The sequence below is a fragment of the Grampus griseus genome, assembly GCF_964374135.1.
Source record: "Grampus griseus genome assembly, chromosome: 8".
In the NCBI taxonomy this organism is placed as follows: Eukaryota; Metazoa; Chordata; class Mammalia; order Artiodactyla; family Delphinidae; genus Grampus; species Grampus griseus.
The window spans coordinates 21,450,704-21,594,882 of NC_139002.1; the positions used below are offsets into that span (position 1 = coordinate 21,450,704).

Sequence of the window (144,179 nt, forward strand, 5' to 3'; positions counted from 1 at the left end):
AAAAATCTGTGTGAGCAAAACAATACACATTGTGTAAGAACAGATACAAATGTCTACAGATAAAAGGATTGACATCAACCAGATGAAAATAGTTGCTTTGATTGGAATGGTGGGTATCTGGTGGAGGTGAAGGGAGTCAGAAAAAAGAATAAGCATGGTAGATAGGGAGGACAGTGAATTAATGAATAAATTAATGAACAAATGAATGAATGAACAAACAAATAAATAAATAAATAAATGAGTCCATCATGGACCAATGATGCTAAAGTGCCATGGATGAAGAGGATGATTAAAGCCCAAATTAAAAGGGAAAAATAACCTAATATAGACAAGGGCACATAATGAGCACTTAGTAAATATTTGTTGAATGAAGAAATGCAGTCTGTGGTGAATCATTTTTGCAAAGCTAAGAGTTCTTTACTGAATTATTTTAGGAGCTTTCATTTTGGCATATCAATTTTTAAAAATATGTGAACACACTGGTATTTCAAGACATCTGGTTGGCATTAACAGAATTTTTTTCTTCAACTTCTTGAGGTATTGCACAAACATGGACACCTTGTCCTCTTTCAAACTATGCCGTGTAGTTTGACTTTTGATTCTGACTTATGGAAAATGTCTTCCCAGCAAATATTTGCCTTTTTGATCAAATCTTGGTTCCCAAATACCTGCCTATATGTGGTCATTGATATCTACTTCGATATCCACTTTCTTTGCTGGAGGCACTGAGTTGGAGTCTGCTTCCTGAGCTTTGAGGTTGTCAGCAGTGGCAGGGTTTAAAGCTGGCCATGACGGTGGATGTGCTGACGTTTTTTTCTCTGCCACTGTACAAGATTTGATTTCTTACAGCTCCTCCGGGTTTGTCCTCGTCCTCCCCTCGTTCCAGAGGATTTATCCCTGGGGATATAAACTTCTAATGATCTGCTTCAGGTTTTAATATTAGCGATCCTATATTTCTGCTAATAAACATAGTTCACATTTGGCTTTCACTGATTTCAACTTAACGAATATATATTTGTGTTAATTATTTAAAATTTCAGCTCTAGTCAGATGAACTTGTGTCTTACACAAAGCTTATCACCTAGTAGCCCTGTGATACTGGGCAAATTAAATTTCCTAAGCATCTGTTTGTTCTTCTGAACAATATGGGTAGAAGTTTTCTCATAGAGTTGTGGTGACGAGATAATGTAGTTAAGGCTCCACATGGAGCTTGGTACATAATAAGTTGTTATTATTACTTCATGGAAATCATTATGCTAGGCCTGTGAGGAGACACAAAGATGAATAAGAAAAAAGTTCTTAATTTCATGGAACTTGGAGAGAATAAGACAGATGCCCAGACTACAGAGCAATGTGAGAGAGGACCATTGAGGTCACATATCCTCCTAAGAAGCCTGTGAGACATTCAGAGAACTGCTTCTTCACTTTATAAACAAGGAAAGTGAGACTCAGAAGAGATTTGTGACTTGGTTAAGGGGACATAGCTAGTGAGTGCCAGAGCCTTGTTGGGAACCCATGTCTCCTCCGATGGAGCCAGGCCTGATGGATGTGTCCCTGTTTCTGTGGATACACTTCAGTGTGGCCCAAGGCCTTGTAGCACTGCTACCTGCCAGGCCACTGACTGGAGCCTCCATGTCCTAAAGCCCAGAGGCTTTGTGCTGAGGGCTCATAACTCAGCCAGGAGATAGACTTTGTTTTTTGAGTGAGTTTGGTTGGTTTATGTGGCTGGTTTATGTGGACAACATTTCTTCTCAAGACCTCCTTTCAAACAAACAACCCATTAGAGACAGTAATTCATTAAATTCATCACTTCATTTGAATGAACTTTTATTGAGAGACAGATATGCTCCAGGTCCTTTGTTGGCACTGGGGAGACAAAGATGAAACCTCCTTGCAGAGCCTACAGCGGCATGCAACAATTTACTGCCACATAACAAACAGACAAAGTGCTCCAGGACCTGAGGAAAGAGGGACGGATATTTTCTGGATGAGGAGGTTTGGTGGGTCAGAACATTTTCCACTGGAAGGATCCTGAAAAATGAGGAGATGATGATTTTCGGGTGAGGAACTGGAGAACAGGAACCGAGACAGAGAGGACAGCAGTGTCAAAGGCAGGAGCTGCACGGGTGCAGAGTGGTGCTTAGAAGGCACTGGGGACCAGTGGCAGGGGTGGGCGCAAGTGGGCCACGAGCCTGGGAAGGTAGACAAGGATTAGATTGCCAGCGGTCTTCTGTGCCTCCAGCTCTGTGGCTGAAGGGACCAGGTGAAGGCTTTTTAAGCTGGAGAATGGCATGATTCAATCTAGGTTGTGTGAGACAGCTCTGAGGCAGTGTGGAGGGCAGAGCAGCAAGGCCCCAGACCGGCCAGAGGGGGCCCAAGTCAGGTGGTCTTGACCCCAGACTGATGGGGTCATTAGGGCCTGAGCATGTGGACTTCAGGTACCCAGTGACAGAAGGCAACCAAACTGGGAAGAAATCCATGGCCTAACACCCCAAACACTATCAGAGGGTGAACCCCATTTCTTTTCCGCCGAGTCACTTCATGTGGACAGGTGCTGCCGGCTAGGAGGGAGGCTCCTTCACATAACGTCTGCAAGTTCTCTTTGAGTACCCAGCTCCAGTTAAAGAGCCTGGGAGTCTTCTTTCTGCGCTGAGGGAGCTGGCCTCTTTCTCCGTGGGCATGTGGACCATCAGAACCGGTGTTCCCCCTATTTAAGCATGATTAGGCCTGGCCATTTTGGTCGTAGCTGGGGGGCAAGGGGAAGCGCTAACCTGGTTCAAAATGGAATGCACAGAAAAGCAATATTAAAAGAACAAGGAGGTTGTTTAGTGAGGCTTGAAGAGTCTACAGGTGTTTCCTCCTGTGTTGAGAACCAGTGTCCCCTGGGAATCGCATTTCCCGTCGAGCAGGGCCCAGGGCGGACTGAGCGCTGCCGACACCCCGGTGGTGGAGAGTCCTGAATGGGTGCCACAGAAAACCCAGAGTTTTCCAGGGGGTCTTAGGGCCCATCGCAGCGCGGAGGGGGGCACGACTGGACACACACGCTCACGGAGTTCACACTCACGCACACTTGCCCACGCCCCGCGCACCCTGGCACCTCGTGGGGTTGCGTCCCGCGGCTCACGGCCTCCTGGGCCGGCTGGTTGTGCAGATCCAGCCGGCTGGCCGCGAGCATGGCGCATGGAGGGGTGGGCCGCCGGTGGACCCGTGAGCGCGCGCAGGGGGGTGACGGGCGCCCCGCTGGAGAAGAGGGGCGGCGGCGGCGCCCGGGGTGGGAGGATGTGATGACGCTGTGCCCCCGCCGCGGGAACTCAGGCCTTTAAAAGCCGAGGAAACAGCCTTGAGCAGGCGGTGGCTCCACTGGAGGCAAGCACACCCGGGTCTCACATTAAAGAAGCCAAACTGTCTACTTCAAAGAGAAAAGGCAACATCCTGTCGCAGGCCATGCTCTGGCAAAAACGTAAGTGGTTTGGCTGTGGCTGTCGGAGCCGAGTCAGCGAGGGAGGGCCTGGGCTTCGCCAGGCATCCGGGAGCCGGGGAGGTGCGGGGTGCGGGCAGGGGGGGGGAACGGCAGTGGGGTCCCGGTCCCCAGCCAGGGGAGCAGCAGGGGCGAGGTAGGCAAGATGGAGCGGGGTGGAGAAACCAACCTGTCAGAGGTGATGCTGATTTTCCAGGCTGGAGGGGAACGAACTAGTGTTCCAAGGTGAGACAGCTCATCCTGTCTCCGCTGCCTGCATGAATCACTGTGGTGAAGAAAGGGCAGCTGATGATTCACAAAACACAATTTAGGGGGGAAAGCGTGGAGCTCTTTACCAGAGTGTCTTTACTTTTATAAACAGCTACTCTACCCTGTGGTTCAGTTCCGTGGGCCTGTTTCTCTCTGAGTTACTGAGCTTTCTGACAAAGGCACGATGTGTCTCTGTGACTGCATCGGGACGATGTGGAAACTTGGCTTGTCAAGCCTGTCCTCACCTGCTTTGCTGTCTTTCTCCTGTCATTCTTCTTCCCCTCTTGTGGCAAGGCTTGTGTGTCCCCGCGCAATGGGGCGCGGGTTTACCTCTAACCTTAATGTTTATCCCTGGAGTTGGATGGAACATCTGTGAACTTTATTTTCCATATGTGGGACTGAACAGAGACTCGTGTTATTAATAATTGAAATCACACAGAGATTATCAACAACATTCCTTTCTCAGAAAAACAAAGTCAACTCAATGGCCTCATGAGAGTTGAACCTTCTTGGGGCTCAGTTCTGTACTTACTCAAGAAAGAAGTAGTACCAAAAAATTTCTCTGTCTTTTTAAAGGTGCTTAGGTCTTTAAAATGCCCTTTAATGAATTCAGGTACACCCTACCTCAAGCAAACTTAATATAAGAGAAACTAGATTTACAGAGAAAGATACATTAGGGAGTGTTTATTTATTTTACAAAAGATATTCTAATGGAGACCTTACAGTTCTGAAAATATACCATCATTGATTAAGTCATAACTTAGTCACTTATCAGCAGTTCATTGTTTCCTTTATTTCTTGTGTAAATTCTTTGCAACTGAGCTTGTTAATGTGTAATGTGAAGGAATGATTTCAAAATTTCTCAGATTGTGAAGTCTCATCATTGTTCGATGTTGGCAAGATGCAGTTTTTTTCTTCAATGAAAGAAGTGAATTCTAATTTGCATTTGAGAGTTATGGAATCCTTCCAAGGTAACTAGGGATATTCTAGTATGGGTGGTGGCCACCGCTCCCAGGAGCAGGATAGAGCAAGACCCTCCCCTGTGGGGGCAAAGGCAGCCGGCCCTGTGGGAGTGCATTAATGGTGGTAGGTGGGCATTAATGTCCCTACTGGGAGCTGCTGAGTGTCCATATGCCCGGACCCCGACACTTAGAGCCCGATCTGTGGATTTTATGTAAGCCCCTGGAGGGACTTCTGCCTTTATTCCTACCTACGCAGAGAAAGTCACTTTCTTCTTTTTTTAATCCTCAGGTTTCTTATATGTAGAATGGGGTAAAAATGATACCCATTCCACAGAGATACCCTTAGTAAGATGAGATGCCACCGAGATGATGTTGATTGCTCTGGTTCTGCTTCAGTGCCTGAGATATGGGTTGCTTCCTTGCACTTATGAGCTGCCATATTTCCCCCTCTTTGTTACACACTGCATTTTTTCTTCTTTAGCTCCACCTAAGAGATTAACAATTTTTTTTTAAAGGGGATGCTAGAGGCACGTTTCCTGCTCACTCCCTGGAGGTCAGTCAGGTGCAGCAAAACTCCATCCTCAGGGAGACCACGTTGTAAATTCATCAGTGGAAAAACTGGGGTGAACGATTCTACCTGTTCAGATGCACATAATCAAAATTCTTTTTAATTGCTCTTTGGCATCTTAAAGGAAATTAGGAAAGGCCCTGGGTACTGGGCCCATCCCCTTACCCTAAGTGAGGCCCTGTCTAAGGCACTGAGGGCACGTGGGTGACTAAACCCTGTGGGAAAACCAGTAAAAACAGGGCAGCATTGTCAGCCCACTTAGAATCACCTGATGGAAGGTCAGAATTTGAAATCAGGCACCAAGAGCGCTGAAAAGGCACTTTCTTTTTTCAGAAAACACCCTTGAGGCCTGAGCTGAAATGACTGTACTATGGGGTTCTGGAAAGGGTTAAGAAAACATTCACTTTGTAGATGTTGCCTCCTCCCTACCTGGCTCGTGACCCCTGTTTGTGGACTAAATGTGAGCATGGGCTTTGGTTCAGATCAGCTCAGAACTGGGAGCACACAGAGGTAGAAATCTTCAAGTCACAACCATGAATTGGAGATTTGCTTGACCGGCCAGTTGGACAAAGAAGTCATGCTCCCTGCAGATCCACCCACTGCCACCACCCCTCCCCGCCCCGCTGCGGTTCTGCACTTGGTCCAGCAGGTGCCGCGTAGATGTGAAGAACTGACATCCACCCCAGCAAGAAGCCTTTGTTAAGGCCAACTAGTAACGGTGCCGTAGAAATAGCAGGCACGATGGAGTGAGACAGGCCTGGGTTTGAAAGTTGGCTCTGCAGCTTAATTATGTAACCTTTTCGCATTCTTACAAATCTGGAAAATGGGGGTTCTAATGCCTGCCTTACAAGGTTTTTGTCAGAACTAAAGTAGAGAATGGGGAAAGTGTCATCATGTCTCCTGAGAATTAATGACAGTGGTAAGAGAGCACCTTCCCTCCTGGGACACCTTTTGTGGGCCCATCTCGAGTGATTAGGGCTATGCCAAATCCTTTCTAATCATTTCCCACACTTTGATTAGCATAGTTAAAAAGGCACATCAAAATATTTTTGAACGATAGGACCTTACATACAGTTTTCCAAGGGTCTAAATCAGAGGTCTGCCAACTATGGCCTGAGTGCCAAATCAGTCCCACCGCCTGTTTTCATAAATAAAAATTGATTGGGACATGGCCGTGTCTATTCATTTACATATTGTCTAGGGCTGCTTCTGCTACAATGGAAGAGTTGAGTAGGTGCCACAGAGACCATATGGCCTGCAAACAATATTACTATCTGGCCCTTTACAGACAAGGTTTGCCAACCTCTGGTTTAAGATGATTTGGGTAGTACTTAGGATGTTTATTTCCCTAAGTCATTGGGTATCATGGACTTGCACAATGCCAGTACCAATGGGAGACAAAGCTTGCAGTCAACTGATTACATGATTTGCACGATGCCGAAATTTGACTTGGTTGACTTCTTCCTTAAAAGCAGTGGAACTGTGTATAATAAACTCAACACCACTTGTTAGAAAATGAATGAATTGAACAACTGCTTTTTATTGTTATTTATGTTAGAGAAAGATCTACATGAGAACAGAAGGCCTGCTTGACTGATTTTCTTTGAATTGACTTGTTTGTCTTGATGCCCCATAGACTTGGTCTTGGTGTTTCTTTGCTGTAGTGCTCAAGGAGGCATCTTAAGAACAGGAAATACTTATCAAATTATTATGGCATGAATGTTTACTCTCAGACAACTTGAACGGAGCAGAGATTCACCAAATAGATAAATTAAGGTCTCAAAATTCTCATTGACATAGAACTCTATACTTTCTCCAAGCTTCCACTAAATAGCCAACTTTTTGAGGACAGTTAAAAGTTCAGTTAAAGATAAGAAAAACTTGTAATATACATATAATTTTTGGAACTCTATCTCCTGCATAAATTCAGATGAACTTACAATAAGAAATAATTTCGGTCTGTGGACTGCTTCTAATATTTCTAGTCTGTGTTATAACCTTTGTTTACTTAATAAGCCTAATAAACACCTTTACTTCTTACTAAGTTTATCTATTGATGCAGTGGTTCTTGTTGATTAGGACAATTAGGATGCAAAAGATATTCACGAATTTACGTGCACAGGGGGAGGTGAAATAAGTGACACACATCTACTAAGCGCACAGATTAATCGGTAAAAGAGCTGATGAGTTTCAAGGTGGACACTTTACTTCTTCTCCCTATATTAACTAAATGAAAAACCAACCATGTCCCCCTCTACAGCCCAAAAGTTTATGAGTCAGAGGTTTTGAAAGCTCTCTTCTGATTCAAAGCTGCAAATCTGTTCTGTTGTGAGGAACAAAAAAGGACCAGGGCTGTCCACACTTATTAGCTAAATATCTGGACATTTAATTCACTTAGAAGTGCTGTAAATTTTTGCTTTTAAACTTTCTCATTACAAAGGAAAGATATTAGGTTTCTGTCCTTCTAACTTCTTTCTAAAGTGGCTCGTTTCCCACTAAATGAAGATGTCCACCAATTTCTCACTTTGAGCCAAAGAAACCAAGGTTGGCTAATTGGTTATGATGATCATTAACATATTTTTCAGCTTTATGAAATACTCAGTAACATTGTGGCTTTCTCATTTTTGTAGAGAAACTGCTTGATAGAGTGGGGCTGCCTGGGATGGAGAGGCTTCTTCTGAAACCCTCTTGTCCTGCTTGTGTGATGCTAAGACAAAGCATTACTCTTGCAGGGAGGAAACATGGATTCTACTTTCCAGACTCTGGGTAATTAGATGTGGGGCCTCAGGCAAGCCACCTAACCACTGTGGGTCTCAAGTGCTCCAGCTGTAAAATGGGACTGTTTTCCTGGCTGAGGACAAGGAGCCTGGACTTGACTGAAATCCTTTTCCACCTCGAGTTGCTGAGTCTTCACGAGTGCTTATAAAAAATAAATACATATTTTCAAATGCATCCCAGGTGATTCTAATGGGCAGTAGAGCTGAGAACTGTTGACCTGGAGGCTGAAATTGATGGCTTATAATATACCTTTGGACATTGCACCACTATGAGCAGAACATGTTCAATCCTTTTCATAGGGATAAATTTCAGTTGAGTGCTTCCCTGGTGCCATGCAGTATACCAGATGTTCTGCTGGATCAGTGTGGATTGCATTTGGTGGTTATTGAAGAGACAAGAAAATACATGGATTTAAATAAATAAGACAGTGGTATAGTTTCTCTCACACAAAAAAGTCCATAGTAGTCTGCAGGGGCTGTATGGAGGCTCTAAGTGCCAACAGTGTCTCAGGCTACTTCTGTCTTTCTGGTCTGAGGTCCTTAGCATGTGGCCTTTGTCCTCAAGTTTGCTTCATAGTTGCACTGTAGCTCCAACCGTCACATCTGTGTTTTAGACAATGAAGAAGAAGAAAAGGGAAAGGCAAAAAAATCATGCTTCTCTATCATGGCATCTCCCCACCAACACACAACTTCTGCTGACATCGAATGGCCACTCCCATCTGCAAGGGAGAATAGTGTAATTGTTTAGCTGGGCACATTACCAACCTTCCAAAATGTCGGGGTTGACAGTAAGGGAGGAGAGGGCAGATGCTGGGTGTGGCAACCGCCAGTCTTTGCCACACTTTGAATGTATTATCTCATTTAATCCTCATAAAAATTCCATGAGGTAGATTCTGTTTTAAGCTCTATTTCATAGATGAGAAAACTGAAGCTTAAAGATGAGTTTAGTAACTCACCCTGAGTGCTGTCTTGCTAAGCTGTCCTGTCTCTCTACCATGGTGCCCGTCTCACTCACAGGGCTTAGGAGGATGCTCTTGGTAGAAGCACAGGCCTTCCATGTTAGATAAAGGACCAGTGACAAAATGAAGTGCACCAGCTGGCAGATGTCTGTTCATACTTTGGAAACATTTTTGATGCATGTGTTTCAGCTTACTTATTGAAGGAAATGAAGTTTTTGCTTTCCTGCTATACCTCCTTCACTGGGCTCTTTGCAGATACTTTAGCTGAAATGGAGGGTTCAAAGGGGAGGGAAGGACCTAGAATTGCCCCAAAATAACATAGCCTGCCTGTTTTCTTGGGAGCCCTGTGTGGCAGCCTGTGCTGGAAGCCAAGGCTTCTCGGCACTTCCTTCATTCTGAACTGTCTAGAGTTTGGAAGACTCAGGCTCTCCCTTCACGTGTGTGTGTGTGTGTGTGTGTGTGTGTGTGTGTAAGTGAGGTGTGGAAAGCAAGGTAGAGGGGATTATTTTGAATTAGAGAGTGACAGCTCTGTTCTTTCTCTCCCTTCAGCGGTTTAAAGCTCAGCCTCTGGGGCAGGCAGATCTGAGTTTGAATCCTAGATTTATGCCTCAGTTGTTGTATGAAGCAGGCTTTGCCTCACTTTGCTGCCATTTCCTTGTATGTACAAGGGGGAATGCAGTTCTTCATAAGGTTGTGGTAAGTGTTTACTACTGTGCTTGGCATTAAGTCAACACTCAATAGCTATTAGTTACTATTATTATGTTCCTATTCTCACTCACTCTACCTCTGAGGACAAAGTTTATGCAGCTAAGCCTAGATTACAATTTGTATGGCCTCTGAGTTCTGCCTTTCTTGTGAAATAGCAGGATGCATATTTCCAGTCTTGTAACTCATGGTGGGATTAGTGATCAGGGCTTACATGGATGGTTAAGCTGGCCATACTGTGACCAAACTTGGAACTTGAACCACAATTTCCTACCAGCCTCATAAGGTGGGATGGTGGATGGCTTGTATTGACTGGCAAACTTGTGTTTGTTTTTTAAATTCACAAGATAGGACTTGAGGTGTTGTAATCTAGCTTGAAGTATGCAAGAAATAGAACAAATGATACTGAAAACTGAAACAACAATGTGCTGCCTCCTTTTCTCAGTAATGGTTTCATTAGTATCACTTTCTGGGAAGAGCAGGTAGCCAAAGAATTACAAACCAGAGTCATACTCAGACCAGGTGTTGGGACCAAAAAGGATTTGACCACACTTAAGAAAGATGAATTACTTTTTAATTCTCTAGAAAGAATCATAAATTTAATTGGAAGAGGAGTACAAAGATTGCTATAACCTTCCAGGACTGAGAAATGCTGGGAAGACAGAAAAGAAAGGAAAAAGGGAGGCCAGAGAGTTGAAGATAGAAACAAGTTTTAATGCTGGATGAAAGCAGCACCGATTTAGGAAAGAAAAGGTATAGAAGGAAAATCAACCATCCATTTATCATCCCATGCAAGCATGCATCCATCCAATAATGGAATTATTTCCAGCTAGGGAAATCAACGAATGAAATAAATCCCTTCAGCAGGAGGGAGAGGAAAATGGAATCAGAGAAGGTGTCATGGAGCATATATATGGCTTCAGATGTGGATCCTCAAGAATAAATGGTAATCAGCCTTCTTGCTTAGATTCTGGGGAAGGAAGAGCATCTTAGGATGTAAAATATTATCATTGGGAAGAAAATCCAACTCTATCTATCTCGGCTGGTGTCTAAAACATTTTTGTCACCACCCCCTTTATTCAAACCAAATCTACTGCAGACCTCTGATACAAAAGTAAAAATGGAGCACTTTTGGGAGGCTCTTGGAGCTCTGATTGCTCATTCACCCCCAGACTCCCCCGTTTCCTTCCCTTTCTTGGCAAAAAATTCCCTTTATAGGCACCTTTACTCTATTCCAGAGTTTTTGATTACAGCCTGACAATCCTGGCCTGGACCAGTCCTCTGCTCCTTAGCAAGAACTCTGATACCTGGTCACAGATCCTTGGTTTAAATACTTCCAGGGTAAGGACCTCACTCCTAGAGAAAAGTGAGTCACTGTGAAGCATGTTGTATTCGTTTCCATGAAGCTTTGAGACTGTGAAAGTCGTGTTTTCAGTCTACATAGGTATCTTGTGAATACGGAAGGAGGTACATTCCTCAAAGATTGACCTAGTGACGTCTTTCCCAGGCTTGCTGTTCTAACTTCTTCAGTGTCCTTCACAAGGGATTTCCCCCACATCATAAGGCCATTGTTTAGTAAACCCGAGACTTAACAAAAAAGCTCCTTTTGACTGGCAGTTACATCTCACATCATGAATCAATTATAGGGCTGCCTTCACTTATGTAGGCTGTACCCAGGCCACCATGAGCCTTGAGTCTTGGGCAGTTGGGTCTGACCCCAACTATATAGCTGATGCTGGGTCTGAAGAGTCCTTCCTCCAAGGAAGTGTTCCCTACCTGAGGGTCTCAGGAAAATTTTATTTATTTTATAAGAGTCTTTGGTCTTGGAAATCCTAAACTAGATATTGCTTAAATCAAGGAACAAACAACTGAATGTCCTCAGTTCCTAACCACAGGTTTTTCCTGTTCTAGATCATACTGGCAATTAGATTTAGGCTTTGTATCTCAGTCTAAAGAGGGTAGATGTATCTGCCTCCTCTGCTCCATCTCCTCATTCTGGTGCTGCCTTTCCATAGAATTTGGGTGGGAGCCCTGGGTTGGTTCACTCCCTGATGTGGTCTTGTGCTCTCAGTGTAGGTCCCTTCTTCCCCCATTTTGATCCCTGTTGCTCTAGGTAAAGCTGAGGCAATACCCAATATGTCAGCCAGAAGCCTGTCTTGCTCTATAGCTGGTAAAACTTCCCTCTCTGACCACTGAAGAGCCCTCCCTCATCCACTGCCATGTTTGCATCCCGTATGTGATATGTGCTTCTAGGTTTCTAGTCCCTTGAAGATGTATCCATGACTATGGCCTCAGTCATGGCTGCGTCCCTGTCCTTTTGGAGATACATACAGGTTCCTTGAGGGGCTACATCTTACTCTGTCTGCCACTCAAAAATCTCCAAGGTACTCCTTCCTAGAGTTGTTCTTTAAAAAGTCAGATCTGCCACAAACCTAATCCTCTGGTGGCTTTGGAAGAAAACAGTCCTTCTGCTCAGCTCATGGTATCTTTACGACAGGTCAGTGCCAGGATTTTGATGTCTCCTCTCCAGGCTTGCTCTGTTTGCATGTGAGGTCTTTGACCAGTGTCTCTGCAGCATCATTGGCCTCCCTGTCTCCTAAACAGGGCCATCCTGCTGCTGGGGACATAGGCCCAAGCACCTGAGGGATGACTTCCAGGAATACAAGGAAGGCAGACAGGCTTTGCTGGAGGAAGAAGGCCCTGGGTATATTGAGGATAGAGACATTCAGTATCAGGATGCAGCAGGATGAGGGCAAGTTAGGGTCACTGTACCAAGGCTACTTCTCTGATGAGTGATAGACCACAGATTTTTGGCTGAGAACAAGGAGAAAAAGCCATCTCTTGAAAACCTATTACATGCTAGGTGTTTGGTTAATTTCATACAATCCTCATGATAACCCCATGAGATGGAGATCATTATTCTCATTTAACAAATGGAGAAACTGAGGCACACACAAGTTAAATTATTTGCCAAGGGTCACATAGTGATAAGCTCTGTAGTAGGCTTTCCAAACTAGATCTGCTTCGGTTCCAAACAATGCCACACCACTTTTCAATGCCAAGGATTTTAGGGTTGCATTAGATGCTTCTTCCCTTCCTAATTAAAATAAATGCACCATTAGAAGGAGGTGGTCTCTGACTTCACTGAGAGTAATTGTAGCCTGACTCAAAAGCCCCTGCAATTATGAATCTCAGAAAGTTAGATCTGAGACAGCCTAGAACTTCTGAAGCCACCTGCTTTCCATCTTGGAATCTGAATTCCTAGGACTCGTCTTCCCCTAGTGAGCTAATCAGCCAAGATAGGATAAGTGAAACGTCTTTGGGGTTTATCCAGGGTCCCTAGGCTGAGGAAGGGTCCTGAACATCTGGGGCTCCTTTGTTACATCTTGGGCAAGGCTTCCATTCATGGTGTGGGCTGAGCCTGACCCCAGAGCCATCTCCTTGCACTGGAGACAGAACAGTCGAGCCTCATGCACTCTTCTCTTTATACAGCCCCAGGAGGCTGGGGCCCCTGGCTGGCTGCTCATTCAAGCCCAACTGAATCAAGTGAGGCTTGGACTTGACATGCTACAGAAAGTCTTTCCCACCCAATTTACACTAGATTGTAGTTTACTTTTTTTAATGTAGGCCAACAAAGAAATCCCATATACATGTAAATTTAGGTTTTTATTAAAAACCTAATTAGGTTATTATTATTCAATCAAATAATAATTATTATTATAACAATGCAATTACGAGGCAGATGCAGCTCTGTCACCGTTTGTAATTCTAGGTTTGCTTGTGCAATTATTTGATTAAATCTATATTCCCTACTAGACTAGATAGTAAGCTCCATGATGGCAGGGGCATGGTTTCCTCCGCTCTGTTCACAGAATGCACTGCCAGGGGTCTCCTACTGTTGACCCCACCCTGGGACATGGTATCTGAGATGGGAGCTCTTTCTGCTCTGGTGACCCCAGTTTCTGTAAAAGGCGGGCAGATGCAGCTGGTTTCTCAGGTGGACCTATCCGCTGTCATTTCAGTCGAAAAATACCAAAAATAAAACTTTGCGGGGAATTGTGTGGGTCTCTCAGTTCTCGCCACTCCTCATGTGAGCAGACTGCTGGTAAGCTTCTCATGGACTTCTCTCTCCCTCCTCGGCTGGGAGACGCCCTCTCTTGCGGGAATTGGCAGTCAAGGGAGATTGGATCAGGGTGGTGCGAGCCCAGACCCCCAGCGTGGAGGGAAGAGGGTTAGAACTGAGCAGGGGACCATTCAGTGGCCCACCTCCAGTGTCCCCCAGAGAAATAAATGGGATTTGCCGGGGCAGAGAGGAGGCAGGATGTGAGGCAGAAGCGGACTGCACTTGGAATCAGAGGTCCTGGGTTTAGTTGATGACCCTGCTGTTTACAAGTACAGTCCTCGGGCAAATCACTTAAAATCTCTGAGCATCACTTTCCTCATCAGTGAAAAGGAGGGTAAGAAGAAGACCTCCCCTGCCTATTTCAGAAGTTGTGGTGAGTCTTCATGTGAAATCATTTGTGTCAAATTCTCTGTGAGCCACAGAACATCTTGCAAAGGTGAGTGTGGTGATTTCTGAGTTCCTGGGAGTTAAGATCATGACCAGGAATCACACAGACCTTTGGCAGCCATGCATTCAAAATACCTGCGTCTCCACAGAAAAGAGGTCTCACACTGACACTGTCTCTGGGAGTAGGGAGCAGTATCCAGAGCCTTCCGTGCTCCTCTTGTTCTGTGGGAGGGTTGGAGGGAGGATGGATGTGTGGTTTGAGGGGTGCTGAGGGCTCTGGGGGAGGGACGCCTTAGCAGCAGTGCCTGTGAGGGAAAAATCTGAAGGCTCTGCCACTAGAGGCCTTGTGGCTGAGTCTACCCAAGGTCATGGGGTGGGACATCCAAAACTTTTGGCCTGGCCAGGTCTGGGGAAGTCCTAAGTGACTGTGGCCCTCGTTGAGCTTTCCCAGCGACCTGCCTATGGTTGATCAGTGAACTCTGTTTGGGCTGATGGGGATATGCCTCTTAGAATGGGGACACAGGGAGGGGAATGCCTACTGTTCCCTTCCTTTCTGTGACCAGACCAGAGAACGTGGGCTCAGCCGCCATCTTTGAGATCTCCTGATGGAGACATCCTACTCTACACATGAAGTTGTCAAGACTTACTCTTGATTGGCTGACCAGTAGCCTTCAAGCAACATCAAATCCTAATTCAGTTGAGGTTCCACTTTCCCATATCTTCTGTATACCTTTAAAGTCTATCTTTTTCTCCTCTTCCCTGTTATGCAGATTGCTAGAATACGTGAGTGACACTTCAATATTTCCTGGCTGCAGGGTCCTCCTCTGTTCAAACACTAGTGAATAGAAAACCTAAATTTACATGTAGATGGGATTTCTTTGTTGGTCTACATTAAAAAAAGGTAAACTACAATCTAGTGTAAATTGGGTGGGAAAGCCTTTCTGTAGCATGTCAAGTCCAATCTTTGGCCAAAGCCCAAGTTCTTTCTTCCTGTTTGGAAAAAAATCAGCCATTGTCCATGAATGCAAAGAACAAATTTTAAGACTTTGACTCAGACCTTCACCAAGAACACTTGCAGTAGTGTTTCAATTAAGGATATGAATAATCCTTCAGCTGAAAGGAGCTAAACTTTCCTGGGAGCCCTCTTCTGTCTTAGGTCAAGAACACAAGCAAGCTTGTTTACATTAAAGTGAAAAGTGTCAGCAACTTTTGTGACTTTGTTTTCAGTTAGAAGCTAGGACAAGTTTGTTAGCCCTAGGCTTGAATTCCTATTGTTCAATTATTTGTTTTTTGTTTTGCTGTAAGTAACTAGAATATTATTGTATTTCTCCTTAGTGGGTCTTTTTTATTTTTTAAAATACTACTGAAGGTTCAGCAGCAAAAGTGAATCATATGTACTGTGGTTATTTGGACTGATCCATAATGTGTTATGTGTCCTTCTGGGCTAGGAAAGCTTTGTCTTTCAAAATGGCCTCGTGTGGCTGCATCCTCAAGTTTCAACTAGACAGTTGTAAATGGGAAGCGCTTTCAACGAGCTAGACTGTCAGGATGGGTGGGCTGGGTTCCTCTTCCTGGTTCCCTGGTGATGGAAATGTAGGCTTAGCATGGATCCCACCTTAGATTCTAAACTTTAGAGCAGCAATCCTGCCTGGTGTCCAACTCACTGCCTGGGCCTGTTGGCTCATGGGAAATCTGTAACAGGACAATGGCTGGGAGAAGAGTATTCTTTCAAGAATATATTGGAGGCTGTTCTAGGTACCGCCTGCCTGAAGAGGGCTCTCTTAAAGCTGCCCTGAGGAGATGCCTGGGTGTTGGCTCCACTAGGACCTACCTGCTTAGCCTAGCTTTCTCACTGTGGTGTGAACATGGTTTGCATGGGGTCATTAAGTAAACAAGTGCTGGCAGTTTTGCATATTTCCTTGGTGATGTTAATTATACCTTATCAAAGGACCGAGGGCCAAGTTTATTTAAATCTGTAGAATCCTATGTTCCCGAAGCTTGGTGCAAAGCAAGCGCGGGACCCACATGCAGCCAGAGTGCTGTCTCAGGTGACCCTTGGGCTTGAATCTGTCATGGTCTGTGCTTTCCAGTGGAACAGCAGCTGCAGGACTCTTATTTTTGTGATGTGAAGCATGTCCGGGTATGCGGCAGGGGGAACTGAAATAGCCTCTGCTGACTTTTTATACCTTCAGATTTTTTCGTTGCTCATTTTGGAAAAGGGAAGCCCTCACTGGGGCCAAATTCATAGGTTTTTCTGTAAATGAGTGTTGTTTTTTTCCCCAAACAACATTGGTGACAGACTTGCCGTGGTGGAAAGGTAATATGGCTGAACTTCTCAGACTGAAAAAGGAGATTCCCAATGAGGGTCAAGAGGCTTGTGTTTAGGTGGAAAGATTTTTCTCAGTGCTGGACACTTGGATGCCCACAGGGGACTTAAAGGGCCTTCGAACCACAGGGTAAATTGTGAGAAAGCTTCAGGTTTTGAAAGCGTGCTACATGGAGCTGCAATTCGACCGGTGCTATGAAAATCTCTGGTCAACTGTACTTTGGGAAATTGGACTTTCATCTTTCTCTGCTTGTGTATTACTATTTTGATCTCCTGTTTTATTTTCCTTGGCTCTTCTTTTATTTAGTATTATTATTTGAAGAAATTATTTTAATAATCTTAAATTTTTCTTTTACATATTTTAGTTTAGTTTTTTTTATTCAGGGATCCAGAAGACCCAAGGCAAAGCAATCATGACTGCGGACAAGCTTCTTTTCCTTTTCCAAATTTGAATTTGTGGGCTCATTTCTCATGCTAGCAGCAGTAGGGAGTCCAGCGTTTACTGTGGAATTAGAAATGTTTATCGCTGCTTCACAAAGGTTGGTGTGAAAGGCACCAACTGCGTTTTCACCTTGCAAGTACACTTGGCCGTTGGGGTCCTGTGGAAATTGTCTTGAGGCTTCAGATTTTGATATTTCATGGGCACTTTGCAAAGACACTATCAGAAGTGCCCTCACTCTTGCCTACTCACCTGGCAGCAGTCACAGGATTCCTTGGCAGCTGGCTGGGGACTCCTGGGTGGGCAGTCGGGAGGTCCTTGGGAGCTGTAGGAGTTTCATGACTGCAGTAGGAAGAGGTGGGGACTTTGAAACTGTTCTCCATATGGTGGTTGTGCCAGGGCACACCTGTTGACACTGTGGGTTCCAAGGGAGTCCAGACATCAGAGGGTGATGACCTCTGCTCACAGCACCTCCCCAAGCCCTCTTTGTTCATTGATTCAAAAACAACAGGAGGCAGGAAGCTCTCACTTGCCAAGAAGCTGGAAGTGCCCAGCTGTCCCCTTTGCAGCCAAGTGGTCCATGTGTCCACTTCCCAGGGGGCAGTGGGATTGGAAGTCCTCTGGGCCCTTCCCCAGAAGTGTACATGCAACTCAGAGGGGCATGAGCCATATACCTGTCTTTGATCTGGTCTGAGATGTGTGCATGTGTGATGGGGCCTTTCTTGTCCCCCAACTGAGTTAAGAGTGTGATCACCATGCTCAGACCCCCAAATAACCCTGTCCCTTGAGTTTCTCCCAAATGCACAAGGCCTCAGGCTGCACTTTATGCCTAAGAATAGCTGGAAACCCAACCGGAGACAAGTGTAGGTTGAGTGATACGGGTGTGAACAAAAGCTGGTGTAGTTGTGGGTGACCCTGAGAATGAGTGAACAGAGTGCAGGAGGGCAGGGGCCCTTGTTCTCTGCCATGTCAGGCCATACCTGGGGTCTCTGGTCACCCCTGGGCATCACCCATCATAAGGGGAAGTGGCAAATGAACTTGTGGAGGAGTGAAGCAGCCAGAAGGAAGGTTAGAGGGATTCAAAACATGTCGTTAAGAAATAGCTGAAGGAATGGAATGTTCGCTCAGACTCTACAGGGGACGTGGGGGTCTGTCTTCAGAGGCTGGGAAGGGATACTACTACTAATACTAATGATGATATTAGCTCACATCTTTTCAGTGCTTCCTCAGTGTAAGCTCTATTCTAAGCATTTACATGTAATTCTCAAATTATCCTACCGGGTATATACCACTATGATCCTCACTCTGTAGATGAGAAAGCTGTAAATGGATTATGAATTGTGAGTTTCATTAGAAGGTAATGCCAGGAAAAATGGTGCTTGTCACCATGAGGCAGGTCCAGTAGGAGGAAGAGCTTTCTGACATTTGCACTCTCCAGAGGAAGGTAAACATGGGTGGAGGAAGGGGAAGGAAAATAACGTGTGTTGAACATCGACCGCCTGCCGGACATGGCTTTGGGAGCTTCCCGTGTGTTATTTCAGTTAATCCTCACAAGAACCGTGTGAGACAGGAACTATTATCCCTATTTTACAGATGAGAAAACTGAGGCTTAGAGATGTAAAATAAATCAACTGAGACCTTTCCACCAGAAACTGACACCCCAGGTATCTTGAGCTCTTAAGTCCATTGTCACTGCTGTTTAAACAAAGATGATGGTGCACAGGTGGCCCCAGGGTGCAGGTACCTGTCTGGCTCTCTCTGCTGTACACTCCTGCTTCAGCCTGAATTTCACAAGTTGTAACTGTTTTATTGCTTGCCTGTCCCACTAGACTGCAAGATGCGTGTGGGCAGTGGCCACATCTATCTTGCTTAGTGCTGTATACCTAGTGCCCATCGATATTTGAAAGAATGAATGAATACCAGTAGAGATCCCTTGTTATGACAGGGCAAGTTAGAAAGAGGATGTTTAATCTCCTCTTGGGATGTTAGAGGGAGATCAGGGATGCATTAGCAGTGGTCCTAATCCCAGCAGAGCTTCAGAATCACCTGAGGGATTTTTATAAATATAGATTCGTAAGTCCACATCAGACCCCTGGAATCAGACACTCCAGGAGCAGGGCCTGGGTATCTGTATTTTGCATCACTCCCTGGTTGCTCCTGCTACTTGGCCAGGTTAGGAAGCCCCCATAAATGCATCTGAGTCTGGGGTTCTCTGACTCTCACGTGTTTCTGGGGCTCTTGGACGACGCTTCTCTCTTACCCCTGCTTCTCTGCCTGGGCTTCCAGGCCAGGCCATGTGTGTGCCTGGAGCATGGTTGGAGGTCTGGTGCTGGTCAGGCTTGGGGTCTTATCAGGTGGGTATTTACTGAGCAAAGTTTAGTTAGGGCAGCACTGCGGATCCAGCTTTAATAGATACCCAGGCTTCCGGGCTTTTGATTCAGAGCCCAGGTCCCTGGGCCCTTATCAGTGGATGATAATGGACTCCCATGTGAGTCATAAGGCCCAGTGCTACTTGCCTTTCTTGGCTGACCCAGGCCTGCCCTCCAAGGGCCCAAGGCCTCCGGCTGTGGGCCGTCTGGGAGGCTAGATTGTCACTGCCCAGCCATGGCTGCTTTGGACTTCTTCTCCTGCCAGGGAGAGCCCTGTGTTCCAGCTCATGGTGCTTTGGTTTCCTGGCATTGATGGCAAAGGCAGAGGGAACCCTCTCTCAGAGGCAAGGCTGGATACTCTCTGGCCCCAGGGCACATGGATCACCATTGGGTATTTGTCCTGGGAGACACAGAGAACCTGGGAAGCATTCACTGCAGCCCATTCTAAAGTTCCAGGAGAGGTGAAGGGAAGGTGAGCGGCAGCACATTTTGAATAATCATCCAACCAATTAATCAACAAATAACTTACTGAGCTTATTATGGACATGCTACTTGGGATGATATAGAGAAATAAGGTATAGTATTTCACCTTGAGAAGTTTATAACCTAGCTAGGGGCATAAGAAATTTACCCCAAAAAGGATGACTAATTATTACATAGCAGACTACAAATTTATTGAATGCTTACTCTGTACCTGATTTTATACTTAGCATGTATTATGCTTCCCATTTGCTATGTCAGTGACTCCTTACGACACTCCTTTGATAAGAAACTGCAGGTTAAGAGGCACAGAGAGGTTTAGTAGCTTACCCAGGATCACACAGCTAGAAAGTGGCAGGGGCAGGTTTTGAGGCATCTGACTCAGAGTCCCTGCTCTTATGCCATCCTCTGCTGCCCCCTGTGATGAATACTAACCTGTCTGGAAGTGTTGAAGAGGTTGTAGGATGAAGCAAATTCTGTGGGCTCTGTGGTCAGCTAGGAGGCTTGCAGTAGTAGTCTTGGGTCAGGAAGAATCCAGAGGTCGAGAAAAGTGAGAGGGAATCCTCACCACGGGAAATTGCAAGTAGAGAAGAGGAGGGGAGACCTTCAAGGGGGGTGGAGAGGAGTCTAGGTGGACCTTCTGGCTGGAGTCAGGCTTTCCATAGTGGTTAGTGTACAAAGAAGTTGGGAAAATGGGTTGAGATCACCCGGTGGTGCTCGGGCCTTAATCCTCTGGGTGCAGGGGAGCCGTAGAAGTGTTGGGGCAGGAGGAGTGATAATACTGGGAGGTATACCCTAGGAAGTCTCGTGTGGTCCTGCACGTTCAGGCACAACTTTGGTGAGCAGGCAGACCCTCGAAGAGAGGGGGCACATTGGGGTGGGGCCTGTCTGAGAAGGGAGACCGAGTACCAGTGATGCTTTCTTCACAGCCACAGCTCCAGAGCAAGCCCCGGCCCCACCCCGGCCGTACCAGGGCGTGCGGGTGAAGGAGCCAGTGAAGGAGCTGCTGCGGAGGAAACGTGGCCACGCCAGCAGCGGGCCGCCGGTGGCACCGACCGCGGTGAGGGGGCCGCTGTGGCCAGAGTGTGTGTGTGTGTGTGTAGGGGGCTGGGGGTGGTCAGGTTGCGGTGTATGTCTTGCTCCATGGGCTACTCCTCGAGGGCAGGGAGGCTGCACCTTGCCCTGGTGTGGCTGCCAGAGAATGGGCCCAGGTAGAAGTGCCTTGAAGTGGGATGAGGAATATGGGGCGGCTGGCTTGGTCCACTGAACAGCAAGTGTCTCACATGTCCTGGTGTGAGTTGAGGGCTCCCCCTGGGACGTTGATGAAGCCAGTTCCCTCAGTGCACAGGCTTCTTGCTAAACGGGAACGCCGATCCCTCGAAAGTATAGGTGGTGATGGTTGGGACATGAGGCTTAGTTCTAACAAGGGAGGTTCTTGCGCCCCACCCGATACCCTCCCGCCCTGGGGCCCTCTGGGCGGGCTCCCTGCAGAGGGCCAGCGGGAGATGGCTGAACCCTGATCCCGGTCTCCCTTCTCCCCTCTAGGTGGTGCTGCCCCATCAGCCCCTGGCGACCTACACCACAGTAGGTAAGAGCTCCCCACAGCCCTGGCCTCCTCCCGGACCCGCGTCTGGGAGACACCTGCAGCTCTGTAACTTCCTCCTTCCCACAGGTCCTTCCTGCCTTGACATGGAGGTCTCTGCTTCCACAGTGACGGAGGAGGGGGCCCTGTGTGCCGGCTGGCTCTCCCAGCCCGCCCCGGCCACCCTCCAGCCCCTGGCCCCATGGGCACCCTATACGGAGTATGTGTCCCATGAGGCTGTCAGCTGCCCCTACTCAGCTGACATGTATGTGCAGCCCGTGTGCCCCAGCTACACGGTTGTGGGACCCTCCTCGGTGCTGACCTACGCCTCCCAGCCGCTCATCACCAATGTCACGGTACGTCACACAAAGGCCTTTCTATACCCCCACATGCTGAGGGCACCCTTTTAGAACCAGGGCTGACTTCCAGACCCCTGACCTTCCTTGCTGTTGATTCCCAGGATAATCCCATCATCTAAGCCCACCCCATCCTCCAGGGAGGCCTACTTTCATTCCCAATGACTTCAAATATCTTTCATAGAAAAGGCTTATGGCCTCCTTTGCCATGCTTTGTGGTCCTCGGGGTTGGCACGTCCTCCTGCCTCTCTGTCCTAAGTCTCCCCTGCTGCCCCATAGGCAGTGAGTCTCGGTGATGAGTCTAAATTTTTATTGAATGGTGATACTTGTGTGGGGTCTCTTGCCAGAGCCAGCCTCTCCTTCCTACTCAGATTATTTAGGGGGTGATCGTTCACCCAATAATGGGATTTGCTAGAACATTTTTAGGCTGATCAACAGGTGACACAATTTTTCAGAAAACTGTACTTTTGATGGAGTCAGACCCACCTGCAGGGTAATTTTTTGAGTTCCACCTCTAGTGTCAGATTGCCTGGGTTCAAATCTCTGCCCCTTCACTCACTAGCTATGTGATCCTGAGCTTGGTGACTTAATGCTCTGAGTCTCAGTGTCCTCATCTGTAAAATGGGTTGATGTCAGGATCAATGACAGGATGCACGTAGAGGGCTTAGAACGCTTCCTGGGCTCAGCATAGCTCCTAGCATACAGAAAGCACCCGATAGATGCTAGTTATTATGATCGTTGCCCAGTTGGCCAACAACACTAACTAAGGGCCGTCTTCAAGTGCCAGATAGGAAAGGAGGTGCTTGCTCCCCCAGGAATGGAGGAAGGAAGAGAAACAGTTTTATGTGAATGATGCCTGTTTGACCAAAGGAATGGGAATTCTCCAAGTGTTCAGAGGAGAAAAGACCTGTGGTTACAGCTACATCCAGCTCCAGTCCAAGGAAAACTGCGGGAGGTAGAACAGGGGCCTCATGAGTCGCTGCAGAACCACCCTTGATGATGGAACTTGCTTTGGTTCCCCAAATCCTCTCTGTTTACCTCAAGGTCCGGTGTCACCCTGATGCTCCTGCCCCTCAAGCACCGTCCAGGCACAGGCTGCAGGAGCCCTCCCACTCCATGCCCACCTGGCTACTCAGCAAACCAGTTGTGGGGCTTGAATGATGGTGGATGGGAAGGAGTTAATTCAACACCTCTCCCAGGCAGCTCATTTCCATATCAGAGGCCTGGGGTGAGGGTGGGGAGTGGTAGACACAATGGTTTCCCAACCATTTCAGGACCGAGCATTCCTTTCATTATTTATCCTTTCATCAATCTCACCTCTTGCTTTGAAAGGTTCTGTGTAACAACCAAACTATATTTATTAAGAAATAATTTATTTGTTTTGCCATTTTGTAAATTAACTCATCAAAGCTGGTTAGAGCTGCCAATCGGTACTCCAGATCGGTGGGAGATAAGACCTGTTATGATGACAGTTTGATGTAATTCTATCCCTGAGCCAAGAAACCTGCAGTCGCAGTTGACTTGCGCAGGTTTATGACTCAAAACTGTAGGATATCTGTTTGGATTTTTGAAATACTAGAAATAACAAGGCTTTGCTGGGAGGCTGGAAGTCCTCTGAGACCCTTTCCAGCTCTATCATTCTATAGAAAAACATCCTAAAGCCTTGCTACTCAAACTGTAGTCCCTGGACTAGCTGCACTGGTGTCAGCTGGGATCCAATTAGACATGCAGTATTCAGGCCTGACCAGACCTCCTGTACCAGAATCTGCATTGCAACATGGTCCCAGGAGATTAAAATAAGCTCTTCCCTGAGTGACTCCAATAGTTTCTCCCAAGACACAGTGGCAACTGGAGGAGCTATGACAGAGAAGGGAGTGTGGTAGGGGGAGGTTTTGGCCTCTCCCACACACACATCTTTCCATGCAAAGACCTTCCTCCCCCACCTGCTTCCTCAGCAGTGGAAGATAGTAAGAATCCAGACCCTGGCTTTGCAGGCTTGAGCTGGGATTCGTAGGGTGGCTGCTGTGCAGGTGAAAGATGTTGTTTACAGAGGACCTGGGAGAACGGCCCTGACCTTTGGAGGTCCCTGGGTTGGCCACAGAGGGCCCAGCTAAGAGGCAGCAGAGGGTGAGGTAGTGGGAGGCTAGTGGAGCTGAGTCCAAGGGGTCCTTAAAATGCCAAAGCTGCTGTGTGGAGCCTGGACAGTCTCTGTGTCTGGGCACAGCAGTGGCCGCTTTGGGATATAGCTGCTATGCCGTGTGATGGGCTTGTTGTTTAACATGCTGTGTTTTCACTGATTTTAAGATGCACACCTCCCCCCTCCTCACACATATTTTAATATCTCTGAAATCGGGATGCATTTTATATTCAGTGAAATCTGGAAAAGTATCTCTAATTCACTCAGCTCTATGATGTCAGTCCTCTGTGTAATCTATTTACAGACGCTTCAGATGGGGAAGTAGCATGAGCAAGGACATATAGCTAGTGAGTGACAGGGTAAGGGATGCGGAAGTTTGTCTGGCTTCTCCCTTGGGGAAGACCTTGAGCAGGGAGAGACGGAGACCTCTGGAGTGAGACGGCAGGAAAGGGCTGAGGTGAGGGAAACAGAGATCCCCGTGGGGACCAGGGTGGGCAGTGGATATACCCCAGGGCTGCTAACCAACCAGTGTCTCCCCCATCACAGACGAGAAGTGCTGCCACACCCACAGTGGGACCCCAGCTGGAGGGCCCAGAGCACCAGGCACCTCTCACCTATTTCCCGTGGCCTCAGCCCCTGTCCACGCTGCCCACCTCCACCCTACAGTACCAGCCTCCAGCCCCAGCCCTGCCGGGGCCCCAGTTTGTCCAGCTCCCTATCTCTATCCCGGAGCCAGTCCTTCAGGACGTGGAAGACCCCAGGAGAGCCATCAGTTCCCTGACCATCGACAAGCTGCTTTTGGAGGAAGAGGATAGCGATACCTATGCGCTCAACCACACGCTTTCCGTGGAAGGCTTTTAGGGCTGGCTCCCACCCGAGCGTCCTGTCCCCTGAAACTGGGATTTGAAAACGAGCCTGGGATTGAGCCTCAGGTTCATATCTGTTTGGAGTTTCATAATTACAAACTACAGTTTCTACCCCAAACTAGAATTGTAAACCAGACTTCCTTCCTCCCTCCCTCCCTCCCTTCCTCCCTTCCTCCCTTCCTCTCTTTCTTACTCTCCCTTTCTTATTTCTTTTTCCATTTCTGTTTCCTTTGGGAGGGAATTATAGGGATTTTAAAGATAATATTTGATGCCAAGTGTTGCCTAATCTGTGGCCCAGGGTTTTCATTTCTGCCACGTTTCCTTCCTGGAGAAGGCCCCTCTCTCCAATGCCCACTGCTTCGTGGGAGCAGCAGCCCTGCTGAGCCGTCTTCAGGCAGTGATGCCCTGTGCTCTGTCATTTTGAGATGGATGGGGTGCCCTGTGAGAAGACCAGCCCTGCCAGCATCTCCAAGGGCAGAACCAATGCCAGAGGCCTTGAGCTGTCAGTTCCCACAGTTGCTCCTTTGTTTGCTGTTCTCAGCTTTGGCCAGATTTACAGTCTTGACAGCAGGGTCTCAAGACCTGGGGCTCAGCGAGGTGGTGGGTGGAGGGTCGGGGTGGTGGTGGAAAGGGAACATCAGAGTGTGTAGGGGCCGGGTCAGAGGGACAAAGGAGGGTTGGGGGCATGGAGTGTGGATGTGGGGGGAGGGGCGAGCAGGAGGGCTGAGGAATGGTTTTCTTTAGATTACTTGGTTATTAAGAAGGGGAATAAATTTAAGAAAATATGGCTTTAATAGGTGGTTTTGCTGCTCTCCTTGAGGATGCTTGCAAGGAGAGCTGAGCTTTGGTCAACAGGATGATGGGATATGTCTGACTGTATCTTTCCATGTCCAGACCCTCTTTGGGGCTATGTGCAGGCCAAGACCCACTGAGGCCCAGGGATGACTGAGACCTGGTTGAGTGTGGCCACATGTGCTTCTTTAGTGTCTTAAGCCTCCATGGACCATGCTTATGTGAAGCCAAGACTGCCTCCCCAAGCACCATCCTTCCTGGGGGTTCTAGAGCCTCAGCCAGAAGGACCATTAGGTTTCATTTCAATTTTTATTTTTTTGCTGGAGAAACATCAGATCTGCAGGGGCCTGAGCACAGCTGTCACCAGGGGTGCACAGCTCCTGACAGAGGCCATGTCCTTCGGGAACTAGCACATCTGTCTGCTAAGGACACCATTGTCACTATTAGGCAGATGCATTAGTTGGAGGACTCCGCATAGAAATAATGGACTTTTCTGGGAAGTGACCCTTTCTTTGATCTATATATATATATATATAGCCATTTTAAATAAAGACTTTGGAGAAAAATTGCCTTTTTTGGATTTTTCTGCTTTGGGTTTATTTTGACCCAAATTTCTGGTATCTGCCTAAAATCCCCAAACAGATATCTTGAATTGTTTTTATTTAGACAATTTTTAGATTTAAAAGGTTAAGATATCATTTTAGATAACAAATTTCTATCTTTGTTGGCAGTGATGTGAGTAGGAAAGGGAGGGGGGGTCTCAGGCCTATTTGATCAAAAGCCCTGGCTTCCTATAAAAAACACTATGCAAGAATTTTCCGCTTACTGTTTGAGGGTTTGAGAAGATGCAGAAGCAATCTCCATGAGGGAGTTTAAGCTGAAAAAACAAGCAAAGAAATAAAGTACTTGACATACTTGCTAAGATTTAAATGGTGTTTTCTTTCTTCTTATCTTGAGGTCATGGAAATCTTGGTTGCAGCCATCCATCTAGGTTTCTTCCTGGGTTTTTCTGTTAAGATGGAAACATTTTCAATAAAGATTTGCTCAGACTTTTCTGTGCTGAAGTGTTTTATTTCTTATCAGATTAATCCCCTTAGCTTGCCGTCCCATGTCAGGCAGTGCCATTCTAGGAAGGAGCTTATACTAGTCTTGTTGATTTTGCGATGTGACTGGCTGCCAGGGAAGATAAAACCAGCCCCACTGTGCTTGCAGCCCAGTTATCCCAAGCAGGACATGTGAGGCCAGGAGGCTTGGTCTCCAGGAGAGTAGGGATCTGAGGAGAGGAAGAAAATCTTTGTAACCGTATTACTCTTCCTGTTATTCATGGTACGTGAATACCTGCTCATGATGCTGGGGTTCCAGGGATAAATCAACCACTGGCATTTCCACAGCAGGTTCTTAGAGTGTACCAGTCAGAACCCAGGGCCGTGTACACGGTGCTGAGTGCTATGCGCAAAGGGAGCCATCTCTTAGGACCAGACATCACAATGAAATGGAAACTCAAGACGCCAGCAGCCTCCTCTAACACCAGTCCTTGGAATGAGTAACAGTTTGGAGGGATCTCCTTTTCCTGGCGATTTTCTGAGTTGCTGAGAACCTCTGAGCTCATTGCCTTCACTGGTAATATTTACAGGGGTGATTTTTTTAACGATCCACTTTTTTCTGCTGTGTGTCTTATTTCTAGTTTAGGGGGACAAAAGTACATCCAGTCATTTACCTCAGTTTAGATTATCATCACCATTGTCTTTTTTGTTTATTCTCCATATAGATCATAATTCAGAAAAAAGATACGGAAAGAAAGGGATTTGAGGGTTTTTTTTCCTCCAGCTTTACTAAGGTACAACTGTAGGGGAAGCTGTTTTTAAAATGCACTTTGCAGGGGCTTCCCTGGTGGCACAGTGGTTAAGAATCCACCTGCCAATGCAGGGGACACGGGTTCGAGCCCTGGTCCGGGAAGATCCCACATGCCACGGAGCAACTAAGCCCATGCGCCACAACTACTGAGCCTGTGCTCTGGAGCCCGTGAGCCACAACTACTGAAGCCTGTGAGCCTATAGCCCGTGCTCCGCAACAAGAGAAGCCACCGCAATGAGAAGCCATGCACCGCAAGCCCCCGCTCGCCACAACTAGAGAAAAGCCCACACGCGGCAACGGAAACCCAATGCAGCCAAAAATAAAAATAAATAAAATAAATAAATTTAAAAAAAATGCACTTTGCTGTCCTCACCTCCTTATGTGATAGAAGGGTGAACCACTTGCTGTACGATGTGAAGAGGGTGGCCAGCTTCTTATATATGTATATTTAGTAGTTTTTAAATTGTATCCCTGAACTATTCTATAAATATAACATCCAATATAAAACAGTCACGATAATAGAAATTTAAAAGATGAAGTAAGTATAAAATAGATATTTTAATAATTATTTTATTAATGGTATAAAAGTACTTTTGACCTCATTTACTATAAATAATATTTAGAGGGAGAAATGTTATTGAATATGTCTAATTGCTTTTAAAAATCTTTGTAATATGCCAGTTTGAAGATCTGGGTCTTAGTTCAATTGATTTCAGTTCTCTGCTTGAATAGATGTTATAGGTGAAAAAGATACCATACAAAGATATTTAAATCCAAATAAAATAGTATATAATTGGCTGTGCTAAGTAAATTACAAAACTCATTTCGAAATTCCTTCCATCAATTTTGCAAAGGCTTTATTTCAACATTTGGCTAGTAAATTTCATCTTAGTTTATGTCAGCTAGTCTTGCAAACTAGTTAAGGGGGTTGACTTTTTATTTTTTAACACAGTGAGTTAAAACCACGCAAATTCTTTATTTGGAAAATTTAAAATAAACTAAAAAATTCTGCTTCTACTTTTTAAAAAAGTGTAAAGATAAGGGGTTTTACAGGTGACACATACCTACATTGTTGTTAGAAATAATATCACATCATGGTGGAATCATTCCTAAACATGCACTAGACTTCACTTTCTAAAGTTTTCCCCATTCATTTACTTTCTAAAAGTACTATTAAAATGTCATCTATACCTTGATGGGCTGGATTAAATGCAAATTGTGATTATTACTTAAAAAAAATCTGCAGGTAGCATATTTTGGACAGTCAACTTATCAACCAAAAAAGGTCAGAAAATTTAGTACTATTGCATTTTTTAAAAATTGCTAATAATTTATTTTTAAGTTTGACAGTTCTTTGGAGTTTTTTTGCCATGAGATAATCAGTAATTCTCTTTGTGGTGGAAGAATCTCATATCATGATAAAGATTACATCATTTAAAACTGTTGCACCTATAAAATTAATCACATTTTTAATTGCCCTATAAACTTCAAAGGTTGCCATATGATATGGAAATGAATAAGCTGAGCAAGGGCATCACCATCACCCCTGCTCTCGCGCATAACTTCCACTTGTCCCCGCAGACACTTTCAGAACCATGGATCACACATAACCAAGTGGGATGCTAGCATTAGTCCATGTTAGGTGACCAATTTGTCCTGGTTTGTCTGGGACCTTCCTGGATTTAGTCCTGTGTTCCAGGAAATCCTTTAGTCTGGAGCAAATTGGGACGCTTGATCACCTCAGTCCACATATTAGGTACAACTAGATATTAATTTCTTCTTTTCTCTGTTTTTTTCTTATAAATTAGTAGTGTTTTGGTCTGCACGCCAATGGTTTGTCTCATGTGATTACTAGGATACATGCGTCCCACTTCAGAGCTTGTAACTGAGATTTTTGCTGGCTAGACTTTCAGTGAAAGCTCCCCTGGGGACCACAGGAGGGAAGCTGGCTCTGGCCTGAAGAACCTTGTCCTAATGGGTTCTAAGTCAATACTAGGTCTAGAAACACCAGCGATTCTACCAGGGAATGATCCTGGGGTTTCTCATTTGAGTGGTAATAGCATGAGATACACATTACATACTGTCTTAAAACTAAAATCAAGTTCTCACAAAAGGTTTTCTTTATGTAACCCGATCTTAAAGCAACACCTGTACGAATATGACAATGTCAACTCATTTGGAAAAATCTTAAGAGAAGGCACATTTTTCCTAAGGTCAAGGTGATGCCTTCTTCTACCCAATTCAATCAGGTGGGACACTTTAACAGCAGTCTCTGCCTAGCCTGCATATTAGAACTTCTTGGGGAATTTTTAAAAATCCCCGTGTCCAGACCAAGACTTAGATCAACTAAAACAGAATTGCTGGGAGTGCGAACTGGGCATCAGGAATTTTAAAGCTCTCAGGTGATTCCAGTGTACAGCCCAAGCCCAGAACCACTGCTCATCTACCCTCCCCTGCCAGTGGTTTTGGGATAGCTGTCATATCTGAAAGCTGAAAAAGAGATCTCAGTGACTTGTGCATGACATGTAGAATTGACGCTGTTCTATTTAATTAGCGTTGTTTTCCTACCAAGCCAGGCAGGGGTATAGTACTGCACCATCTCTTCATTAGAGGGTGAAAGCCCAGTGGTCTTAGCAATCACTATAGGAGGGCTCTAGAGTGGATACATTCAGTTAAGAGATAGCAGCTAAAGTCATTTCATATGCCCATTATCTGATAGCACACGGATTTTCTTTTAATATGTTTAGTTCCCACGAGCAAATGTAAGAATGAAACATAAAGGAAAGAAGAGGATATTAGAATCTTCTCCCCTTGTCTCACCTGTGTGTTTTAAACTTCAGTAATGGATTGATATATTCAATATGGAGCTGCTTGGACCAGATGAAAAGATAACAGGGACAACAGCTATGGTAGAATCCCCTATATAAGCCTATGCTTGTGGTCAAGTCAAGGGCCTCCCTGGGCAGAAGGCTTTATGACCTTCAAACCAAAACTAAATCTTAAAGAATGAGCCATGATGGAATATAACTAAGGCTTGACCAATGTCCTTATTTGCTATCTTAGATTCTATGTATTTTAGTGGAGAAAGATCTTGATGTCTGGAGGGCCTGAGAGAACTGGAGGACTTGGGGCCCAGGAGTGTAAGGAAGGTTGTCACCAACTGCTGGTAAATGAGACTGGAGACCCTTGTTTTGTTTACCAGGTGCAACAGCATTTATGTGCTGGGTACTTGTTGTGGAATTCCAGGCCCTGACCACAGGAAGCTCAGAGTTAGTGGGGCAAGTGGAAAGTTGCAATAGAGTGAAATGAGTGGTAGATCTAAACACAGTTGATTTACCTGTCCCTCCTTTACCAATGAAAACGTTATTACCATCTCATTTAATCTTCACGAAAAGCAAATAAAGACTGTACAATTTTAATTCCCATTTATGGGAGGAAGACATAGATTTAAAGAGGCTAAGTAACATGTCCAAGTTCACACAGTCAGTAAATGGCCCTGCTGGTGTTCAAACCCACCATGTCCAATGCTCATTCTTTTAATCATTTTGTCATACAGCCAACAACATTGGCTCTGGCCTGAAGAGCCCTGTCATAATGGGTTCTAAGTCAGTACTAGGTCTAGGAACACCAGGGATTCTAACAGGGGATGATCCTAGGGTTTCTCATTTGAGGCAGAGAGTAGGGATGGAGACCAAATATATCTATTTCTTACTATAAATCACAGTATCGTAGTGACCAACTAATACGTCCAGACTTGGTGCTGGGACACTTTACAAATCAAGAATTTGTTGCCTTCTTGGTTCCTGGCATACTTAACACAAATCAGAATATTTAAAGGGCTGAAATAAAATGTATTAATATTTTGGTCAACTTCAACACAATATTCAGTTCTGTTAAAGTATTTGTTAGAGTCTCTTAATCTGTAGATTTGGCTAAAAATGACTTTCAGAGGAAGGATATGATTAATATGAAGTTTTTACAGAGATAATTCGAAATACGTATTTCACATGATTATGAAAAGGATTTTCTTTTGTTTTTCCCAAAGACTTAGATTTACATATTCACATTACCCCTTTTAAACGGAAATCTGCAAGCCATCTATTAAAAAGAAATAGCCTAATTCTTTCTGCACAAGCCAGTAAAGAGTCCAAGGGCTTTGGGGCTAAGATGCACTAAAAATGCCTCAGTGCCATGGCAGACCTGGATTTCTAGAGGTGTGCTTTCTTTTTTTATTATTATTATTATTTTTTGGCGTGCTTTCTTTATGTCTAGTGAAGTAAGTCAGGATAAAGAGTTTTCAGAGTTGCAGCATTTGGCCCTGTTCACCCCTGGGAACAGTGACTCTGGTCTATGTACTCAAAAACAAGGAGGCAGACCGGAGATCCTCGTGATGCTGAAGGGGCTTTTGAGCAGACCTGTCTGCTCACCACAGTGACTCAGCACCAACTTACAGAGACTAGCTCAGACTGCTGTGCATTTGCTGCTGTGTTTCACGTCCAAGGGTTGATTAGGGGCACTTTTGACATGGAATAACTGTCTCTTTCACATATCAAAAGTCATTTTTACCTCATCTGAGGCAATGGAGCATAGTGGAAGGAAGAAGAGTTTGGAGCAGACAAAATTTGGTTTGAATGGGGATAATATACGTGATAATATAATTAAAGAGACCACTGTAATGTCTGACATTTCATAAGCCTTTCATAAATGTTAGTACCTCTTAAGTAGAAGGTTAGAAGGTCCTGCATCTGAAGCTTTTAAAATTTAAAAACAGCTCACAGTTTTGATAGAAATACTTTATATAAACAAAATTTAGAGGTAAATCAGTTTTCATATAGCTGATGTTGAAATAGAATCTCCTGGCTGGGAAATAATTTGCCTTCCTGTTTACAGTTGTCATTTTCCACAAACTTTAGGTCTGAAATAAGAGTACTTTTTACATAAACAATGTAGTTCTCATAAGCTTTATCATATTAGTAATCACAGTTTTTAAAATTAGAATGTACACACAGACTTGCTGAAGTAGTAATGACTTGCTGTATATTCTTTTTCTGGGAAAGTTCAGTGCAATGAATGAGCTGGGTTTATGAGAAGTCTGGGTGTTGGATAACCCATGCATGGCGCAGATGGGCTGATGGGCTAGTATGCAGCACGGAAAGCACATCTTCCAGGGGCTGAATTCCTCAGGGTTATGTCCTGAGGTCACCAGGGAGAGTTTTGATCTTTCACATCAGTGTTACTTTTTTTCTACCCATCATCTTATTATGCAAATGTTCAAACATGCACAGAAATTTAAAGAACTGTACAGTGAACATCCATATACTCACTGCCCAAGATTCTACAATTAACATTTTACCACAAATCTGTCTAACTCATTTACTCACCCTCTATTTCTCCTTTAATCTGTCTTGTATTAAGATAGATTTCAAAGTGAGTTGCTGATACCAGTACACTCACCCCTAGATACTTTACTATGCATACAAGAAACTGATATTAGATTAGGGTTTTGTTTTTTTTTTTTAATTGTGAGGTCAAATTTGTGTATGGTGAAACAGATAAATCTTAAGGGTACCATTAAATTAGTTCACCTGTGTAACTCAAATCTCTACCAAGACACAGAACACTCCCATCAACCCCAAAATTTCCTCATGACCCTTCTCAGTTAATCTCCATACCTACCTCCTTAAAGGCAACCACCAATTTTTCTTTTCACCATAGATTAATCAGTGTTGCCTCTTGTAGAATTAACATGAATGGAATGACAGAGTGTGCACTCTCTTGTGTAAATCTTCTTTTGCTCTGCATAATGTTTTTTATATTCATCCGTGTTGTGCACATATAGGCAGTTTGTTCTTTTTCATTGCTGAGTAATATTCCATTGCAAGAATATTTACTGTAGTTTGTTTATCCGTTTTCCTATTGATTGACACCTGGGCTGTTTCCAGTTTTAGGTTATTATGGATACAGTTGCTAAGAACATTCTTGTACAAGTTGGTTTACTTTGTGTGTGTGTGTGTGTGTGTGTACATACATTTTTATTTTTCTTGGGTAAATACCTAAGAACAAAATTACTGGAGCATACAGTAGATATATGTTTAGTTTTATAAGAAAACTGTTAGATCTTTTTCCAGAGTAGTTATGCCACTTTACACTCTCACCAGAAATGTATGAGAGTTCCTGTTACTTCACTGCCTTGCCAACATTTGGTCTATCTCATTTTGGTTTTAATTTGCATTTCTTTGATGACTAATGATGTTGGACAATTTGTTCTACATTTATTTATTGATCATTCATCTTCCTTTGTGAAATGTCTGTTCAAATCTTTTGTCCATTTTTAATAGGTTAATCTGTCTTCCTTTTACTGAGTTATAGGAGTTCTTGATATACTGTGAATACAATTCCTTTGTTAGGTATATATTTTGGGAATATTTTCCTCCAGGCTGCAGCTTGCCTATCATTTTTCTGATAGTGTCTTTTGATGAGGATAAGCTTTTAAACTTGATGCAGTACAATTTATCATTCTTTTCTTTTATGGGTGTTTATTTCTGTGTCTTATCTAAGAAATCTTTCCCTCCCCAACCCCAAGTTGTGAAGATATTATCCTGTTTTCTCACAGAGGCTTGGTAGTTTTATGCTTTACATTGAAACCTAAGATCCGTTTGTGTCTGTGGTATGATATAGGAGTCAAGGTTCTTTTTTTTTCCTACATGAACATTCAGTTTATAGGAGACAAGGTTCTTTTTTTTTCCTACATGAACATTCAGTTTTCCTAATACCATTTGTTGAAAAGCATTTCCTTTCTCCATTGTATTTCTCTGATGTTTTTGTTGAAATTAAGTGACTATATAAGTGTGATTCTATTTCTCAACTTTATTTTCTGATCTTTTGATACTTTTTATCTATTCTTATACCACTACCACACTGTTTTAATTAATGTAGCTTTATAGCAAAACTTGAAATCAAATATGTAAGTCCTCCAATCTTGTTTTCCTTTTTTCAAGATTGCTTTGAATATTATAGGTCCTTTTCATTTCCATGTACATTTTAGAATCAGCTTATCAATTCCTACAAAAAACCAGGTGAGATTATGATTGGGTTGCATTAAATTTGTAGATCAACTTGTAGAAGATTGACATCTTAAAACATTGCATCTTCTAATCCATGAACATAGTACGTCTCTCCATGTATATAGACCTTTAAAGTTTTTCTCAGTAAGGTTTTGTAGTTTTCAATGTACAAGTCCTATGTGTTTTTAAAACTTATTATTAAGTATTTTACGTTTTTGATGTTATTATGAAATAAATTGTATTTTAAAATTTTATTTTCTAATTGCTACTAGTTAGACAGCACAATTATTATTTGTGGATTGACCTTGTATCCTTCGCCTGCTAAAGTTACTTATTGGCTCTAGTATCTATTTTTTGTAGCTTCGTAATGATTTCACATGTAAACATTCATGTCTGAGCAGAGGTTTTACTTCTTTCTTTCCAATCTGCATTATTTCTTTTCCTTGTTTTATTGTATTGGTTAGAACCTTGGGTAAAATATTGAGTAGAAATGGTGAGAGACAATCTATTTGCCTTATTCCCAATCTTAGAGAGAAACAATTCAATATTTCACTATTATATATGTTATTAGTTATAGGTCTTTCTTAAATGTAAAACCTTTATCATATTGAGGAAATACCCTTATATTCCTGATTGCAGAGTTAAAAAAATCACACTGGTGCTTAATTTGGATTTTTTTGATCCACTGAGGTATTCATGCAGATCTCTGAATATCAGAGGAGGGGCTGGGCTATGAACATCACTGTCACAACACACATTTGATGAGCATCAGCTATTCGTCTTCATTGTGTTGTATGTAGTAGAGTTTGGCCTGGAGGCAGAGAGCTGGATAAGGTGATCTCTGGTTGGCTGCCTGCCCTAAGATTCCATGACTCCTTCTTATGTAAGCCACGAGAGAAGCTGATGTCTCAAGCTGCCACTCACTAGGGAAACTGATCTTCCCTGACGGAACCCCTCCCTAATTCTCACCTGGCAGTCTAAGCCCCAGGTGGACAATTTATTGGTCCTTATGGGGCTGGGCTGCTCCAGCTGGACCCAGGAGCTCAGCTATGCAAATACCAGTTATGAGTTTGTATTTGTGTTGAACTCACCTTTTGCTTTCAAACCTCCAATGCCCACAGAAGGAATCTGTCTAGGGAGTTTGGACAGTAGTGTTTTTTTTTTCTTTTTTTTGTCTTGTTGTTTATTTGGTTTTTGCTCGGGATGAATTTTATATCTCATAGACATGAACTTGTGATTTTTAAAAATATACCTAGCTTTGTTACAGTGATTTTTCTTAAAAAAAATGCACTTTGCCTTTATTTGTCATCTAGCCAACTTTAGTTCCATCACTTGCTGCTCCTAAAATAAGCTGTGGACCTTCCTACCTCTGTGTCCTTGACATGCCCTTTCTCTGCTGCTGATTCATCTCCAATGTCCAGTTCAAATACTGCCTTCTCTGAGAAACCCTCACCATCTGGTCAGAATAAATGATTCTGAGCTCCCAAGGTCCACTGAAGAAATCCTTCCACCTACTGTGAACCCCAAGGATCCTCTGAAGGAAACAGTTTCCCCTTCAAGATGTGTGGGGAGGCAGGGATTGGGCTTCAAACCCACTGTAAGGACAAGACTGAGGGATGAGCTGTGTGCCTGTCACACCAGCCCTGGGTGGTCACCCTCTGCTCATCAGGTTGTCACGTCCTGGGAAACCTCCTTGCATTGATCAACGGTGTCTGTTTTTGCTCTATAGCTGGATGGAAAGGGTTCAGCAGTTAGGCAATTCCCCTGTGGCTTGGTAATTTCTGGAGAATCCTGGCACAAATAATTTGCATAAGGCGGACATCTCCTGGACGATGCAGTGCCCTGCAATCGCAATGCAAATGAACTGCAGCTGTATTAACCTCTGAGGCTTGGGGGACTGATTGGACCGTCCCTGGGAGCCTTTGCAGATCACCCTGCCCCATCTGGCCCCAGGGACTGCAAAGTAGAGACAGAACTTCCTTTGTCTGGGGTTGGAGTTATGCTGAAGGTGATTCTCCCCTCATTTCATCGCATCAGCAATAGGGCTCGGGAGACTGCCGGAGAGCTTTGCCTATGAGGTTATACAGACCTGGTTTCAAATCCTGGTAGTCATGTGACCAAGGGCAAGTTGCTTGGTAACCCTCTGCCCTCATTTCTCCATCTATAAAATGGGTCCTCAAAGGATTGCCATGAGGATTAGATGAGATAATAATATAATATATGCAAAGTACTTAGCCTAGGGCCTGATGACTTGAGTCATTTGTGGCTGCAATGACGATAAGGAAGAAAACCTGCTCTCAGAGATTCCTCTCTGAAACCTGTGAGATCTGACATTCTCCCCTGAATAGAAGACCATTGGCAGTGTTCTAAAGACATGTGGCCCCCTCTCACTGAACTCTGAAGCTCCATCGGGGATGACCAGGGGTCCCTCCTGCATGGGGACACCCCCATCCGTTCAAATGATCTGCTGCCTGTTGAGGGATGAAAGGGAGAAAAGGATGACACCGAATCAGATTTCCCACAAGAAGAGTCTTAGGACACCGTGCAAACAGAAAATTTAGTCCTGTGCCTTGCGCTCTGATCAGATTCACTTCTCTACCAGGACGAGCAGAACCTCCTGGATCACACCTGCCAGCAGGGCCCTGGCCCCAAGGAGTTACAAGAGCCTAAGCTCTCTGCCCTTATGAATATCTACCCCTCTGTAGGATCCCTGCCATCAGAAGCCCTCCTGGTGAGGAAGACTCTGCTGGTCTCTGTGAACAAGGAGACCTAGCACGTGGGCTCACCTTCTCCTCATCTCCAAGGAGATTATCATTTTCTATTCTTGCCCCATTAATGGGGGTAAGGGGGTAGGACAGAAGTCTTCAGCAGGGACCTGGGAAGTCCCCAGGGAAGACCCAGTGAAGAGGCTGGGGTCCTGGTTGGCCTAGAAGAGTCTGAAGGGCCTGGTGGGACCAGGAGAACTAGTCACCCTGGGACTGAAGATCATCTTTGCCCCTTCCAAACTTCAATCCGGGCTGGTCTTTTCTTTAGGTCTGGGACTTTTGGACGCCCTCAGACCAGCAGATCCTGCTGACCCCGGGTTGGAGGGCCTGGATTTGGTTCCCACTCTTCACCCCTCCCCATGCCCGGTGCCCGCACCTGCAGGGTATCGCGGCGGTAAGTCCCACAGGTGATATTCCTGCTATTCGGGCCCCCAAACCCAGAGGGCTGAAGCAGACTTTCATTCTAGGGTTTAACAATCCAGAAAACTTGCTTTGCCGAGGAGTGTGGGTTCAGATTCGGTGTATCCTGGAGCAGTTTCTTTGCCGAGGTGGCTCAGGAAAGACTCTAGGGCACCTGCTGTGGGAGGCAAATTCCACCCTGCACGCTCCTCGGGGACCGTGTTTCCAACGAATCAAGATAAAGCAGGTAGAACTATTGTCAATATTTAATCGGGTACATGGATTCGGCTCTGTAAAGGCAACACTTAGGACTCGTGTTTGCAGACGCTGGCCAAGCGCCAAGAAAGTATTAGTCCCTCCCACGTTTTAAGGGCAAGATTACAGAATTTCTCCTGAAGTATGTCACAGGAATTCAGATGAATAACTGAGCTGCATAGCAACCCCAGACCCCTACCTCTTCAAAGCCATGCTGCCGTTCTGTGCTGGGCCGGGCTGGGAGGAACAGAGCCTTGGCCTCCTAAGTGGGCTTTCCCAGGCCCCCTTATTGCCCCGACCTGCTCTGTTCACCTTCTCTGCTCAAACAGCGCTGAGAGCGGTCAACCGCGTGGTAGCCTCACAGGAAGGAAGAAATACTGTCTTTAAGTTCTTATATTTGACCTTTCTCTTTCCAAATGACTTACTCTAGGAATTTGGTCTCCTTGGTGGCGAGCTCCTGTCCTCAGAGCGAACGGGCTCCGCCAAGTCGGGGCTAGGACCACAGATGCTCTGAGGCCGAGTCCTGGGTCCCGGCCCTACTTTTATAAACATCTTTTGATCTCAACAGACAAATGCCTCCACCCGTGCTTTCCACCCAACTCTCCTCTTGGATGTCACTTGCCCTCCCATTTCTTCCCCCTTGGGGTGCGTGTACCTGCGTGTGCCTGTGTGCGGGGTGGAGGAGGGGCATAAGCTCTTCCTGTTTCCCTGATAGAAATCCTGGAGTTGTGATGAGGTATTGTTACTTCCCAACAGATTTCTGCCCGCTCGAAGGCATAAATCACAGCTCCTCCAGATCTTTAGGAGCAATAAAAGCTGCCTGCAATGATTGATCACTATGTACGCACAGGGTTAAGAGCTTTATCCATTACCTCATTTAATCCTTCACTACACCTTCTGAGCTAAGTGTGATTATCAACTTCATTTTATAGCTGAGGCTAAAGAGACATAGAAAGGTTAAGTAACTTATTTAAGATCACAGAGCTACTGAGTGGTCAAGTCAGGATAGAAGCCCAGATCTGTCTGAGTCTACACTGCATCCTTTACCACCACATGCTATCATTCTTCTAATGTAAGTAATTAAAACAACTTTATATTAAATTTACTATAATTGCACAAGTAACACATGAATACATTATTCTTGTGAAAACTTAAAACTGCTCAGATAGAGCTGGAATCCCCTCTGATCAAATCCCCTATTTTTTGTTACTTTCCCTCACTCAGTGGGTAATTATTCTCAGTCTGGCTAATATAATTTCAGACCTTTTCCTATATATTTACATACATCTAAATATATGCATAGAAAACATCAGCATCACTAGCTGGGCATAAATACATGGAATCATGCTTATAAGCATCATTCTGAAACTGCTTTCCTTTCACAATAGGTCTTTATTCTCTTTCCATGTAAGCATAGCAGATTCGTTCATTCCTATCGCTACCCAAAATTTCATGTTATGTGTACATGCCATAGTTTTCTGTTTTGTTGGTCGTTCCGCAATTGGTGAACATTTGAGTTGTTATCCACTTTCCATTATCACAGTGTTTCAACCAAGATCCTTGAACATAGCTCCTTGTATACTTTTGTAAGTATTTTTCTAGGACAGAGGGGTTGCTGTGTGATAGAGTATGCAAATTTTAAATTTTAATAGATACCAGCAAATGATCCTCCAAAGTGGCTGCACCAATAAATAACTTTAACAATTGTTACACACATGTTGGGGGAAAGGTACTGTCTCTCCAGTGAGGACGGCACGAAAGAAAATGGGCTCAAACGGCAATAGGACACACACAGGCGGCAGGCAGCAAGTGACTGAGCTGTGGCTTCACAGCCTTCTAAGTTGGGCAGCTGACAACCTCTCTGAACCTCAGTGTTCACATCTGTAAAATGGAGACAACAATCTCACTAACTCAGAGGGCTGTTGTGAGGATTAATTGAGATGATACATGAAAAACTCACAGTATATATAGCCCTGATGACAGTTATCATTAGCTCTAGGGGAGGTTTGGGACTGCCTTTCCTGGGAAATCTTTAAGGACAGCAAACCCACATCTGGGCTGGACCCAGGTGCTGTCCCCTGGAGGCAGAAAGTTGGATGACAGGGCATTGATGCTCAGCCAATTTAAAAGCAGAGCTATAAGCCACTAGCCATGACCTTGAGCTTGACAGGCCAGCCTAGGAGTGGTAGAAGACCATACAGCAGGGACATGCACTGCTGTTTTATGAAAATTACAAGTCCATAAGAAATGCTCTTGATGTTTTTGCCCTTGAAATATCTTGACTTTTTACCCCCAACTTCTTTAACATTCTGTGTGGCAAATATTCAGGATTTCAGGCCCTCAGGGCAATGCTAGAGTAGTAATGCTTTATTTGGTGGGTTTTATTTTCCTACCAGCATGGCATAGTCATCTTGGCTCTGACCTTCACTTGGTATGAATAGCCCTGAGAAAGATGTGGAACCGCTTTAGGTCTCAAATCCTTTGTAAAAATTGGATGATAATAATATCTAAAAGTAAAGCTAATGTTTATGGAACACTTAAAATGTACCAGACATTGTGCTAACTAATCACTTTACATGTATTATTAGGTTATTACCTAATTTAAGGCTCACAATAAGTAGAGGTGGGTGGTGGTCCAGGAGGCAAATCTGGATTTAAACCCACTAGCAATAACTGACCCCAAGTGCCAGGCTAGGCCCAGCTCTCCTGGGGAGTGGTCTTCTCTTGGGTCTGGTAGATGAGACCAGTATTGGCAATTCTTGGCTTGAGAGGAAGCAAAGACGGTCATGTGTTGCTGACCTGCTTCTCGGAAGCCTTCATGGTGATCTGATACTTGCATGGCAGATTGGGACTGAAATCAGAGCTCTTGAACCATCTTGAGCTTCTTAAACCGCCGTCTCCCTTCTCCATCCTTCCCTATGGCCAAAGGGAGGGTGCCAAAACCCAGTCCCTCTTTCTCCGGCTTCTAAACTGCTGAAACCCAAGGGGGAGATTCTACAGGGAGAGCAGCACCTTAGCATCTTGGCACCTTGGAACTCATCAGAGCTGATTTCCTGTCAGATAGGAATACTGAGAACAGGGCAGTGAGAGAACAGGACACCACAGAGGTAAGATATGGTGGTGGAGAAGTTTGGAGACTTGGCCTGGGAGGACAGGCCTAAGCATGGAGCAAAAGAGAGAAACACAGACAGAGAAGGAAGGGACTTCTGAAGAAAATCTATATGCTTGTGACCATCCCTGTCTTGGTGACTCAGTTGTCTCCCCATCAACCCCGGGACTGTGAACTCCCTTCTCGGGATGTGACAACAGTCATGCTGTCCTCACTGGGCAGCCTGGGAGCTCAGATGGGAGCTCTGCCTTCTCAGGTGCCTCTTGGAAACTCCTGTTCCCTGAGCAGGTAGGACATGGGGGAAGCCAGTCATAGGAACATGGGTCTGTCTGGGCATCAGAAGCTCTTTGCCTGTATGAAACTGGACATCCCAGGGCCCTTCGACCATCACGTCTAGCAGCACCTGGCTCATCACCATCTTAAATGAAACCTGTTTCTTGTGTGGTTGTGCCTGGGCCTGAGCTGCCCGCTCCAATTCAACAGGGACAGTGTTCTGGCCCAGGGTGTGGCTGACCAAGAACAGGATTGGGGACCCTAAGACCTGGGTTAAGTAGTTGGGTAACCCTGGGCAGGTCTCTTTGGCACCGAGCTTCAGTTTTCTTCTCAGCGGAGTGTGGGGCTGGCCGGCTCTGAGTGGGGAAGCAGTCACCCCACAGCACACAAGGTTGAAGGCAGCTGAGTGTTTAAGCAAAAGAGGCTAGTCTCTTCCTTGGTGAAATTGACAAATACCAGCTCCGCACGGAACTGACTTCTTCAGAGGTCCTAAAGCAAAGCTAGTGAGTCTGAGGGTCTCACACAGTGTGGGGAGCTTCTGAGCTTCCAGATCTCTGCTTTGCCAGGGGCACTCACTGTTCCTAGGGTGACCAACTGTCCCAGTTTTCCCAGGACTAAGGGAGTCCCCAGAAAGCTGTGGGGGCTGTTGAGTGGTAAAATGGGGAAATTTGAGGCAAACTGGTCAAATTGGTCATCCTAACTCTTCTCCGAGCTCTCTTCCTGGAGGCCTAGGGCGAGGCCCTTCTGCCTCTTGGTCTTGGGCTGAGTCCAAACCCAGATGCCCTTGGCTCTGACCCACTGGAGTCTAGCAATGGACCTGGGCTGCTTGCTTTTCTTGCCCATGGGCTTGGTGTCTTTCTCTCCTCTGTGCCTTGTCAATCTCACTTCCCTCACCCACTAGAGTCAGACAGTCCTGGATGTCGACCCTTGGGGAAGTTATTTGATCAGGTGTTCTCATCTGTACAGCATAAAATGATACATATTGTGCTCTCATCAGGTGCCAAAGTGCTAAGAACTTTCCATATCTTAACTCATTATTCCTCACAGCAATCTCATGAGCATTAGTGTTATCTGCATTATCAGGCATTATTATTATGATCTGTTTTAGTCAGAGCTCCCCAGAGAAACAGAACCAATAGGATGTGCCCCCATCCATCTATCTATCCAGCTATCTATCTATCTATCTATCTATCATCTATCATCTATCTATCTGGAGAGATTGGTTTTAAGGAGTTAGCTCACATGATTAAGGAGGCTGGGAAATCCAAAATCTGTTAGGGATGGGGAGCAGCAGGCTGCAGACCAGGGAAGAACTGATGAGCATGGAAAATGAGGCATAGAGAGGTAAAGTAACTTGCCCAAGGGCACGTAGCAGTAAGAAGGGGAGCCAAAATTTGAAACTGGGCAATCGTTTTTTCAGAGCCTAAGCTCCTAATTACCACGGTAAACAGGCTTTGTAATATGGGGCTATTACTATACCTATTACCTTGCTGAGTTCTTGGGAGGATAAAAAGAGATACATTAATCATTAGAGAAATTCAAATCAAAACCACCATGAAGTATCACCTCACACCGGACAGAATGGCCATCAATCATCAAAAAATCTAGAAACAATAAATGCTGGAGAGGGTGTGGAGAAAAGGGAGCCCTCCTACACTGTTGGTGGGAATGTAAATTGATACAGCCACTATGGAGAACAGTATGGAGATTCCTTAAAAGACTAAAAATAAAACTACCGTATGACCCAGCAACTCCACTACTGGGCATATACCCTGAGAAAGCCATAATTCAAAAGGACACATGTACCTTAGTGTTCATTGCAGCACTATTTACAATAGCCAGGACATGGAAGCAACCTAACTGTCCATCGACAGATGAATGGATAAAGAAGACATGGCACATATGTGCAATGGAATTACTCAGCCATAAAATGGAATGAAATTGAGTTATTTGTAGTGAGGTGGATGGACCTAGAGTCTGTCATACAGAGTGATGTAAGTCTGAAAGAGAAAAACAAATACCGTATGCTAACACATATATATGGAATAAAAAAAAGTGGTTCTGATGAACCCAGGGGCAGGACAGGAATAAAGACCCAGATGTAGAGAATAGCCTTGAGGACACGGGGTGGGGGAAGGGTAACCTGGGATGAAGTGAGAGAGTAGCATTGACATACATACACTACCAAATGTAAAATATATAGCTAGTGGGAAGCAGCCGCATAGCACAGGGAGATCAGCTACGTGCTTTGTGACCACCTAGAGGGGTGGGATAGGGAGGGTGGGAGGGAGACGCAAGAGGGAGGGGATATGGGGATATATGTATATGTATAGATGATTCACTTTGTTGTACAGTGGAAACTAACACAACATTGTAAAACAATTATACTCCAATAAAGATGTATAAAAAAAAACAAGAGAGATACTTTAGGTGCTTGGTGACTGGCAGTGAGGAGACACTCAATACTTGCTCCTTCCCTTCTCCCAAATCTTTTCTGTTGTAAACAATGAGCCATGTGGCCACAGAGAGTCTGGTGACTATTACTATTAGACTCAGATGGTTGGCACCCATGAGGAATGGATTTTTAGCCAGGAACGCATGTGCCTTATGCACGCTTATTATGTTGCATGGCTGGGGGCAGTGGGGGTGCTGGGCCAGTCACCTGCATTCCTCTGTGTGTCTCTAAGCCAGAGCAGGACCAAGCCAGGAGCCTGGCGAGAGATAACAGTGTCTGGGGCAGGCCTGTAAAGCCCAGGGCCCTGCAGCCAGCAGGGAGAGAGGGGCCAGGTGGCCTCAGGGGCCTTTGTGAGCCTGCCCTTTGTCCCAGGCCATGGCCTTGGCATGGGCCCAGCCCCCCGTCTCTGCTGCCAGATGCTAGGATGTGGAACCAGTCGGACGGTGATCCCTGAGGCCGCCTCACCTGACCCTCTGCCCCAGTTATCGGTCCATCTGACCTGAGATCCACGATGAAGCTATTGAACTGCTGGCTGTGGTATGTGCAGGTGACATTCACGCTCATGTCTGTAAGATGTTGTGCAGGACTCTGTCAGCTTTCGAGGAGACGCCACCAAAGGCAAAGAGGTGAGCTCTGGCGCCAGCAGGCCTGGGCTCAAATCCTGACTCCATTTACTAACTTTGTGACACTGATCAAGTCAATTTATCTCTCTAAGCCTCGGTTGACCTCTGAGCTGGTGGGTTCAGCTACAGGGACTCACACATGTCAAAGGGCTTGGCCCAGAATAGGAGCTCCTTTCTCTTCTGTGCTTGGAATCACTCCTCATCTGCTTAAGACGTTGATCCTGAGGCCACCTTCTCTGACCATCTGCTCTGTTTTCCTTGAGTCTAGAAGCATCAGGAAGGGCTCAAAGCATCCTTGACTAGTCCCATGCTTGGAGCCTAGGCTTACAGTGACTGACAAAGCCAGGCTGGGCTCCTGACAGGGGGGCCAAACTTGGCTGAAACCCAGACTGTGGCAACAGTCTCGCTGCAGGGAAAGCGCCCCAAACTGCTGGGGTGGATTCTTGTGCATTTCAGTTATATCTCCCGGGAACAAGTCCTGGCTGGTTTTGATTGATTTTTTTGGCTTTCAAGTTATAGCATATGAATTTCTAAATTTCAAAGCCCTCTAGCCAATATTCAAATGGCTTTAATTTGAGGTGTGACAGGTGGAATTAACACTAGAAAGCCAGCACGTTTTTGGCTCCTGCCATAAAGCTGATCACCGAAAAGCAAGATTATTCTTTCAATTTATAGAAATTGTTTGGGTCTCTTCCATCCCATGATGCTTCTAGGCTGTGCTGTTGAAGAGGAAAACATTTAAGGAGAAAATTCTAAGAAGAAGGAATTTTTTCCCCTGCTTTTGGATATGACACCTCGCTCTCTGTGCGGGTTTAGCAGGAGTGCGTAGGGGGCTGTGTTTGGATGACAGTTGGGTCAATCTTGGATCATAGAGGACAGGACTTGTTTTGCTCCTTTTTTGTCAAGTTTTCCTTTTTCTTTAACTCCTTATGGACTTTTCTTTGTGGGACACTCTGGCCCTACAGAACAGTCCCTGTCTGAGTAATTGGGATTAAGATAATGGTTAAAAGCATGAGCTTTAGAGACGGACAGATGTGGATTCAAGTCCTGACTTTTTCCACTTCCTGTCCTTGTGACTATGGGAACTTCAATAATCACCCTAAGACTTGAGTACCTGTAAAATGGAAATCAAAACAGCACCTGCTTCATTTTGCCAGGGTGAAATACGTAATTATGTAAATCACACAGTACAGCACATGATACTTAAAAACTCCCTCACAGAATGTTTCATTCTTTGTTTACTGTATTATTAACAAACGAAGGAGCTCCAACCCATTAGCAGCTGATGGGTCATACTGTGGTTCCAGACTGTGCTGAGTGCTTCATTCTGAGACAAGAGAAAGATTAGCCTTGTTTCCTGGCTTTGAGGAGCTCCGGGAGAGACAGGACTTACACATGAATAGAAAATGATGAGCCAGTGAACGGCCAAGCCAGTGTCTAATAAAATGCTAAGCTGAATGAGACCGGTGATAAGAGGGATTGAGATTCAGGGAGGGAGGCTGCTATGAGAAGTGAGGAGGTGCCCAGCATTTACTGAGTACTCACTATGTGCTGGCTTCACAGGACTGGACCCTCAGTCCTGACCATAGCCCCGGGAGGTGGACATTTTCACGCGTGTTTTACTCACCAGAGGGCACTGAGGCTCAGACACGTGAAATAACCTGTTCGAAGTCATTCAGGTAGAATTGGCTGGAGTCGGCACTGGAGTCTGGATGACGGAGGGTGGGCTTGAGCTGACCTGGAAAGAGGGGTGGGGTGTGGAGAGGCAGAGGTTGAAGGGGAGCTCTATTCCTTGGTTTGCTGCCTTTGGCCCTTGGAGCTGGGCCCTGCTAGGGAGACACTAGAAGTTCTGCCTGGGACCCACCGCTGGGCTTGCCACTCCCGACAGGCAGTGGGCATCAGTGCCAGCCAGTCCTGGCAGGTGGAGACCACATACAGCTCCTACCTTGCCACAGTCCAGCAGTGAAACCTGACCCGTGTCGTGGCTCCACAAGGTGCCAGGCATTTGCCTTCTTATCAGGCTGGGCACATTCCATGGCCAAGTGGCCACCTGGGTTGCCTGTCAGGGTAGATCCACTTTGGGCTGTGTGTGCATTTGCATTGCTGCCTGTCCTGCGACTTTTGCATTTGTGAGAGTCTGGCCTGGCGATGCAGGAGCGGGTGCCGGGGTGCGCTGCCTTGGCTGCTGCCCTTTGTGGCAATGAGACATACTGCATACTGGGAGAAGCGTGGTTCTGGGGTAAGAGGACCTGGCTTTGAATCCTGCCCTCCTTTCTTGGCTGTATGATCTGGGGCAGGTCACCTAACCTCTCTAGGTCTCAGCTTCCTTTACCCAAAATGGAAATGGTAAAAAATTCCTACGCTCAGTTTGAATATCAAATATTATAAAGACCCTGACCTACCTTCCTAGGTGCTCCATCAAGTTAATAATCATTATTTTTAATGGTAATCACTGCTTCTGGAACATTGAGAGTTCTAAGCTCCAAAATCATGCTCAGAAGGGAGTGCGTGGGGATGAATACAAGCGTGTGGTGTGAGGCTGCCACAGTGTCTCGCTTGTGCAGACTCGGGGGAGCCCCAGCTTCCAGTGCTCAACTGTGTGAGGGAATTTGTGCTTGCAGAAATCCTGTGCTTCACCAGATGGCTCAGAAAGGCTGTGTGATTGTGATAAAACTTTGCCCCTACAAAGTCTCTGTTGGGCTGGAACTGGGTTTGAGGAGAGTTTAGCTCAAATGCATCACCCAGTAGGGAGCTATAGTGATCATAACGTGCAAATGCATGTATACGTTTCTCGTCCGTCACATCTGGGGCTCAGCGGAGAAAGAACACAGTATGTGTCAGATGCACCTGGGTTTAAGCTGCAGCTTGGGTTTAAACTTCAGGTGATCTGCGGCAAGTTCTTCCACTTCTCTCAGCCCCCTCTCATGTCAGGAGGGCTGCATTCCTCCACACTTTCTTTCACTTGGCATTTACAAGAGCCTGTGAGGTTGGCGTTATGACGATTATTATTGAGCAAACAAGCTCGGATCACTTAAGTGACTTGCCCGAGGTCACTTGTGTAAGAAACCCAGAGTGAGAACAGGGGGTCACACAGGCTTGAGCCTTATGTGTTGAAAACTTCATCTAGATTCCCTGGGACCCTCTCGAAAAAGTTCTAGGCCAGTGGTCCAGTTTGAGACCTTGAGTTCTTCCTTTGGCTTCTTAATCACTGTGCTTTTCCAAACAAAATTCCTGTCCTCTGGTGATACCGACGGCATGTTTGCATAGTGTATCTCTGAGAACCATCTCAGGCCCCAAACCTGCCATTTTATGAGAAGTTGGCTAATTATAGGAGGCACCATCGGTCTGCAACATGGAAAAGATAGGGTAGATTGACTGTTTCAGGGGATTGTAAAAATTCCCTGGATGACTGTCCCTAAAATGGACTACAAGGTGGTTCTACAAAGACATTTTTGGGGAGGGGAGGTCTGGCTTTATGGAGAGTCACTAAAGAATAGTCTAGATTGGCCTGGGGTTTTGATTTTGATCAATTCAGTCTGAAATCAACTTTATTCTCAAAAACCTGGTCGACCAACCTACACGTGTCTCTAAAGTCTCAGTCAGGTGAACACAATGCAGAGTTGGTGAGAGGGTGAAGGTAGTTCTGGTAAATTCGGGGTTCTTTTCTGAGTTTCAAAAAGTACAATGACCCCTTAGAGGAGGCAGACCCGTGGATCAAACAAAAATTTTATTTTCCTCCAGCAAACGAACAATTCACAGTGGCTGGAGGAGAGGCTGTGGCTTTTGTGGATGCAACCTTAGCACTGTTTTCTCTATGAGAGCACATGGCAGCCGAGTAGCCAGCAGGGCGGAAGAGGAACCGAATGATGGATGGCACTCGGCCAGGAGGAGCAGATTTCTGCAAATCAGGCTGCGGGTGATTCTGAGACCTCTGCTTGATCTTAACCTGCCCAGCTCCCAGCTTGGAGAGTGAGAGACAATCCCCACTCCACATGGGGAGCTGAGGTTCAAAAAAGAGGCAGCTAATGGTTGCATGAGTCAGGCCGAGAGCTGGAGATGCAGTGGTGTTTTATTTTTTAACATCTTTGTTGGAGTACAATTGCTTTACAACCATGTGTTAGTTTCTGCTCTATAACGAAGTGAATCAGCTATACATATACATATATCCCCATATCCCCTCCCTCTTGCATCTCCCTCCCTCCCACCCTCCCTATCCCACCCCTCTAGGTGGTCACAAAGCACGTAGCTGATCTCCCTGTGCTATGCGGCTGCTTCCCACTAGCTACCGGTTTTACATTTGGTAGTGTGTATATGAGACGTAGTGGTTTGATTGGCAGGTTTGGAGACTGGGGCTCAGGAGCTGGCTGACTTCTTAGCTTCAGCCCTCCAGCCTCTAGGTGAGTGTAATTCCCCGTCCTCCCCACTCCCTACTTCATAGGCTGTAAGTGAAGCGAATAGAGGACCCAGAGTAGGCGTCAAAGTCTTCCTTGAAGCCAAAGTGACCCAGTTCTGCCTTTCCCAGTACCACAAGCTGGCAAACCCCTCAGTCTCTCTTTGAGTGTCTACCTCTTCTTCCTGGCTTATGCGGTGGGTCGTTCCCCTTTCTGGGAAGAGTCAGGAGGCATCCCACAGTGGATGTGCTAGCACCCTCATGCTTGTTCTCTTTCTTCTTCTTCTTTTTTTTTTTTTTTGCGGTACACGGGCCTCTCACTGTTGTGGCCTCTCCCGTTGTGGAGCACAGGCTCCGGACGTGCAGGCTCAGCGGCCATGGCTCACGGGCCCAGCCGCTCCGTGGCATGTGGGATCTTCCCGGACCAGGGCACGAACCCGTGTCCCCTGCATCGGCAGGTGGACTCTCAACCACTGCGCCACCAGGGAAGCCCTCTCTTTCTTCTTAATCAGCACTTGAGACATGCTAGGAATAGAGTCCTTGCTTTCTCCTTCTCTCCCTCTCCTCCCCTCACTCTCACTCTCTTGCTCTCTCCCTTCTTCTTTTAACCTTTTCTGTTCCTCTTCTTCTTTTCTCTCTTTCCCCAGCCTTTCTCCGTCCTTGTTTGGATGCATTGATTTGGTCCCTACCCCTGACAATGTTGCCTCCTTAACAAAAGCGTGGGCTCCCTGAGGCCAGGGACCACGGACTGAACTTGCACCCCGATCTGGCATATGCAAGGACTGTCTCGAAACATTTGTCAGTGTGGTTCTCAGTGAAGCTGTGTCCTTCCTGGCCTGTGACTCCACTGCAGAGACCAAGGCAGGAGTGCCGCCTTCCTTCCCCAAGCCCTCCTGGGCTACTTTCCTGGGCTGTGGCTCTGTTGGGGCAGATTTAATAGATGGTGGTGGCTTGTCTCTGCCCTGGATGGCATGTCCTGTCGTCAGCCCATTGTCAGTCCTCAGCTGCTTGTCTCCACTGCACAGACTCTTTTTTAGCAGCAGAAAAGGTCTTGGACAGCAACTAGGAGAGTCTAAAGGTCCTTGTTCTCTGCATTTCTTTATTCCTCTGCTGGCAACAGGAATCCTTAGTGGCTGGAAAAACCAAAAAATATCTGAGCTGTAAGTGTCTGACCCAATCTGTCTGAAAAAATAACACAAAATAAGAAAATGAATTTGTTCAATTCTACTTGTAAGATATTACTGCAGACAAGCATATATCATTATCCAACTTTAAGGGTGAAATCTTGGCTTTTCATGGCTAGAGACCGACCAAAATGCAGAGGTGCATGAGAGTTGGGGTCAGGAAGTCTCCGTGGAAGGTTTAATTGAAACCTTAAGGTAAATGGCTAACTGCCAGGCACCTGGTTAGCTGCTTCGTATACATTCTTGCTGAGTCTGCAAACAATCCTAGGAGGCAAGCAAGTGTTATTTTTATGCCTATTTTACTCACGAAAAAGCTGAAGCTTAGGAAGGTTTAAGTAGTTTAGACAAACTTATGTGCCTAGAGATTCAAACCTGGGGTGACTCTGGTTGGTGTTTATGTTCTTAGCTTCTATATTGTACTGCCTCCAAAAGGAAGTATAGTGTCAAGTTTGGAAAGCCCTCAGGTCCTGAAGTGAGGATACCCAATCGATAATGAACTCTCAGATTAATGAGTCATCACAGGAGGATTATGCTGCTTGCCTCTGGTTTATATGTTTGGGCCCATTAGACTAGCCCTAAAATGTGTACTCTTTACTTCTGGACACCATTACTACAATTTGTGTAGCTGCCACCAGGTGAATAAGCATCTTGGTCCCTTGCTACTCAGAGTGTGGCTGAGCAAGGCACTGAAAATACCTATAGATGAGTTTATTAACTCCATAAACACATAGGTTCGGTCCCAGCCGACCAGCAGTGTCAGCCTCATCTGGCAGCAGGCTCTCAGACGCACCCGACTTGCCCAAGCCCAGTCTCCACTCTAACAAGAGCCCCCAGTGACCCATGTGCACATGAAGAGAGTTGGGCTCACAGCCTTGGCCTATGGCTATGTTACCTAAGCAGTTGGATTTTTCTCAAGAGTAGAAGACAGAGCTAATTGATTCATAATTCAGTCCACCCATTTTTCTAAAGGAACACAACTTTTTATTATTTAAAAAATATGTAACCAATCATGATGTAACTGATAACCATGACTAGCTCATAAGAACTAACCATTTAAAAACATTTCTGTTGAACAGTGACGTTTACCTGAATCCAAATACCTGGGCACACCTCAAGTACTTCATTCACTGAACATCACCTGTTCTCATTCTAACACCTAGAGACTTGCTGTGTCACTCCACAGGATGAGATCCTTGAAAATCACTCAACGAAAGCATTTAGCCACCTGTGTGCACTTATTAGCGAAAAGAACAAAGATGGCCACCACTTATTAAGTACTTCTACTTGGGGTCAATACACGTTACTCCTATTTCTATCAGTTTTTTGGTGTGGTACTTCAATTTGCATCCCTTCTGATTTTTTTTTTTTGGAGAGAATTTCATACAGTATTGTGAGTTTTTATCGACAGGGGCTATCTTAGTCACCTTTCCACCTGCAGAGTGCCTGGTGCAGTGTTTTATATAGGGTAGTGCAGTGTTTTATATAGGGTAGTTGCACAATAAATGTCTTTTGAATGTGGGACAGCCCAGAAACTCCAACCTTTTTAAAGGAGCCTTTTGATTTTTCTTTAGGACATTAAAAATAATAGTTCCATGGCATCATTTGAAACAGAGTTGTACTGGAGCAGTTTCTTTGCAGAGGCCATGATAACATCTGATCAAATTCTCTTAGCTCCTTTTCTGTTCTGTACCATGTTTTACCCCACAGCTTTCCATTTCAGCATTTTGTTGTTAATCAAAGATGCCCTCATTCTGCTGATGGATAGCGCTGACTTGTCCATGGATGAAGAGTGGGTCAGTAGTGTGAACCTCAGGAGAATTCTGTTCTAGAAGCACCTAAGGCCTTTCCTAGGGAAAGGAGGTCATAGGCTATGGGATTAGACAGATTTAGGTTTGAATTATGCTCCTTTAACTTATTGGCTTGGCATTTGACTCAACCTTTCTGAATTTTAGTTTTCTTACCTATAAAATGGGATAACAATACCTACCTTATTGGCTGGTTTTGGGGACCAAATGAGATAGTGGCAGGTAGGTGACCTAGCAGAAACAAAGTAACTGGGGATCTCTAACTGCAGGGGTGACCAGCTGAAATCAGCAAAACCATGATTTTCTCCTAAAGTGCAGAGAGAGCAGAAAAACCAGATAGTTAGGGAAGTCTTTTCCAAAGGAAGGAATGTGACTCTTCTCAGACCCCTGTAACACTGATGATGCTCTCACACTCTCCAAGACATGATGACCTCTTGTCTCAATGTCTTAGAGAATTTGGAAAGGTCTTGGATGCTCTGGCCATGCAATGTGACCCAACTTCCTGAGCTCTTTTTATTTTAATTGAAATGTAATTGACCTAGAACGCTGTTAGCCCCAGGTGCACAAATAGTGATTCTGTTTCTATACATTACAAATGATCACCACAATAAGTCTAGTTACCATCTGTCACCATACAAAGTTATTACAATGTTATTGACTATATTTCTCATGTTGTACATTGCATCCCCTGGACTGTATGAGATCATTTTGATCAATGCAAAAAAACAAAACAAAACAAAATAGTACTCCATAAGTTGTTCCCAGGACAAAACCAATTTTGAAGAGTTTTTCTGAATGAGTATATTTTACTCCATTGATTTGTGTGCTTTGGTCACTAAATTGTAGCCCAGAGAGGTTAAGGCTCTTGTTCAATATCACAGAGGAAATAAGTGGTAGAACCAGGAATCAAACCCAGGACTGTCTGGCTCGAAAGGCTGTAAGTCTGGGCTGTATTGTTTTGTGCCTGGGGAGCTGGATTCCCACTCCCTTTGTCCTGCTGCAGGAAGGAGACAGACAGAAGCCAATGCTCCTTTCTTCCGTTGCAGGGGTGGGAAGGAACACAGAGGCTCAGGCTCCGCTTGGCTACCCAGATCAGGAGGCTCATTTCGTCCTCCCCAGGTAACCTCCTCCAGGTGATCAGCCAGGTCTGTAGCGGATGGGGTGAGGGCCCTCCTCCAACCATTCCCACCGCAGGGAGAGGAAGCCTTAGGAAAGGGCAGCCAAGCCCATCGTAGCTTTGATCCTTCCTGCAAAACATTGGGAACACAGAGAAAACTTCAGCCTTTTCATTTTCTTATTCACAAAGCTCGTTGAGTGAGTGCTTAAAACTCTTGAAGAAGAAATTGAAAGAAGCCGCAGGGAGACTGTCCTGCAATCTGAGTCTACCTCTGCTTGCTGAGCCTATGGCAGAGAACAAGTTGCTTGGACAAGCCTGGCCCCTCAGACCCAGCTCAAACTAGCTTCATCTGGCGTGTGCCAAACAGGAGGGCGGAGAGCGGGGGACAGGAGCCCCAGGGTTCTCATCTGCCACACCCATCTCTGCAAGCCCTCAACCCACTGTGCTGCCCTGGGGCTAGACTCCAGTTAAAGTTTAGATGGATGTCCTGGCTGTGTTTTTCTGTCTCAGGTAAAGGGTGGCCCGTAGAGAGATTTACTCAGGCAGGGGAGGTGCTCAGGCTGGACTCATCTCACCTGCATGGGGCCACCTTCCGTGCCCTCCCCCGGCTGTGCCATGTTTGGTGGACAGAGCAGTTCCGTCAAACTGCGGAACATCTCTGTGTAGGAGCAGCTGCTACAGAAGGAGGAGACATTCCTGTGGCTTCCTCAGGCCAAAATGCACATACAATGGAGACACAGAGCCCCAGAGAGAGTAGGTGATCGCCTCCACCACCTGGCTCAATGCCTCAGTGGAGATGGGAAGACGGATCCCCAGAGAGAGCATGGCAGGACTGAACAAGACTGACTATGTGTCCCAGCCACTGCCAGTCCCTTTGCAACATGAAGCAAGCAAAAGGAGCCACACAAAGGTCGAAGGATATGAGAACGTCCACATGATGCCAGACCTGAGATCCCTCCAGGCCAGAACTCTCTGATAATAATCAAGGTGGGGGAGGTTTTCTGTTGGCCAGGGCCTATGCTTTTTTTTTTTTTTGCGGTACGCGGGCCTCTCACTGTTGTGGCCTCTCCCGTTGCAGAGTACAGGCTCCGGACGCGCAGGCTCAGTAGCCATGGCTCACGGGCCCAGCCGCTCCGCGGCATGTAGGATCTTCCCGGACCGGGGCACGAACCCGTGCCCCTTGCATCGGCAGGCGGACTCTCAACCACTGTGCCACCAGGGAAGCCCAGGGCCTATGCTTTTTATGAAACTTTAAAAAACGTCTTTCAATAACCTTATGAGGTTTGAAGGGCTACCAGAGGTTGGATTTTCTGTTTGTCCCTTAAGGGGACCTAAGCAATTAGTCATGTGTCCCTTCTACCTCTTGCTCCCCCTCTCTGTCAGCTCTTTCTCAGTAGCTCATTGTTGACCTGTAACAGCTTTAGGTGCAGTAAAGAACTTCCCTCCTGAAAGAGAGTCGTGTGCTTGGACAAGTCATCTTGCCCCTCTGGACTCAGTTTCCTCACTTGTGGAATGAGGGTTGGTTGGACAAAACCACTGGTTCTCAACCCTGACTCTGCATTAGGATCTTCTGGGGAAGTTCTTAAAACATATGAATGCTTATTTCATAGACACACACACACATCTGTGACACATAAATGCATGCATGTGAAAAGGGTGAAAACTGCATAAGGTCTGTAGTCTAGTTAACAGCATTGTACAAATGTCACCTTCCTGATTTTGCTATTGTACTGTAGTTATTTAAGATGTCAGGCACCAGTGAGGGCAGCTCTGTGAAGGGTACATAGGACTTTAAGTACTAATTTTGCAACCTCCTGTAATTTTAAAATATGGAGTTAAAAAAATCCTAATCCCCAAATTCTACCCCAGAGATTGTGATTCATTAGTCTGGGGCTTGGATGGCAATGTTTTTTTAAAACCTCCTTGGTGATTGTAATTCGCAGCCAGGGTTGAGGACTCCTGAAGTAGATGATGTCTGGGTCCCTTTCCAACCCTGAAATATTATCAGCCAAATTAATCTCAACCCCTTCCTGAAACTGTTTAAATGTTCAACTTGTAGGGGTAATGTTTTAAAGTTTATTACCCACTGTGTAAAGGCGTTCTTTTATTTGTCCTAAAGTTACCCCTTGTCTGTTAGCCTCTTTCATTTCCAAGAACTGTCATCCTCTAGCTGGATCTTGGAATTGCTGCTACTCATTGATGCCCTTTCCCTGTGATACTCTTGCCACCACTCACAGGCTGCAGGTCATTTCTTATTCACCCTGGGCCACAAGCCCCCGCATTAGATGCTGCCAACTCCGCACGGGTCTCAGCAGATAGGGGTGAATCGGGCAGGCTTCCCTTTAAAGTCTCTTCACTTTATTCTCTGGACTTCCACCCAAAGCCCTATGGGGAACCAGACTTTCCTGAGCCAGTGGGGGGTAACCAGTAAGAATTATAATGTGGGAAGGGGAGGATTCAGACATAATGCTGAATGGCACTGTGCTCACCGTCTGAAAGAAAACCACGTCAAACTTAAACCTCTCACGGGGAGCCCAATTAAGGATGTGCCCCTGTTCTTATGCGAGGTCCTCTGCCCTCTGACAAACTGTCTTTTCAGAGAACACTCCCTTCTTTTCACAACCACAGTGAAATTGTTACCCTACCCACCTTTAGGAAAAGTGTCACCTACCCACAAATTGATCTCTTCTGGTCATCAGAGCAATCCTAGGACTTGAGTAGCCCCCAGCAGAGCTCTTCTCAAAATCTGGCTTATCCAACTATGAATTACATGGAGGGAGGGAAGTGGGCCTCGATAGGACAGCCCCGTGTGAGCTTTGACAGGTTTAGTCCTGACAGGTTAAAAGTGAATATCTCTTCTTTCCTGCTGATCACCCAGGTGGCAATGAATGAATGTCTCTCTCTCTCTCTCTCTCTCTCTCTCTCTCTCTCTCTCACACACACACACACACACACACACATTTTCCAGGACCCAACTGCATGTTATTTATCTATATTAAGCAAGAGAAACTGTTTTCTAAATGGATGCAGATTCCTGCCCTCAATGAGTTTGAAGCTTCATTACTGTGCAGAGCTGTGTCCACTCAGATTTGTTCATCTTCCAGCTCCTACATCTTGCCCAGAGGCCTGTTGGAGCAGAAGAAATGGGTCTACTTTCCCTGCCTTTGAAAGCACGGAGCCACCTAGTCCCGAATCCCCCCTCCGTTGCCACACTAAAATCTAGTCACTCGGGCTTTGTGATACCCCCCACCCGGGACCAAATCTTGTTTCTTAGGCAGGGCATCCCCATCCCCTTAGCTGTGAGAGGAAGGGAGGCAGTGTGAGGGTTAATTTTCCTGAGCAGCCCTGCCACCATTGTGCAGGCATCACAGAGGGTTTGAGGATTTAGAAACGATTGTAAGTCTGTGTTTATTTTAGTCTATTATAGTCAGAGTTTTCATTGGCTTTGATTCGAACTCATTGTAGCCTTCATCTTTCTGGAATGAATAATGATTTTAAAAAACAATTTCTATCAAACAGTAGCACTGCACCACCTCCCTCCCCGTTCCTGCCCCGGCCCCATCATTCCAGTTATCCTTATCTGTGCCTTGCTTTCTGATGTCCACCTGCAGTCTTAGGCAAGCTGCCAAATGTCACTGCTCTGGCCCATTGCTTGAGGTAATAGTTTCCAAAGGTTTACTGCTTTCAACTTTGTCTCGTCTTATCTCTCTCAGGCTTCAAGGCTTGACCCCTAATGTAAATTTCCCAAGAATTTGAAAATCAGTCCACGCCCATCCTCCCCGTTTAAGATTTTTAAAATCACACCCTCTTTTAAACATTTGACTGGATTTTGAAGGCATGTAATCCGTCTTGCACACAGTAAGCACTTGATATTTTGTTCTATTGATCTCTCTAATGGTTCTGAATAACAAAATGATTCATTCATTTAAATTTCCATTTGTAATCTTATTAAATGCCTCTGAGGTGTGAGGAACTGGCTACAGATATACATGTACAGATGCATATATGACTTTTAAGGCAAAAGATCAAGTTCCAAATAGATTATGTCTCCAGGTCTAATGCATGAAAAGTACACTGAGACTATTGGAAGTTCTGACTGTGGCATCAGGTAACCTGAATCGGAGAACTGTGATCCCGATTTATAGGTTGTGTGACCTCAGGCAAGCCATTTAATCTCTCAAAGCAGCAGTTTTATCATTGAGAAAAATGAGAACCATAATAGTATCTATCGGGTGTGCTTGTTTGAAGATTAAACGAGATAATGCTCACGTCACTGGCCCATAGAAAGAGCTTAGTCCATGTAAGCTATTATTATTGTGCTTCTAGGTTCTACAAGGGAACAATCCAGACATTGAATACATCAGTGTTTTTCAAGTGTTTTTCAGAATCAACTTAGGTACATTAAAAATGCAATGCCTGGGCCTCACCACTGGCTTACTGATCATGCTTTCTCACACTGAGGTGTAGGCACCTGTATTTTACCCAGCTTCCCAGGCATCTGTTGATGAGAAGCCTTCTAGGTTGTCCCACTGCTGCTGCGGGGCTCCTGAGCTGTTGTGTGAGCTGCAGTGGGTAAGAGACTGGGTGGGCTGTGACAGACTTTGTCATGTGCCAGGTGATCTGTTGCCCCAAATTTCTGCAAAGGTCTTAAAGACCATTTTAAGGTTGGAGATATTCGTCGTAATGCACAGTAGCGATATTAGCTCTTGTCTCACATTTTTAAATGAATCTTTTTCCATGCCAGATTTAGGGAAAACCTCAGGGGCATGTGAAGAAAAGAACAAGAAACAGGGAGGTAGGAAGCGCTCTCTGTTTGTTAGAGCTGCAAGATCACCGATTCAGAAGGCAGAGGATAGAAGTGGGGAATAAAAAAAAAAGAATGGCATCCAGGAAAGAGAGATTTTGGTGCCAACCACTGGACATCTGTGGGTTCTCTGCTCTCTGTCCCTTTGGGACAGCTGCTGGGGGTGGGGTGCAGGGCATGCAAGGGCTTTGGGTTGTGTGAACAGACGTTTGTTGACAACAGGCCAGTTTCAGTTTAGTTCGAAACTATTAAAAATTTAGTTTTATTGGTGTCTCAGAAAGGCAGTAATTGTTCTGTTCCCCTGGCATATCTATTCCATGAGGCAGGTTGTAACTCGTCTTGTTTGCCCAAGCCTTAGCAGAGTCCCCAGTGAGGGGACAATTTTACGGTGTCAATTTGAAAGCAAATCTGTCTCCTGATCAAAAGAAACCCACTGAGGTAGCAGTTTGTCACCTTCTTCCCCTCAGTCCCCAGAGTGGGGGACTCTAGCAGCTCTTGTGCTCGGCATCTTTGTATCCTGTGGACAGCTCGACCCGTCTGGGGAGCTCTGACTATTGGTGGTGGTCAGCTGGGAACACAGCTTTGTGTGTACAGGGGTTTAATGGAGGATGATTCCACAGGTTCCTGCACAGTCTTTCACAAATGGTGACAAACTTTTCACCAGTGGAGAGTAGGAAGCACCACTTGGTGTTTTTCAGACCCAAGTTCAGGCACTTATTGGCTGGGTGACATTGGGCAGGTGACAACTTCTCTGAGCCTCAGACTCCTCATTTTGCTATCAATGTTGTTGCGAAGATTAAATGAGAGAATTAAATGTGTGAGAAAACCCTTAGACAATTCTGGCACACAGGAAGGGCTCAGAAAATGGTAGCTGTGGCCAGTACCAATGGTACCAGTACTGCTGCCATTGTGCTGAACCTCAAGACGAGGAAAATGTCCCCCAGACCTCACAGCAGGGATGAAGTCCTGGGCCTTAATGCCCTCTGCAAACAGGATTTAACAGTATAGTCTAGCACAGATGGCTTAAGTAACTCCTCTTCAGCTTGAAAGACAGTTGGCCTTGTTCAAATAGATCAATCAGAGGAAGTTCAGTTGTAAACAACATGGTCAATCCTACAAATCAATCTGTAAACACGAGTGATGCCTATTTAAAGACCTAAAGCAAAAATTCAGAAATAGAAGGTAACAAAGAATTCTAACCTTTTTGGTACATCAACTGCATGGTAGCTCTCAAGAGAAAGATCAAGTATTTGCCCCGAAAGTTTACAAAAAAGGATTTTGGAAATGAAATATCTACAGGTTAACAGTGCTGTAGGTAAGATGTGTTTTTTGGTCATATTAACCTTCCACTGACTACTGATAGATATGAGAAACTAATGATTCATAAATGTCTTTCTCTGATGTTGCCCCAAGACGTACACTCTCATCTAACGGTGAGGCTGACTGTCCCTCTCCAGCCATCATAGCTGTGTCTACCCTCTGTCTCCATAGGAGCCAAGGCACCTCATGATATTAAAATAATTTTCAATCCATGAACAAGTGAGATTAAATACTGAAGAGTAATTAGTGATTTCCAGAATTAGTTGATATTACTCAAATCAACTGGGGAATGAGTATTGGAAAATAAAAAAAAAAGCCAACTTTTAATAATACAAAATTATTTATTAGTTAAAAAATTATAATTTGTTCATTACACAGAAAGTAAAACGAATATTCCCTACAACAATTTTAACTGTAAGCGTACAAAGTAGGAGTGGCACTATGACTGGGTCTGAATTTCATATTAATGCCTAAATTAGTGTTAGAAAATCGAAAATGGTGACATGTAAACTGCGCCTGTGATATTTTGTTAGCAGGTTGCATATTTTAAGTTGTCATCTAGAGGTGGTAAAAAAATAGATGTATGCATGCCATGTTCCAAACTAATGTGATTTCTATTAACTATAGCAGATGTCCCAGTTTGTTTCCCTCCTACAGAAATCACTGCTTGCTGCTGCTGAGGGAGTGAAGTTCACATAGTCTGTGCTGGGGTAAGAAAAACACTCTGAAGCTCTGAAGGTGTCCAAGTGTTCTGCCTCGCAGGACGCACAGCAGCAGACAGAGGCGGTGGCAGAGGAGAAGCAGTTGTACTGGGTGTGTGAGGGCAGGTGAGGGTAGGAGTAGTCTTCCGAGGGGTAGCCACAGTTTCTGGTGTCCAGAGAAGGGGGAGAGGTGTAATTCTCCGGAGTATATGAAGGCAGCTGAGCAGGAGAGTAACTGTAGTCTAAGGAACCAGAGAGAGTGGAGGAATCCGAAGGCCATCCTGGGGTCTAGAGAGATGAAAACCAAGGAACAAAAAGCTTGATAAATTAGACAGAATTAAAAGAACTGAATAGAGTAGATTTAGTAACTCAGAGGAAGAACATTAGGGGGAAAAAAAAAGAAAAGCATAACAAAACACCCAACCCAACCCAAGTCTGCAGAAGTAATTTTATTTGCTGGCTGGCGTGATTTCATGACACCGCATTCTATACTTACCTATTTCTTTCCCAACAATAAATTGCCTTGCTTCACTGGCTTTCTTTGTTATAAGCATACTTTAGAGCGTGCTTTGTTCTTAAACCACAAAATCCCATTGTGCTTCATCACCTGCGCATCAAATCCTGCTGTGTGCCACCATAGAAGCTGCAGGTGGCACCCTGGATGTTCTCCACACCCTTGACTGTGGAGAACAAGGTGAACATACACAGGTAGAACCGAGATCCTCAATGAGCCAGTGTCTGGGAGACTCCAAGACTCGAAACTACTGTTACAGGCGCTAAAGTCTTGACCCCTGCAGAGAAAGGTACTTTCTTCTTCCTCTTAAGCAGGTTCACAGTTGTTACTGAGAAAGCCTAACTTGGAAGCTGGAAGAGAAGTGAATGACTGGGGCCCTGTGTGCATATCCTGTGGAGTTAATTTCTTATCCCTTTAAAATTTAGTCAGATACCTACACGGACTTTTGACAAACCAAAAGAAAAAAGTATTTACATTAAAAAACTACTTTCTAAGGTTTAAAAAAAACTATATGAGTATCTAAAAGACATCTTCAACAACTGGTATCTACCAATGGACACCTTATTTCCATTTTAAGTGGTAACACATTTTCAAACATTTGAGGTCCATGAAGAACAGACAATCCAAATGTTTTCAACTATTAGGACTTCATTTTTTTACCAACCATCTCAGACCCAAATGAGTTCTTGTGCCTGTACCAGACCAAAACAACCAGTTAGTAGAGCCAATTCAATGCCAGAATAAAACAAAAAAATCCCTTATCAGATGACAGTTTGTACTGTGTTGAAACAGCCTTAATTCTAATTTCTAGAACTCAAAAATCCAAGGGCCATTGTTTAAATCCGTAATTTCCAATGAGTAGATTTCTGAACTTTACAGTTTAAAGACATTAAACGAGTATTGCCGGGAAACCTCTTTTTATGGCCACACACCAAAAGTACTTGGGCGTAGCCGACTTGGGAAATCATAATTACGTGTGTATCCAAAGGATTTTGCCCTTCAGTGTGTGGCTATTTCTACCTCCATTGAGTTTTAAATGGTTCTTTGCTTGTTTCCTGGATGATTTTCTTGTTGATAGTGTTTTTATGATTTCTCACGAGATGATACAAACTCTCTGCCCCATAGTAAACAATAATAGGTTTTGTAAAGAACAGAGATAAATTACCAGGCTCTGGTTAAAGCAGAAAGGGGCAGGCTGGAAGCTGTCTGGGAAATAGTGTGGAGTACTTTGCATGGAACTGGGCGAAGGGTCCGGGTGTGTCTCTGTCTGAAGGTAGGAATCAAATATCTGGTCGAGGAAGCCTGGATTTTCTTCACAAGAAACACAACTGGAAAATTCTCGGGGTTGGAAATAATTGGGTGTGGAAGGAATTGGTTCAGGCTCAAAATACTGTCCTAGAAGAAAAAGGAAAAGGAGAGATTTTTGTTTAAAAATTGCACTTACAGATTTGAATGGAGTTCTGTTCTTTATTCTGAATATTTACTACCTCTAGGGGGAAAGGGGGCTTAAGAAGTTCGAGAAAAGTAAGCCGGCAGGCAATCTGGATTTTTTAGTTGCCTTAGAGAATTCAAGTCCACTGAAATGAATCTGGTTAATAATGTGGAAACTGGCTGTAAATGCGGCCTGGGCAAAAGAAAACAATGGTGATCCCATTTCTGTCCAACTGTCACAGTCAAGCTCAAACTTCCCCTGTCCACTCTCCTAGACTATAAAGCACCAACACCCCACCCCTATCTGCAGTCCAAGTGATCCTCATCTCTCAGAAGTAACTTGTAGTGTTGTTTGAGACTTTAAGAAAACTTCTGATGCCATGGGAAATAATTCTCTTGATCTAGGGTTAATTGCTTTCCAAAAGTTTTCACACTTACTCAGTAACTTAAATTTTGAGGAGTATTACAAATGGCAATGCATATTACAAATAGAGAAACCAGGAATGTCTACAGATTAGTATTGCTCATTTTATATTACAAAAAGCAAAATGTTTCCTTAGTGAACATGTTACACATGATCATGGAATTAATATGTTAAATACCAAACAAGAATAGTTCTGAAACCCCTCCCTTTTCCATTTCAGTATTAATAGGCCCCATTTCTGATTATTACCCTTAAATGCTCATAGAAGATAGGTTTAGAGTGTGTCCATCAGAGGAACGACAGAACACTGGAGTTTTTGAAGTCTCGAGGCTCCTTTAAGGTTAAGTGGCACATTCAGTGGGGAGCTCCCATAGCACTGGTTTCCTTATATATGACCTCCTTAAACTCTGAGCCGTTGAGTGGCATAGGTAGGAGTGTTTATGTAATAGAGTTATTCGTAATGGGCTGAGAAAACTTACACTTGTTTGAACTGCTTTCTGGGAAGAGAGAAAAGGAGGGGAGGGAAGCCCCTGTTGGCTAGAAACTAAGCGAAACAAGAGCAAAGGCATTATTCTAGGACCTCGGGATGTTCTGTATTCCATCTAATAGTACACTAAAAAAGATAACAGGTTTCTGAAAACAGTTCTGATCTTTTAATCAGGTTTAGTTACTTGGAGACAAGGACCTGGAACTAATGTGAGGAACAAGCTCTTGGAGCAGAGTAGGTAGCAGGGAATAGACAGTTCAGAAATGAGGACAAAATGTTGCACTTGTTTCCTTGCTGGGCTTGTATTTGGAGTCACCATGCCTTTTTTCACCTTCTGATTGGTTGGATTCCAATTAAATGGTGGTGCCTATCCTAACCCCTGAATCAAGTACTGAAAGCCTTTCGAGATGGACTTTTGGAAGAGTTTTTGAGGGAATTGTAAGGCTGGCTTTACTGACCTGCAGAAGATGGTGGGACTGGGTCTGAAAGGTGGACACTGTTGCCTCCGGACAGCTGCCAAAGCAAGAAGATGACCACAAAGCAAAGTGAAATAAAAGTTCTTTAAAGGGAAATCTAAGACATTTTGACGTGAGCTGTGTTGCCTTCTGCTTAAGGTAAGCCAGATTCTTTCTTCTGAAAAAAACTCACTGTTGTGAAATACAACCAATGTTATATCTTCTTTGGATTCAACTTTCATTTTTGCTTGGGGATTATTTTCTAATATCTCCCACTTAAATTATACAGGTTGTTAATTTTGATAAAAATTAATTTAAATGATTTTTATATGACATAAATGAACAGTGCAAGAAAACACAGTAAATAGCCTTTCTATTAAACTATTTAATTTAAAATAAATAAGGATTAACATTTATTTAATCCCAACTGTCCGTAACTTAGTCAATCATTTTCCTCAAAAATTTCATATACTATCTGGCAGCTTAATCCTGGATAGCTAAAAATAGTCACATGTTCTTCCTAGCTATGAAATATTAAAATAGAGACTATTTTCTTAAAGTTGTAGTCAGTGAACTGGAGCCTATCTACATTCTAGTTAATGGCTGGGAAATATTTCACCTCTCGGTATGCTTTTTACTACTTTCTATAAAAGTTGCTTTTTTTCACTACGATAGTTAAATACCTGAAGTTTATGAGACTGTTCCTTTTAACTATTCAAAGTAAAGCAGCCTGTGTCTTCCAGTTAAATTGATAATTGTACTAACTGAGTAATTTAGGACTTCTTTTTTTTTTTAGATTTCAGGTGGTGGCTTTAAAGTTTAAAGGGACCAGCCTTGCTCTGAGAATCTGTGCTGGGAAGCAGAGCTCAACATGCCTCTCTCCTGGTTTACAGGGTATACTCACTCCTGTACACTGAGCCGCTGGGAGCCTGCACAGTCAGCCGCTGCTGAAACAGGAGGTGGTGTTAATTTTGAAAACGATCCATGCTGTAATATCATGAACCAGGAAGTTGGAATCCCTCACCAGTTCTTTATGCAAATATTTGGCTGCAGCTTAAGCTCAAGCCCTTGCAAGGAGTGGGTTTTAAAAACTCGGCTTCAATGTAGAGCTCTGGTTAACCCCCTTCCCCCTCGAATGCTCTGTTTGTAGGCCTCCCCAGGTTATCTCCCTCAGGTATGTTTACAATACCCTACTTGATATTATCTTTCTAGTCATGGGTTCACTTTCTACTTTGCTGCAAGAATACAAAGTCTCCCCTCTCTTAGATTTCAAACGGCACAAAAATCCACAATCTACAATTTATAAAAATACATCAAGGCTGTTTAAAAAAAATTAATGGTAAAAAAAAGGGTAAATTATGCCTTTTGATAAGTACTAACTCCAGTTTCTCTTTATCCTAAAGGTAAAAGAGTTGTGTGTGCATGCGTGTATGTGTGTAGGGCTGTTTGTAAATTGATCTGGCCGAAGTAAGTTTTTTAATCAAACTGACAAATCTGGCATACACATGTTTCTCCTGGCATTGAGACCCTAATGTTTGTCTCAATCTATAACTTCCATTCAGGATTGCCTTCTTAAAATTTCAAACTGTGGATTCTACTCTGACTTTATAGCAAATTACGATACATTTCTTCCTGCTTTATATATTTGATAAAGTTAACTCTTTCCTTGGCTTAGCGCTTCCCAGAGGTATCCTTAAAGCACTGAACAAATTGGAGATGGATCTCTCTTAAACCAGAAGCAGGCATACACCATGCCCTGTTACCTGCCATTGCTGCCTACTGAGTATACCTCACAGCTCTCCTAGAATCCTAGATCCTTCTGATGGTGCCCAGTGAGAGATTTTACATTTGGCTATCATAACTAAATCAACTCTGTGTTACTCCTCCATGTCTGTGAGGATCTGGGTGGATAAAATCTTCCAGAAAGCAAAGTAGGGCTGGCTTTGTTCTGCATGTTCCTGAAAGGCACTGGCTCAGAAGTACTGCTTGATTATTTCTCAGGGAGGAATTCAGAAAATTCAGATAAGTCAGACTGCTCCAGGGAACAGATACTGGTCAGATACACAAGTGCAATGTTTCAGCCTTGCCTTCCTTCCAGCAGCTAGCTAACAGGGGAACAGTGGCCAAACCAACCTGTAAGAGGCCAAGAGTAATAAAATTGCCATGTACAAGTGGGCAACTGCAGTGCAGGTTGCAGCTGGAGCAGAATTCTACCAGGTACCAAAGCTCCTTAACAAAAGATTACATTTTGTTAGGAACGTCTTGATGATTTTTTTTTGGCACCAGCAGTATTTCGCAGTTCCCTTGCTCCTGGTTTTATTAATTTTGTAATAATCTCTGAACTGAAGGGGTTGATGGTTGAGGCTATCAGACTCCTGCTCAGCACAGCTGGATCTGCAGAAAGATGAATTTTAAGAGCCATTGGGTGGGAAGTTTCTTTAAATATTAAGAACAAGAAGATCATAGTCCCACTTTTTGCTCTACCATTAGTGACTGTAAGGCTTTGACCTTTAGACGTAACAGAGGCATACAGATCCCCGATCTACTTACCTCCCCTGGTTGTCATAAGAATTAAAAGAAATAGTGAGTGTGCAAAAGTGCTTTAAAAGAACCACTGGGAAACCCTGTACAAATGGAAGGAAGTTTTATGGTGTTAGCTGAAATTCTACACGTGGAGGTACTGACTTTACATCCAGAAAATGTAAAATTTGTGCTGTACGTGCCATATCACAGCAAGCTCACACCAGAACTCTAAAACTCTGAGCAAAGGGTGTGAATGAACATTACTGAAGAGCTGGCTTTCAATCCCTGGTTGTACTTTTATTTTAGCTGCTTTTTGGAAATAATAATAATGATAGTTAACATGTATTGAGCACTTTCTAAGTGGAAAGCACTCTTCTAAGTGCTTATGTGCAGTGACTCATTTAATCTTCACAAAATCCCATTATCTCCAGTTTAAAGATGAGGAAACTGAGACTGAGTAACTTGCTCGAGGCTTCACGCCATGGAGGAGCTGAGGTCTGAACCCAGTCCATTGGTTCTAAAACTTGTGTTGATCACCCCTACCGCATCTGCCTCTTCCCGAAAAGGCCCAGTTTCATGAAGTCGGGCATTGCACACAAACAGCACTGGACACAAAAACTGTTGTGCGACAGATGCCAGTAAGCTGGAGACAGGACCAGTCTTACCACTGGCAATATGGGCTCTGTCCTTCATATCCGACATTCACACTCAAACCAACCCAAAGGCAACTGTGTGATCAAGGGCTCTCGGCAATGAATTGCCCTCTCTTGGAGGATAACCCCACCTAGTTTATTTGGTTCTGCTGCTGCCCTGAGCACTCTTGGTAGTACTTTCTGCTTTAGGATGTACATAAAATGGCAGGGTACCCTTATGACTGCCCAGATCAATCGCATGATAACTTGGAACTGCTCAAGGCTTCATTACATCTTAAGGAGGTTCTGTATTTCAAGCTGTCTCCTCTGAGGCTACACGGCCCCTTTCGGCTGGGAAATTTCAGTGCCTGGTGATTTACAGATCAATGACCTCAGAGGCTGGGTTCCAGAAGAATGAGGTGGCGGGGAATGCTCCACGGAGATTCTCTCCTTGAAGGGCTCCCTAAAAGGAAGTTTCTGGGAGAGATTTTCTTTGCGTATGTGAGGGCACGTACACTGTCTTCCTACAAAATAACAACCTACTTACCTACTGGCTGCTTCTCTCCCTGTATTGGACCAACATGCTCTTATACTCAACTATGATCAGTGAGGGATGGGCTCCCCCAAATCTTGAGCTCCACAACATGCCCCAGCTGTTCTCTGTTGTTTTCTGTGGTGAACTGGGATGAAGGTGGGCACAGACGTTATAAGAACAGCTATGGAAGGCCAGGCCTGGGGATGGTGACTGGGGCCTAGGGTGGCCTCCTACACCTTCCCAGACACAGGGCTGAATGAAGCTGAACACGAGTTGGGAAGAAGTGAAGGGTGTATGCTTACGGTTCCCCCCGAGGCTGCCTGGTGTGCCCTTCTCTGCTGCAGCAGCTCCTTCACTGTGATCTTCACCCGGACACCTTGATACACCTTAGGTTTTTCTGGGGAAAGGCAACCGAGTCAGTGGTCAAGTGTGAGGTTTGGGTGTCAGGCTGGGGTGTGGGGGGCTTCTTTATAAACTATGGCACCTGAGGCCAGATCTCTAGGTCTGGAGAATGCAAAGAGAACGCTAAAAGACAGATGGGAAAGAAACTCAAATTTCTCAAACTCGAAAGGATGAAGAGATACCGTGGGCAGGTTTCAGGGCCCCAGTGGAAACAGAACCTATGGAAATCTGTGGGGCTCCCTGCCCCAGGCTGAGCCCTATCCCTAGGCCAATAGCACAGGTTTTTCTGCTCAGGAATGTGGAGACCAGTCTAGGGGAGCTCACCCCTTGGCTAAGTTAGGGGAACCTAGGGTTCTGGTCTGGGAGAGGATGGAGACCTCTCCCAGACCAGAAGCTGAGGAGGGGCTGGGCGTCGCCGCAGCTGACATAGCCCACCCCACTCCCACGCCAGTGGAAGTTCTGAGTCCCTTCCTTCTCCGCCAGGGCAGACGTGGCTTCTGGGGAGCCTCTGACCTCTACGTGCCCTTGGCCTGGAAGCCAGCCCTGGGGCAAGCAGCCGGCAGGTGGGTTTGGCCAGCCTTGTCCTTGGATCGGTGAGGGACTCGCCAGACTGACCCCAGTAAAGGGACCAGGCCCGAGAACTCCCTCCCTCTCGTCTTTTTCTTCTGCCTTCCCTCCCTCACCCCCTTTCTCGCCTTTCCTGCTCTCCATCTTTTCCTCCTCCCTCCTTAGTCTCCGCTCCCGCTCGCTCCTCTTCCCGTCTCTCCCCACCCCCTCCCTTTCTGGGGCAGGCATTTCTCCGCGGCGCCCGAAGACTCCGAGTCGAGTCCGCGAAGCGCGAGCTGGGGAAGGCGTGCGGTGCGGCTGAGCGGCGCACTCGGCCCGGAGGCCGCCCTCCGGAAGGGGCCGCCCCTGGGGCTGGCGGGGCCGGGCCTGGGTGCCTGGCTCGCGGGAGAGGCCGAGCGCGCCCTAGGGGTCGTTGGGGAGGGCGTCCTGCGCGCCGGGAGCGGGGGCAGCCGCAGCCCCGGGCGGGCCCCGCGGAGCCGCGGTGAGTAGGTCGGGCCGGGCGGGCGTTTGCGGGCGGGGGTGGCCGCGGGATCCCAGGAGCGACTCCGGCCCTGACGTCGACCCTGGAGTGAGCGCGGGAGAGCCGCGCGGGGAGGGGCGGGCCGCGCGATCAGCCGGGGCGCCCGGCGACAGGGCCGGGCCGCCAGCGCCTCGCCTGGTCACTGCGGAGACCGCAGCAGGACAGCTGGGAGCCCCCCGGGCCGGGTCCTGGGAGCTAGGGTTCTCCCCGGGAAAGGAGGTCGCGGTGTTCGTCGCCCAGACCCAAGGAATCCCGCGTCTGGCCCGCAGGGCCTGGGCGCCGCGCCCTGTCCGCGGTCCAGCGTCTCCCTGCGACTTCCTCGCCGCGTCCGCGTCCCCGCGGACAGCGGGTGCTGCCCGGGGTCCGCACAGGGGCCGCCACGGCTCAGCTCTGCGCGGGCCGGCTCAACCGGCTTGAGTCCCACGCTCACCGTGAGCCTCTAGCTCCCGCCGCCGCTGCTGGGCGCACAAAGTCCGCGCCGGGAAGTCCAAGGGTCACAACTATGACCAAGTGAAAGGACCGGTGGTGGACCGGGGTACGCGGACGCCACAGCGGCCAACTGGACCTGTGGGCCTCTGCCCTCGGGACCAGGCGTGGAGTGGGAGCGGCCACAGCGTGGCCCGTGCCCTCTCCGAATCCCGGGCTCCTACTTGCATGCCCTGACTTTGTGCCTCTCTGTTCCATGCAGGAAAAGCCGTGGAAATACACCCGGATCAAAACGCCCCTTACCCTCGTGACCCTACCCCAGGACAAGAAGCCGAGTTACCCGACATCGTGGTCAGCAGAAGCTGGGTTGGTGGCTGGATGCTGCAGCTGCAGGGGCTCAGCGCCTAGGAGGGCTCCTGTGCAGGGGGAGAGGCAGAGATGCAACATTTTTAAAGTTTCACAAAGCATCCAGCTGCACCCAGGTTCCTGGAGCAGGAGACAAACAGAATTAATGTTTTATACCTTCGGGTATAGGTTTGAGTTTTTTCCCCCTCATGCCAAGTATTTAAAACCTCTAGAAACCCATGATTTGACAATCAATGATTGCGCGATACTTTCAATTTGAATATTCAAAGGCTTAACAAAATGGACTATCTTCTGCAGAAATCCTGCACACAGGCACCCCACAGAGAGTCCACAGAAACAGGGGGTGAGACCCCTTTGGGGCCTGGCCCTTGCTTTTATTGTATTTTGAGCATTTTGCCCACCTTCCCACAGACAGAGCAGGAGTCCTCAAAGATGCTCTGTATTTCTGCCTCAAAGGCAGCTCTGGGAGCCTTGAGTGACTTAGGGTGCCCTTCATGACCACCTGAGCCAGGCTGGCCGGGCTGACTGATTTCCATCTCTTCAGTCTCTGTTTTAAGAGAAAATCTCAGGTTTTGGGGAGTGAACATGGCAGCCAGTAGGTCTGGCCTGGCAAGGAGTCAGTCACTCTGGGCCCAGATTGCAGGCTGGAGGCCTGCAGAGGCCTCAGCTCTGCGCCTCATCTCCTTCTGGCCCCGCCTGGCCACGTGCTGGCTTCCCTCTCCTTTCTTCCGCTCTTTGTGCCCCAGACACTGGGGTTTCAGTACAGAATGCCTGCCTGTTAAGACCCTTTGCTCCTCCCCACAGAGCTGGGGATGCCTGTGGGGCTTCACCTTCTGGAGAGTTTCTGAGGCTGGTGTTTTTTTCACTATGAAGTTCCCTTTTTTCTCCTCTTTATCCCTCTAGAGCCATTCCTGCCTTTTTGCTGCAGGAGCGTGTGTTGAGAGAAATGATAAGCTTGGCTTCTGCTCATTCTAGCTGAAAGGATATGGATTTGTGTCAGGCCTTCACACTTTGGGTGAGAGGTGGGAGGGATATGAAGTCAACTACTTCATTGGTCCAGGCCTAAGCCCCTCACAAATGACCAGGGATTGTGCTGGGTTAAGTTCTCCAACCACTTGCTGTACCTCTTCTGTGTGATTTGGAAGCTGAGAAGACAGGAGTGGTCCAGAGAGGGAGTGGGTGCCAGGCCAAATCCTCTCCTGGCCCCCAAGAGAGGGCAGGGTGGGGCTACCTTCCCAGATAAGCCAAGACATTTCCATGTTGCCAGGACAGGCAATGGTTATAGGCCTCTGTTCTTTGTTCTCTGAATTCTCTGAAATGCAAAAGGTGGAGTTGAGCCCCTCAGGCCACCAGAAAAATACCCGAATGCCCTGGAATGTGTTGGATGCAGGAAGGAGCACACAGAAATGGAAGAAAGGGGCTCTAAGAGTGACAAGACACCAGGGTCTGTGATGGATCAGAGTTGCTTGGCAACTGAAGTTGTGTCTCTGGGGGAGGGAATCAGGGCTGGGAACACTTGAGATGGCACCTGGCAGTAGGTGTGGTGTGTGTTTGTCCCCAGCCCAGCTGGAATCTGTCAGCTTCTGGAGCCTCTTTCTCCAAAGGCACTGAGCCTGTGTCCTGAGTTTCCCTGATGTACTCAGGACCAGACTCATGAGGAGGCGAAGGACACTGGGAGTTCAGAGAGCCCCTATTTCTTTCTCCCTGTCCTGCTATGTGTGGGCACGGCCCCCTTCTGAAGGAACAGTGAGCAAAGCAGCGTAGAATTAGGGACAGTCTCTTGTCCTCATAACTTCTTCCATAACTTCTTTTCTCTTTTGTCCTCCTTTTTGTTTTATACTTATTTTTTGGTTTGCTTTAAAAAAATCTTCCTCTATGGCCTTTGTGTTTATTTTTTTCTGAGTTTCTTTCTTTTTGTCTCTCTTCTTATCATTGCTTTCTATTTCTTACCTACATTGCTGTTTTTCTCCCTGGCTCTCTGTGTGTGTCTGTTTTCCCATGTTCTGGGGTGCTGTCTCATTTTTTCAGGCTTAGTCTCCTTCCTAACCTCTCCTTTCAGTGGAAGTGGACAGGGATGACAGGAGGCCATTGAGCGCCCTTGGCAACATCATCGAAATTGGTGCTGATGATTGGCTGACCTTTGGAGAAGGCAGGCAGGGCTGAGTGAGAGGTGAGCTCCTTGGAAGTCACGGGCTCTGTAGAGACAGCAAAGACCTCTTTGTCCCTTCCTCCAGAAGCCTCTGCCCAAAGAAGGACAGCAGTTCTGGGGGCTTCTGCGTTGGCCCCTGCTGCTGGGATGGATGTTCCAGTGCTGTTGCTAGCCAGCAACTTCAGAAAACTGGGTTTCCTTAGGCCTGAGCCCTGATTTGAGAAAGAAGCCCCCCAGTTTTTAGCTCAACAATAAGGAGTTTCGTTGCCACTGTTTCTATAATTGCAGAACCCCAGCACAGGTATTTAAGAGCCACACGCCACACCTGCGGGGGTGAGGGAGGGTTCTTCTTAAATTGGGTCCTGTGAACCCTCCTTGTGGGGCTGTGTGTGTCACAAGGCCTGGAACAACCGGCTCAGCACTGAGGCCCCATGGAGTTGGATGTTCCTCATAGACTTTTTAGAGTTTGTCCTTTATTGAGTGTTTATTGCATGTCAGGCACTGTATGGTATAGCTTCCCCATGTCACAGATGAGGAAACAGGCTCAGAGGGCTGAGCGGCATGACCAAGATTACTGAGCACACACATGGCAGGATTGGGAGTCAAACTTTGATAAATCAGATGCTAAACCCTTACTCTTAATTAACATTGTTGTCTTCCTGATCTTTTATAGCAGAGGCTTTCAAACTTTTCGGACTTCAAACCACACTAGGAAATTCATTTTACATGTTCACATACTATATCTATAACAATATTTATATATTTACAAAGCAAACTTTTCATGGAACAATGTACACCTATGCATAAGAGATATCCTGAAAATTTCTATTCCATCTTTTCCATCTCATTCTATTCATGGAAACATCTATGTTGATTCGGAGTCGCTAATATAATTTAATGACCCACCAGTGCGTTGTGACTGACATTGGAAAATATTGCCTGTGAGACATGCAAACCCACTTGTCAGAGCTGTGCTCGTGGACAGCGTGTCCTGTCTGCTCTACTGTCGGGGTGTGTGGGGAGGCTGGGGCAGTGCAGATACTGACTGGAGAGTGGTCTGTAAACACTGGGGTCACCGGAACCCCGAGAAGAGGCTGACTGGAGGGGAGGGGAAGTTGCTAATTAGGCTTATGACAGTTTGTGCGTCTCAGACTGGAAACTCTTCTTTCTTGCTAGGGTCATGGTCACCTTCAAGGTGTCTGCCCTGAGGTCCTGATCATCTCTTTCGGGTTTTTAATAAAAGACTGAAAAAAATGTTGTGGGTTTTAACAGGCTCACTTGCTTCAAAATATAATATAGGATCCAGATGTTTGGATGTTGGAAGGGATCTTTGAGGGACTGAGACAGACTTGGAGTGTTTTTCCAACATCCCTGCCGGTCGTTGTCCGGCCCAGGCTCCCTCTGCCACTTGGCTGAGCTGCCAGCCCACAGAGGAAGTGGGAGCTCACCGTGTGTCAGGCCGCCTGTTCCACTATTGGACTGCTTTAAATATAATTGGCTGAGACAAAATCCAATGCGGTGTATTAGCTGAGCACCATCTATGTACCAGGCCTGGTGCCAAGCACCAGAAATACAGACTGATAGTCATGCTTTCTGTCATCAACTGCTTGGTGAGTAACATGGAATACCTGTTGTCCCATGTCCACACCACTGCTCCTTCATTACAGGTCTGTTTAGCTCATTCATTTGTTCATTCATTCATTCATTCATTCAACAAGCATATACTGATGATCTGCTCTGACCAGGCAGAGGACTAAGCCTGAAGAAGGTATCATGTCCCCTTCCACCCCCACTGCAAACCTTCTCTTTTTAAGGTTCACCATCTGTAATTTCTCTAGTTCTTCATATGTTATAGTATTTCAAATCTCTGAGCCACGGATCTCAGAAACCCTTTAGTTGGTCCTTGGCCTTCTTAAAGTCCTGTAGCACCAGCATAATGGGAATAGAATACATTTTTTTAAAAGTTTTAAACCGAATATTTTAACTGAAATTTTTTGGCAGGCTTTTGTATGCAAATGACACTGCAGAACATTATATTTAGGAGACGTTATTAAATTAGACACACATGACACATGAATATGAAAAGACTTTCAGTAGAAGAAAAAGAGGGAGTTTATTCCCTCCAAATTTGACTGTGGCTCTAAATTCTCTTCATTAATGCAAAGTTCTTTTGTCATTCTGACTGTGGGACACTGTTACCAAACCTTGTGGGAAATATCAAGTTCCAAAAACATGGAGGAAACAAGTATTTACTGGGTCCAATGTGAATGTTTGGTCCATATGAAAATGACCAGGAAGACTATTAGATGAAGGTTATTTAATGATTTCTGGTAAGTCAGTCTCCTCCCATAAAATATATCCAAAGTTTTTACATTAAGAGACTTCCATGGGGAATGAGCATTTGATAGTTTATCATTTAAATTAGGAAGATACCATCAGATTCTGCTTGAAAAGTTCATCTTTTACTTAAGACATTTTTTTTAACATCTTTATTGGAGTATAATTGCTTTACAATGGTGTGTTAATTTCTGCTTTATAACAAAATGAATCAGTTATACATATACATATGTCCCTGTATCTCTTCCCTCTTGCATCTCCCTCCCTCCCACCCTCCCAAGACATTTTTATTATGCAACATTTGAGACATACAAAAACATAAAGATTACTGTGATAAAAGCCTGTGAATATATTATCAGTGTTAAGAAATAAGTGATATTTCATTTATGATTAAATTAATTTATTAAGCCCTAAACTTTTAGATTATCCACTCAAGATATTTGGTTAAGAGAGAAGGTTAGCAGGGATGGCTATCAATTTTCCCAATTTGAAAAGCTAATTCTTAGGTACTATTTGATTTGTCCACATTTTCTTCCTTTTGGAACTTGTAAATTTTTTTTTTTCACTCTCTTTTCCTTTTGGCTTGTAATATACTGACAATGACATTACATATTGCAAACCCACACATTTATCAGAGATTATGATTAGAGGACACTTTTATAGCAAAGATCAAATATAACATGGTGTCATCATTTACAAATAATTATAGAAGATTTTATTATTTATTTAACCTGATCTTTAGGGATTCTAATTCCTGATCTATTTATCATATGTGTTTTTATCACACCAGAGATAATACCAAACACTGAATAACTTTTATTTATAAGAATTCTTAGCAATATTTATAGTCTACATAGATACGAAATGAATAGATAAACATTTTTCTATGCTACTTCAAAGGTTCAGTAATTTTCCTTCTTAAAGACATTTAAAAATATGAAATCAGTCGTCTTAAATGTATTACCACTACAACTCAATAGCCAGTACTGTCATGATTTGCAAAGAGTATGACTAAGTTAAATCCTAAGCATGGTGAGGACTTTCTTATACATCAGAATTGTCACCCGTAGTGTTGAGGTCTAAGTTGTTACTCATCTTTGTGGTATAATTTTCCCTCAACTTAACAGAGATTTACTGAGCACCTACAACTTGCTGGACACTAAGCCAGGTGCTGAGGACACAGAACTGTCCTTCCCTTGATGAGTTTAGTTAGAGAATCCTCTTTAGCCAGAGTGTGCGATTTTGCACTTAACCTCTCGAGAGTCAGTAGTTATCAAATATGGTGTGTAAGATGAACAGTGTAATATTGTTTTGAACAGTGAGGATACCTTAGACAGAACCTCATGATCGAACATAAAGAAAGAGTATAATTTTGATGTGTGGTTGGTAGAATGACTGTAACGTAATGTGACTTAAACCTTGGACGTCAATTGTTGTTTCAGTTCTTTAAATATACCTGATGTTTTATTTCTTGTGAATGTATTATTTAGATTTACATATTAAAAATGGATCACAGAGGTACTAGTAATTCCTTTATATACGTTTATATTTACGTGTATATAGATATATATGTATGTATGTAAATATATATTTTACTATTGGGATTAGTAATTCTTTTCCCTTTGTGGAATTTTCTGTACAGTGCTCTAGTACTGAAGTCTTCCCCTTGCCATCATATTGTATTATTAACTGAGCTGTAGCAAGTCATAACGCTGATTTAAAAGCAGTTATTAAGTAAATGAGGTAAAGCTGTGGTTTTCTTCTCTCTTTCTTTGGGGTTTGTATAACATTGTAAGAGAAGTACAAACAGTTTCAACTACATACTATAGTATCTGTTTTTAGCGATGTATGGGGGGATTGCCTATATTTTAGCTTTTACATGGGAAAATTTTGCTTTCCACTTTTTTTGGACATTATCCTCTAGGGAGATTTCTTAGCTTGAATTTGACATCACCATCTCTGCTTACTTTAAATCTTAAGGGACCTGAAAGAAATGGTGTTTTGAACCTGAACACTTAAATTTTCTCTGGCTTCCCCAGGAAAGCTGTGAGTCTGGGAAGAGCAGGTTTGAGAAGGAGAGGGAGAGGAGAACATGTATAATCTTTATGTTGGCATTCTGCATTATTACATAAAGGTGCAGTTAGTCCCTGGCATGTGGTAGGAAATAGAGAGTACTTGAATGGGAAATGGGACAGGGAAATATAATTCATTTTCCTAGCATAAGTTTATATCTTGGTTTCACTTTTTACAAAGTATTGTAAATTCCCAGAACAATAAAACAGAACCAAATTAAAATATATGCAATATAGCAACACTATCAAGCTAAATAGAATTCTTAAAAGTCATTTACCATTTGGAAATTATTAGCACCATTCCCCACTCCACTTGATCCTTTAGACTAGAGAACTGAAACGGATACTAGACAGAGTATGGGCCTGTGTGTGTCTCCTTTTTTATAAATTAAATTTGCCAAACACTATGAAAGAGCTTGGATGCTCTGAGAAGAATGTAGACACCACTGGTCACTGAGCTCTACTTATCTGAGAGCCAGTGAATCCTCAGGTTGTGAGAAGATGAACATAATAGGTGAATAGACAATAGCAAACTAAGAGAAATAAGCATGCCTAACGTTTAGTGTTATAATTAAACCAAAGTTAAAGTTATAGGAATACATATTTATGACTTACACATAAACTTATGATTATTGTGTTATATGCTACTTAGTAACAAATGGTAAGCAGTAGATGACTGTAATTATTATAAAATTTATACAACCAATCTAGAAAAGTGACTTTGAGATCCTTCCTTGTGAAGACCCTGCATCTACAGGGAGGGCCAGATCTCTTCCTTCTGATGTGGGGCCTGCCGTCCAGGTATGAGTGAGGCTGGATGACAGATGGCTCTACCGAAGATGCTGGCAACCAGGACTAAGGTCTCCAGTCTCAGCAGACTTGAGAAGGGCAGCTCTCTCCCATGGTAGAAGCTGTCCCCTTCCACTGAAGAGCAAATATTGAGCAAAGTAAAGATCAGGTTGTGAAAAGGAGTGGTGGGAGGGAAGGAGTAGGCAGGGGACCCGGGAGAGTGCAGCCCAACAGCTATGGACCACGAATGCTCCTTTGTTTGTTTCTCCAGGGATGCTGTCCCAGGAGGGGGATGAAGGTTGTGAGGTAAAAGAAGGCTCCTATTCAAGTATTTCTTTGAGAACTCCACAAATTATGTCTGTGTTTGCTCAACCAGAATATATACCCTTGAAGGCCTAGACAAGGAGGAATATCAATTATTCACTTCTAAATGTGAATTAATATCTGTACTTGACTTTCTAGACTCCTACCTAGACCATGGAACCCTGTCACAGAGGATGCGATGGAGACTGTATTGAGGGGCTTTGGACCCCCAGGAGATGGAGGGAAAAAGCACTGCATCAGGAGAGACCCGATGGGTCAGAAAAATGTGGTGAAGAGAATAAAGAAAGGAAGGTGGTAGGAAGACAAGAAGAAGATTGTGGGTGTGACCTGTGAGCCTTGACTCACACTTTGCAAAGTTAAAGTGTGTGCAAGGTGTTTATGATGGGCTTGGCCTGCAGAGAGGCACACTGCTTGGTGGGGATTACTATGGGAATTTAATTGCCAAAGAAGTCCACACCAGTCAGACTTACATGAGATAGACTGATGCTTCAAATGTCAGTTTCTTCATTTATACATAGTAAGAGCTATATATTTCTGACCGGTGAGCCATCAACAAGGTCTTTCTTCAAAGGTCATGTTGTCAAAGGACCTGACAACATGTCCTTCTCCAAAGACCCTTTGCTTCTTGGTGTTCTGTAGTCTTGTTTCTTGCCGACAGCCCGGGACTGCTCTCTGTGTTTTCCTTACAATGCATGCATTCTTATTTGATCGTAGAATGTCCATTTTGCTAATGCATTCTGATAACTGTCAGTTTATTCCATCAGAGAGACAATGTCTAGCTTAATTAAGGCTATCATTGATCAAAGAAAGTCTTTGGTCTGTGTTGTTTTTTGGATTAGCCTGATTTTTGGACATCCTGGGCTTTAGTGCAGAGTCAAAACCATGTTATTTATGAAGCCATAGTGTCCTGACCTCATTTTAATGACAATAAAGCATTTACATGTGGTGTCACATTTGTTACCTGCAAGTTATTGTTATTTGCAAGTCACCGTAAGGGGATAAATGCATATAATGCTTCACACTTTATAAAGTCACATGATATAAAATGAGTTTTGTTTTAGGCACCCTAATCTATATTATATCCTATGCATTCTCTTTTATTGAAGAACACACATAGTTCATAATTAAGAAAAACTGGAGGGAAATCGGTATGTTTTATGATCTGCATGAAGTTTTTAATGTAATTTAAGAAAAAAAACTATCAGTGCTAAAAATGATACTTCAAAGATAACAAAACATTCAGAACATAATGGGTTACTAAATTCCCCCAGAGACCCCTCTGTCAGGCTGTCTAAGTAGAATATGGTCCCTGACACACTGAATTCACGTTGTGGTGTGTTTCAGTGGGGTTATAGGGGGAGGATCACAAGTGAATGCCATCATCATCTATTAACAAAGGGTGGCACGATGGCTTATCCTGAAAATCCGGTTCTGAAGGAGCCGCCACACCACGACAGTCTGCGAATACAGACACTGACTTAAAGAAAAGCACAGAAGTCCTCTGGCATCCTCAGTAAGCTCGGCGGCACTCATATGCCCCCCATGCCAGGCTTCCATCTTCTTTGGTCCACGGAGAAGGGTCCTGGAGGACAGAGGTGTCTGCCCCCTCGTCCGGGGAGAAGGGCCCCACCTTGGGTGGTGGGTCATTGGACATTGTCATGAAAGAGGTGAAGGGGTAGGGGGATGGGGTTGGGTACCCCTGCATGTGGTACAGATCCTCCAGTGTGTGCAGAGAGTAGGACTGAACCCCCACTAGGGGGGCCGCCCAACCGGAGCTCCTGTGCTGGGCAGTGCTCCCCGACTCTAACTGGGAGAGGCAGCCTGTGCTGGGCGCCAAGCTCTGCAGGGCATCGGCCGGCACGGGGTCTGGTTGGCCGAGGCCTTCGGGCACCATCTGCTCCCATGAGTCCCTCTGAGGAGGATGGAAATATCACTGGGGTTAGTCATTAGGTGATGGTCTGACGTGGGAAGATTTCCTTCCCAACATAGGGTGCTGCTGGCCCATGTCTTCCAAAGCAGACTAGGTGTCCTCCCTCTGCTGTCCAAAGCCTCCCTATCAGGCAGCTCTCCCCTCTGATGTTTGACATCAGCAGTGGGAGTTTTAGTTCCTTTCTTACTCTAGAATTAGATTGTGTGTGTGTGTGTGTGTGTGTGTGTGTGTGTGTAGAGAGAGAGAGTCCTTTCCCCAGAAAACATTAAATGTGAAGATAATAAAATGAACATTTTGACAGCGTTTCATCATTTACTCCTGGAAGGAGTAGACCCTAAGCTACACAGTGGGCTTCTGAGAGGGCTAGGAAGGCTACCTGCCCTCAGTGAGCAAGGGGGTAGAGCCTCATAGGCTTGGAGCTGGAAAGATTTGGCTTCAGTTCATGGCTGGGCCACTTACTACCTTCCTGATTCTGAGTATTTCACTTTGTGCATCTGTAAGATAGGGCTTTAATAACTATACCCTGAGTTGTTGCAAGTATTAAATGAACAAGTGCACATAAAAGTTCCTGGCTGTAGTAGATACTCAATAGTGTTAATTCCTACTCTCCCACAGCCTGTTTTGTCTAAAATCCTATCTCCAGAGATTCATGACTTTGTGGTTGAGGGCTTTACAGTATAAGAAATTTACTAGTATTCATTCATCTTTATGAACTCATCTCTGGAAGGACTGCGAGAGAACAAGGTTCTAGAGGGTAGAAATGTCGTGGGAGAGGGGAGGCAGGGAGGGGGAGGGCGAGAGGAGTCCTGATGCGCCTGCCCTGGCTGACAGCCTCGCTGTCTGCGAGGTAACTTCAGTGCTCTTTCCTTATGCACGGGAGGAATAACGGGGAAACATCTGGCACAATCGGTAGAGTATTAACAAAATGGATATATATCCTGTTTTATCAGTCGTCCCCGCCCAAATCCCTAGATAGAGCTTCCTGCCGCGTGGCTGGCACGGATCTTTGAGGAGGGTTCCTTGGGCGTGGATCCTGGCATCTCCCGGGGCGGCGCAGAGCAGCCTCCCGGGGGTCTCCGGGGCCAGCAGACCTGGTTGCTAAACACATAGGCTGGCCAGGGCCGCGGGAGCCCCGACGTTAGTGACCCCCTAAACTAAGCCTCTGCATACTCACCAGCACGAAGTGTGCAGGCTCGCTGGGGAAGGGCAGCGGCAGGAGCTGTGGCAGGGGTGAGGCGCTGATTAGGGAGTCGCTGTTGGGGGTCAGGGCCGTGGGGCGGTGGTCCCCGTAGAGCTCCGGGAAGTAGGAGTCCAGGTGGGCCGGGTGGCCCTGCCCTGCCGAGGACTCGCAGGCAATGTCCTTCGCCACAGTTCGGGTGCAAGCATTGTTTGCGAACTGTTTACTGTTGTGGAAGTCCGAGTCGGTTAGGAGGGATCTCCTGACACCATAGTAACCTGACATCACCGGTGAGCCTGTTGCCAAGGGGAAAACAAATGGGCAAAAGTTGTTTCCTTGGAGGAAGTCAAGGCATCTCTGTTGCAGCCAGGTCTCTCCACGTGTGAAATGGTATTTCCAACGCAGGCCTGACGCCAAGGCCAACATTTAAATAGATAAATGTCTTGAAAGGCATTAAATATAGCGGCATTACCTCTTTTAACTGGTCCAGCCCAAATAATTCATACATTTAAAGTTCGCTCTGCCTTTGGGGATAAGTTCACTTTAGATGGAGCAGTAACTGTTCAGTGTCTCTCACTTCTTGTGCACCTTCAATGTGCCAGGTGCTGTGCTAGGCGCTGTGCTTATTCTATCCCTTTGGGCTTAAGGAGATAGAATAAGAAGCCCTTGGCATTTACATTTCATCTAATGAAGTATCTTTTTCACAGCTTCTGAGCTCTGTCCCCATAGATACAGGACCGTTTGCAAGAGGCTGCTTCTGGGACATGTTATGTGAGACTCAGCATCTCTAGATAAGGTGAGACAATAACCCCGCCCCAAATCAGAGGCAGGCAGTACTCTTCTTCTAATTTTTTTGTACGCTGGCCGTGACTTGCACCTATTAGGCACCAGAAACGGCTGCTTGCTTTGCTTCTGTGAAGCAAAGTTAGAGGACCACAAAAAATGTTCTCTGGCTTTGATGAGTCTGGTGTTATTTGCTGCCCTCTTGTGGCCACGTTGAGTCTCTCACTCAGCTCACCTGGGCACTGCAAGCGAGAGAAGGGAATGCGTGGCACAGAAAGCTCCCCTTGGTGGAAACCTGGAGAGGCTGAAACTGAGAAGAATCTCATTTAAGGTAAGGCCAGTGAAATAGTCCCAGAGGAGAAGAGATGTGTTTGCTAAAGACTTTCTGATCTCGTAGCTCAGTTGTAGCAGGAAACCCTTCATCACTTAGAACGTGGTCAGGAGCATAGACTCAAGGGCTGTAAAACTGATTTTTTTTTTTTTTTCCCAGCTGGTGGTGGGTGTGATCCAATTAGCTAAGACCTACTCCCTCAGGTCACAAAGAGGCTGAGCTGGGAGGATGATGCGGGTGCTTGTCTTTGTCACCTTTCCCAAACACAGTGGACCGCTTCTGAGCTTTGTCCCTGCCCACCCTGCCCACTCTTCCACAGGGAGAGAAGACAAACTCATCAAGACCCTCCTTCTTATTACACTGACTCAGTCATACATGACTCTCCAGACACAGCACTTTGGCCCCTGCCACCTGATGTGGCACTTCGTATTATGCTCGATACTCTCTCTCCTGAGTTACAGCCTTCTTTCCAATCCATCTGCAAGCTCCATGGGGGCAGAGCTTAGGTCGTACACATTTTCTGTAAACCCAGTCATATAATACTGTGTTCCACAATTACATGTGAATTTATTCATTCATTCAGAGGAAATCAAAATTCCCTGTAGAAACTTAAAGCACAATTCCACTCACTCCACTTTCATCTTAAATTCTATAGCCCCAAACTTCTAATCTGCTCATGAATTTGAAAGACGCAGTTCGAGGTTTCATCGTAAGCATAATTCTCCAGAAAAAACATCTGTGCAAGTGAAAATTAATACCAATAAATAAGGTTTCGTTTCATGCCAGGAATTTATATCCACAGTAGTGGTTAAGGCTGAGAACAGAATGAAGAATAAGTAAACAAGGCTTCCAGGATCTCATGTCTGTATTTCCAATTTCCAAATAAAAAAATACAGAGAAAAAAACCCTTTGCTTTTTAAGCATGTATTTTTCTCCCTAAAAAGAGGAAGAATAATTCTAGATGATAACAGAGGCTGCAGAAATTTTCTTCTGTAGAATGGAGCAGATACAACCAGATTCCAGGGACAATAAATATGATTGGGAAACACAGCATAGAGACATTCAGATATGTGGGATCGTCTCCTGCTCTTACCCCTTTCCCTTTTCCAGCTCTGAAGATTACTAAAATTAGTGAGAAACCGTATGCCCTTCTGAGTTTGGGATCTGGAAGGAACATGTGTGTGTGTGTGTGTGTGTGTGTGTGTGTGTATGTGTCTACGTGTGTATACACACACATATGAGAGTGCCCCAAATTATTATTAAGAATTCTCCTATTCCATCCCAACAGGAGTACTTAATGAGACATATGTATTAAAATGAATGTAAGATGCTTAACTAAGTGCCTGGCATATAGAAAGCACCAATAAATAATTGTTATTCCACCTGCCCTCAGGTCTTTCTCTTTCTGTTCTGAAGCATGTGCATAATCTATCAGACCACAGTGCCAGAATCTTAAACATTTTAAAACTGTATCAAGGGCTTAATTGATATTGCTTTTGCCCAATAAACTTATGCTGGACGGAATGCGTTCCAAATTCAGGAATGAGGTCTGCTTTCCCTGATATTACATTTTAAAAATAAATGTTTTAAAGCTTCAAAATTTTGCAAGTGCTGTAAGGCAGCTATGAAAGAATGGAAGCCTAAATGCCTGATTTTGCTCAAAAGAGAAGGAATTGCCCCTTGAACTGCAATACTCACCTGGCATCGGGCCAAATGGAGGCTGAGTAGAGCTGACACTGCCCTGGAAGACAGAGGGGGCACAAGTGTTTTCTTCTTTAGTTGCAAGTTTGAACTTAAAAAAAGTTTAGGAATACGTTCTACAAGCTTTATTTTCTGCTACTAAGAAACATTTTAGGAGAGGTTAGCTTAGGGGAGGGTCAAATGAGAGTTAAGAACACAATACCAGAAAACAAACAAGGGACAGAGAGAAACCAACGTTTTAGATTCTGATAAACTTGCCAAAAAGCACAGTTTAGATGAAATAATTTATCTTTTTTTTTTTTTTTACTGTTTGTGTTAATATCCTTCATCAAATAGATATCAAAGATTTATATAAATACATACATACATGCACACACGAATATGTTTGTATTTGGTTTTAAGATTGAATGGCCACTTTTTAAGCTGTCTGCCTCCATGTTGAATGGAAGTTTCACTAAGGGTAGAGACCTTGACTGTGACTTGTTCTCAGTGTCTGGAACAGAGTGTGATCCATCATAGACACAATAAAAATATGTGGAATAAAAATAGGCGTCAAAGATCCTGCAGGTTAGTGAGCATAGGAGGCTGAGGGATATTGTCGGTTGAACTATGTCCCCTGAAAAGATATATTGAAGTCCTAATTACCAGAACCTGTGAATGTGAACTTATTTGGAGATAGAAGGTTTGAAGATGAAACTAGTTAAATTAAAATGAGTTCGTCCTGGAGGATTGTGGGCCCTAAATCCAATATGATTGTTGTCCTTATAAGAAGAGGAGAGAGACACGCAGAGACACACACACAGAGGGGAGAAGGCAGTCTGAAGAAAGAGGCAGAAATCTGAGAGCTACAACTTCAAGCTAAGGAACACTGAGGTTTGCCAGTAACCACCAGAAGCTAGGAAGAGGCAAAGAAGAATGCTCTCCTAAAGCCTTCTGAGGGAGCCTGGCCCTCCGACAACTTGATTTTGGACTTCTAGTCTCCAGATTTGTGAGACGGTACATTTTTATTGTTTTAAGGCACCCCATTTGTGGTAATTTGTTACTGTAGCCCTAGGACACTAATACAGGGAGTGACTGATGATGAAACAGATAATTCAGTGTAGTGTGAGAAGTGGCATTGTAGAAGTAAGGTGGGCTGAGGTGGACACCTAAGCCAGTATTAGGGATGGGATGGGGGACATATCCTGGAGGAGGTGATGCTTAAGCTGAGTGCTGAAGGAAGAGTATCCAGGTGTGTAGAGTCTTAAGATATACAAATGCAAGCTCTGGCTCCAAGATACCCAGGAACAATGTTGCTGTTGTAAAAGGTGAGTCCTCAACATCTAGTTCTTCGGATTTGAACACTTAGTCTTGACCCTAATGATCCTACAGACTCTCAAGAGTTGCAAGAGAGTTTACAGAGAGTCTCATTCAACTACCACTCAAGGCTGACATACTCTCCATGTTATCAGCCCTGGGTGCATTTAGCCTACAGTGGTGGAGAACTTAGCACCCTCTGAGAAAGCCTATTTCTTCTTTGGGGCCCTCCAGCTGTGATAAAGTAGGCTGAAAAGAGTCATGTTCTTAATTCTAATCTTGGTCCATACAGAATAAGGTAAACCCTTCTTCCATACATAGCTCTTCAAATATCAGAAGATAACCCATCATTTCTCAACTGTCTTAATCAGTCTGAGCTGCTAGAACAAATACCATAGACGTGGTGGCTTAAACAACAAACATTTCTCCCAGTTCTGGAGGCTGGAAGTTTGAGATCAGGGTGCAAGTAAGGTCGGGTTCTCTGGGGGCCCTCATCCTGGCTTGCAGTTGGTTGTCTTCTCACTGTGTCTTCATGTGGCACAAAGAGAAATCATCTTTTCCACGTGTCTCTTCTTATAAGGGCACCAATCCCATTCATGAGGGCAAAGCCCTCATGACCTAACTACCTCCCCAAAGGCCCCATCTCCAAATACCATCGCGCTGGGGATCAGGGCTTTTTTTTTTTTTTTTTTTAGATTCCATATATATGTTTTAGCATACAGTATTTGTTTTTCTCTTTCTGACTTACTTCACTCTGTATGACAGCCTCTAGGTCCATCCATCTCACTGCAAATAACTCAATTTTGTTCCTTTTTCTGGCTGAGTAATATTCCATTGTATGTATGTGCCACATCTTCTTTATCCATTCATCTGTCGATGGACACTTAGGCTGCTTCCAGTGATGAGGGCTTTAACACATGAATTATGGGGGTGGGGTGCAAACATTCCATCCATAACCCCAAACTGGAATTGTATCTTCTTCAGGCAAAATGTCCTCCAACCGTTCAGAAGTAGCACAGTATTTGAGAGTGAAGACTCTGGAACCAGAGTGTGTGTTTGAATCCCAGCTCTGCCTCTTGTTAGCTGTGTGATCTTGGGCACATGAAGATTAAATGTGATTTTATGTGTCAAGCACTTAGAATAGTTCCTGGCTTAGAGTAAGGAGGATGTAAGTATTAGCTATTATCACTCAGATGCATTTTTATGTCTCTTCAAATCTATGATATATTCCTCTAAACATGTTTTCCTATTTAATAAGTTAACACTTTGTTTTTTTGTTTAATTTATTGACATATAGTTGATTTACAATGTTGTGTAAGTTTGTACTGTACAGCAAAGTGATTCATTTATGCATATATGTTTTTTTATATTGTTTTCCATTATGGTTTATCACAGGATATTAAATATAGTTCCCTGTGCTATACAGTAGGACCTTGCTGTTTATCCATTCTATATATAATAGTTTGCCTCTGCTAATCTCAAACTCCCTAATAAGTTAACAACGGCAAATGGCAGAAGGAAACTCGTGGGCATGCAGGGTCAGAGATGGGTGTAGGTCAGGGTACTGTGATTCTTATATGGGAAGGAAAGGAGTTACTGATTAACTGTAGAAGCACTTGTGTTTGGGCACATTTTCCCATGTTGCCAGGGCCCATGTTATCCAGTGTTTCCCTCTGATTTCCAGCTCTGTCCATCTGGGTCTTTCCTCCGAGGCCTGTGTCAGGGCCCATTCCCTGTGGCTTCTGCCTCAGCCTCCTTCACTGGGTAAGCAGGGTGTGGCAGGGTGGTAACTGTCCTGGGTGCTGCCTGGGGAGATGTCCTGTTGCTCTCCTGCGTCTTTTCCTCCCTACCTGCTCCCTTAAACTGCTCTGGCCAAGGCTGGGGCCAGGAGGAAGGCTTCTGTGAGATGCAGTGCATATGCCCAAACTGATGGACAGAAGTATCGGCACCTGTCAGCCATGCACTGGTTCATCAGCTGCTGTGGCTCTGCCCTGGCCTCTGCCTGAGGCATGACAGAACTCAGTCTGTGCCAACACAGCCCCTGCAGCATCTACCACCACCAATGCCACCATCTACCACCACCAATGCCACCAACAGTCTTCTTATACCCCTTCTTCGTCTTCTGCCCAGTTTTAATTATTACTGTGGAATTGCCAGCACTGTACCTCCCACTCCAACCCAATTTTAATACCTGAAGACTCTACAAAGCTTTCATAATTACTAGCCTAGTTGATTTTATTTATTATTTGATGAAAAGAAGCCTCTTGTGTTTGTTTCTCCTGCATACTTTTGCCCTTTACCTGCTGTGGAAAGTAAACACTCTATTTCCATTCTTTATGGTTAGTCATAAAATTTTACCTGCATATTTAACAAAGATGACAAGCAGTATCTTTTTAAAATAATTTATTTATTTTATTTTATTTATTTTTGGCTGCATTGGGTCTTCCTTCCTGTGTGCAGGCTTCCTCTAGTTGCGGAGAGCAGGGGCTACTCTTCACTGCAGTGCACGAGCTTCTCATTGCGGTGGCTTCTTTTGTTGCGGAGCACGGGCTCTAGGCGTGCAGGCTTCAGTAGTTGCAGCACGTGGGCTCAGTAGTTGTGGCTTGCGGGCTCTGGAGTGCAGGCTCAGTAGTTGTGGCACACGGGCTTAGTTGCTCACGGTATGTGGGATCTTCCCAGATCAAACCCATGTCCCACTCATTGGCAGGTGGATTCTTAACCACTGCACCACCAGGGAAGTCCCTACAAACAGTACCTTAAACCTCCCACTGACAGACAAGATCCTTAGGACATTAACTCTTATTGCTCCTCTCCTAATTTACACGAGTATGTATTTTCTTGTATTTTAGCTTGTTTCTTTTTATTAAACCTCCACAAATTAGACTTCATAATTATTTTTATCATTTTATCAAGTAAATCTGTATTAGATTTACTTACATGTTCATCATTTTCTTTGCTTATCTGTCCTCCAAAATTTTTTTCTAGATTCAAGTTTCCTTCTTCTGAAATAACCCTTTAGAAAATTCCTTCCCTGTAGGTGGTGTTAGTGGTAAACTGTTTCAGTTTTTTATTTATCTGAAAATATAATTTCTTTTTCCCTGTACTTAAAAGATACTATTTTGGGGTTCATAATTGTAACTTTACAGTTATCCTTTTGTCAGCACTTTAAAGATAGCACTCCATTGTCTTGTGGCTTCCATGACTGCTGTTGAGAAGTTTGCTATTAACCTTAAACTTATTCTTTGTAACAATCTTTCTTTCTTTTCTGACTACCTTTTTAATATACTCCCTTTGTCTTTATGGTTTTTCAAGTCCATCTTATTTTACCTTGGGGTAGATTTTTAAAATGTATTCTGCTTGTATAGGGTGTGCTTCATGTGGCTGGGGGTACATGTCTTTCAGAAAACTTTCAACTATCCTCTACTTAAATATTGCCTTGCCTGTATTATCTGTATTCTCTCCTTCTGGGTCTTCGATGTATGTTAAATCTTTTACTTTTATCCCCTATATATTCTTAACTTTTTGTTACTTCCTCTATATCCATGATTCTATGTTCTATATTTTGGGATAGATGGGTATAGATTTCTTCAGCTCTACATCCAGTTCACTAATTCCTTCTTCAACTGTAGCTAATTTACTGTTTAACACAAACATTGAAATTTTTTGGTATCAATGATTAGATATTTTATCATTTCTAGAAGTTCCATTGATTTTTAAAAAATTTTGCTTGGTCTTTTGTTGAGTGTTCATTATGTATTATGTTATTATTTATTTTGTATTTGGTAGTTCTAATATCTGAAAGTCCTGAGAATTTAACTTTATTGTTTATGCTGACTGTCATTCTTAGTGACTTGTTTCCTCATGCATTTGGTGATCTTTGATTGAAACTCATATCTGGTTGACCTTAATCTGTGAAAATCTGGGTTCCTAACTTGAGTTGTGCTTCTCCAGAAGAGTTATGCTTATATTTCTTTGGAGGTAGCTCCCTTCCAGGTTCCCTGTCCCAGGTTCAGCTCCCCAATCTTGGCAAAAATAGCTCAAGAACCAGTCTTCATGTATCAGGCTAATTTGAACACCCTTCCTTAGGAGAATCTGCCCTTTTGGTGTGATCAACTTCTCTTCATTCTGTGTCCTTACTTCTGCTCAAACATTTTCCCCACCTTCCATGCTAACCTTCAACCCAACCCCCCCTGCCCCAAACCCCCTAGCTTTGGTGATTTCCCTTACTTCCAGCCAGCCCAACAAATTAGCAAAATTTGTTTTATGCAGGATTCTATTTTGTTTTGGGTACAAATCTCCCCAACTCCAGACTGTTGACTATCTGAAACAGAGTCAAATCCCTAAGTATTAAAACTAGAAGTAGATACTGTCCTGTTTTAACCACAGCAACTTTTATTTTTAACTTTTTATTTTTCTATGACTGCCAACATTTTCCAGCAGAGATTTAGATTATAAATAAAATTCATAAGCACGCACTTGTAGTAATTTCATAAGCACACCATTAGGCACATGACCAAATGTGTTATATCTACTAACATTTAATTATCACAACCACCCCAGAAGATAAGTAATGCTATTTTCATCTTGATGAGTAAATTGAAACAGAGAAAATAACTCGGGTTCCCCTGTAGGTAGGGTTGTTGTTAGTGGTGGTGGGTGGGATCAAACAAGGAACTTTCTGATTCCAGAGCCTATTTCTTAACTACCACAGCATACTGCCTTCCAAGAGCTTTCATAACTTGAAAATAAAAGTCAGAAAACTTCATAGTTTAAAATATTAGTATAAAGGAGACTTAGGGACATTCAGAGAGATCATATAATTACATAAAAGCTCACAAAGAACTAGTGAGATTTGTATTTCCCTGTGTGTAACTACTATCCTGGGGGGGCTTCCATGGTGGCGCAGTGGTTAAGAATGCCTGCCAATGCGGGGGATACGGGTTCGGTCCCTGGTCCGGGAAGATCCCACATGCTGCGGAGCAACTAAGTCCATGTGCCATAACTACTGAGCCTGTGCTCTAGAGCCCGCGAGGCACAACTACTGAAGACCACGCGCCTAGAGCCTGTGCTCCGCAACAAGAGAAGCCACTGCAATGAGAAGCCCGTGCACCGCAATGAAGAGTAGCCCCCGCTCACAGCAACTAGAGAAAGCTCACGCACAGGAGCAAAGACCCAACACAGCCAAAAATAAATAAATTAAAAAAAAAAAAACTACCTGCATATATATATGCGTGTGTGTTTGTGTGTGTGTATATATATATATATATATATATATATACACACACACACACTCTTTAGTCCTTCAGTGGATATTCTATTTTTGGGGAGGGAAGTCAGCTTTATTAAGGTATAATTTACCTGTAATAAAATTCAGAAATTTTAAGCAAAAAATTTGATAAATTTTGACCACTTTAACAAACTCTTATGACCCACCACCATGATATAAAACATTTCCATTTAATTATTTATAGTTGTAATTAGTGCTGTGCTCTCTATGGTGGCCTGGGAAATATTTAGATGGATAAGTAATATAAAAAGCAATGATAACACATAACTTCACAGAACATAGACGAGCTCTAAAGGGCTTATGTTGGGACTGGGAAGGATTTCACTGGATAGATTTTAGAGCTGGCGTCCCAGATTTATAGGTTGAGAAAGAACAGCTTAAAACATGAGCCTTCGGCATGCACACTAGTTATCATTGCTCATGTGAAGGGAAAACACATTCCTTTTCACCTTGTTCAAGATATCGTATTTGGGACTTCCCTGGTGGTGCAGTGGTTGGGAGTCCGCCTGCCAATGCAGGGGACAAGGGTTCGAGCCCTGGTCTGGGAGGATTTCACATTCCACAGAGCGACTGAGCTCATGCGCCACAACTACTGACGCCCGCGCGCCTGGAGCCCGTGCTCCACAACAAAGAGAAGCCACCGCAACGAGAGGCCTGCGCACCGCAGCAAAGAGTAGCCCCGGCTCGCCACAAATAAAGGAAGCCCATGCACAGCAACGAAGACCCAACTCAGCCAAAAATAAATAAATAAATTTATTAAAAAGAAACAAAGATATTATATTCACGCAGTTGCATCTCACCATACTATTTCTCCAGAAGTAGTATTGAAATTAATATCGAAAAGCCCATAAATTTTGACCAAGCGAGATGGTATATAATTTTTATTTTGCATACTGCAAACAACAGGATCCTGCAATGCCAAGTAGCCAAATTTAGAGGTTTACATTTGAATGAAATTTGCCAGTCTGCAACTTCCTGTAGCTAACACAGCAGCCTAACAGCTGCCCCCAAATCCCCTCCATGAAAATGAGTTAATTTGAACCAACAGGTCACCATGGTAGTAAAGTGATAAGATTAGGAGTTCAGTACATTTATTGTCATTTTTATGACCCTATAATATTTTTAGATGCCAACCTAGTTGAAGGACTATTTTGAAATGTACTAAGGAAAAGAGCTCCAAGTAGCATAAGCTTTTTCACACTGTTGTATATTTTAAAAATTCTGATTACATAGTTTGAAAGTGTCTCTTTAAAATTAAATATATTGCTATTAATGTTTAAATAAAAATCATAGCCACTTGTGAATAGCTGTGATCCTTCTTCAAGGAATTCACAGTATATTTAGTTTTTCATTGTCATCATATCTATGGCTGGGAGAGAGGTGGAACTGATGAAATACTGAACATTTTAAAACCATCTTTTAATATCTGTTTTGAGACCCACCATAAGTCATATGATTTTCCTCCAACTTTGAAATCAATGTAAAGTTAATGCCAGATATAATGCTGTTAGCTTTTAAATGGACACCTGTGTTAGGATGGAATACCTCCTTCCTCCAGAAGAAAATGGGCATAGAGAATTAGATGCCTTAGTTAATGTGACAAGTATGTAGTAGAACTGGGGCATTCTGATTGGTGTGAAATTTTATACAGTGACTAAACTATACCATACCTGTTCTAATAAATCTTACTAGTTTTGCAAAGTTTGAAAGAGGTTTTTATTTATGGACCCATTATCTGAGTTACTGATACATAGTAATTTAATCATAAATAAGAAAAAACACTTCATAATGAATAGGAACTACAGTTTTAAGCATCTACCATGTTCCAGGTGCTTTATATGATGTTATCTTATTATAAAGTAGATATTACCATCTCAAGTTTACAAAAGAGGAAACCAAGCATCAGAGCAGTTAAGTAATGTGTCCCAAATTATCTATTTAATAAATTACAGAACTAGGATTTAAACCCAAACTCTCTGACTCTCAAATTTATTCTCCTTTAACCAGTAGGTTCTGTGCACTAGCCCTTCCACCAAACCAAAGATATTTACCGGGCATCTCTGATAATCTAGGCACAATGCTGAATGTTTCAGGTGTTAGAAAAAATGCAACAAGGGCTTAGATTAGTATCTACTTAGGGACACAAGCCATTTGTGGTGGATTAAATATGGCCAGAATTACTTTGCAGCTCTTCCCATTGACAAGTTAGTCTATCTCTATACCCCTTGAATCTGGGATGGTTTTGTGACTAATAGAATGTGGCAGAAGTGATGTTGTGTGAGTTTCAGAGTCTAAACTTCAAGAGGATTTGCTGCTTTCACCTTTGCTTGCTTGAAATTCTGCCTTACAATTTCCTCTTAAAAAGTCATTCTAGGACTTCCCTTGTGGCACAGTGGTTAAGAATCCGCCTGCCAATGCAGGGGACTCGGGTTCAATCCCTGGTCAGGGAAGATCCCACATGCTGTGGAGCAACTAAACCCATGTGCCACAACTACTGAGCCTGTGCTCTAGAGCTCGCAAGACACAACTACTGAAGCCCACGTGCTCTAGGGTCCATGTGCCGCAACTACTGAGCCCGTGTGCTGCAACTACTGAAACCCGTGTGCCTAGAGCCCGTGCTCCACAACAAGAGAAGCCACCGCAATAAGCCCGCACACTGCAAGGAAGAGTAATCCCCGCTCGCTGCAACCAGAGAAAGCCTGAGCGCAGCAACGAAGACCCAAAACAGCCAAAAAATAAATTTAAAAACAATTAAAAAAACCCCAATGTATTAAGAAAAAAAAAAAAGTCAGTCTAGCTTCCTGGAGGATGAGTGAGTGTGTGGAAGCAAATCCAGGCACTCTGCTGACAGTTAGCACCAACTGCCAGACATGGAAAGAGACATCCTGGACTTTCTGACAAGGCTGGACCTCCAGTTGAATGCAACTGCATGAGTGCACAGAAGTACACAGCCAACCCACAGTATTGTGAGAAATAATAAATCATAATTATAAATGACTAAGGTTCAGTGGGCTCTTATGCAGCAATAAGTAACTGATAGAGACATACCCAGGAAAAAGTAACTCATGGTACAGAACAGTATGTACCTAGTGTCCAGGTGCATGGTCCATGCTCTACATACTCTGGAAGTGAGAAAAGGGGCAAATCAATGTGCTAAGGATTTGAATTTGGCACTGAAAGATGAGAGGATGCAGAGGAGAAATGAAGCTCCCAGGTGCAAGGAATTTTGTGAACCAAGCACAGATATGGAAAAACATGGCTCTTCTTCAAGGAATAACAAGCAAGTTGGTTTGCCCAGAGCAGAAGTTTCACTTAATTGATTAAATAAAACTATGTTGTGGGGACTTCCCTATCGGTCCAGTGGTTAAGACTTCGCCTTCCAATGCAGGGGGTGCAGGTTCGATCCCTGGTTGGGGAGCTGAGATCCCACATGTCTCGGGGCCAAAAACCAAAACGTAAAACAGAAGCAGTATTGTAACAAATTCAATTCAAATTAAAAATGGTCCACATCAAAAAATCTTAAAAAAATATATTGTGTGCCTACTATATATCAGGATTGTGGTAATTCCCAGAAATACAAAGAGGAATAAGGCATGGATTCTAAGGGAGCTCACAGTTTCAAAAAGAAGAGAGTTGCACAAATATATATGTAATTGGTGCAGTAATAAAAACAAGGGTTGGGAGGACTAGCATTTTATGAATACCTGTTTCATGCCACATTCTGTATCAGGCACTTTACATATGTGTTTCATCACTTTTAGTAACAACTAACATTTGTGTGCTTTATATGCTCTGCAGTATGCTAAATATTCACACGCATTATCTCATTAAAGCCTTGTCATTAACCAACGAAATAGACTGTAGTAAGTTATTATCTCTAGATTACAGATTGGCAACTAATAGTATAAGGACTTGTCAAGGTCACAAAGCTAGTGAGTGGCATAGGCTGGATTCTACTAGATCTACTCTAACCATGATTTAGTGCAGGTAGGGGGAGGAGGTTGGGATTAGGATGAGGGTAGGGGTGGAGGCGAGTTGCTATCCTGAGGGATGACTGAACGTATCATACTGTAGGTGATATATGAATCCCTTTTTGAAGGATGAAAAGAAATCAGTAAGCAGATAGGATAAGGGGCATTGTTGTTGGGGAGGAAAGCAAAGGCTCAAATGTGTGGACAGCATGTCAGAGACAAGGAAATGTGTGCAGGAAGTGTGCAGACAGGGAAACTGGAGGAGGGGGCAGGAGTCAGGTTATAAAAAGCTTTTTTGAGCCAGGCTGAGGAGCTTGGACTTTGTCCAGTAGCAGGCAGTGGTCCTTTAGGTGGTTCTTAGCAGTGTAGATGTGCTGAAAGTGGCATTCTAGGAAATTTAATCTGGGGCTGAAAATGATAGGTCAGAAATTGTTGGTGGGGTGAATATATGGGCTATTGCAACTGAACAGATCCAGTGATACAGGTCTGAGGAGCTCTCAGTAGGGCGGGGTTTCAGGATGCCAGCAGGGGACATTTATATCCACCTCTATTTGGCTTTGTGTTAGAGCCTGGCGAGAGTTGATACTCTCCCTGTGGGTGCTAAGGGCTGCTGGCCACCTGTCCCAGTTGTACCAATTCCCAGGGCTCTTTCTCTCTTTTCTTCTTTATCCCCATCCTCCCCACTGATATCCGTGTGTAAAGAGGGGCCTGGCATGTCTCCCTCATACTGCCCTGTTTACAGAGGGAAAAACTCTACATCCTTAAGTGATTTAATAGGGCATTGTGTAGGTCCAATCCTAAAGCCTATAAGAATTTGTGAGGAAGGAATATTGAAACATATATCCTTAAAAACATTTACCTTGCATCTATAAAGCCTAGATTATAGGGGATTTATCTCACAAAGAAAGAGTTGTATTTGTGCACCTTGTTTGCAATGTCACCACTTCAGGTGACAGCAGGGACTATGTAATTGACATAGATGGAGACATGAAAGGATGAAGTGCTTTACTTAGTGCCTTCAAATGTATAGAAGTGAAATGAAGACTAAAAAAGGTCTGTTTAAATTCTCTCTTGGGGGACAGGAATTCACCATGAGAACATTATTTTATGCATTTTTGTAATAGTACATGTAAATATCTAAGATTTTATGTTCATTAACTTGGTGCGACAGCTTAATTTCTTTCTAATAAAATATCATAGAGAAATTCTGGAAGACAGCACATAAAACTCAGTATGGTGACCCTGGGAAGTAGAACGAGGGGATTGGTAGGCAGGGAAGGTCAGTAGACTTCTATTTTTTATTTTATATTATTTTATTATATTTGAAATTTTATCATGTGTTACTTTTGTAATTGAAACAACCAGTTAATAAAAATTTAAAAATAGAATTTAAGTCATATCTTTATTGTAAATCTCAAATATAAAAAAATCAACTGTGGTTCCAAGTGTCTTGCATTTCTGGTATATGAACTATTTTATGCCCTTTGGAAAGTAACACTGTTTACAGAATTCCAGATTTCTGACAGTTTCTTGAAATTTTACTGTTAAAACTCTCCTGCTTGGCACAAAATTATGTCCAGGCTGCCTTTTGTGGGAAAGTGGTTTCTGTTGCTTGAGTTACAAAATGAAACACTTTTTTTTAATTTAACCCCTGGGTCTTGGTGTGCCTTTGGAATGCTATTTGTATTTATGTAGCTAAGTTAGAACAACAGGAGCTACTGGGATGCACATTAATAAATGGTCCTGTACACTTTGGCCAGAGCAGAATCTGCAGAACTTCAACTCTGCCAGATGGACCTGCCATGGCTGTTTCACTGCAAAATCTGATTATTTTTGCAAGCTGTGTGAAAGGATTCACCACCAGGAAATGTTTTAGATTTCATGATATTAAAAAAAACCCTACAGAATCAATAAGACAGCTGAAAAAATAAGGTGCTTGCAGAAGGTTTGCCTTTATTATTATTATTATTTTTAAATTTCTGCAATTGCGAAGGAGCAGGTGGTTGGGTGGGGAACATGGACAGCCCTGGAAATGCAGTTCAGTTCTCCAAACAGGCGGGACCGTGGACTAATTAAAGTCAGACAATGGGCCATTTTGAAAGCTTTAGATAAAACATTCATTCAAATGAATGCCAGGGATATAATATGTACTTATGTATTAAAACATTGGCATTTGGAGTTTACAAGGCATTGCCAGCTCAGAAAATGCTTTTTTTCTTTTAAAATTCTTTCTGGGCTCAGGAAGGGGGTTAGTTGGCAACGTTAGCAAGCAATATGCAAGGCACTGCGTTATGAGAGTGAGTGAAAGGTTTGGGGGGACACTCCCAGGGTAGACACGGATTCCATTTATCAATAACTGTGCAAACATTACAGATGAATGGATCCTTCTGCTGGCAATTCAGAAAAAAGTAGCAAGGGCAAGCGAGATGTACTCATTAAGGAAAAATTATAGTCTTCCTAAGAATTTGATAAACACAAAGAGCATGCGTACTTCTAAAATATAAAAAATATATATATAAGAAAACTAAAACATTAGCAAAGCAGAAAGATACACTTTGGGCCATCTGATGACCATTTGCTGTGCCCAGGCAAACACGAAATTCTTACTAAAGCCAGAACACATTGTAGGAAGGGCTCTTTTATGAAAGTGGAAGAGATGAAAAATAACTTTTATGGTAAACTTTTAGAAATAATAGAAGAGCATGAGGATTTCTTGTAATAGCAGTAGTACAGATAATTTGCACTTCTGTGCCTTCAGAGCTTGCGGATGCCTCTGACGATGGAGTCAACAGAACATACATGTGCTCTGTTTTTACGCTTGGCAAGTACAGTGAGGGCTGCAAAGGCTGTGATTTCTTCTTTGAACTTATATATGGCCAACTGCCTAAATTTAAAGCATGGATAAGCAGTGTGTGGGCTTATTTACGTTCTGCCTCTTTCTTTCTTTGAGGTTTTTCATTGTTATTTAGCACCACAATTAGAATATCAAAGAGAAGTAGCACAGTATAAAATTGTCCAAGTTTTAGGAGGCTTTGGGGGTTATATCTTGATTAAAATTAGATTTTGATGTTAGTAAAGGCTTCCATCTGTCTTTAGCATGGAATTCTATAAACTGCCCAGGAAATGAGACTATTGGTGGTCCTTCTCTCTCCATCTTTTTCCGTTTGTTCATAAGAGGGTAAGAGCAGAAGGAAATTGCCCTCCCCTTTCCTTAGTGGTTATTATATTTATTCAGAGTATGCATATGATTCTTTAGTGTGTGCAACTGTGAGAGAGTGCTGGACACCACGTAGGCTGCGAGAGCACCTAAGAGGTGTATCAGCAGAGTCAACTGAGCTGGTAAGCTCTGCATTTCCCTGGTCTCGGGGATCTTTTCCAGCCTTCAGAAGGGAGCTGAGATGGTCTCCTCCTCCTCGAGTGGGAGAAGTGACATATTACATCCTGCCCCAGGAGCAAGCCATGTGATACCAGCCTCTCAGGTCAACTCGGCAACTTTCAGAAAAGAAATCACACCTCAGCAACAGGCAGAGCAGAGCTATAAGATTCAGGCAAGAAGAAGAGGTCAGAGTATAATGGGTTGGCCGAGGCAGACCCTAGAGAGCTCAAGCAGAGCAGCAGAGAGGTTTCTGCGAGGTCGGTGTGGTGTGCTTGGACTCTGGCTCCGGAAATGGTTTCCTCTTTTACAGGGAGGGCTAGATGCCATCCAAAGCGCAGGAGAACAGGGGTTCCCGAGTGGTGGGGAATGGCAGAGAGAAACTACACTCTGGAAGCAGGTTCTGGGACAGAGCTAGAGATGGGTTCTAGAAGGAAATTGAGAACTTCTGTGTCCAGTTTCTTCTAAGATGTCCGGGTATCAGAGGAGAGGAAGGTCCTGGCTCTGGTTTGGGCTGGGTGTGGCATCATCTGAGCAGTCTATGGAATTGCTGCAGAGACGGACAGGGATGAGGACATATGGTTGAGAGGGAATGAAAGCATGATGGGGCCAACAGAATGTATGGAGTGTGAAGGGTGAGCTCAGCACTGAGCAGAGAACCCGAAGCAAAGTGGTTATTCCTAAGATAGCCCTTCCTTGGGCCAGAAATGTAAACTTAAGAAGGCAATACTACTTTAAGTAAAATAAAGACCTGGGTCCAAATCTAAGCTCCACTGATTCCTACATGATTCTTAATTTTGTCATCTGAAAAATAGGTATGAGTGTCACCCTCTTAGGGCTATTGTGTTCCTTGTTGATAAGTGAAATTTACTTTCAAATGGATAAATGAAAATATTTGTAAAGTTTCTGTTTCAGAGCCTAGCAGTAAATGATAGCTATTATCATTAAGAATTCTTATTTACCCCAGAGAAAATTGAGGTGATGGAAGGGAACTCAGGCTCAGAAGTCACCGCAACTGTCCTACCCATGCCAATCTTTGACCAGATATCAGTGTAGAATATTTGCACTCCACATAATTGTTCTTGTGCTTTATGTGGTTTTTCTGTTGCCTATTTCCCTTGCAAACTCAATTTGCAAACTCTTGTCAAACTAGAAGAAATATGATTTATCTTTTTCAGAATAAATAAGGGATACAGCTTAGCTTTGGTTAGACCCCTCAGGTCGGGGGTAGGGTCGAACATGTTTTGGGGTCAGGAAAATCTAGCAAAGCAGAAAGATAAGCAGCTGTACCCAGTGGGTATAAGGGAGACACATCAAAAACACAGTGAGTACTGGTCCCCTCCCACCCATATCATTCATAGAATTATATGATCCTTTGTAATTGAGGAAATGTAGGCTTAAAAAAGTAACTCATTAGGTCAGTAAATTGAGAGCAAATCCTGATCAAAATGTTAAGACTTTTATTTCCTTCTTCCTGCCGTTTGAAGTTGGTGTTTTCATAAAACAGTCATCCACGATGGGTAAGTATAATACGTGGTTTGTTATCCAAGACTGGTTACATATTTGGAGATTCAGAACTGCAGGATGGGAGCAGTTGAATCTATCTTAATGAAATGTACCAAGTTGGAGCTTCATCTCTAGCCATCTCAACCCGCAGAATGGAGGAGGGCGGTATTGCTGAGTCAGAATAAAAACAAAGTTGCTAACTGTCGCTTCCACTATTTTGTTGTTTCATTGGCTCATAGTGAATCAATTTTTCGAACCTACAAAAGTTACCCAGTGGCCTTTCTCTGGGTCGATTTATTTATACTCTATTAGAATTTGTAGTAATGGATTCAAAGTATCTAATTCCCAAGGCTGCTGTTCGGAGCTCACCACCAACTGTGGGTGTCTGCCTTTGCGCAGCACACTTGCACGATAAGTAACATTTATCAAATGCTACCACACTCCAGGTACTAGCAAAGCCATACAAGCTGCCATTTGCTGAGTACTTACAATGTGCCATGTACCAGCCGTATTGGGGGCTTTTTATACCTTATCTAATTTAATTTTCATGACACATCTGTGGTGGGTATCACTCTCTCCATTTACATAGGATGAAACAGAAGTCCAGAGAACTTCGATCACCTTGATGCAATAGAGTCAGATCCTCACTCTGTCAGACTCCAAAACACAAGCTCTTAACCGTTCTACCCCACTGCTGTTTCTCCTGGGCTGGAGGCTCCAAAAGGAAAAAAATGGGAATAGCAAGAAATTAGCCAGTTGGGGGAGAGATTTAATAAAACAAGCAATTATCGTGCAGCATAAGAAGTATTTTAGCAGATAAATATGCCGGAGGCTCTGGGCATGGAGGGGAGTGTCTGGGAGACCTCAGCAGGCAAGACTAAAACTAACTTTTGAGAGGTCATGTCCCAGGCCAGGCCTCCTGACTTCCTCTTCACTTCTCTACCTTATGCACCAAGTGGGTCTACGCACTGCACATCACAGACAGAGTCTCTCCTCTCCCTCTGGACCATCACCCAGGCCTCGTGTTCTGTTTGGACTCTACCCCTCCTCACTGCTCATCTGAGTTACCATCTTCCTTCCAAACTTAGCTCAAGGCTCACCCTCCTCCAAGAAGTCTTCTTCCATCTACCCTGTCCACGCCCTGCTCTCCCCCTTTTCAACCTCCATCTTGTTCACTGAGGGTCACTATTATGCATTTGGCACTTGGAAACCAAAGCCATTTTTAAATTTTTAATCACTTATTTCATGTATAATTCTTTTTTTTTTTTTTACATCATTACTGGAGTATAATTGCTTTACAATGGTGTGTTAGTTTCTGCTTTATAACAAAGTGAATCAGTTATACGTATACATATGTTCCCATATGTCTTCCCTCTTGCGTCTCCCTCCCTCCCACCCTCCCTATCCCACCCCTCTAGGTGGTCACAAATCACTGAGCTGATCTCCCTGTGCTATGCAGCTGCTTCCCACTAGCTATCTATTTTACATTTGGTAGTGTATATATGTCCATGCCACTCTCTCTCTTTGTCACAGCGTACCCTTCCCCCTCCCCATATCCTCAAGTCCATTCTCTAGTAGGTCTGTGTCTTTATTCCTGTCTTACCCCTAGGTTCTTCATGACATTTTTTTTTCTTAAATTCCATATATATGTGCTAGCATACAGTATTTATCTTTCTCTTTCTGACTTACTTCACTCTGTATGACAGACTCTAGGTCTATCCACCTCACTACAAATAGCTCAGTTTCGTTTCTTTTTATGGCTGACTAATATTCCATTATATATATGTGCCACATCTTCTTTATCCATTCATCCGATGACGGACACTTAGGTTGTTTCCATCTCCGGGCTATTGGAAATAGAGCTGCAGTGAACATTTTGGTACATGACTCTTTTTGAATTATGGTTTTCTCAGGGTATATGCCCAGTAGTGGGATTGCTGGGTCATATGGTAGTTCTATTTGTAGTTTTTTAAGGAACCTCCATACTGTGCTCCATAGTGGCTGTACCAATTCACGTTCCCACCAGCAGTGCAAGAGTGTTTCCTTTTATCCACATCCTCTCCAGCATTTATTGTTTCTAGATTTTTTGATGATGGCCATTCTGACTGGTGTGAGATGATATCTCATTGTAGTTTTGATTTGCATTTCTCTAATGATTAATGATGTTGAGCATTCTTTCATGTGTTTGTTGGCAATCTGTATATCTTCTTTGGAGAAATGTCTATTTAGGTCTTCTGCCCATTTTTGGATTGGATTGTTTGTTTTTTTGTTATTGAGCTGCATGAGCTGCTTATAAATTTTGGAGATTAATCTTTTGTCGGTTGCTTCATTTGCAAATATTTTCTCCCATTCTGAGGGCTGTCTTTTGGTCTTGTTTATGGTTTCCTCTGCTGTGCAAAACCTTTGAAGTTTCATTAGATCCCATTTGTTTATTTTTGTTTTTATTTCCATTTCTCTAGGAGGTGGGTCAAAAAGGATCTTGCTGTGATCTATGTTATAGAGTGTTCTGCCTATGTTTTCCTCTAAGAGTTTGATAGTGTCTGGCCTTACATTTAGGTCTTTAATCCTCATGTATAATTCTTTCTCCCACAGCTGGACTGTACATTTCTTCAGCTCAGTGAATTTCTTACATCACTTGAATTCTAACGTTCCTTCACTGCAGTATTTAATAGCACTAGTATTGATTGAACACATACCATGTGCAAAGCTCTTGACATATTAAACCTAACATTGCAAGGGACGTATTATTATCTTCCTCTGACACCAAGATTAAAGTACCTTTACAGTTATCATACAGTTGACAAATGGCAGAGCTGGGTAGTACATTCAGGTCATCTTGATCCAGAGCCCATACTCTTCATCATGCTATGCTGCCTGTGCCTTAGATGAGAAAATTCTGTGAAACTAAGTGCTGAAGATTCCCAGATGACAGAGTGATCTGAAACTTCAGCTCAAGGATGCTGCAGCCTGAATATGAGCTAGTTCTCAGAGATTCAGATCTACTTTAAACCATAAGCAGTGAGATGTGAACATTTGAAATATGAATAATAAAGAAGATAAGGGGATGGGATAAACTTTTTAAAGTTTGAGTATTAAAATTGAATACTGAAATGAGAGGAATCAAACTCTACTTTTATTGACAAGGACACTGAGGCCCAGAGAGGAGAAAGGAATTGCCAGAGACCACTGACAACCAGAAGGAGGGGGTTCAAACAGACTGAGGAGGCAGCAATTTCCTTTGGTGCAGAAGAGGAGTCTCAGATGTGTTTTCCAAAGTTTCAGGGAAATCAAAGAAACTTTGAGATGCTGTAATATACAGTTTCCAATTGTCTACTTTCATTTTTTAATACTTCACGAGAACTCCAAATGCAAATCACAGATATGGACATCATGTTTACACTCGGTGATAACTGAAATGCACATGTCATTGGTGCCACAAAACAGCAGCTGGATATGGAACAAAACAAATCTCTAACTAGCAGTCCTAATGGAAAGACAGACAGTTGTTACAGATGGAGCTGGACAATGTGCATCTGTTCTACAGTTAGAGTTCACTGACCTCCCAAGGAAGATCAAACACTTTCATATAATTTATGCCATAAATGCACTATATGGCTTCCATTCACCTTCAGTTCTTCCAGTTTTTTTCTATCAGTATGTACTATTGTCACGCTTCTTTCTATGCTTACAATGTTTTACTTCCAAAAATAATTAGGAAAGATTAACCAAGACACCTAGCTGACAGTATGGCTTTAAGGTTAGTATAAAAAGAATCATGCCAAGTGGAAATAGTTAGATTTTGGTCTGTGTATGTATATTATGTATAATTCAAGGTTGATATGATGCAAATATATTTCCCACTTGGGATATTGCTCCTCAACATTTCCCTCAGATCCCTCCCTCGGATCTTCTAAGAACAACCAGAAATCGTCACTTGTTTTTCCTCATATTTATGTAGGATATTAACTTAAAATCACTTTCATATCTATTTCCTTATTGTTCCTCACTCTAGCATTTTGATGAATGAGCAGAGCAGAATAGCTATGAGGGTGTCCATAAACCAGTAAAATGGATTAAATATCAGACCCTGATTGCTAAGCCTATTCTTAATTCCCCCTATATTGCACTGAACTCCCCCATTCCACTACTCAATTTTAACTCCAAATTTGGGTTACTGAGCTCCATTTCCTACTTAGAAAGTTTAGAATTTTTTCCCTCATGCAGCTGTTTTATAGTCAATGATTTTAAATGAATCTTTATGATACCTTGGGAAAATTTTGATTAGAAAGTTCAATAGCTTGCAAATTGTTCATTGAATTTCAAAACAAAATGAAAAATTGTGGCCATTAGGCTTACTGCCTCTTCTTCTTTTTAATTTTAGTATACATAACTGAGAGCTCACCGAATTTTGTGATATTATTTAAAATTTTCAATGATCGGTTTTTATGGAATGTCATAGAAATAGTGTAATTGAAAACAATGCAACATAAACTTACATCAAAAGTCTAAATACATATCTTTTGGTACCAGATGTTGGTGAGTGGCTCATATTTTTAATGATCTGGTCAATAGTATAGTAAAGAATAACCCAGAAAAATTTGAAAAAGAAAGAGGAAACGATTATTTAAAAAGATATCCATGATAATAGCTGTGGAACCACAGGATTATGGCTAAAATGCACACAGTGGTTTTAAGTCCAGTATTTGGTGAAAGTTTCTTTTTTTCTTTTTCTTTTTTTTTTTTGCGGTATGTGGGCCTCTCACTGTTGTGGCCTCTCCCGTTGCGGAGCACAGGCTCTGGACACGCAGGCTCAACGGCCATGGCTCACGGACCTAGCCGCTCTATGGCATGTGGGATCTTCCTGGACCGGGGTACGAACCCGTGTCCCCTACATCGGCAGGCGGACTCTCAACCACTGTGCCACCAGGGAAGCCCTGAAAGTTTCTTTTGATGCAAAGGATTTTTTTCCCCTTTGATTCCTACTGCAAAAATGTGAAAAACACTTCATGGTATAGAAAACAGATGTTCATGAGAGAAGTTGAGTCAACATAACCCATGTAAACTTATTCAAGTGCTGTCATAAAGAACCGAGCAGCAATTTGGGCATCAGATAGACACTTCATAGAGAGTACTTATCTGGGGGATGTAGTTTTCATAATATCTGTGTACTAGTTTCCTAGGGCTGCTGGAAAAAACTACCACCACCTGGGTGGCTTAGAAAGACCAAAATTTATTCTTTCTCTCTCTAGGGACCTCGAGGGGAGAGTCCACTCTGCCTCTTCCAGCTTTGGTGGCTGCCTACCTGCCTGCCTTCCTTGATATGTGATATCTGCCTCCCTGGTCACATGACCTCTTCCTCTTTTGCGTGTCTCTCAAAACTCCCTCTTGTAAATGTGGCACATATATACAATGGTATATTACTCAGCCATAAAAAAGAATTTAAATTGAGTTATTTGTAGTGAGGTGGATGGACCTAGAGTGTCATACAGAGTTAAGTGAGTCAGAAAGAGAAAAACAAATACTGTATGCTAACACATACATACACTACCAAATGTATAATAGATTGCTAGTGGGAAGCAGCTGATAGCACAGGGAGATCAGCTTGATGCTTTGTGTCCACCTAGAGGGGTGGGATAGGGAGGGTGGGAGGGAGATGCAAGAGGGAGAGGATATGGGGATATATGTATACATATAGCTGATTCACTTTGTTATAAAGCAGAAACTAACATACCATTGTAAAGCAATTATACTCCAATAAGGATGTTAAAAAAACCCCACAAAAACAAAAAAACCCCACAATTCTTCCACATTAAAAAAAACAAGAGTACATGGGATTGCATTTAGGGATCACCTCTTCCAGGGTAAGTGGAAGATCCACCCAAGATCCTTAACTTAATCACATATTTTGCCATTTAAGTTGACATTCACATGTTTCAGGTATTTGATGTAGGATCTTTGGGGGTCCAGTTTTTGGCTTAGGATAATATCTATGGTAAAACAGTGTGGTAGGGCCTCCAATCTCCTCAAGTTATCCTTTGACTGGTTATTACCCATGTTATCAGTAGCAAATTTTGAACACGTCTAAGGATGGCTTTCCTATCTAAACTTACCTAAGATATCAGACTCATTGTCACCTAGTGAACTGGTATGAAAAAGGGTAAGAAGTGTCAGTATTCCTCATGCCATTCGAGCCCTGTAAGTGCTGCCAGTAATGTGATTCTACATGACTCCTGCTCATTGAGTTGTGTTTGACACAGGGACAGAAAAAGTCCTTGAGAGTCAGTGATTAATTAATATGATGTCTTTCTTGGGATTTTCTAGAATAGTGGTTGAGATGAAAGAAATAGACAGTAAAATCAATTCATGGAGATACCTAAAGTCCAAATAGCCATGTAATGGGACTATATGCATTTAATTACCCAAATTTAAAAGGTCTTTGAAATGAGGACGAGAGTAAGATACCAGCAGTGAGACACTGAGTAATATGTGAGAACAGGAAGTTAGGGCTGAGTTCATACTGCCTGTGTACCTGATGCCTGAGAAGAACAACCATAGTTAGAGCTGGTTTGCACCTTTCCAGTCCTTTCTATATGACGATATTTTCTTATGCCTTCATTTCCTTTGTTTGCATGTGCTGTGGTCTGAATGTTTGTGTCCTTCCCAAATTGATGTTGAAATCCTAAGGCCCCATGTGATTGTATTAGGAGGTGGGGCCTTTGGGAGGCAATTGGGTCATGAGGATGGAACCCTCGTGAATGGGATTAGTGCCTTTATAAAAGGGCCCTAGAGAGCTCTCTATGCCCTCCCATCATGTGAGGATACAATGAGAATTCTGCAACCCACAAAAGGGCCTTCACGAGAACCTTACCATGTTGGCAACCTGAACTTGTCACCAAGCCTCCAGAACTGTGAGAAATAAATGTATGCTGTTTATCAACTCCGCTGTCTGTGGTATTTTGTGATGACAGCTCAAACAGATGAAGACAGCATGAATCAGAAATGATTCTACTCCAGTCCACATTGATCTTTCCCTTTAGAAGGCATATGGAATTGGCAGTCAGAAGACCTGCCACTTGCTAACTGCAACTTGCAAACAATCCCTTCCCTTCTTTTGTTCTCAACTTTTTCATCTGTAAGATGGAGAATGATGTCAACGTCAATCTCATAGGAGTAGTGTGTCTATTGAATGAGATAACACACAGGAAGTGCACTTTAAACTGTGCTTATGCAAATAGTATTCCAATCTTCATAACACGTGGCTATGCTGCCTGGTCCTTTGTCTTCAGCATTCAGTGTAGTGCTTGGTTATATGGTCTTTTATTTTTTAAATGTATAAGTGTTTTCCTTTCCGCCATTGTTGTTTAATGGCACAGACCATGTATCACATGTTTCCTGTACCCACTTTTGTATAACATTTGCAGTGTCACTGGGCCAGTAGCAATAGCTCAGCAACTTCTAATCTGGGTAGAGATAAGAACCTTGGTTATGTGTGGGGTTTTGACAGTTGCACTTTGCTGTGTGGTAAATTTCTTATATTATGATGTGCAAAGAAATCACCCAAGGAGCTTGTTAAGAATGACCATTCCCTGGCCCCAGACCAATAACTATGTTAATAGACATGGAACAGGGACCAGGAATTTGCATTTTAAAATTAAATCAAATAATATGACTTATTGTTAATTATGTTTATAGTGTTATATCTTTTAAAAAGTAAAAGCATCAAAAAATAGAGAAAACACACTCTTCGATAGTCGCAGAGCTTAAGTAAGAAATCATGTTAGGTAATTTTTTAATAAAAAATATATTTCCATCCACCATTTGGATAGGTGCCTCTTTGTCTTGTTATGCAATTCCATCTGGCACAGTGCCCTATTACTGTATGTGTGTATGGATGACGCTGCCGAGGAGGGAATTATAGCCTCACATGGGGCAGATAGACTATCTGTTCCTTGACTATGAAGTTATCTTCATTGCGCCTCTTATCTTCCCAACTGACAGTATGCCTGGAACTTTTGCAAGTTTCACAATTCTAGCCATAATAGTGGCCAAGCATCCATGCCGCTATGGTTCACTTAGAGTAGACTGAATTCTCTGTCTCTTTCTTTTTTCCTCTCTCTCAAGAGACTAGATTTGTATGGATGTTTTTAACTCACATTCCAGATGATTCTGAAGAAGCATGAGGAGAAACATGGCACTAGGAACAGACAAGGAGCCAATTATTCAGATTTCTCTTTATCAACCAAGCTCCATTTGAACTAGAAGAGAGGAGGTGGTTTAAAAGAAAGGAAAGCCAAAAAATGTGCAAATAAAGGATGTTCTTAGATGGGAGGAAATTGAATCTGGAGTTGGTTCATTTGAAACAAGTCCCAGAAGTTTGACTTTGGAGCAGTGTTGAATATGGTGCTGACGTTCTGGGCAGAACACACTGGAAGAAGCAGTTCCCACTGTGTACCAGCCCCTGTGCTCAGTGCTGTATGTGGTTGCCTCCTTTATTCCTGGTCATCTGCTCTCGTGTCCTGCCCCCAGCAATGCAGGTGAGTAATTATATACACAACTCGATAACCAACTGCTATTTCCATTCAAGAATCATTATTGGAGATTTGGGTGTAACTACTTAAACATTTTAGGTATAGAGCAGAGCTATTTATAAAGACAAGGATGTCAGATAGAGATTTTAGACTTAAGACAACTCCTACTAAGATGTTTAAATCTGATTTTGCACGTTATATAGAAGACGTTTAGAAGTTGTCTCTATCAGATTTAGAATAACATGTATATGAAGGTCAGCATTATTCCCACCAACTGAGCCTTTGGTAGTTCATGACTGGCAGAAATGAAAAAGTCAGGACTCATCATCATTTCATATCCACTAGCTGAAGTAGCCAGCAAATAAGTTCACAGAGCTCTTGGAATCCTTGCTTATAGATTAATTATATAGTGTGTGCCAGTTAAAGGGGGGCTTTGCTGTGGAGAATATCAGACTCAAGAGGTGAGAGATTGGTGAGAAGATAAAGGGAGAGGGGAGATAATTAACCTTAATAGGACTTAAATACCCAAAGACTTCAGAATGGATTCAACTGAGACTTACATTAAATCTTGAGTTACTTGTATGCTTGGATCGTTTTTCTGCCAGTAGATCTTTGACTGTGTGCTTCACTCTCACGCCTTGATACACTCGTTTGCTGTAGTCTCCTGGGACTTAAGCAAATGGAATAGTAACAATCAAATGTGGATACTATAAGTAGGTTAACCTGTCCAGGGTTAATACTGTGATGCTATTTTCTCATTAGAATGATAGACTTGAATTTGAAGTGGCTTCAACACAGGTCATTTAGTCCTATCTCCTGATCCTTGACAGAAACTGATCCAAGCTAAGTGAAAGAAACACTATTCCATCTTTTACGTATTAGCCACTGACTTGGGAAAATCACAATTTCTCAGCCCTGTTTCCTTCATCTGTAAAATGGGTTTAATAATCTCTCTGAAACTGACTGCAGAGTTACATAAGATATGCATATGAAAATGTTGTGAAAAGTACCAAGTTAAATACAAAATTCCTGTACAAAATGAAGGAGAGAAAAAAACTAGGTTCCAAGACAATATATTATTCAATTCAAATAAAGCCACATGCAAACTGATTTCAGCAAAACAAAGTTATTTGACTGATCCTTTGGGTCTTATTTTGACAGGATTTGGCCTATATATCTTTTAATTAAAGAGGCTTAAGTATCTCTTTCAAATCAGCCTCAAATTTAAAGCTAAATGATCTTAATGTTTGTTCCAAAGGAATCTAAGTGCTGCTCTTAGAATTGTGTGTGATGCCTTATTTTTTGGGAAAAGCCTGAGGCTACATTTATTCATCGATAATTTATTGAGTATTCTTTATGTGTCAGGCATTGTGTCAGAGCTGGTAATACAAAAGAACATGCCATCTAGTGGGAGGAGAGAAATACTTAAAAATAATTATAATGCAAATGTGCAAAGTACAACAAAAAGTATGCCTGAATAGAATACTCAGAAAAACACAGAACGTGTCAATTTCTCTTGAGGGTGGGGAAGGAGTTAGGGAAGGCAATGTGATAGCGGAGGTAAGCAGTGTGTATGATGGTAAATGAGTAAGAACATTCCAGGTATAGAGGGCAGCATGGGCAAAGTCCTGGAGGTAAGAACAGAAGGAGGGAGAAACTGAGCCGGGGGAAGGGAAATGATCAGGGCGCAGTCATGAAGTTTCTTGTAGGCGAAGGAGTTTGGATTTCATCCTGTGTGCAGTGAGCCATTGGAGGCTTCCAAGCATGGTAGTAGTGTGGTTAGATTTGCATTTTAGACAGACATTTCTAGCAGCTGTATGAAGGTGGATTTAGATTTAAGAATCACAAAGCCACAGGGAGAACAGTCAGGAAGATTCTAGGATAATTCAGGCAAGAGATAGTGGGGTCTGAGTTGTGGTTGATAGGAGGGCAAGGAGAGGACAGATCTGGAAATTATTTAGATGTAGGAGGGAAAGGAGCAGGAAGATTCAAGGCTGATTCTCAAGCTTCCACCATGGGATTGGTCTGGGTATATAAGTTTCAGAGACATCATAATGTTGATAGTAAGGAAACCAGGAACGAGAATGAACTCTCTTGGAATGTTTGAAAGGTAGAGTCATAACAATGGCATTGAGGGAAAACTTATGCATCTGGCATATTAGGATAAATAGACCAGGCTACTCTCAACGGCTGAGATCAATATCCTGGGAACTCCTACAATACTGATTCCTGACACACTGGTTGGGAAGCTCTGGACTAGATGGTTAAAGATGGAAGCCTGGGGAACATCCACATTTGAAGGCTTGTCTGAGGAGAAGGAGAGAACCCTAATGAAGAAGAAGTGGTTGGAGAAGAACCAGAATAAAACAGGAGAATGAGGTAGAATTCAAGGGAAGGGATTTCAAGAAAGAAGGAAAAAGAGTGAGATACCACAGAATTGTTCAGGAAGATAAGGACAGCAAAACATCCATTGCTTTCAATTCAGTGGTTGGTGTTGTCTTAGCAAGAGTAATTTTGGAAGCATTACCTAGAAGCCAGGTGATAACGTCAAGGGTAGAGGTGGAGAAAGGGAGGGAGACTATTTCTTCTTGAAGTTTGAATGAGGAAGGGAAGCAAGAGACTGAATGATCATTGGAGACAATTACAGGGACAAGGAGAGGTTTGCTTATGTTTTTACATCTATTTAATGAATTCGTGGATAGGAGATATTTGAGGATATTTGAACAGGAAGAGGGAGGGACTGAAGATTTAGGGAAGAGGGAGAAAATGATGAAAGGAGATCTTGAAGAGCTAGAGAGAAATTGGGGTCAAGGACACAAGTTGGCTCTCAAACTTTTGAGCCCAGAATAAAGAAGGGCAGGGGAGGGGTGGTGGCCCAGTCGTATGGTCAGTGACTAAGACATCTCTAGTGCTCGTTCCAGCAGCCTGGAGTAGGAGAGTGACACAGGCACTAAATGTCAGAACAAGGCAGGAGTCAAGGCCAGACAGAAAAGTCCAAGTAAGAATACACACCAGTGATCCTCAGAGTGTGAATCTTGGGCCAGGAACAATAGCATCAGCTAGGAATGTGTTAAAAATGCAGATTTTCAGGTGCTGCTCCAGATGTACTGAATCAGAAACTTTAGGGGTGGGCCCAGCAATTGTGTTTTAACAAACCCTTTAGGTGATTCTGATGTTCTCTGTAGTTTGAGAACCAAAGATATGCATAAGAGTAGGGACTTTATAAGGCTCCTGTGGAAGAGGGGGACAACTCTAACCTAGGCATTCCTAGCTGGCTGATTGATGGTGGATGTGGACTTAGGTCTGAGAGGAGATTGGAGTGGACGTTGAAGAGGTCCAGTTGCCCAGTCCCAAAGGTTGATCCTTTGTGTGTTTGCAGACAGTCTTGGTTTCACTTTTCCGAAGGGCTTTTTAGTTGGTGGTTTCAATCTGAATTATCCATTTATGCTTTATATGTATGCCAAAAAGCCTAGAGGAAATATACCTATTCTAAATAAGTTTAACAAATAAGCACATGGTGACTAATGGATAAAGTTCATGAGATGGCAAATAAGCAGATCAAAACTTCTGAAGTTTTGCCATAAAACAATCAGTCTTATGTACCAGTTGGCACCGACTCTAGTGCAAAATGTGGGGCTATATGCCACAGTGGATGCAAAATAAGTTTAGAACATATAACAGATGTCCTTAAAGACATCTTCTTTTAGTGAGAGAAATAAGACATGCACATGTGAGGGATTAAGGGAGGGGGAAGAGTATACTTTATTGATGAAAATTTTGTGGGAAGGGATGGGATTTAGTCTGGATTCAGATAGATGTGGATAGGTTAGGAGGAGGGAGAAAGGCCTTGTAGACATTAGGCATGGCATGAGCAAAAGCAGAGGTCGGAAAGAGCAAGGCATGTATAGGAAGGGAAAGGAATGAGGGTAACTGGAGTTAATGGATTTAAATGCCATCAATATATAGATGAAGTTCAGATGGATATCCCTAGACCAGACCTGTCCTGGACTTTAGATGTGGATGTCCATCTTCACTTTGATGTCTAGTAGACATTTCAAACTCCACATGTCCAAATCTGAACTCTGTCCTTCCCTTTATATTTGCTTTTCTGAAACCTTCCTATTAGTTGTTGGCAACTCCATCCTTCTGTTTGCCCAGTCCCAAAGCTATAAAGTCATTCTTAGTTCCTCTCTTTTCTCTCATACTTCACAACCCATCCTTTAGGAGTTCCTGATGGTGCCACCCATAAAATAGAGCCAGAATCTGCTGACTTTTCTCCACCTCCACTGCTGATACCCAGGTAAAATCAACTGTCATCTCTCATGTAGATACTGCAGTAGCCTTCCAACTGATCTCTTTGCTTCCACTCTTCCCCCATCCCCAGTGTATCTCAACACAGCAGCCAAAGTGATTCTTTCAAAAAGAAAGTCCAATTGCCTCACTCCTCTTCTCAACACCATACAGTGGCTCCCCATTTAACTCAGGGTAAAAGCCAAGGTCCTTACAATGGTCCTACATAACCTTGTTCCATGACACCTCTGATCTCATCTCATAACACTCTATTGTACTCCAGCCAGTTTCTGAAATGCATCAACCACACCACTTCTACCTTAGGACTTTGCATTGGCTGTCCACTCTATCTGGAATATTCTTCCTCCAGTTATCCACATGACTAAATGCCCTTGTCTCCTTCAAAATTTGGCTCAAAAGTAATTTTCTCAATGAGAACATATTTAAAGTTACACCTTCCCATAAAACATCTCTATTCCCCTTTATCCTATTTTACTTTTTATTTCTACGTAGTACTTGTCTGTTATAATGTCCTATATAATTTCCTTATTTATTAAGTTTCTTGTTTATTGTCTGTTTCTTCCTTGCTAGAATGTAAGTTCCATGAGGGTAGGAATCTTTGCTTGTTTTTACTCACTGAAACATCTTAAGTGCCAATGCCTATAACAGTGTCTGGCACTTAGTAGGCCTTCAGTAAATATTTGCTGAAAGTATCCTTTTTTTTTTTAGTTGAGAATAATGGAAATGTTGAAGGTGTTGAAAACCAGGTGGTAAAAATTTATACTTTATGTTGTAGGTGATGGAAACCACTAATCTTTTTGACCAGGGCTATATTATGACTTTATCGTATTTAGGAAGATTTGGAAATTTTTTTGGAAGATTAATCTGAGTGCCCATCTTAGGATGGGTTGAGGATGAGGAAGAAGAGAGGATGGAAAATGATAAAACAGTGAGAAGCTAACCAGAAACATTGGAAATGACAAGGGAAGGGCAGATTTAAGGAATCTTAAAGGTCTCTTTCAAAAGAACACAAACACACACACATGCACACACACAATAAAAAAGACTACCATGATTAAAAAGAGAAATCAAGGAGGCAGGGAAGAGGGTTGGTTTTGATGTGGAAAGAAGAGTTCAGTTTTGAATATGCTGACTTTGAGGTTGTGGTGGCTTAATCAAGTGAAATCATCCTATAGATAGACGACAACTTTGACCAGCATTAGAACTGTACATCTAAGAAACATCTATAAAACTATGATAACTAGAGCTATGGAAATAAAGTTCTCCAAGGAAGACTTTGTAGCAGAAAGGAGTAGAAGCCCTGGGAAAAGGCTATAGTTCTGATGCCCAGGGAAAGTAAGGGGACAGGGAAGGTCAGGGCAGAAGTGGAGAGGAAGGGGCAGAGATGTAGGTATGTGACACAGCAGAGTGGTAGCAACAGGGAAATGAAGGAAAGACGGAGTGTAGAGAAAGAGGAATCATGATGGAGGGGGAAAGGCCTTGTAGACATTAGGCATGGAGAAAGAGGTGATGTCAAGTATCTGGCACCTAGTAGGTGCTCAGTAAATACTTGTGGGGTAAAGAAAGTGCCTTAGAGAATTTGAGGAAAATGAAGACATAGAAATATCATAGGGTTTGGAAAACTGGAGATCTTTAGAATGTGGGAGAGAGCAGTTTCTTAAGAGGTGGGGAAGAAACCCTTTCTCTGGGGCTTCAGCATGGGTGGTAAGAAAACAGGGACAATGGAGATAAACCAGGCTCTGGAGTAGATACAAAACAGCAAATGCATTTTACACAGCATATAAGGTGGATAAAAATACATTTTAACTAAGAGATGGAACCTAGTAAAAACTCTTTAAACTATTACCTGGATTATTCTTCCTATTTTTGGGAATTCTGAAAGTTCCTTAACCTACCCTATCCTCCTTTTTTAAAGAGGAGTGATATTTAGAGTTTAAAAATGTTGCTAGTATTCCTACTTCCAAATGTATTTCCCCTTGTGCACTGTGTCTATTTAAAGAGTCCACACCTGCATAAGTGAGGAGATGCTTAAGAGGTTTTATTCAAATACCCTAGATACAAACTTGCATTCAGATCAGTTGTTGAGAAAACAAAGACGTGTGTTTCTGGAGAGAAAGCACAAGCAAATTTATTAATAAGAATCATTTATCCTTTCGAATTTGGGAAAAAAATTCATGCTGTTGTATCGTGACTGTGTACACGCAGCAAACTGTCCCAGTCATGCCCTTTCCACATTCCTGTTCACTTTGAAGAAGGATTTGGCCCACAGTAGATTTAATGATGCTGTTGCTTTAATGTTGTTTCTGAAAATTACATCTTTTCTCCATCAAATCAAACTCATACATTCTGAAATTGGCTATTTAAAATGTAGGCGATTCCTCAACTGTTTTTAGTTATGAAATATCAAATATATTTATGACATTTGAAGCACCTTATTTTACTACTTTTGATGACAGTTTCTGTAATACATTTTCTTGCTTTTAAATTCTTTAGAGTGTTTGAGCAGGTGCTTGTTACATAAGGTAAGGGAATAAAGAGACAGTTCGAAACAAACAAAAAAAAAGAGTAAAACAAAAACAATCCCATAACTTTAGAAAACAATTCATATTTTGAGTTACATCATTAGACAATGGTAAAATTAAGATAATAGATGATGTCTCTCTGAATTGTGGTCCCTCATGGTATGAAATACAGGCACACTCTCACTTAAGAAAGCGCAGAATAAACATCCTGGATTATTGGTGAACAGCATCTACGTTTGTTCCATTTCTCTGCCGGTCAGGGAAGTGCCAAGAATGAGGTCCTGGACAGGCCAGTGGCAATACAGTGCTTTGGCCCACCGTCTGGCTCAGGTGACAGCCTTGAGACTGTAGGTACCCCTCTCCTTACCCCACCAACCCAGCTCAGCCTGTCTTGCTGAGGCTGAGAACCCTCTCCCCAAGAGGAGGCAGATCCCTACGTAGGAATATAGTGCTTGATCTATACCCACTAGATGCTCAGCATTTGTGGTTCCACTTTTGATCTGGGAAGATGATATTACTAGTTTTATTATGCAAAGCCTCTGGAAGAATACAAGGAAAGACAAGGAAATACAAGGAAAGTTCAGAAATTAATCTTGAAATGTTCAATATATTAATTAATATATACTACTTAGGAAATTTCACACTGGAAATAAAGACTGAAACTTTTAAAGAAGTGGGGCTAAATTAGTTAACATGTGAGGATTTTCTAGCAGTTTAGTTTGCCCATACCATAGGCATCCACAAGTCACTCCCAATAGCCACCCCCCTCTTCCACTTTTTAAGCCTCAGAGCTGGATCCAAACACTTAGCACTTCTGTCATAACCAGTTCCATACTGCAGAAGATAGATGCGCTTATGGCTCTTTTTATCTTTGAGGAGCTGTGGTGTTTTAAAAAATATTAATTTTTCTTTCAAGCTACTTTACAAAGTGTTTAAAGAATATTTCTTCTATCGTCACTTATTACCATTTAAATGCAAACTTTTTAATCTAAAATTTGTTCCTGAAAGGGGTTTACTCTATGTTGACACTAACATTTGTATCCTCAGAGTGAACACACTGAGAAAGATCTATATATAGTTTGAATTCATGAAATAACAGCCCTTCCTTACCATGTGTATGTGGAAAGCCCTTCATCCTTAATCTTAAAAGCAAGATGCATGAATAAAAGATATTTCAAGTTCTATATAAATGTGGATTCTTCTCCTGCACTTTCTTTATAATTGAGGGCTTACTGGAAGTTGTTACTTTTAACATAAAATTTGGCTACACTGGAAAAGAATGCTTTAATATCCAAGTTCTCATTTTATAAAAATAATGTTCAATAGAATTGATCTTTCAGAAACCATACCTCCATGAACTTGAAACAGCAAAATAAACCCAACAATTAATAATTAAATGCAACAGAATTATGAAAATGTTACCAAGAGTTCAAAGTTGTTGGTCTCTGGTCTGTGTTTTTATACTTTTACGGTATATGTTCTAGCTGGACTTAGGGATATTTCTTCTTGTCCTTTGCTTTATGTTATGCATTTGTGACGTTAAAAATAAACATTAGGATTATTAAAGTTTTAAAAAAGTTTTAAATCATTGATATTGACTCACCACGTTCCATTCTGGATGGTTCTGGTGAATTTCCTTCTTAATGGCAATGTAGGATTTCTGGTGAATGGTGTATTTTGCTTGATAAGGGAGCCTGGTCTCCTGGAAAGGTCTGATGCTGATGGGAACGGCTTCTGTACATGGTAGTGATGCTTCTGAAATGACTTGCTTTAGATTTGATTAAATGCAAATACTTTTGTGTCAGTTTCTCTACAATTTGCATCCTCAATGTAGATTATATATGAAGGTACTTTTTTCCTCCCCAAGAGGATTTTTAGTCAGCAACAATGAGTTTCCATTGGGAACAAACTCTCTTGAATGTTTATTATGGAAACAAGGAATCCATTATTTGCTTTATGAATAGCAGTGGCATTTTCTATCCTTTTAATATAGAGTTAGGTTTTAAAAAATAGTACGTATGAAAAAGCCATATTTCCCAGTAGGAAATATAGGTACTATGCTGTTAATACTGTAATTATGAGTACACGATTTTTAAAAGCTAGACTATCTTTCAGATAAAGATAGAATTCAGAAAGGTTTTTTATTTAGGGATAAAAATCAAAATGAATGTCACTTTACTACAATAGGATATACTTTTTATTATATATAAACATCAATATATGATCTATAGCAGAGGTTCCTAAACCTGGCAGTACATCAGAATCACCAGTGGAGCTTGTTAAAAATAACTTTGCCCAGCCCCCAGCCAATTCTAATTCAGAATCTTTTGAAGTAGAGGCCCAGATAGCTATATTTTAAAACAAACTTTCTGATTTTTTTTTAAAAATTGTCTTTTTTGATGCACTATCAGTGTGAACTCCTTTAGACCATAATTTAAAGAAACCAAATTTGAGGTACTTTCTGATATTTCCATCATTTATCTTAACCCACTATTGCTGCTTAACCTAATTTTGGTTTTTCTCCCAGTCTTTTTTTTTTTTAACATCTTTATTGGAGTATAATTGCTTTACAATGGTGTGCTCCCAGTCTTTTAAATTATTTATTTATTTTTGGTTGTGTTGGGTCTTCGATGCTGTGTGTGAGCTTTCTCTAGTTGCTTCAAGTAGGGGTTACTCTTTGTTGCGGTGCACGGGCTTCTTATTGCGGTGGCTTCTCTTGTTGCGGAGCACGGGCTCTAGGCGCATGGGCTTCAGTAGTTGTGGCGCACGGGCTTAGTTGCTCCACGGCACGTGGGATCTTCCTGGGCCAGGGATCGAACCACAGTCCCCCACATTAGCAGGCAGATTCTTTTTTTATATATACAATTTTTAAAGGTTATATTCCATTTACGTATATTACAAAATATTGACTTTATGCCCCATTTTTTTTTTTTTTTGCTGTTAGTAAGATTTTTTTTTTTAACATCTTTATTGGAGTATAGTTGCTTCACAATGGTGTGTTAGTTTCTGCTTCATAACAAAGTGAATCAGCTATACATATATCCTCATATCCCTTTCCTCTTGTGTCTCCCTCCCTCCCACCCTCCCTATCCCACCCCTCTAGGTGGTCACAAAGCACCGAGCTGATCTCCCTGTGCTATGCGGCTGCTTCCCACTAGCTATGTATGGGTTTTACATTTGGTAGTGTATATATGTATATGCCACTCTCACTTTGTCCCAGCTTACCCTTCCCCCTCCCCGTGTCCTCAAGTCCATTCTCTAGTAGGTCTGAGTCTTTATTCCTGTCCTGCCCCTAGGTTCTTCACGACCATTTTTTCTCCCTTAAATTCCATGTATACGTGTTAACATGCGGTATGTGTTTTTCTCTTTCTGACTTACGTCACTCTGCGTGACAGACTCTAGGTCCATCCACCGCACTACGAATAACTCAATTTCATTTCTTTCTATGGACAAGTAATATTCCATTGTATATATTGCCACATCTTCTTTATCGATTCATCTGTCAATGGACACTTAGGTTGCTTCCATGTCCTGGCTATCGTAAATAGAGCTGCAATGAACATTGTGGTACATGACTCATTTTTTTTTTTTTGCAGTATGCAGGCCTCTCACTGTTGTGACCTCTCCCATTGTGGAGCACAGGCTCCGGACGCGCAGGCTCAGCGGCCATGGCTCATGGGCCTAGCCGCTCCACGGCATGTGGGTTCTTCCCGGACCAGGGCACGAACCCGTGTCCCCTGCATCGGCAGGCAGACTCTCAACCACTGCGCCACCAGGGAAGCCCACATGACTCATTTTGAATTATGGTTTTCTCAGGGTATATGCCCAGTAGTGGGATTGCTTGGTCATATGGTAGTTCTATTTTTAGTTTTTTAAGGAACCTGCAAACTGATCTCCATAGTGGCTGTATCAATTTACATTCCTACCAACAAGTAGGAACCCTACCAGCAAGAGAGTTCCCTTTTCTCCACACCCTCTCCAGCATTTATTGTTTGTAGATTTTTTGACGGTGGCCATTCTGACTGGTGTGAGATGATATCATTGTAGTTTTGATTTGCATTTCTCTAATGATTAATGATGTCGAGCATTCTTTCATGTGTTTGTTGGCAATCCGTATATCTTCTTTGGAGAAATGTCTACTTAGGTCTTCTGCCCATTTTTGGATTGGATTGTTTGTTTTTTTTTGATATTGAGCTGCAAGAGCTGCTTGTAAATTTTGAAAATTAATCCTTAGTCAGTTGCTTCATTAGCAAATATTTTCTCCCATTATGAGGGTGGTCTTTTCATCTTGTTCATGGTTTCCTTTGCTGTGCAAAAGCTCTTAAGTTTCATGAGGTCCCATTTGTTTATTTTCGTTTTTATTTCCATTTCTCTAGGAGGTGTGTCAAAAAGGATCTTGCTGTGATGTATGTCATAGAGTGTTCTGCCTATATTTTCCTCTAAGAGTTTTATAGTGTCTGGCCTTACATTTAGGTCTTTAATCCATTTGGAGTTTATTTTTGTGTATGGTGTTAAGGAGTGTTCTGACATCATTCTTTTACATGTGGCTGTCCAGGTTTCTCAGCACCACTTATTGAAGGGGCTGTCTTTTCTCCATTGTATATTCTTGCCTCCTTTACCAAAAATAAGGTGACCATATGAGCATGGGTTTATCTCTGGGAATGTTCCATTAGCAGTTGAGAAGAAAGTATATTCTATTGTTTTTGGATGGAATGTCCTGTAAATATCAATTAAGTCCATCTTGTTTAATGTATCATTTAAAGCTTGTGTTTTCTTATTTATTTTTATTTTGGATGTTCTGTCCATTGGTGAAAGCGGGTGTTAAAAGTCCCCTACTATGATTGTGCTACTGTCGATTTCCCCTTTTATAGCTGTTAGCACTTGCCTTATGTATTGATGTGCTCCTATATTGTGTGCACAAATATTTACAATTGTTATATCTTCTTATTGGATCGATCCCTTGATCATCATGTAGTGTCCTTATTTGTCTCTTGTAATAGTCTTTATTTTAAAGTCTATTTTGTCTGATGTGAGAACTGCTACTCCAGCTTTCTTTTGATTTGCATCTGCATGGAATATCTTTTACATCTCCTCACTTTCAGTCTGTATGTGTCCCTAGGTCTGAAGTGGGTCTGTTGTAGACAGCATATATACAGGTCTTGTTTTTGTATCCCTCAGTCTGTCTATGTCTTTTGGTTGGAGCATTTAATCCATTTACATTTAAGGTAGTTATCGATATGTATGTTCCTATTCCCATTTTCTTAATTGTTTTGGGTTTGTTATTGTAGTTCTTTTCTTTCTCTTGTGTTTCCTGCCTAGAGAAGTTCGTTTAGCATTTGTTGTAAAGCTGGTTTGGTGGTGCTGAATTCTCTTAGCTTTTCCTTGTCTGTAAAGATTTTAATTTCTCCATCAAATCTGAATGAGATCCTTGATGGGTAGAGTAATCTTGGTTGTAGGTTTTTCCCTTTCATCACTTTAAATATGTCCTGCCACTCTCTTCTGGCTTGCAGAGTTTCTGCTGAAAGTTCAGCTCTTAACCTTATGGGAAATCACTGGTATGTTATTTGTTGTTTTTCCCTTGATGCTTTTAATATAATTTTTTTTGTATTTAATTTTTGATATTTTGATTAATATGTGTCTTGGCGTGTTTCTCCTTGGATTTACCTTGTATGGGACTCTCTGTGCTTCCTGGACTTGATTAACTATTTCCTTTCCCATATTAGGGAAGTTTTCAACTATAATCTCTTCAAATATTTTCTCAGTTTCTTTCTTTTCCTCTTCTTCTTTTGGGACCCCTATAATTCGAATGTTGGTGCATTTAATGTTGTCCCAGACGTCTCTGACACTGTCCTAAATTCTTTTCATTCTTTTTTCTTTACTCTGCTCTGCAGTAGTTATTTCCATTATTTTATCTTCCAGGTCACTTACCCATTCTTCTGCCTCAGTTATTCTGCTCTTGATTCCTTGTAGAGAATTTTTAATTTCATTTATTGTGTTGTTCATCATTGTTTGTTTGCTCTTTAGTTCTTCTAGGTCCTTGTTAAACGTTTATTGTATTTTCTCCATTCTATTTCCAAGATTTTGGATCATCTTTACTATCATTATTCTAAATTCTTTTTCAGGTAGACTGCCTATTTCCTCTTCATTTGTTTGGTCTGGTGGGTTTTTGCTTTGTTCCTTCATCTGCTGTGTTTTTCTGTCATCTCATTTTGCTTAACTTACTGTGTTTGGGGTCTGCTTTTCACAGGCTGCAGGTTCATAGTTCCAGTTGTTTTTGGTGTCTGCCCCCAGTGGCTAAGGTTGGTTCAGTGGGTTGTGTAGGCTTCTTGGTGGAGGGGACTAGTGCCTGTGTTCTGGTGGATGAGGCTTGATCGTGTCTTTTTGGTGGGCAGGACCACGTCTAGTGGTGTGTTTTGGGGTGTCTGTGACCTTATTATGGTTTTAGGCAGCCTCTGTGATAATGGATGGGTTTATGTTCCTGTCTTGCTAGTTGTTTGGCATAGGGTGTCCAGCTCTGTAGCTTGCTGGTCGTTGAGGGGAGCTGGGTGCTGGCATTGAGATGGACATCTCTGGGAGTTTTTGCTGTTTGATATTATGTGGAGCTGGGAAGTCTCTGGTTGTCCAATGTCCTGAACTCGGCTCTCCCACCTCAGAGGCACAGGCCTGATGCCCGGCCAGAGCACTAAGCCCCTGTCATCCACACTGCTCAGAATAAACTGGAGAAAAAAAGAAAGAAATAAAGAAAAAATAAAATAAAATAAAAAGTTATTAAAATAAAAAATCATTATTAAAAATTAAAAAAATTAAAATGTAACAAATAAAAAAAGTGAAAGAAAGAAAGAAGAGAGCAACCAAATCAAAAAAACAAATCCACCAATGATAACAAGTGCTAAAAAGTATACTAAAAAAAAAAAAAACCTAAATAACAAAGAAACGGACAGAGAGAACCCTGGGACAGCTGGTAGAAGCAAAGCTATACAGAAAAAATCACACACAGAAGTATACACATACACACTCACAAAAAAGAGAAAAAGGAAAAAAAAAATCATTGCTCCCAAAGTCCACCACCTCAATTTGGGAGGATTCGTTGTCTATTCATGTATTCCACAGATGCAGGGTACATCAAGTCGATTGTGGAGATTTAATCCGCTGCTCCTGAGGCTGCTGGGAGGGATTTCCCTTGCTCTTCTTTGTTTGCACAGCTCCCGGGGTTCAGCTTTGGATTTGGCCCCGCCTCTGCCTGTAAGTCACCTGAGGGCATCCGGTCTTCGCTCAGACAGGACGGGGTTAAAGGAGCAGCTGATTTGGGGGCTCTGGCTCACTCAGGCCGGGGGGAGGCAGGGGTACCAATGCAGGGTGAGCCTGCGGTGGCAGAGGCTGGTGTGAGGTTGCACCAGCCTGAGGCGCATTGTGTGTTCTCCCGGGGAAGTTGTCCTTGGATCACGGGACCCTGGCAATGGCGGGCTGCACAGGCTCCTGGGAGGGGAGGTGTGGATAGTGACCTGTGCTTGCACCCAGGCTTCTTGGTTGCAGCAGCAGCAGCCTTAGCGTTTCATGCCCGTCTCTGGGGTCCGCGCTTATAGCCGCAGCTCGTGCCTGTCCCTAGAGCTTGTTTACACGGTGCTCTGAATCCCCTCTCCTCGCGTACCAGGAAACAAAGATAGAGGCCCGAAAAAGTCTCTTGCCTCGTCGACAGCTCCAGACCTTTTCCTGGCCTCCCTCCCGGCTAGCCATGGCGCACTAACTCCTTCAGGCTGTGTTCACGCTGGCAACCCCAGTCCTCTCCCTGCGCTCAGACCGAAGCCCGAGCCTCAGCTCCCAGCCCCCACCCACCCCGGCCCATGAGCAGACAAGCCTCTCGGGCTGGTGAGTACCGGTCAGCACCGATCCTCTGTGCGGGCATCTCTCCACTTTGCCCTCCGCATCCCTATTGCTGCACTCTCCTCCGTGGCTCTGAAGCTTTCTCCCTCCGCCACCCGCAGTCTCAGCCCACGAAGGGGCTTCCTAGTGTGTGAAAACTTTTCCTACTTCACAGCTCCCTCTCACTGGTGCATGTCCCGTCCCTATTCTTTTGTCTCTGTTTTTTCTTTATTCTTTTGCCCTACCCAGGTACGTAGGGAGTTTCTTGCCTTTTGGGAGGTCTGAGGTCTTCTGCCAGCATTCAGTAGGTGTTCTGTAGGAGTTGTTACTGTAGATGTAGTTGTTCCTGTAGATGTATTTCTGATGTATCTGTGGGGAGGAAGGTGATCTCCACGTCTTACTCTTCCGCCATCTTGAAGCTCCTCGGCAGGCGGATTCTTAACCACTGCACCACCAGGGAAGTCCCTGTCTCCTAGTCTTGAACAAAGTTAGTTCCTGGACACTTTCCAGGTTGTTCTGGATTTGTATAACATGGTATTTCAGGTCTTCAAATGGGTAACAGCTAGTGGTCCTCGGGCTCTGCATCACATGCCCATTTCAGACAAATGGAATCCAGATGACAGTGGTTGTGTTCTGTTCAAAGTGTGTTCTGGAGATCCTCATAGGTCCCAGAGAATGGTTCAGGAGATCTGCGTAGTTCAAACTGATTTCATAATAAAAGTAATACGTTATTTGCCATTTACTCTTTCATTTTCTCATGAATGTCCAGAGGAGTTTTCTAGAGGCTACATGACCTGTGATATTGTAGCAGATTGAATGGAGAAGCAGATATGAGAATCTGGCTGTTTCTTTTTTTTTTTTTTTTTAACATCTTTATTGGAGTATAATTGCTTTACAATGGTATGTTAGTTTCAGCTTCACAACAAAATGAATCAGTTATATATATACGTATATTCCCATATCTCTTCCCGCTTGCGTCTCCCTCCCTCCCACCCTCCCTATCCCACCCCTCCAGGCGGTCACAAAGCATCGAGCTGATCTCCCTGTGCTATGCGGCTGCTTCCCACTAGCTATCTACCTTACGTTTGGTAGTGTATATATGTCCATGCCTCTTTATCGCTTTGTCACCGTTTACCCTTCCCCCTCCCCATAGTCTCAAGTCCATTCTCTAGTAGGTCTGTGTCTTTATTCCTGTTTCACCCCTAGGTTTTTCATGACTTTTTTTTTTTTTAATTCCATATATATGTGTTAGCATACGGTATTTGTCTCTCTCTTTCTGACTTACTTCACTCTGTATGACAGACTCTAGGTCTATCCACCTCATTACAAATAGCTCAATTTCGTCTCTTTTTATGGCTGAGTAATATTCCATTGTATATATGTGCCACATCTTCTTTATCCATTCATCCGATGATGGACACTTAGGTTGTTTCCATCTCTGGGCTATTGTAAATAGAGCTGCAATGAACATTTTGGTACATGACTCTTTTTGAATTATGGTTTTCTCAGGGTATATGCCCAGTAGTGGGATTGCTGGGTCATATGGTAGTTCTATTTGTAGCTTTTTAAGGAACCTCCATACTGTTCTCCACAGTGGCTGTATCAATTTACATTCCCACCAACAGTATAAGAGGGTTCCCTTTTCTCCACACCCTCTCCAGCATTTATTGTTTCTAGATTTTTTGATGATGGCCATTCTGACCGGTGTGAGATGATATCTCATTGTAGTTTTGATTTGCATTTCTCTAATGATTAATGATGTTGAGCATTGTTTCATGTGTTTGTTGGCAGTCTGTATATCTTCTTTGGAGAAATGTCTATTTAGGTCTTCTGCCCATTTTTGGATTGGGTTGTTTGTTTTTTTGTTATTGAGCTGCATGAGCCGCTTATAAATTTTGGAGATTAATCCTTTGTCAGTTGCTTCATTTGCAAATATTTTCTCCCATTCTGAGGGTTGTCTTTTGGTCTTCTTTATGGTTTCCTTTGCTGTGCAAAATCTTTGAAGTTTCATTAGGTCCCATTTGTTTACTTTTGTTTTTATTTCCATTTCTCTAGGAGGTGGGTCAAAAAGGACCTTGCTGTGATTTATGTCATAGAGTGTTCTGCCTATGTTTTCCTCTAAGAGTTTTATAGTTTCTGGCCTTACATTTAGGTCTTTAATCCATTTTGAGCTTATTTTTGTGTATGGTGTTAGGGAGTGATCTAATCTCATACTTTTACATGTAGCTGTCCAGTTTTCCCAGCACCACTTATTGAATAGGCTGTCCTTTCTCCACTGTACATTTCTGCCTCCTTTGTCAAAGATAAGGTGACCATATGTGCGTGGGTTTATCTCTGGGCTTTCTATCCTGTTCCATTCATCTATCTTTCTGTTTTTGTGCCAGTACCATACCGTCTTGATAACTGTAGCTTTGTAGTATAGTTTGAAGTCAGGGAGCCTGATTCCTCCAGTTCCTTCTTTCGTTCTCAAGATTGCTTTGGCTATTCGGGGTCTTTTGTGTTTCCATACAAATTGTGAAATTTTTTGTTCTAGTTCTGTGAAAAATGCCAGTGGTAGTTTGATAGGGATTGCATTGAATCTATAGATTGCTTTGGGTAGTAGAGTCATTTTCACAATGTTGATTCTTCCAATCCAAGAACATGGTATATCTCTCCATCTATTTGTATCATCTTTAATTTCTTTCATCAGTGTCTTATAATTTTCTGCATACAGATCTTTTGCCTCCTTAGGTAGGTTTATTCCTAGATATTTTATTCTTTTTGTTGCAATGGTAAATGGGAGTGTTTTCTTGATTTCACTTTCAGATTTTTCATCATTAGTATATAGGAATGCACAAGATTTTTGTGCATTAATTTTGTATCCTGCCACTTTACCAAATTCATTGATTAGCTCTAGTAGTTTTCTGGTAGCATCTTTAGGGTTCTCTATGTATAGGATCATGTCATCTGCAAACAGTGACAGCTTTACTTCTTCTTTTCCAATTTGGATTCCTTTTATTTCCTTTTCTTCTCTGATTGCTGTGGCTAAAACTTCCAAAACTATGTTGAATAAGAGTGGTGAGAGTGGGCAACCTTGTCTTGTTCCTGATCTTAGTGGAAATGCTTTCAGTTTTTCACCATTGAGGATGATGTTTGCTGTGGGCTTGTCATATATGGCCTTTATTATGTTGAGGAAAGTTCCCTCTTTGCCTACTTTCTGCAGGGTTTTTATCATAAATGGGTGTTGAATTTTGTCAAAAGCTTTCTCTGCATCTATTGAGATGATCATATGGTTTTTCTCCTTCAGTTTGTTAATATGGTTTATCACATTGATAGATTTGTGTATATTGAAGAATCCTTGCATTCCTGGAATAAACCCCACTTGATCATGGTGTATGATCCTTTTAATGTGCTGTTGGATTCTGTTTGCTAGTATTTTGTTGAGGATTTTTGCATCTATGTTCATCAGTGATATTGGCCTGTAGTTTTCTTTCTTTGTGACATCCTTGTCTGGTTTTGGTATCAAGGTGATGGTGGCCTCGTAGAAGGAGTTTGGGAGTGTTCCTCCCTCTGCTATATTTTGGAAGAGTTTGAGAAGGATAGGTGTTAGCTCTTCTCTAAATGTTTGATAGAATTCGCCTGTGAAGCCCTCTGGTCCTGGGCTTTTCTTTGTTGGAAGATTTTTAATCACAGTTTCAATTTCAGTGCTTGTGATTGGTCTGTTCATATTTTCTATTTCTTCCTGATTCAGTCTTGGCAGGTTGTGCATTTCTAAGAATTTGTCCATTTCTTCCAGATTGTCCATTTTATTGGCATAGAGTTGCTTGTAGTAATCTCCCATGATCTCTTTTATTTCTGCAGTGTCAGTTGTTACCTCTCCTTTTTCATTTCTAATTCTATTGATTTGAGTCTTCTCCCTTTTTTTCTTGATCAGTCTGGCTAGTGGTTTATCTATTTTGTTTATCTTCTCAAAGAACCAGCTTTTAGTTTTATTGATCTTTGCTATTGTTTCCTTCATTTCTTTTTCATTTATTTCTGATCTGATTTTTATGATTTCTTTCCTTCTGCTAGCTTTGGGGTTTTTTTGTTCTTCTTTCTCTAATTGCTTGAGGTGCAAGGTTAGGTTGTTTATTCGAGATGTTTCCTGCTTCTTAAGGTGGGCTTGTATTGCTATAAACTTCCCCCTTAGAACTGCTTTTGCTGCATCCCACAGGTTTTGGGTCGTTGAGTCTCCACTGTCATTTGTTTCTAGGTATTTTTTGATTTCCTCTTTGATTTCTTCAGTGATCACTTCATTATTAAGTAGTGTATTGTTTAGCCTCCATGTGTTTGTATTTTTTACAGATCTTTTCCTGTAATTGATATCTAGTCTCATGGCGTTGTGGTCAGAAAAGATACTTGATACAATTTCAATTTTCTTAAATTTACCAAGGCTTGATTTGTGACCCAAGATATGATCTATCCTGGAGAATGTTCCATGAGCACTTGAGAAAAATGTGTATTCTGTTGTTTTTGGATGGAATGTCCTATAAATATCAATTAACTCCATCTCGTTTAATGTATCATTTAAAGCTTGTGTTTCCTTATTTATTTTCATTTTGGATGATCTGTCCATTGGTGAAAGTGGGGTGTTAAAGTCCCCTACTATGAATGTGTTACTGTCGATTTCCCCTTTTATGGTTGTCAGTATTTGCCTTATGTATTGAGGTGCACCTATGTTGGGTGCATAAATATTTACAATTGTTATATCTTCCTCTTGGATCGATCCCTTGATCATTATGTAGTGTCCTTCTTTGTCTCTTCTAATAGTCTTTGTTTTAAAGTCTATTTTGTCTGATATGAGAATTGCTACTCCAGCTTTCTTTTGGTTTCCATTTGCATGAAATACCTTTTTCCATCCCCTTACTTTCAGTCTGTATGTGTCTCTAGGTCTGAAGTGGGTCTCTTGTAGACAGCAAATATATGGGTCTTGTTTTTGTATCCATTCAGCCAATCTGTGTCTTTTGGTGGGAGCATTTAGTCCATTTACATTTAAGGTAATTATCGATATGTGTGTTCCTATTCCCATTTTCTTAATTGTTTTGGGTTCGTTATTGTAGGTCCTTTCCTTCTTTTGTGTTTCTTGCCTAGAGAAGTTCCTTTAGCAGTTGTTGTAGAGCTGGTTTGGTGGTGCTGAACTCTCTCAGCTTTTGCTTGTCTATAAAGGTTTTAATTTCTCCATCATATCTGAATGAGATCCTTGCTGGGTAATCTTGGTTGCAGGTTTTTCTCCTTCAACACTTTCAATATGTCCTGCCACTCCCTTCTGGCTTGCAGAGTTTCTGCTGAAAGATCCCCTTATGGGGATTCCCTTGTGTGTTATTTGCTGTTTTTCCCTTGCTGCTTTTAATATGTTTTCTTTGTATTTAATTTTTGACAGTTTGATTAATATGTGTCTTGGCGTATTTCTCCTTGTATTTATCCTGTATGGGACTCTCTGTGCTTCCTGGACTTGATTAACTATTTCCTTTCCCATATTAGGGAAGTTTTCAACTATAATCTCTTCTAATATTTTCTCAGTCCCTTTCTTTTTCTCTTCTTCTTCTGGAACCCCTATAATTCGAATGTTGGTGCGTTTAATGTTGTCCCAGAGGTCTCTGAGACTGTCCTCAGTTCTTTTCATTCTTTTTTCTTTATTCTGCTCTGCAGTAGTTATTTCCACTATTTTATCTTCCAGGTCACTTATCCGTTCTTCTGCCTCAGTTATTCTGCTATTGATCCCATCTAGAGTACTTTTAATTTCATTTATTGTGTTGTTCATCGTTGCTTGTTTCATCTTTAGTTCTTCTAGGTCCTTGTTAACTGATTCTTGCAATTTGTCCATTCTATTGTCCATTCTATCTCCAAGATTTCGGATCAACCTTACTATCATTATTCTGAATTCTTTTTCAGGTAGACTGCCTATTTCCTCTTCATTTGTTAGGTCTGGTGGGTTTTTATCTTGCTCCTTCATCTGCTGTGTGTTTTTCTGTCTTTTCATTTTGCTTATCTTACTGTGTTTGGGGTCTCCTTTTTTGCAGGCTGAAGGTTTGTAGTTCCTGCTGTTTTTTGTGTCTGTCCCCAGTGGCTAAGGTTGGTTCAGTGGGTTGTGTAGGCTTCCTGGTGGAGGGTACTAGTGCCTGTGTTCTGGTGGATGAGGCTGGATCTTGTCTTTCTGGTGGGCAGGACCACGTCTGGTGGTGTGTTTTGGGGTGTCTGTAGACTTATTATGATTTTGGGCAGCCTCTCTGCTAATGGGTGGGGTTGTGTTCCTGTCTTGCTAGTTGTTTGGCATAGGATGTCCAGCACTGTAGCTTGCTGGTCGTTGAGTGAAGCTGGGTGCTGGCGTTGAGATGGAGATCTCTCGGAGATTTTTGCTGTTTGATATTATGTGCAGCTGGGGGGCCTCTTGTGGACCAGTGTCCTGAAGTTGGCTCTCCCACCTCAGAGGCACAGCACTGACTCCTGGCTGCAGCACCAAGAGCCTTTCATCCACAGGGCTCCTTAATTTGGGATGATTCGTTGTCTATTCAGGTATTCCACAGATGCAGGGTATATCAAGTTGATTGTGGAGCTTTAATCCGCTGCTTCTGAGGCTGCTGGGAGAGATTTCCCTTTCTCTTCTTTGTTCTCACAGTTCCCAGGGGCTCAGCTTTGGATTTGGCCCCGCCTGTTAGTGTAGGTCGCCGGAGGGTGTCTGTTCTTTGCTCAGACAGGATGGGGTTAAAGGAGCCGCTGATTCGGAGGCTCTGGCTCACCCAGGCCGGGGGGTAGGGAGGGTCACGGAGTGCGGGGCGGGCCTGCAGCGGCAGAGGCCGGCGTGATGTTGCAGCCTGAGGCACGCCGTGCGTTCTCCCGGGGGAGCCGTCCCTGGATCCCGGGACCCTGGCAGTGGGGGCTGCACAGGCTCCCCGGAAGGGCGTGTGGCTAGTGACCTGTGTTCGCACACAGGCCTCCTGGCGGTGGCAGCAGCGGCCTTAGCGTCTCATGCCCGTCTCTGGGCTCCGCACTTTTAGCCGCGGCTCGCACCCGTCCCTGGAGCTCTCTCAAGCAGCGTTCTTAATACCCTCTCCTCGTGCACCAGGAAACAAAGAGGGACGTAAAAGTCTCTTGCCTCTTCGGCAGGTCCAGACCCCTCCCCGGACTCTCTCCCGGCCAGCCGCGGCGCACCAACGCCCTGCAGGCTGTGTTTACGCCGCCAACCTCAGTCCTCTCCCGGCGCTCCGACAAAAGCCGGAGCCTCAGCTCCCAGTCCCGCCCGCCCCAGCGGGCGAGCAGACAAGCCTCTCGGCTGGTGAGTGCCGGTCGGCCCGATCCTCTGCGCTGGAATCTGTCCGCTTTGCCCTCCGCACCCCTGTTGCTGTGCTCTCCTCCGCGGCTCCCAAGCTCCCCCACTCCGCCTCCCGAAGTCTCCACCCGCGAAGGGGCTTCCTAGTGTGTGGACACTTTTCCTCCTTCACAGCTCTCTCCCGCTGGTGCAGGACCCGTCCCTATCCTTTTGTCTCTGTTTAGTTTTTTCTTTTGCCCTAACCAGGTACGTGGGGGGTTCCTTGCCTTTGGGAGGTCTGAGGTCTTCTGCCAGTGTTCAGTAGGTGCTCCGTAGGAGTTGTTCCACGCGTAGATGTATTTCTGGTGTATCTGTGGAGAGGAAGGTGATCTCCGCGTCTTACTCTTCCGCCATCTTCCCGGAAGTCCTGGCTGTTTCTTTTTGAAGCCAGACAGGCAATTTGTAAAACAGTGCCACCCTTTTCAATACATTTGTTTGGGTTTGGAAAGCATAGCTATTTTTTTGGAAAATTTATTTATGTTGACATGTTATGGATTATTACTGTTATTTTAAATGAATAATAAATATTTTAAATACTATTAGTTTTAATTTACAATGTGATAAATATACGTCGATATAAGTCCTATAAAACAGCTGTTTGGTGTCCTCAATAATGTATACGAGAATAAAGGTGTTCTGAGAACAAACAGTGTGAGAACTCTCCTCTGGAAGAACATCGGTAGTTTAAATGAGTTTCTAGAGTGTTCTAATGCACACTTAATTTGAGGACTTTGTGTCTGTGTTTGTCTTACTGATAGAATACACCTTTTTTGGTCTCCACATTTCTAAAAGAAAACCAAAACGACAAAATTTGTCTCAATTTCCCAGTTTCTCATACCTGTTTTCTTTCCTCCTTTAAGCAAAGAAAGAGGAAGAGCATAAACACACTGGTTCTAGAGCTGGTGATTTGCATCCTTTTTTCAAGCAGGAGTGCATTCTTGCTTAATCTTTGAACCAGTAGCTCTATATTAAAATAAAATATAAAATTTTTAAGTGACAGTAAATTCTCCAAGCATGTAGATTTTTCTCAACACTGTAGTTTTAAAGGAGCTGGAACATTATAAAGCTTTCAAGCAGAATGGAACCATTTACAAACACAGATACAGCCCCCATTGCTGATGGAATAAAACTCAACTTCCTTAGCCTGGCACTCGACGTCTTCTATGATCTGGGCCCATCCTACCTTTCCTCTTGTTTACTAATTCTTCCCTCCACACAGCCTCAATCCCAGTGCACAGTGTGGTCCTTGACCACCTGCCTCAGAATTACCTGCAACACTTAATAAATGCAGTCTATCTTAGATTTACTGAATCAGAATATCAGGCCATCATGACAGATAATCTGCATAATACACAAGATTCAAACCTCCCCCCCGTTTTGATTCTTAATAAACATTGTAGTTTGAGGGCCCTGCTCTAGCTATAACTAATAACTCAGTGATTTTCAAGATTCAGCCCAAATTACTTTCTCCAGGCAGTTTGCTTGTATACTCACCAAGATGGGTTCAATGGCCCATTTTATGGTGCTTCTTGCTTGAGTCTCTGTAATGGCAGTGATTTCATGCTGCTTTCCATCCTGGTCAGTGGCTTGCATAGTCATCCTCCATCCCCATGCAGACTGCCTCTCTCTTCTGCTCTGTATTCTCTCCGCTATTAACTGTGTTGATGGTGCTGTGTACCCCTAGTAGGTCCCCAGTGAGTGCCTGCCATGCTGAACCCTGCTACAGAATCTATCAGAGATGACAGTTTCTGGATATGAGCAGCAATAAGAGATAAAACATAGCAGAGGGAATTCCGTTATTTTTCATGGTAGAGGAACGTTATTATAAGTATAACCTTTCTCTTTCCACAATCTGGACACAAAACTGAAGAGTTTATAACCATCTCCCTGTAGGCTGATCCTGCATCCAAAACTCAAAGACACGATGATTTTCTAGAAGAAGTTTAATGTAGAGACGTCTAGTACCCTGCAGAAGCATTTCAGAGACTAGACGTCATGGGAAGAGCTGGAATGCGTTGACGCTGAGAAATTGATTTGAAATAGGTATGGGCTTGGGCTTTAAAAATACCCTCTAGTACACTTGCTGCATTTGCATAGAACTCCAGAATTGTTTACATGGAATTAAATACATTTGAAAAGAAATCACAGAAAGGCTGTTTTCTTATCCCAAGGAACCAAGTCTTCAGCAGATGTGAGTGGATGGTTGTTGCTGGAAGGATGTGGGTTGGTGACCTATTTTGCCTGTGTTCACTTCAGTTGCCTGTGGGTTCAGAAACATGGCACATGCACAATCAGGCAGGTTGTTGGGTCATAGTGAGGTCTGATGATGGTGTGGAGCAGCTTGTTATGAGTGAGGGGAAAACGAATGTAAGTTTACGTAAGGTAAACACAAACCCACATAACGCAGGCACCACTAGTATTTGCTTCCTTTATCTTTTTGGGGAACACCTGTCAGATGCTCCCAACCACAACATTTCTGTACCAGCTTCCCTATCCTTTCCAGGGCCTGCTGCATGGGTTGGGTAGCTCGTGACGACTTGGCAGGTGCTTCATTGACAAACTTGCTGTAAGGCAGTCAAGTGGAGGTGAGGTTGCAGAGGGCAGGTGAGAGGAAGCCCAGAGCAGGCCTGCCAAGGTGGGAAGCACAGCACCCTCTGTTTCTTCCACCCTGCCTTTGTTCCAAGCCTTTCCTGTTTCCAAGGCCTCTTTATGAGGGGGCGTTGAAGTGAGCAGTAAAGGCCGCCTGGTGGTTTGGGCTTCACGGCACAGTGCACAGGGGCCCAGGGCACCCTTACTACTGGTGCAGGAGCAGAAGGAGGCAGAGGTGAAGTGTGCTAGTAACATGTGAGCTGCCTCTTAAATGGAGAAAAGAACAGGCATTATGACATAGTAAATATATATTCAGGCTCTGCTCTTGATTCTTGACACAGACCTTCTAAAATCCTTGTAACTTCCTGAGCGTTAGGGGTGCTAGGAGCATCTTTTTTCTAATATTTGGCCTTTGACCCTGGTTCCTGACACAGAGTTCCCGAATCCCTTAGAATTTCCTGGTTGATAGGCGAGTCTGTTTTTTTTTTTTTTTTTTTTTTTTTTTTTGCGGTACGCAGGCCTCTCACTGTTGTGGCTTCTCCCATTGCGGAGCACAGGCTCCGGACGCGCAGGCTCAGCGGCCATGTCTCACGGGCCTAGCTGCTCTGCGGCATGTGGGATCTTCCCGGACCGGGGCACGAACCCGTGTCGCCTGCATTGGCAGGCGGACTCTCAACCACTGTGGCACCAGGGAAGCCCGAGTCTGTTGTTTTAAGGAGGTGACGCTTGATGGGCTCTTGGATAACTTCAGAATGGGTGCTGGTCACCAGAAAGACCAAGCCACGACTGAGAGCTTGGAACATTCAGCCTTGCTACACGTCCTCCAGGGAGAGGAGAGGAGCTGGAGTTTCACCATGCCTACATGATGGAGCCTCCATGAACATCCCTAAATGGCAGCGTCCAGAGAACCCCAGGGCTGGTGAGGTGCCACTCTCTGGGAGGGCGGCACCCCGGAGAAGGTGTGGACCTTCCCACCCCTTGCCCTGTGCATCTCTTCCATTTTTTCCTGAGCTGCATCCTTTATAATAAATGCGTGATAGTAGGCAAACTGTTTCCCTGGGTTCTACGAGCCATTCTAGCAAATTATTGAACCTGAGGAGGGGTCATGGGAACTCCTGATTTATTGCCTGTTGGTCAGAAGCACAGGTGACAACCTGGGACTTGTGACTGACCTCTGAAGAGGGGGCAGTCTTCTGAGACTGAGCCCTTACCCTGTGAGGGCTGCACTAAACTCAAGGCACTTAGCGTCAAACCTGAGTGAAATTCTAGGACAACCAGTCGGCATCTGCTGAAGTTGAACTGCTTGATGTGTGAAAACCCATGCATTTGGTGTCAGAAGTGTTGTGAGTAGAGAAAGGAGAAACAGTTTTTGTTTTATTCTTTTGGGCTTGAACAGTGGGCCCAGTGGGCCCAGTGGGATTCTCACATGAAGATCGAAGTTACTTTCCTCTCTATGCTTGGACAGGTATGAAGATTAGGGTGCCTCAGGCACCTCTGAGGCACAGACTCGTTTCTCGGTCTGCCCCGCAGCTTCACGCTTCACTGTGGGTGTGAGGGCACGGTGGTCCTGATGAGGACTGAGCAGAGAGTGGGCTTGGCCACCAGAATTTTCCATGTGAGGGTGAGGATGGCTGGAGAAAAGATCTGAGGCACAGAGAGGGAAGGGAAGGTGCTAACACAGCCACTTTAAGCCATCTAAATTGTCATTTGGAGGGACCTGCCTGGGGTTTGTGGTGGTGACCTGGTGACTTATCATCCAATCCTTTTACATGCAGCCAGTTTCAGGCCACAAGCTTTCTTTCAAATCTGAAAACGACTGTTTTGCAAATACTCTGGCATTGGGCGTAAGGAAAGTCAGCTGGGAAATAAAACGTGGATGTTAGGCTGTGTCTGTTGGAAGGGACATGGGAGATCAGTGACCTATATTCCTCAGTTTGCATGGGAGAAAATGCAATCCTAGATCTGCCAGGTCAGAGTGAATCACCACCCCTGAAAATGATTAAATTGGCCCTGGTGGTTTGTTTGGTAGAGCAGGCACATTGGGGTTACAGACTTGAGGGATCTTGAGGCCCCACCCTAGGGACTGCTTTGTGGCCAGACATGCTCCAGGGGAGGTTGACCTAGCCATGGGAAAGGAGGAATGAGAGGGCCTAAGGAAGACTTTGAGGATGCAGTTATTTATTTCTTAGGTGACACCATTCTGTGACCCCACTCGATCCTCCAGGAAGCAGTGAGATTGCTGAAAAATCTCTTTAGGCCAGGGAGGTGGATGGGTTTATTTGCTGAGCAATGCATAGGGGCTGAAGAGGGTCTTGGACGCTGAGATTTACAGAAATCAGTCAATTCCCTGAGCCTGTTCCCAGAATCCTTTAGCGAGGGGAGTTTGGGTATTGGGGGAAATGCTGAGTGAGCTGGTCTGGTGGTGCTTAAGGTGAACGCCTGCCCCTCCCACCCCCGACTCTCAAACCTTTTTCTTTGGTGAAATAGGCCACCTCTGAGTCCCTCAACCATGGTGTCTGAGGGGGAAGAAGCAGTGATGAAAGGATGGAAATAAACCCTCTTCCCAACCATGATCCTGATTAGCAAAAATGCCAGAATTTTGCAATCATAAAGTTCCTATATACCGAGGTTCCTGAATGTGACAGTTGAAGTGGAGATCTTGATTATACAAGTCAAGTGGGAGACTCAGTAGATTTTATTTATTTATTTATTTTTAAAATTTAAAAAACTTTTTTGGCTGCATTGTTGCTGTGCGCGGGCTTCCTCTAGTTGCGGTGTGTGGGCTTCTCATTGCAGTGGCTTATCTGCGGGGGCACAGGCTCTAGGTGCTTGGGCTTCAGTAGTTGCGGCACGTGGGATCAGTAGTTGCAGCACACGGGCCCTAGAGCATGTGGGCTTCAGTAGTTGCGGCTTGCAGGCTCTGGAGCTCAGGCTTAGTAGTTGTGGCACATGGTCTTGGTTGCTTCGTGGCATGTGGGATCTTCCCAGACCAGGGTTTGAAGCCTTGTCCCCTGCATTGGCAGGCAGAGTCCTAACCACTGCACCACCAGGGAAGTCCCTAGATTTTATTTAAATAGCAATTTTATTTCACTTTTTTTAGGTACAAGAGCATGTAAGCCCGCAGGGGGATTCTTGCTTTCTGGCCAGAGCTGTGCCTGAAGCTTGGCCCAAGCACACTGCTGGGAGGATCTGAGGGGACTTGATAAACCACCCTGACAAACAGCTTCAAGTCAGATACTTTTGCATATTTTCTACCAAAAAAAATTAACACGCCTCTATGGACTTTAAGTATCTACTTTACTTGGGTCTCATGGACACTGGGTTTTACATTGTAAGAAAAACCTGGAATTGTGGCCATTTCTCCGACAATGAGTACTTGTTTTAGTAATATCAAATTTACATTCCACTGCTGTTTCTGTGTCTTTTGTGGACATGAGATTTTAAACTTCAATGCTTATCACAGTATAGTCTGTTTGAAGACATTTTGAATGACATTTACATCCAGCATACATGGTACTAACTAGATGTATCACTAGGGTGACCTTCTGTCCACATTTGCCTGGGACAGGCACCGATTACTCTTGTCATAGCGTCCTGTCTGGTTACTGTCCCCTTTCATTCTCAAAAGAGTCTCATTTTGGAGGATCAAATTCCGTGGTCACCTTACATATACTTCAACTGGGGTGGCAGCATGAACATCTATGACCAAGTGCAGTGACACACGCAGGAATGACTAGACATAACTGCTGCTCAGATGGCAGGGATTGAGAGGTGCTACTCAATTTCAGAGATGATGAAACCTGAAGATGTAAGTGTCTTAGAATCCATAAAATAAGGAAGAACTCTTATAAGATTTGCATGTCTGAGTGTTCATTTTCCCAAGCTGCTAACATTTTCCTCTAGTAAGGGGTACAAATCCATTCTCTTCAGTCCTTCAAATGGATCACACTGTGTTTGAGGAAACCATAAAATCCATTCCCTTAAGGGGCTTGTGGTTTAGTGGGAAAGACAAAGAAATGAATGATTAGCTTGTAGTGTGATAAGAGCTATTAGGAGATTATTATTCCTGCCCTCAAAGTGTTTACAGTGCAGGTCAGTGTTTCTCAACCATTTTAAAATTCGTGTTTCTTTGTGTTAAAGATTAAAAATCGGGCTTCCCTGGTGGAAGTGGTTGAGAGTCCGCCTGCCGATGCAGGGGACACGGGTTCGTGCCCCGGTCCAGGAAGATCCCACATGCCGCGCGGAGCGGCTGGGCCCGTGAGCCATGGTCGCTGAGCCTGCGCGTCCGGAGCCTGTGCTCCGCAGCGGGGGAGGCCATGACAGTGGGGGTACCGCGTGCCGCAAAAAAAAAAAAAAAAAAAAAAGAAAGATTAAAAATCTCCTCCTCCTAAAGATTCAGATAGTAGCAACTTCCTCTTCACTTTCACCCCCCATTTCCTCTCTCCTTCGTCTACTTGTCTTCTCTGCCTCATCCTCTTTCTTCTTAGTGGAACAAAGAATTCCATTCAAATTAAGGTATATCAAAGAAGAGCATAGTGCCCTACTAATGGCACAAAATGTCTATGAGTAGCCCAGAGAAGGTGTTCAGAAGGCAGGAAGGTTACAGAAGGAGACATCTGAGCTGAGTCTTGAAAATGTATGTGTGTGCAGATGTGTGCGTGTGCATGTGTGTGTATTGGTATATAATGAAAAGTTTCCTATTTACTCATCCCTTCTATCCTATAGATAATCATCATTGCTAGTTTCTTGTATATTTTTCCAGGGATTCTTTATGCATTTACTAGTAAATACAAATATAAATTCTTATCTGGTTCTCAGCTTCTACAAAAAGATAGCACACTACATACACTATTCTCCCACCTTCCAATTTTTGCTTCTTAATTGTCTTGGAGATTCTTTTAAATTTCTACATTGTACTCTTTTGTATGCCTGTACCACAATTCATTCAATCAGTTTCCTATTAATAAACATTTGAGTTGTTTCCAATCTCTTATTGCAAACATTGCTACAATAAATAATCTTGGACATCCATCATTTCATCTGTATGCAAGTATATCTATAGAATAGATTCTCAAAGTGGGATTGCTGGATCAAAGGTAATGTGCATTTATTTATTTATTTAAATGTTTATTTTTATTAATTTTTTTCCAGTTGTACTGAAGTAGAATTGACATATTACATTGTATAATTTTAAGGTGTACAACATAGTGCTTTGATATATGTATATATTGGAAGTTTATTTTAAATCTTGAGACATATTGTCATATTACATAGCCTTTGTACCAATTTCCCTCCTGCCAGTAATTGTGGGAGTGCCTGTTTCTTACATCCTCATTGGTAGTGTCTATAGTAGGTAGGGAGAATAATCCCCTCCCCCCATGTCCAAGTCCTAATCCCTGGAACCTGACTATGTTAAGTAACATGGCAAAGAGGAATTAAGGTGGTTAATTAGCAGACCTCAAGATAGGGAGATTTTTCTGGATTATCTAGGTGGGCCTAATGTAATCATAAATGTCCTTAAAATAGAAGAGGGAGGCAGAAGAAGAGTCAGAGGAAGATGTGTCAGTGGAAGAATGACAAAGAGATGCAATGCTGCTGGCTTTGCAGATGCTGGACTAAGACCACCAGCCAAGGAATGTGGGCAGCTCTGGAAGGTGGAAAGAGCAAGGACGCATATTCTCTCCTAGAGCCTCCAGAAAGGAACGCAGCCCTACTGACACCTCGATTTTAGCCGGTGAGACCCGTGTTGGACTCTAACCTATAAAACTGTAAGAGAATTAATTTGTGTTGCTTAAGATTTTAAGTCTGTATAATTTGTTACAGTAGCAATAGAAAACTAATACATTATGCTGTCAAATTTATAGGTCTTTGCCTTATCTAAGGTAATAAAATGTTATCTCAACTATTTTTCTTTTTTGGCTGTGTTGGGTCTTCATTGCTGCGCGCGCGGCTTTCTCTTGCAGTGAGCGGGGGCTACTCTTTGTTGCAGTATGCAGGCTTCTCATTGCGGTGGCTTCTCTTTGCTGCAGAGCACCGGCTTTAGGCACCAGGCTTTAGTAGTTGTGGTGAAAAGGCTTAGTTGCTCCGTGGCATGTGGGATCTTCCCTGACCAGGGCTTGAACCCATGTCCCCTGCATTGGCAGGAGGATTCTTAACCACTGCGCCATCAGGGAAGTCCCTCTCAGCATAGTTTTAATGTACATTTCCCTTACTATGAGTGAGATTGAGCATCTTTTTACACATTTATTTCCTTTTCTGTGACCTGTATACTTTTGCATTGGGTTGATTGTTTTTCATTTTATCAAAATCTAGTATTTTATAAATTGAGATCATCTTTTTCTGTGATATGAATTGCAAATAATTTCCCCCAGGTTGTCATTGTCTTTTGACTTTGCTATGGCTTTAACTTTTGTAGGTTTTTTTGCACAGAATTTTAATTTTTTTTTTTTTTTTTTTTTTGTGGTATGCGGGCCTCTCACTGTCGTGGCCTCTCCCGTTGCAGAGCACAGGCTCCGGACGCGCAGGCTCAGCGGCCATGGCTCACGGGCCCAGCCGCTCCGCGGCATGTGGGATCCTCCTGGACCGGGGCACGAACCCATGTCCCCTGCATCGGCAGGCGGACTCCCAACCACTGTGCCACCAGGGAAGCCCCAGAATTTTAATTTTTATTTAGCAGGATGTATCAATCTTTTCTCTAAGTCCTCTAGAGGCCTAGTCTTCTAGGCCTTTTTAAAATACAGGTTTATCAAGGAATTCTCCCACATTTTTCTTTAGTATTTTAATTAATTGTTTATTTTTAAACACTTAAATCTTGGATCCAACTGGAATCCAGATGGTAAAACAATTATTTGAAAAGTTATCTTTTCTATACTGATTTGAGATGACTCTTTTATCATAATCTAAATTCCTGTGTATATTTTTGTGTATTTCTTGACTTTCTATTCTGTTTCATAAGTCTATTTATGTATCAAACCAGCATCATTTGAATTATTGAGACTTTAGGTTTTAAGATTTGATAGGGATATTTTCTCCTATTTTCCCAGAGTTTTCTTAAGCTATTTTAATTTGGTTTTTCTCCATATGAACTTTATAATTAGCCTGTCTAGTCCAAAAAAAGAGAGCAAGAGAAAGAGAGAGAGAGAGAAAAGTAGAAAACTAAAACCCTTCTGGTATATTTATTGATTAGATTTATGTTAGTTACATTTACAAATTAACATTTTTCATTTGTTCAATAAAAAATACCTTATTTGGTATCTTTCTGTATTGTTTAATTTTTATTCATGTTTAACCTAATTCTTATGAAGTTTATTCTCGATAGTTTATCTGTTTTCTTGATATTGAAAATGGAGTCTTTTCTTCCATTATACTCTAACTCGTTGTCTGTATATATGAAAGCTGTTGATTTCTACATATTAACTCAGCAGCTCTCTATGTTACCAGATTTCTTATTGTTTCCAGTAGTTTTACAGTTAGTTGTGTTGTGTTTTTAAAATATATTATCATATCATTTGGGGATATTTTAAGTAAATTATATATTCATGGAAAAATATCCTTTTAATCTAGATTATCAGGTTTATTTGTGTAGAGTTGAATGGAGTGGACTATTATGATTCTTTTACTTTCTTCTTTATGTGTGTTTCTCACTTATTTCTTTTTATGTATATTGGGTGCTTTACCTTTTCCTTAACTAGGTTAGCTGGTAGTTTATTCATTTTTAAGGTACACTTTTTGCATTTATTTATTAGTTCTGTTTTCTAGCTCATTAATTTCTGCTTTATCAATTCTTTACTTCTATTTTCCTTTACTTTATTATGTTATTCCTTTCCTAACATTCTGTGTTGTTTTCCTAACTTGCTGATTAACACATTTTTTTATCCTTATTAGTTTTACTAAGATACTGTCCTGAAAGTTATGACTTAAACATTAATTATTAAATTCGATGGCTTTCGCCCATCTGTATCATCTTTGTCTTTCACATAGTTGCCTCTTGTTGAGAATTCTTTCTTTTTCCTCCCAGAACACTGAGCCTTTCGGATTTTTCAGCTTTTCAGGTAAGTTTTCTTTTTTTTCCCCTGAAGATTCTTCCTTGTACTGTTACTGTGTGTGAGTTTTCTAAAGTCCCACCAACACCCTTGTTTAAGCCCAAGTTGGTCATCCTGTCTTCTCTTACACTCCTGGTCTCTTTCCCCACTGACTACTTTAAATTCAAATCCTACACTAGAAATAACTCTCATCTCAGCTTCAGACTTAACATTTTGACCTGCTTTTAGAAACCTCTCTCTGGGTCTTCTAAGAATTTAAACGTAATATTTGAAGCTGAACGCTTCACCCCACCGTCTTTACCCAATCTCATTCGTGCTTTGACTTCCATACCTCAGCAGCCTCACCATTGTTTAAGGAGCTAAACCTTGACAACTCTGAGTTATGTTTTATTTTTTCTTTTCACTCCCAACATTCAACCAATTGTCAAATCCTGTCAGTCCTGCTTCCACTGTGGTTTTCCTTTCAGGCTCCTCGCTGTACCTATAACTTGATTCCAGCCTGTGCTTTCTCCTCCTTGACTATGGCAGTGGTTTTCTATTAGTTTCTCTATTTCCAACCTCCTTCTTCACTCCACCTGTCTCAACCAGCAACAGAGCTCGGAACATTCACTGCCCAACTCGAAATACCGGAAGATACCTCATGGCCCACAAGTAAAGGATTTCCTTGTCTGGTCCTCTGCAATGAGGCTCTGATCTCCCCCCAGCTAATATGCTGTATACTCATACGCTCATTTCTTTCTAGAGTTCCTGCATTTTATTATCTTCAAACTTGGCTCATACTGTTTTCTCCATTGGTAATGTTTTATTCTCTTCTTTATCTGCTAAAATTTTATTTATGCTTCAAATTCCATCTCATATACAACTTCCTCTGTGAAGACTTTCCTGTTGCCCCTGAATCTAAGACGATTTCTCTCTCTCCATTGTGTTCGATTTTCTTCTCTGAACATATTTATTAATTTACTTGCTTTGTCTTGCCATTAGATCTTGAGTCCTGAGAAGGCTGAGACTGTATCTTCTGAGAAATGTAAGCCAGCACTTTTAAATAGTAAGTTCTCAAATATGTATTGAACATAGGAAAATTCTCTAAAACAAGATGAAGAAATAAAGTAGAAGAGTCCCTGAGTGACTGTGTCCGGCAAACAGCTTGTGACTTTTCTAAACTGTAACATGAGAGAGAAATAAACTTTATTTTTAAGTCACTGTAATTCAAGGTCTCTTTGTTACAACAGATTAGTCTTTCAAACCAATGCTATGGGGAACATACATAAGTAGCTGATGACATTAACATCCACAGAGGAAGGCTCATTCATTCATTGATCTCAGGGGGTGATAATCAGCTCTGTCTGACAAATACATGAAGACCTAGGGGTGACCCTTCCAGGCTGACTGAACCTTTGCAGTAGGGAATGACAGCAGTCTGGCAGTGTGGGAGTGACCTGACATGGAGTGGAGAGTCTCATGTCATGATGACCTTGTAACCGCTGGTGAGACTAAGACCTGAGCTCAGCTTAGAACAAGAGGTGAAGAATCCACACTTCTCCCAAGAATAGAAACAACCTTGAAAGGTAAAAATAAGGTGAGCAAAAATAGACAAGACAGGGCTTCTTTGGTGGCGCAGTGGTTGAGAGTCCGCCTGCTGATGCAGGGGACACGGGTTCGTGCCCCGGTCTGGGAGGATCCCACATGCTGTGAAGCGGCTGGGCCCGTGAGCCATGGCCGCTGAGCCTGCGCATCTGGAGCCTGTGCTCTGCAATGGGAGAGGCCACAACGGTGAGAGGCCCGCGTACCGCAAAAAAAAAAAAAAGAAAAAAAAAGACAAGACTCACAGGAAGGTGATGGAGTGGGATGCAGTGCCAGTCCAGATGTGCCTGAAGGGAAAGAATTCTTGAGGCTCAAGTGGGGGAGGTACCATCCTCTGCCTTGGTCAGAATACTGGGGGCTTGCAGGGGCTGGAGTGCCTACAGAGTAGATATGATAAGACCTAGGGACAGAAAGGAACACCTAGAGGCTCATTCTTAGAAAATATATCAGCATCCTGGTTCCAACAGAGTCAAGAGTCTGTCACACCTGGCAAGATGCTAACCTGAACTGAGTTGGGACCAAGTCTGTGTAGCTTAAAAAACCCTTGACCTCATGTTGGTTTACACTACATTGGGCTGCTTCCTGAATCTACTTTTGTCTGTCCAGACCTCTCCTGTCTGATCCTTTGAATGCTTGTGTCAACTGAAACAAACAAACAACAACAACAACAACAAACAACATACAATGTGAGAGCTGTGAGTTCAGTTTTATTTGGGGACTTACTGAGGGCTATAGCCCAGGAGATAGCCTTTCAGATAGCTCTAAGGAACTTCTCTGAACAGGTAGCAGGGAGGTCAGTATACATATGATTTTGTGAAGGGATACGTGCAATCAGTCATACATCTTGGTAGAAGGTTGCTGCTAGTCATGAGGAGCGAATGTCTCTGTTAATTATTTTAAGTGTTTTTCTAGGTAGGAGAATATGCAAGAAATTTGGTTCGTAATATTTTCTTCTGAAAATATCTAACTATCTGAAGGCCTGTTCTGCCAGTTTTTTCCAAAGGTGCAGAGTGTCTCATTCCTGATCTCAACTCTGAACTCCTTTCAGGCCCTGTTAAAAGTCAGCAACTGCAGTGGCTAGTGACTTCATTCTTGTAGAACCAGATGGCGAGTGACATTCTTTAGTTTGCACTTGGAATTTCTCCATCTCCCCAGGTTTCTAGAGGTGGGTGGAGGAGACCAGCCAGCTGCCTGTTTCTCTAGGCTGGGCCCTACCACAGATCCTTCTTACCAACCACCCTGACTTGACGGCACCTGACACTGGAGTATGATCACTGCTCGGGATTCTAGAAGCTGTACTTATATCCTGTTGCTTCAGACTGCACCTCTTAGCTATCCCTTTGTCTTATAACTCTCTATTGTCACATGCCAGAGCTAGCTGAGAGTTCTGCTGGGGCCGTTGACCTGACCTGCCAACCTCTCTCCCACTTCAGTCTCAGGTGGACTGTCTCGCTTCTGTGTGCCAAGTAAGGGACAAGGGATAGAGATCCACTAACAGCTCCTGAAACTGCAAGGAAGGTTGGGGTACAGCCTGCAACAGTGTATACTGCAGCCCTTCCTTCTATTAGTCTGAGTTTTTATATAAGCTCAGGGAAAACTGTTTTTTGAGAAGAAACAACCATTCCCTGCCCCCCCGCCCCCATTTTCTCTTTCCTTTCCTCCTTCTTCATTACCACTAACTTCTCTATTGAGTTTCCTCCAGATGTTGGGTAAGGCCCACAGATATCCAAGATGATTCCTAAGCCTGGGGAGAGGTTTTAGAAGACAGGATTTTTCAGTCTGCTGTAGAGTAAGTGACTGGGGTCTGGGATTTAGGTCTCCTGGATTCTAGCCCTTGCTTTGTTCCTGATACGCTGGGTAAATCCTTGAGCAGGCTGGCATGAAAAAAGACATCTTTTAATGATGTGTGTCTATGAGCTACAGGGGATACAGAAAGGCTTTGAGCATGGGTAGTTTTTGCTTTGGGTTCCCTTTTCCTGCACTGGATGCATCTCTGCTTCCTTTCTTGCCTCTGATTCTCTAGGGACATCCTCTAGGAATATTTTCAGTTTAAGCCACTAGGTGGTGCTTCGACCCTATCACTCACTCACCAAAATGCCTGCTCTGACAGCTGGGTTAAGAGCAAGGATTTCTTGGGAACTGCAGTGACATGGAAGGAATGTATTCTTTTCTTTCTGAAAACTCTGAAAGTCAACCTAAATGCTTTTTCCCTGGCTGCCTGAGGGGAAGGAGGCCATTTCCCCAATTTTACTGCTCATTCCTCTGACTCTTTCCCCCTGCCTTTCACTGTTAATTGCAGTAGGTTAATAGCTCACAGAGGAGAAGCATCTTTCTTTGGGTGATACTGGGGTGGGAAGGCCTTTCTTTTTCATGAGAGGCAGCAAAGCCAAGTGGTTAAGTGCACAATTTCTAGATCTATTGGGTCATAGCTGAACCTGGCTCCGCTTATAAACTATGTAAACGTGAGCAAGTCACATAACTTCTCCATGCCTCAGGTTCTCCATCTATAAAATGGGGATAAGGAAAGTGACCTGCCTCGGGATGGTTACACAGTGGTAGTATAGCTATTATTTATTAGCACTGTTCAGGTTAGGTACCAGATCAAACCAAGTGAACTTTAGTCCTTGATGAGATCAGTGTGCCATCTCACTAGCCCTGGTCTTTTCTAGTCCATACCTTTTCTAGTCTTTTTTCCCAGAAGAAACTTTGGTACACCTCAGGCTCCCAGCACTACCTCTGGGTAGTGGGAGAGCTCTACCTCTGACCACAAAGCTGGTAGAAGACTGTTAGCCTGCTCTTCTGGTCTTGAACTTCTTCCAGTTGACCATCTCCTTGGAGGTAGAGCCTCCGGACCATACATCAGTGTCCCAACTCAAGGCTGGCTGCCTCCTCACCATCGGTCTGCTCTTGGCACTTTCTCCCTTTGTAACCATTGGTATCTAACTTGACATTTTTTTCTTTACATTTCTAAGTCCTCAGCTAGACATAAACTTTTTTTAAAAAAGATTTCTTTTTTTGATGTGGACCGTTTTAAAAAAAGTCTTTATTGAATTTGTGGCCACAAGGCATGTGGGATCCCAGCTCCCCAATGGGATTGAACCCGTACTCCTTGTGTTGGAAGGCGAAGTCTTAACCACTGGGCTGCCAGGGAAGTCCATAGACGTAAAACTTTTTTAATCAGTTTGGTTTAAAAATATTATTTCCAGTGGCTCTTATGGCCAGACACTGTGTTAGTATGTTTTGTATCTTCTATGGTATTATTTCTGGAGTGTGTATCATCAATTCCAGCAGCCTAGTAGTAGGAACAAACTCTCTTCCCATGGCGAATAGTAGGGATGCAAAGTCTCAGTTCATTGAGTGACTCTGGGTATGCAGAGCTGTGAAGGGAGAGAGCAGAGTCCTCTGGATACACTAGCCCTCTATTCCCAATATCAAGTTACA

At 43.4% G+C, this 144,179-nt stretch overlaps 4 protein-coding genes across 4 annotated transcripts; 2 read left to right on the forward strand and 2 right to left on the reverse strand.

The window, feature by feature from the left end:
* Positions 1-3,284: 3,284 nt before the first annotated feature.
* POU2AF1 (POU class 2 homeobox associating factor 1) lies at positions 3,285-24,758 on the forward strand (the record flags this gene model as incomplete). The annotated part of the gene is given in 6 exon segments (XM_082660857.1): positions 3,285-3,298; positions 3,300-3,460; positions 20,752-20,882; positions 21,368-21,410; positions 21,495-21,760; positions 24,444-24,758. Coding segments are annotated over 6 exon segments (930 nt in total).
* Positions 24,759-59,299: 34,541 nt separating this feature from the next.
* Positions 59,300-67,075, reverse strand: POU2AF3 (POU class 2 homeobox associating factor 3; the record flags this gene model as incomplete). The annotated part of the gene is made up of 4 exons (XM_082659301.1): positions 59,300-59,961; positions 61,353-61,582; positions 62,988-63,042; positions 66,977-67,075. Coding segments are annotated over 4 exons (756 nt in total), but the record flags the coding sequence as incomplete, so codon positions are not given.
* A 370-nt stretch (positions 67,076-67,445) lies between these two features.
* Positions 67,446-77,571, forward strand: LOC309825658 (uncharacterized protein; the record flags this gene model as incomplete). Its single annotated transcript, XM_082659302.1, has 5 exons — positions 67,446-67,639; positions 67,868-68,124; positions 68,852-68,940; positions 76,574-76,608; positions 76,765-77,571. 5 exons carry the CDS (start codon positions 67,446-67,448, stop codon positions 76,922-76,924), a joined length of 735 nt encoding a protein of 244 aa, XP_082515428.1. The 3' UTR covers positions 76,925-77,571.
* Positions 77,572-78,136: 565 nt separating this feature from the next.
* POU2AF2 (POU class 2 homeobox associating factor 2) lies at positions 78,137-107,174 on the reverse strand (the record flags this gene model as incomplete). Its single annotated transcript, XM_082660206.1, has 4 exons — positions 107,070-107,174; positions 82,546-82,588; positions 79,731-80,029; positions 78,137-78,538 (listed from the first exon to the last, which is right to left on the reverse strand). The coding sequence occupies exons 2-4, from the start codon at positions 82,550-82,552 to the stop codon at positions 78,137-78,139; spliced, it is 708 nt and encodes a 235-aa protein (XP_082516332.1). The 5' UTR covers positions 82,553-82,588; positions 107,070-107,174.
* Positions 107,175-144,179: the final 37,005 nt, after the last annotated feature.